This window comes from Crinia signifera, chromosome 19 (assembly GCF_055691185.1).
Source record: "Crinia signifera chromosome 19, ASM5569118v1, whole genome shotgun sequence".
NCBI classification, from domain to species: Eukaryota; Metazoa; Chordata; class Amphibia; order Anura; family Myobatrachidae; genus Crinia; species Crinia signifera.
In genome coordinates, this window is record NC_139226.1 from 39,272,051 (window position 1) to 39,416,229 (window position 144,179).

Here is a 144,179-nt window from a genome sequence, read left to right on the forward strand (position 1 = left end):
GGGGTGGCCATTTTGTGGTGGTCCTCAGCAGAAGAACGGAGCTGCCGGGACCAGCGCGATAGGTAAGGCTGTGGGGGATTGGGGGGGGGGGGTGTTTGCATAGGCGGCGAGGCGGCGGGGCGGCAGGGCAGGGGGGTAGGGGTGCTTGGCGGGGCGGCGGCGCGGGGGGGCACCCAAAACGTAGCTACGCCACTGGCATGTGTATAAGCTGGGTGCGTGCAAACTTGGCAATACATCTGATTACCATTAGCATATGTGAACACCCAGCGTTTCATGGGTGTGTTGGGTGTACACATGCTAATGTGTTTGTGATGTACGTGCGGGGGGCAGACCGTTGACATAACCAGATGGGGAAGGTTCCCACTAGCATGCGAATGGATATTCATGTGAAACATCTGTTTGCAAGCCTTGCGAACTCATCTGTGTGCGAATGGGTGGCGCCAGCTAACCATTCAAAAGGCGGAGTTAGATTGACTCGCAAGGATGCAAATTCACATCCGAGTGAGTCAACCAGAATAAGGGCCCTGGTTCAGATTCTCTCCACACTTCAGAGAGGTAAGGAAGATCAGGCAAGACGAGGGATCTGTTCAACAGTTTCCTCCACAGATTTATTATAGACAATTGCAACTTGGTAAATACTGATTATCGGATGACACACACACAAGCTGCTCACTACTCAATGCTCAGCAATATCGGCTACAAATAAAATAATAATCAATTTAAATATGTTGGTGCAATTCACCTCAGGAACCAATTCACTTTTCTGCTAGAACCGTAAATATTCAATAATTATTTTATGTGAAATATTACCATAGGAACAATACTCTACAACATAATATATGACCAAATAAAGAATAACATTTAACTGTGAATAATATGAAATTGGCAATGACCCCCCGTATTCCAGCATCCAGGAACAATGTCACTAAGTCTGCATCGTACGATCGCGTTGGGGCTCAATTGGTAACGTAGGTGCACTTTAAACATAAATGATCCTTTGCGGAGAACTGCTGCATACAGTATAACAATTAAATGGCTCCTGCAATACTGGATCCAACCACAGGGTTGTATTGTAACCGGGGCAGTATCATAGTTTCTTTCAGGTGCTAATAAACTGGACCTCTGGGGTTCTGTATGCAGCTCAGGGTTGCCTACCTTTAGGCTGTCCAAAGGAGACAGCCGCTAGTGGTCCTCCTGCACCTCTAGCATCTGTCAGTGTTACAGATGCTAGAGATACAGGAGTACCTTTGTGGTGTCGTCCGGGGCGCAGGGTGTCTGTAATGCTGTCAGAGACTCTGCGCCTCCGCAGCGGATGGGCGGTCTGCATCTGGAGGGCGGACCAGCGAGCAGCAACTGTGGTGCCAGGCGCCCTGCTAAGGGGTGGACCCCTGATGAAAACTGGCATGTGGCCAGTTGAAACGGCTGTGGGGTCAGCTGCTGTAAGCCTGTATTTTTTCATGATGTCCTGCTTCTAATACAATCAACCTTTCCTCAAACCTGTGAGTGCTAGTACAATTCTTTCCCCACCAAGGGGGCAATAATCTAAAGCAGACATGCGGTAAAAACCCTGTTATCTGGGTTTTTACCGCATTTCTGTACGCTCTGTCCCCCCTCCGCAGTGACAGCGCTGCAGAGGGAATCGCCAGCAAAAGCCTATGGGCTTCTTACGGCAGCGCTATGTGAGGGATCCGTCAAGGATCCCTCCCTGCATGCCCTGCGGCCGGCGCCGTGCTCTGCACATGCGCAGATGGACTCGCGGGTCTCAGACCCGGAAGTCCAGCACCAGCTCCGCATCGCAAGGGACAAGAGCTGTCCCTTGCATTAATGATCGCATGCGATCATGAAGAATGCGGTGGCCGGCGAAACGGCTGCGGATGTTAGTACATCCCGCCGCAAGGGAGGTAAGCTCACCTGCTTCTCTCTGCTGGCCGGACGTTGGGGGAATGGGAGCTGGGAGCCAGCTTGAAGGCCCTGGGAGGTGCTATGCACGCATGTGCAGCAGCCCTCCCGCTGCCATTTTAAGCCGTGGCCCAGCCAGCCCAGGGGGGGGAGCTGCCGGCGCACTTTTCATTAAAAGTTTTGGGCCGGCCCATCGGCCGGCGGGCCAATCCACCCCTGTATACATATAGAAAGAGAGAAGTGTGCCGCCACTAGTGGAGGTCTTCCCAATATCCCAGGTATCTTCCTGCAGACCAGATACTCCCAGTATTTTTGAGCGTCAGCTAATTGCTAACTTTTAAATATTAGGTGATGGTAAATGATCAAGTAGAGTAATAATAATGTATATAAAAAAATAGGTTAGATGAGAAAGGGTTTGTTTAAATAATATTTACAATATTTAGAAATGTATTACAGATACATGAATTCATGTTCATTAAACAGAATGTACAAAGATACATTTTTTTTCAACCTTGTCCTTGTCCATTTTGTGTAATCGTTTTAGTTAAAAAAAAATTTTTTTTATCTATCTTTGTACATTATATTTTTTTATGAACTTGAATTCATGTATCTTTAATACATTTTTAAATCTTTTTTAAACAAACCCTTTCTCATCGAACCTATTTTTTTATACAAATTATTATTATTATTTTACTTGATCGCACTACGTCAGACAATTTATACACACCAAAGGTCGCTGGTATTTCTATCACCCCCCCCCCCCCCCCCCCCCCGTCTATATAAACTCATATTACTAACACAACAGAATTTCACTGATCCTTCATAACTATAATCTAGCGCCTGTTCTTGTTCTTTAAGTAAATGCAAACCCCTTACCACCAAGAAAAAAAATAATGAAATCCATTCTCATTTTACATCTGGTTATTTAACAGCTACACATCCTCCCGCAGAGTAACCTGTCTCTGAGTGTCATGGAGATGTTGTAATGCAAATTTAATGATGCATTCATTTCCTTCCCTGCCACTAGACTGCAGGTAGCGGTTCTCCTGGCCCAAGTAGGAAGATATATCATGGAAAATGCCTCCTGTTCCCGTCCGCAGGAGCAGCTGAGCTCATGGTTTTCTAGCCGGGGTGTATTACTAAGTTGTTTGTGATCAGAAAGAGAGGTTGCAAAAGCAAAGGGAGCTAATGGTCGTAAACTGAAACCGTTTAACCATATGTACACCGCTAATTAAGATCTCACTGAGGAGATATAAAGTCATCTCTCTCTCCATGCCAAGAAATCTCTAATCGGAAACTGTGTATGCTTAATTAGGACTAGAATATCTTCCATGTCTTTTTTTTTCATATGTGACCGGTCACCTATGTCGACATAGACACCAAACATCCATCGAAATATCTATCCACCACAGCACTCCCCCCCCTCCTGTCGTGCCCCGCCTCCTTATTGCTCACCGTGAGCCAGTCCTGAGTCCCCACCCTGGAGGATCGCCGGGTACCTCCGCTGCCCCCAAGGCCATTCACAGTAGTGACCAGGTGACAGTCTCGAGGATGTTCGGGGGTGATTTGGCTGTTTGAACTCCCAAGGACTCCCGAATCCCCCCGGAGCCGACGGAACATCCCAGAGTGGGGCCTGCCGTCTGGTCACTGCTGTGAATGTACGATCGCCAGAGCAGAGCTGAGTAACAAGGGGTGGGGGAGAGGAGCGACATGAGGAGGGTGCCCCTAGAGGTGGTGCACCAGTGGTGCACAGCTGGATGCACACCTCCTTGTCGGTGCTATGCCCGGAAATTTTCCAGGAGAGCCCGCTCCTGCAGCCGGTTAAGGAGTATTTACTATTGTTCATCTTGTTGTGTAACGAGTCCGGCAATGGTACATGCACTGCAGCAACACCTCTTCTGTTATCACCATCCCAGGAGTCACAGGGAGGCAATGGGACATAAAATGTGGGTCTGATTCAGGCGAGTTCACTAGGCTACATGTAATCACAGCATAGTGAACAGCAGGATGCCATCCGCCTGAACACCTCCCCCCTTCACCCAGGTGGCCGAATCCCCTCACTAGCAAACACATCCTCTCACATGCAGCCAAACGGGAGAGAACGCAATTGATGGTCAGTGACCATTGAATGATTTTCTCCCCTTCGGTAATAAACGTCAGTGTAGACTGACTTTTATTCCGGTTGCCATGAGACCAATTATGCAGCTGAGAAGAGACATGAAACATACCGTATGTGATGTATCAAGCAGTGGGCCATACCAACCAATCACTGGGCCATACCAACTATATCAGCTTCTTATCAGTTTATTGAATGTACTTGATAGAGGTTTCCTCCAAGCTGGTCACCATGGGCAACTTCTCCGCTGGTTAACTTCTCAACTCCCTTTGTCTGCTTGACAGCAGATCCCCATGTGGGGTGTTTAAGGAAGCTCCCCCCTCCTCCAGGTGTCTTTTCCCTGGGTGTCTCAGCTGTGAGGCTAATGTTGTTTGTGATTCAGGATTACTTGGATTCAGGATTACCAGATGATCTAAGGGCCTGATTTTGGTTGACGTCCCAGAGTGCCCACCCCACCGTAAATATGCCCCCCGCATCCCCTCGCAACCATGCTGGGGTCCCGCTACTCCCTGCCCCTTGCAGGGAGCCGGATAGTGGGGAGAGAGAAGACAGCCTCTCTCTCCAGCTCAGCACATGCTGCTCAGTGCAGCTGCAGTGCACCTGGGGGCCCCACCCCCTCCATTTTACCTGGGCCCGGCCGACCTGTCGCCCCCCCTGATGCGGTCTACCTCATATAGACACATCCTGCTGCATTTTCATTTTGGTGGATGGAATTGCAAAGCCGCTTGCATGAAGGCCGGATGATGGATCACATATGTGCTTATTTGCAGAGACTAGCTTGCTGGTAAACAAATCATTATTTTTCTCAGACAAGTATCCCGGCAGCAGCTGCCCGACGCTGGCAGCCTCCACAATATTCTTTTTATATAAGCATTGTTTAAGAAACAAAAAAAAACCTATAGGTGCAGTGCTACTGGCGAACTCAAGGGCATTGGTCTGTGTAGTATTTCTGCTGCACAACACAGCGCTGGATGCGATCGCTCTGCAAATGCTTTCTATAGCCCCGTACACACGGGGGAGATATATTGCTCAGCAATATATTGGTAGCAATACATTGCTGAGCAATATATTGCCCAGTGTCTCCTTTTCATCAACGACCAGAGATGGTCGCTGATGAATGGGAACCTCTGCCGGCGGTGCAGCAGAGGTAATCAGCTGGTCGGAGGAGCAAGCTCCTCCGACCAGTGATTAGAATGGGGCTGAAAACAGGAGCGCGCACCCAGTGATTTATCGCCGGGGCACACTCCAATCACTGGCAATATGGTCGCCTACGACCATATTTCCAGCGATTTCAGCCCCTATCGCCCCCGTGTGTACACAGCTTAAGGATTCTAGTGTCAGCCTGGACCTGCGGTAATGACATTCTCCTGCGCTACATCACCTACTGGGTTTTCTCTTTTATTGCAACATGTTTAAACTCCTTTGGGAGAAATAGATGTGTCCTTATTACATTGGTCCTTTCTCACAGCCTAGTTACCCTTCCCGCCGACAGCCGAGTTAGCACTGCAGAGTCCTCTCATTGATCCTGCTGCGATGCATAGACAACAGGGAGCCTTGGCGAGTTGCTAAGTGAACATTCAAACCTGACAGCTTCTATTGACGGAACTGGTAATTTAATGAAGTTTATAGGATTTGGTGTGGCTAGCAAGAACACAGCGTCTCCTAAGACAGCAGTCATGTATCGCCGTTCACTTAATACGGAGGCAGAGTATTTTATTCTCCATTACTGTCCTAATTGATTCATGAAACACAATAATAACTATGAGAACTACTTGTTATGTTTTCCTTCTGTACACAACTATAATGCAAATCAAACTAAACAACTCATAAAAATAACACTGTGCTGCCAGCTTAACGACTGGCTGGGAAAGAAGTACGTGAAGATGATTAGATAACGCTATTTTCCCTGCAGCTGTGTTTGTTGGCAGCTGTTGCTCACTGGAAAGGCTATACAGGCCTGGAACTGTACATGTTCAAATGGGAGGAGCTGTGACCAGTGATGTGGGGGTATGGCCAGTGCTGTGTTGGGCAGTAATGAGGGGGTGTGGCCAGGGGTGTAGAGAGGGCAGAGCACGAGCTCCGGGCGCCAAAGATCACAGGACGCTGGAGCCACTCTGCCGCCCGTTCGTCTGCAAGCCCAGCTCATCTGCTCCCCCATCCACCCAGCTTGCCCGCTGCCCCGCCCACCGACTCCTGTGCCACCCAGCCGTGGCTCACAAAATCAGCTGTGTAAACCATGGCCGGGCGGCGGCAAAGTTAGGACACAAATAAGTCTCTGCTGGACTGCGAGCCCCTACTGGCTAGCGGTCCAGCAGGAGAATAGAAAATAGAGGCGGGCAGCCAGGCAACTGGCTCTCTCTGCCCAACTGTCAGAGCAGGCTGCAGTAGGATTTCAGTCTCCCCTTGACAACGAGCAATTTCAGCCCCCCTTGGCAACGAACAATTTTAGTCCCCCTTGGCAACGAGCAATATCAGTCCCCCTTGACAATGAGCGATTTCAGTCCCCCTTGGCAAGGAGCAGTTTCAGTCCCCCTTGGCAATGAGCAATTTCAGTCCCCCTGGCAACAAGCAAATTCAGTCCCATCTAGCATGAAGCCCCTTGGCATTGAGCATATAGGTAAGTGGCACTTATGTGTCAAATGTGTAATGGGCATTACGGTTTGTTATATAGTATGTAATGGGCATCGTGTGTGGCCCCCTTTTCCCCGAGCAAGAGCCCCGCCTACTACAAATGGGGGGGGGGATGCAAAACATACCCTTGCTCCGGGCCCCGTGGCACCTAGCTACACTACCACTCAACCTTTTGACTGTCGACCTCCCATTGTGGACCTAATACTGTCAACTTTCCAACCCTGTCGACCTTAGTCATCATGTCCACCTATTTCATGTGGGGTCGGTGAGCAATTAAAAGAAAATGGTGAAGAGAGAGCAAATTTATTTTAGTTATTATCATTTTATTTATTTATATATTTTATTCAGTAGCTGCCTCGTGGAGTTTACAATCCACATTTCCTATTACATAAACACATATAGGGGGTGATTCGGGTTGAATCGGTCCTCTGCAAATTCGCAACAGGGACCGATGTTAAAGGACTGCGCATGCGCATAGCCACTTATGTGCATGTGCAGGTCTTCACAGCGGGCGCCCTTGGACACTGGCATGGTCTCCGAGGCACTCGCACGGGGGGAGGGGGGGGCTACCAGGTTGGCCAGCTGCCTTCCACACCAGAGAGGGACTTAGTGATTAGCAAGTGCTACAGAAATCATTTGATGGTCTATGCAACCTGCGAATGGATGTTCATTCGGTCCCCCGGCGTGTTCACACCGGGGACCGATCTTTTAGAACTGCGCATGCGCATATTGCGGTCCTTCTGTGCGGGTGCCGTCGGCAGGGGGCGTGCGCATGAGGACACCCACCTTTTCTGGACGTACCCATGAAAACGCTGGGTGCACCCAGGAAAATGTCCCCATGCGAACGAAGGTGGGCTGCTGCATGTCGGGGGCGGACGGCTGACATCGGAGGACATCGGCAACCTGCCCAGTTCTCCGACCAGCACGCCGCAAGTCTAAGTCAGCCCAGATGGACTTAGATTTGCGAGCAGGGGAAAAATCATTGAATGGCCGGTGACAATCAAATGATTTTGCCCCCATACACTACACTGAGAATGGGTATTTATCCAAAACACCCATTCACAAAGCGGCGGGGATGTGCGGACCGAACTGACCAAATAAAATTCAGCTTCCACTGCGCTCTTGATGTGGGGCATCATTATAAACCTCATCATCTTGATCGATTACACTTGCAAGCTTACATCGACAGTAATAGGCATTTAGGGCGGGATGTACTAAGCAATTACGGTGCATCCCGCCACACATCGCATTCATACTAATCGCATATGTACTAACATTAGTATCGCAAAGAGCTGCCCTTTGGAAAACTGCTGGCACCGGGTGAGAGGGTGCCTGCTGGTCCCTCTCACCTCCTATGCCCGGGAGCCTCCTGCTGCAGGGACTCCCAGGCTCCTCCTCTTCCTCCCTGCACCCGGAAGGGGAATTGCCGTGCCAGGGAGGAGGAGGTCACTGGGTCCAGGCAGCACAGCAGAAGGCTGCCCGGACTGCAGGTGAGGGGAGATGCAAAAAAAGAAGCCCATAGGGTAACGTCAGAAAAAGCTGCCGTTACCCTCTGTGGCGAGAACGTGGCGTTCCCACATTGATACATATGAAAATGCAGTAAAAACCCTGAAAACAGGGTTTTTTTTTTTTTTTTTTTTAAACACTTTTTATTGTATTTTTCGTATTTTCCATACATTTAATTTTACATGAAGACACTTTATCTTTTACAAATTAATCATGTCATACAAAAACCGATAACATCAAATATAACATCAGTTCTTATTTTGTGGTTCTAGGCTTCACAGCAAGATCACATCCTGGGAAACAGTGGAACGAGATCGCTTCAGGCCTATACAAAGACCAATTCCTCCTTTCTATTTTTAAACAAAAATAAAGAACTTTATTATTCTGTAAGAAATCTTTTCTGACTTTTTCTTTTCTATTATTACCTCTATACCCCGTTGGCACAGGGATGAAGAAGTTTTATACTTCAGTTAAGGTTATCCTTGAGGAGCCAGAAATTATTATCTCGTATATAATTGTGTTGGGTGTCATGTCCTCATGTTTCTATATATTATATAATACACATATTAATCAATAGAATACACTAAATATAATTAGAATAGGGGGGGATGGGGGGAAGGAAGGTATAGGGAATGGTTTTAGGGGTCACAAGGTAGACAAACAGTGGGGGGGGGGGATATATCTGGTTATTCCATTTAGGTCCATTGAACACTCCAATTATTGCATAAAGCTCACCATCTCAGCTGTGCTCATATCAATCTTAGTCATAATCAACCTGCTAATTGACGGTGGAGGAACCAAGTGGTATTTTCAAACAATTTTTGGATATATGCTTGGGTTTCTTCTTCAAAGCTCAATATCACAGTTTCCCATTTCTTGTAGAACTGGATCACACCTTTCTCTATATTTTGAATGGCTGCCTGCCTCTCGTATAGTATAACATCTAATAGCATACGTTTAAATTCTGCGATGGATGGAGCCTGTTTCTTTATCCAATATTTAAGTATTAACTTTTTCGCTAAGGTGAGTAACACTGTTAGTGCAGGGGTTATACTTCTCTTGTTCCTGCCCAAGTCCCAGTCCTTAAAATACAGAAATAGGCATGGGGTTAATTGGGGCTTGAGCTTCACATTGAATATTTTGTTTATTTCGGCAATCAGCTTGTGCCAAAAGGTTTTAACCTTTCTGCACTCCCAGAAATTATGTATAAAAGAAGCACCCAACATGTTACATTTTGGACATAGTCCAAGATCATCCATCACAAAATGGCTCCTTTGTTTTTGAGAGATGTAGGCACGATTCATAAACTTCAGATGAGTTTCCTGCAGAGAAGAGGCCCTTAGATATTTTAGTGTGTTAGTATTTTTCTTGTATACCTCTTTAAGCTCAGGGGTCGACGGGACCTCTCTTTTCCAAGAGGCCTCCAGCGGGGCTCTTAGCTTCTCGACATCACTCAAAATTAAGTTATTATATAAATATCGAATTCTGTAGCCCAAAACATTATGTATAGATAATAAAGCCAGAACTGGATCTGGGTGGTCTTCATTATCCCAGGCTTTGGTAATTGACTGAACAAAATGCCTCGTTTGTAAATACATATAGAAATTTTTATCTGTAATGTTATACTTTTCTTTCATTGCCGAAAATGACATTACCGTTCCACCCGGGTCAAAGACATCCTTCACTGCTGATATGCCTTTTGTTTTCCATCCTACAAAATTAGCATTTTCCAACCCCGGTTTAAAACATGGATTCCCCCAGAGAGTTATAAAAGGTGTGCTGTCATATCTGCGCCCCAGTCTTTTATTTAAAGCTAGCCATGATACATAAGTATTTTTAAAAAGTATAGACTCAAATATATGCGGTGGGATGAATGATTTTGGGGCATGCAGCAGGGCTGCTGGTGAGAAAGGGGAGAATATGTTTTCTTCTAAAGTCAGGTTTGTATACGTTGATCTATTAGTAAGCCAATCTGTTATATATCTGAAATGTGCCGCTTGGGTGAAATATTGTATGTTGGGGAGTCCAAAACCTCCCTCTGTTTTGGGTAAACATAGTCTTGGTAAAGATATTCTAGGCCTTTTTCCTGCCCAGATAAACTGTCTGAATATTGAATGGCATTTTATGATGTCTTTTCTAGTCAGCTTTATGGGTAGCATCTGTAGTATATATGATAACTTAGGGAATATAATACTTTTAATTACTGTTATTCTGCCTAGCAGAGACAACGGTAGTGACTGCCAATTATTCAATAAGTTTGAGATTTTGTTAAGGATGGGGCGTATGTTGGTATTATATAACGTGTCAAAACTGAATGGGATCTGAACTCCTAGGTATTTCAGGGAAGTTTGGCATATTTTGAACTTTTCAAATATGGGATCAGTTAGGAATGTTGATATTTGGCCATTTAGTGGGAGTAATTGTGATTTATCATAATTCACTTTAAATCCTGTGAATCTACTATAAACGTCAATTATTTGTGTTATTGCTGGGATAGATTTGCTTGGATCCGACAGAAATAATAATAGGTCGTCTGCAAATAGGCTTAATTTTAATTCTGTATGTCTTATTTGTAACCCTTTATATTCTATAGCCGCTCTAAGTTTGATGGCTAATGGTTCTATTGACATTGCAAAAAGCAATGGCGAGAGGGGGCATCCTTGGCGGGTTCCCCTCTGAATCGGGAATGTTGGGGAAAGATAACTATTAGCCAGTATTTGGGAGGAGGCATTGCAATACAACGCCTTGATTGCTGTAATATATTCTGTCGGGATTCCAAAGCGATTTAATGTTTTATACAGATGATCCCAGGTTACTAGATCAAACGCTTTTTCAGCGTCTAGGGATAGCAAAGCCTGTGGGTTAGTTGTCTTATTTGTTTGCAGCCACTGCATCGCTGTCAATACTTTTCTTACATTGACTGTTGAGTGCCTGCCCCAAATAAACCCTGTTTGATCTGCGTGAATTATGGATGGTAATAGTAACTTTAGGCGGTCTGCAAGGATTTTTGTATATATTTTGTAGTCTGTGTTTAACAGGGAGATTGGCCTGTAAGAGGCTGGTTGGGTTGGGTCTCTCCCTGGTTTTAATAGAATTTTTATGATGGCTGAGTTAAAATATTGGGGCAGGGGGGCGCCTTTTAAAAAGGTGTTAAACATTAATGCTAATGAGCTTACTATTTTTGGGGCCAATAATTTGTAAAATTCATTTGTTAATCCGTCAGGGCCGGGCGTTTTGTTAGGTTTTAGATTTTTAATTACATTTAATATTTCCTCCTCAGTGATTGGTCTCGTGAGTGGGTATGTGTCTTCTGTTGCTAGTGTTGGGATAGATATTGAATCCCAGAAGGCCTTGCTGGCATCTTCGTCTATTATGGGATTGGCATATAGTGCAGAATAGAAGTTGTGCAGGGTGTTTGCTATGGCTTGGCCTGAGTTTTGCAGATTCCCTTGGGGGTCTGTCAGTGCAGTAATTATCGTTGGGGGGAATTGGCCTTTAAGTAAGCTTGTTAATAATTTGTTAGATTTGTTGCCTAGGTTATGGTAACGACTATGTGTTAGGAAAGAGCGTCTTGCTTCCTGTTGAGACAACAGATTGTCGAACAATTGTTTATGGTGGAGGTATTTGTCTTTATTCGTCTTAGTAGGGTTGCGTTTAAACTGTTGATAAGCGTTAGTTAATTCTGTTTGCGTTTCTAGATATAGTTTAGATGATTCTTTATTATTTTTCGCACAGTAGGAAATTATTTCTCCCCGTAAGACAGCTTTGGAAGCCTGCCAAAATGTTTGGCATGCATTTGTTGCCATTTCTTTGTTTTCATAAGAATACACTGTCCAGGTGTGTTCTACCATCTCTTTAAACTTTTTTGAGTTGGCCAGTCTAGTTGGATATCTCCACTGTATATATGGGCCCCTATCTACCTGTGAGTCTAGGTCAGCCCAGCATGCTGCATGATCTGACAGGCATATAGATTCTATTCCTGAATCTCTAGTTCTCGGGAATAATGTGGTCGAGATAAGTATGTTATCAATTCGAGACAGGGTATCATGGACTAGAGAGTGACATGAGTATTCTTTTTCTAGAGGATGCTGGGCTCGCCAGATATCCGTTAAGTGTAGCTGAGTCAATAGTAGGGGAATGCCTAGCTTCGGAGCAGTTCTACGACTCGATGTGGGGGGGGTTCTATCTAAGTATGTAGAAGAAACAGTATTGAAGTCTCCTGCTAAAATTATATATTTGTCTAAATAGGGGGTCAGGAGCTTTACAATTTTCCTAAAAAAATCGGCGGAAAACACATTAGGTGCATACACATTGCATAGAACATAACGAACTGCATGTATTGTCACGTCTATTATTGTATATCTTCCTTCAGGGTCGCTCTTAGTGGAGTGTATGATCACCGGTATACTTTTCTTTACCATAATAGCCACTCCTCGAGACTTTGTATTATATGGGGCTGAGGCTAATAAGGACCAACCTAGCGTATTTAGTTTCAACATTTCTGTGGGGGATAAATGAGTTTCCTGGAGGAATGCTATGTCGATCTTCAATTTATTTAGATATTGTAATATTTTTTTCCTCTTTGAGGGTAGGTGGAAGCCGCGCACATTAAATGTGCCGATCCTTATCTGAGCCATCTTTTATGAAAGAAGGGTAGGATCTCAGCCAGATCAATGAGTCTATGCATTTTAGGGGGGGTATTGAAGGTCGACCTAGAGCATTCATGTTTCATATGTAACCAGGGGGGGGTGGACATGACACAAGGGGGGAGACACAAAAGGGCACAATCAATAACATTAAGAAAATATAATAGTAAAATGTAACTTGTAGGCAATGCCAGTTTTTTGATGAAGGTATAAAACCACCATGTGAACATTGTAAACATTTCTACCTCAATGCCTACCGTAATTAGACTTAACTGACTTCCCGATAGCCAGATCGCCAAGTGGCTGACTGGTTCTCCGGGGCTAGACATAGTGTCTAGCTTCTATTGTACTTTTAACCTAACTTTGAGCTATTGTGGCTCGCCTCAGCCTTACTTAACTAGAATGTAGTTGTCGTTTCAATTTTAGCTATAATCTGAGTAAACTTATCTCTCGAAAACAAAAACATAACAGTAACAGTGTCAGTTCGTATATCCTGTGAAGAGAATATTAAATATACATTCCCAGCTGACACATAATAATATTCAAAACCTGAGAGTCGGCATATGATTATGCCGTCTTGTGTCCTGGAGTAACTCGGATTCGAGTTGTCTCTTTTCGCCTTTGGGTTCCATAAGAAAAGGCTGTTGGTATATATGTCAGTAAGGTCAACTGCCAATTTTGATTGTAGTGCAAAGGCATCAAAACAGTTTCCAGGTTTTTGCTGCTTTTAGTGGCACGTATCCTCTCCTGATGCTACTCCTCTTCCTCAGGGGGGGAGGGATTGAAAGCTTCTTGTGCCTCCTCCATGAGAAATCTGTCTGCGTCTTGAACAGTAGAGAAGTCTTTATAGGAGTTTCCACAGAACAATCGCAGGCGTGCTGGGAACATTAGGGCAAATTTTTTGCCGTCTTGTACTAGTTTAGTGCACAGTGGGGAGAATTCCTTACGTGCACGCAGGACTTCAGCCGAGTAATCCTGGAAGATCAGTATGGTCTTGGAGTTCCATTGTAGGCGTTTCTGTTTGCGGTATGCAACCCAAATTGCTTCCTTGTGGAGAAAGTTTAGACTTTTAAATATAACTGGGCGTGGTCTAGGGTCAGGATCAGCCCGCGGTGGTCCCAGTCTATGTGCCCTTTCCACTATCATTCTGGTGCATTGATCCTGTATGTTTAATAGTTCAGGGAGGGTTTGGGTGATGAAGGAGTATAGAGCCGGGCCTTTTACCGTTTCAGGGAGACCTAGAATTCTGAGGTTGTTACGTCTCGACTGATTCTCAAGGCTGTCTACTTTGTTTAGCAGTTGGTATTGCGTTTTCTGCATGGAGTCTGTATGTGCTTTCATTTTGGCTACATCTTCAAACACCTCTCCCAACCTTTGTTCATTAGTATTCACTTTTTTAGCGATTTGCTTGATTTGGGATTTTATATCTTGCACAGCCTGGGTCATCTTGGCTGTGTGTGTGTCCATTATTGGGTTTACAGTTTCTTGTACTGCGCGGACAATATCTGCATATGTGAGAGGGGCTGTCTGTGAGTGGGGTGGCTGCCCTTGTGTTTGGTCAAATAAATCAGTTTGCGAATCCATTATGTGACCTGGTCCCTCATTACTTACTGAGGCTTCTCTGTCTTGAAAGGAGAATTGCTGCAGGTCTGGTACCTGTGTGGCAGCCATTTTGTGGGCGCTCTTACTTCTTTGTGGGCGTGGATGCTGCACTTCTTTGGTGTTGTTTGAGTTCAAGTGCCGGTTCATCAGGGCTATTATGGGTAGTAGCGGTAGGTTCTGGGGACGGGGAACCAAATGTAGGGTCCACTGCACTCCACTATCGTGGTTGTGTGCCTCGCAGCTCTGCTGATGGTGTCGCACGTCTCTGCTGCTGGCACACTCTCTGCCCTTTTAAACTTTCTCCTGCTGGTGGGGGGGAGTGAACAGCTTATTCTTGCTGTTGAAGGGTATTATTATTGGTGGCAATGGCAGGTTCTGGGTGCCAGGGTCTGGTTAGGGAGTCTTCTATTGGACTTTGCTTTAAGCTGTGCTGCTTGGGGCTCTGCTGGTGACGTCACCCGCCACCGCCGCCGGAGCGCTCTCCGCACTGAGAGCCCTTCTCCTACTAGCGGGGTGACGAGCGTTTCGTTCTTGGGGCTCGTGGGGGCTGCCGTGTGCTGAGGTAACGTGATATAGTTACCAGGGTCTGGTCTCCGGGTCCGCGGCTCGTCGCTGTCGGGTGTGTGCGCCTCGCGGCTCTGTCGGTGACGTCACACGCCGCCGCTGCTGCCGGAGCGTTCTCTTCTCTGTGTGCCCTTCTCCTGCTGACGGGGAGGCGGGCGGCTCGCTTCCGATGCCTGCGGGTGCTTCGGCTGAATTACCGGTGTGTTGAATCTGGCTTGTGAGGGTTCTGGTGTGGTGTTTTAGCTCTAATATGCTGGGGCGGCCACGGAGCTCCTGACCACACGTCCTCTCACATCCCCGCCGGAACCGGAAGTCGAAAACAGGGTTTTTAACACATTTTCCATTTGATACATCCCTGCCTTAGTGTGTACACACATGTTTTGGGTTCAGTGTAGCATAATGATGTGCAGCACAGTCAGGTACGGGCAACCAATCAAATTCTACTTATTTATTTAGAACCTTCTACAAGATAATAGATAGGATCTGAGTGGTTGCCCATAGCAACATCCCATTTCATATAGCATTCCCATCTTAGTAAATAAACCTCTTATAGTGTAAAATGCAGTGAATGGGCTGAGATACTGAATGTAGGAAATGAGAACGTGAGAGTTGTTCACTGTAAAGCGCACACATGCATGACAACACCATACACACAAGATACGCGCTGGTGAGGAGTTGTCAAAGGTGATAGTGTCACAGAATATGGGTGTAAGGCACCGTCCACAGCACGTAGTGTTCATTGTGTGTGTGTGTGTGTGTGTGTGTTCTAGGCCTATGCCAGCTCTCCACCTCCCAGTCATGACAACAACAGCACCAGTATAATACATCTTTTATTGGTCTGTAACACAGATCTGGGTAGTTTATGTACTTTGTGCTCAGCGACGGCTAATATTTACACTCCTAGCTAACTTCTGATGAGAGGACACATAGCTGCGTTGTATGGGGTATATACATTGGTTACAGCTTGTAGCACCAAGGCACTAGCTATAATCAAACAGTGAGAAGCAATGAAAGTGTAACCCTACTGGGCTTTACGTGTATTACACCACCGGGGAACACTGGAGTCTATTACTGAAGCGTTTCTGGAGCAAACAGAAGTCTCTTAAAATGGCATCCGGTCCCTAGGTCCCACTGCAGTCAGAAAGCCTCCATTATAACAGGATTCTAAGCATATAGTACATTGTATATGGGACATTGTCAGTTTTTTACTCTGAATGGTAAAACTGCTCCAGAACCAATCAAATATTTGTCTAGCAGTAGACAGACAAAAGCTAATTGCTGATTGGTTGCTAGGGCGTTTGCACAGCGAAGGACCTAGCGCTCAGTGACTACAGGCACTAAGATTTATGATGCTAATATTAACATAAAGGATTTGTTCCAAACCTTAGCTTCAGTATAACCATGTTACTATTTAGATAAGTACAAAGCACTCAAATAATGGAAGCGATCAATGACTATGATCAATATCAGAGGTGTTAGTTTAAACTTATATCAACATTGCTGAAATCTTACAGTCCCTGTAATGCATGGCAGTGATTGTATATAACATAAAGGAAAGCAAACATAGCTGACATTTCATCGTCCTAATGCCCCTTTATTAGGCTCTGTATTCCGCTAGGGGTATCGTTATTCCACCAGAAGTGATCAGTCCGCTAGAAGAGGTGGTTACTGTTTTACACACACACAACCTTTACATATTAGTATAAAAGAGAGATTTCAAAGGCTTCCTACATTCCAAGGTTTGTTACGCAGAGTAGGTACATGCCTGGATTTATACGAGGTGCTGGCACTTTATAAATAAGAATAATAAAAAGAATGTTAGCGGTTTTTCTAAGCAGTAGACCAAGTTACCCTATACCCCCCCCCCCCAGTAAGAAGTGTGTGTCCATTCGTAGAACTGGTAGAGCCCTTATTCTGCAAAGCCGCCTCCCAGCAGACCCGGCGCACTGTTGACGTTTGTAGATTCAAAAAAGCAAAACAAAAACATTCTTTTTAGCATTTTCGTTGACCTCTATATGTAAAATACACAGGAGAAATTCCCACCGCGGGCTTAAGAAAAAAACTTGCACCCGCCTTTTTCAGCCATGCGGGTGTTTGTTATCATTGGCGTCTATAACAAGATATCTGTATCCGAGACTGATCAAGTTGTGCCACTTTTAAAATGATCTTGGTTGGCGATGCCGTGCACATCATTCCGGGTGTGCTTTCGTAGGCAACGGATCCACATAACAGGAAATTGTTCATTTAACGGCTTTGGTGTTTTAAAAAGAGAAGAAAAGCCCTTGTCCTCTTCTATGACCAGGCTGTTCAACGGCTGACTGGAGTAGCCGCATTGTACAGGGGGCAAGGTGTTGTTGGTAGGGCGTTAAGACTGGGGCGGAGTAAGGTTTATCTCTCTTTAAAAGGATCAGAGGTAAAGAGAATCGCAATGGGCATTGGCCCTTGTGCAGAGCGTAGTAGTTGAGCGCAACCTTGCAGCTTCGGGTGAGCAAAGAAGACAGTCTCTCATCCAGGTGGATATAAATGGGTATTCTCACCGGAGCATGGAAGAACAGCAAAGGCATCATCATGCAGACTCCTTGCCAGCATCTCCGACTATTCGTAATACTTCTCCGCCTTGAGAACTTGACAGTACATCAGCATGGAGAAGATCAGACCGAATACCTACACAGGCCGGAGTGAGAGACCAGAGGAGGTGAGTTGTAGCATCAGTCCCATTATCTCAGACAGAAGGATTATTTATGTGTCATCACTCACCTGTACAACAAGGATGCAGATGCCAAAGATGCCCACAGAGGAAATGTTACTTCCGACCCAACTCTTCACTTTCTCATAGCAGGACTGCAAGAGAAAAGTCGTACATTATACAAGACAGCAGCAGCAATCTAAAGGACCGTGAGACTGATTCGGCATGCACGCGGCATCTTAGTTATATGCAATCTGTAGCAATGCAAATGCAGGAGTAGGTGCATACAATCCCTGCTTGCACACCACCTCCTGCCTGCGCACCACCTCCTGCCTGGGCACCACCCCCTGCCTGCATACCATCTCCTGCTTGCACACCACCCCCTGACTGGGCACCACTCCCTGCCTGGGAAAAACCTCCTCCTGCCTGCACACCACCTCCTGCTTGTACACCTTCCCCCCTGCCTGCACACCTCCTCCTGTCTTCATACCACCCCCTGCCTTCACACCACCTCCTGCCTGCACACCACCTCCTGTCTGCACACCCCCCTGCCTGCATACCTCCTCCTGCCTACACACCACCTCCTGCCTTCACACCACCTCCTGCCTTCACACCACCTCCTGCCTGCACACCACCTCCTGCTTGTACACCCCCCCTGCCTGCACACCTCCTCCTGCCTGCACACCACCTCCTGTCTTCATACCACCCCCTGCCTGCACACCACCTCCTACCTGCACACCACATCCTGCCTGCACACCACCTCCTACCTGCACACCACCTCTGACTGGGCACCACCCTCTGCCTGCACACCTCATCCTGTCTTTATACCACCCCCTGCCTTCACACCACCTCCTGCCTGCACACCACCTCCTGCTTGTACACCCCCCTGCCTGCACACCTCCTCCTGCCTGCACACCACCTCTTGCTTGTACACCCCCCTGCCTGCACACCTCCTCCTGCCTGCACACCACCTCCTGTCTTCATACCACCCCCTGCCTGCACACCACCTCCTGCCTGCACACCACATCCTGCCTGCACACCACCTCCTACCTGCACACCACCTCTGACTGGGCACCACCCTCTGCCTGCACACCTCATCCTGTCTTCATATCACCCCCTGCCTTCACACCACCTCCTGCTTGCACACCACCCCTGCCTGGGCGCCACCCCCTGCCTGCATACCATCCCTGCCTGAACAACCTTCTCCTGCCTGCACACCACCTCTTTCCTTGATTCCATCCCCTGCCTGCATACCACCTCCTGCCTGCATACCACCTCCTGCCTGCACGCCACCTCATGTATGCATGCCACCCCCTGCTTGCACCACCCCCTGCCTGCACACCACCTACTGCTTGCACACCACCCCCTGCCTGCATACCACCTCCTGTCTGCATACCACCCCCTGCTTGCACCACCCCCTGCCTGAGTGCATTCCATCTCCTGACTGCACACCACCCCCTGCCTGAAATTATGATTATTAAAATTGCCTCTCGCATGGGTTCGTGATGTTCCACTGCAACTGCAGCCTGGAGTCAGACCTAACTCAGACTTGCAGTGGGAGGGTGGCTAGCGGGGCAAACAAAACTGCATTTTCGACACAATCCTTGGTCTTAGCAGGCCCCAGAAACAGCGGTAACACGTACCCGTTTTCCCAAGTGCTGGTTGCACCGGCCCATTCCAGCAAACAAATCTGCTTGTCAGAATGGATCCTGCACATGCGCAGTCTCCCGATGTTTGATGCTTATGAATTAACAGAATGCTTCTTCTGCAGAAAAATACCAACCGGACTGTAGTACCATATTTAGCCACCAGATGTCACAGTAGCAATTGCTATGTAGACTAGAGAAACCTTTTTGGTCCACAGCTAGAACTCTCCATATACTAAAGTGAAACGCAGGAATATACAGTATTTATCTTTGCTATCTATAACCATTTATGGCAGCGATAAAAAAAACTTTCGTCATCATTTACCAATAATGCCAAATTATATCCAGCTGCCCAGGAATACTTTCTAACAGAACAGTGAAGGAACAGATAATGCTGGGTTTTAAAATATAATTTGGTATATTATTTAGGTACTAGTAAAAAGTCAGTCAAAATAACAGCTTCTGCAATGTACTTTCACTTTGAGCTGTGACAGGTTTTACTTTAATTTTGAGCTGTGACAGTTTTTAACCCACAAACTCTCCACCTCACCCCCAGTTCCTATCTGCTCCTACCTCCACAATCTCTGTATTCACAGCTCCCTCTCTCCATATCCGGCAAGTTTGAAACAGATCAATGTCCCTGCAAAAATAGCTTTCACTTTCTGTTGTGGCATCTTTTAGCACACAAAGGAGTAATTTGCTCATCAAGTGGCCTCTAGTGGTCACTGGCGGTACTTCAACTCATAATCCACTACCTATACGCTTATGGTAACTGAACATTACATAGGTAACAAAATCAAATACATTGGGTTCTAGACTAGTTCAACAATCAATAATAAAATACGGACAAAAACGCCAAAACTTACTATCTAAGATAGTGGTTCCCACACTGGGTGCACATGCTGGGGTGCTATGGGTTGGCATACCTGCCAACACTGTGATCCACCCAAAAAAGGGTGTGGCATTGACAAAAGGGGGCATGGTCCATCACCAAATATAATTGTTTATTATAATATTAAATTTCCTTGGGATAAGCAAAACCAGTTCTGGTAGCTGCCAATCAATTAATATGTGGTTAAACCAAAGCACATCTAGGTCACACCACATAGCAAGCACACCCAGGCCACACCACATAGCAAGCTCAACCAGGCCACACCACATAGCAAGCACACCCAGGCCACACCACATAGCAAGCACACCCAGGCCACACCACATAGCAAGCTCAACCAGGCCACACCAAATAAGCACACCCAGGACACAGCACATAACAAGCACACCCAGGACACACCACATAGCAAGCTCAACCAGGCCACACCAAATAAGCACACCCAGGACACAGCACATAACAAGCACACCCAGGCCACACCACATAACAAGCACACCCAGGCAACACCACATAGCAAGCACATCCAGGCCACACCACATAGCAAGCACACCCAGGCCACACCACATAGCAAGCACATCCAGGCCACACCACATAGTAAGCACACCCAGGCCACACCACATAGCAAGCACACCCAGGCCACACCACATAGCAAGCACACCCAGGCCACACCACATAGCAAGCACACCCAGGCCACACCACATAACAAGCACACCCAGGCCACACCACATAACAAACACACCCAGGCCAGATCCCATAACAAGCACAACCAGGCCGCACCACATAAGCACAACCAGGCCGCACCACATAGTAAGCACAACCAGGACTAACCAGATAACAAGCACACCCAGGCCGCACCACATAACAAGCACACCCAGGCGCACCACTTAGCAAGCACAACCAGACCACACCAAATAAGCACACCAAGGCCGCACCACATAGCAAGCACAACCAGACCACACCAAATAAGCATACCCAGGCCGCACCACATAAGCACACCCAGGCCACACCACATAACAAGCACAACCAGACCACATCACATAACAAGCACACCCAGGCCACACCACATAACAAGCACACCCAGGCCACACCACATAACAAGCACCTTCAGGCCACACCACATAATACCGTGTTCTCACTGCCAGTGAGAAATACACAGCTTTCCCCCCCTGCAGGGACTGACCCCCATTCTCACTGCAAGGCAAATTCCCGGGTGAAGAAGTTCTACCCGGTAATTTGCCTTTTAACACAGGGTTTTTCTGCAGTGTGAAAGGGTCAATCCGTGTCTGCATACCCGGATCTCAAACACAGGAAAAAGGAGGGTTTTACCCGAGTATGAGATCCGGGTATGCGACCCGTTCACACTGCAGAAAAACCTGTGTTAAAAGGCAAATTCCCGGGTCGACATGATAGACCCGGGAATTTTCCTGCAGTGAGAACGGGGTATTACTGACCCTAAGGATAACACGTAGGCACATGCTTTTGAAGGGGGAGATTCTCTAAGAATCTCCGCCCCCCTTCGCCGCCCATCGCATTTATAATTATCGCATATGTTCTAACATATGAGATAATTATAGCAAAGGACAGCTCTTGCGTTAAGAGCTGTCCTTTGCGGTGAGAGTCGCCGGGTCACAGCAGGTCCCGGCAGCTCCCCCCTCCCTCCCACATAGCAAGCTCAACCAGGCCACACCACATAGCAAGCACACCCAGGCCACACCACATAGCAAGCACACCCAGGCCACACCACATAGCAAGCTCAACCAGGCCACACCACATAGCAAGCACATCCAGGCCACACCACATAGCAAGCACACCCAGGCCACACCACATAGCAAGCACACCCAGACCACACCACATAGCAAGCTCAACCAGGCCACACCACATAGCAAGCACACCCAGGCCACACCACATAGCAAGCACACCCAGGCCACACCACATAGCAAGCACACCCAGGCCACACCACATAGCAAGCTCAACCAGGCCACACCAAATAAGCACACCCAGGACACAGCACATAACAAGCACACCCAGGCCACACCACATAGCAAGCACACCCAGGCCACACCACATAGCAAGCTCAACCAGGCCACACCAAATAAGCACACCCAGGACACAGCACATAACAAGCACACCCAGGCCACACCACATAACAAGCACACCCAGGCAACACCACATAGCAAGCACATCCAGGCCACACCACATAGCAAGCACACCCAGGCCACACCACATAGCAAGCACATCCAGGCCACACCACATAACAAACACACCCAGGCCACATCCCATAACAAGCACAACCAGGCCGCACCACATAAGCACAACCAGGCCACACCACATAGCAAGCACAACCAGGACTTACCAGATAACAAGCACACCCAGGCCGCACCACATAACAAGCACACCCAGGCCGCACCACATAGCAAGCACAACCAGACCACACCAAATAAGCACACCCAGGCCGCACCACATAAGCACACCCAGGCCACACCACATAACAAGCACAACCAGACCACATCACATAACAAGCACACCCAGGCCACACCACATAACAAGCCCACCCAGGCCACACCACATAACAAGCCTCCAGGCCACACCACATAATACTGTGTTCTCACTGCCAGGGACTGACCCCCATTCTCACTGCAAGGCAAATTCCCGGGTGAAGAAGTTCTACCTGGTAATTTGCCTTTTAACACTGGGTTTTTCTGCAGTGTGAAAGGGTCAATCCGTGTCTGCATACCCGGATCTCAAACACAGGAAAAAGGAGGGTTTTACCCGAGTATGAGATCCGGGTACGCGACCCGTTCACACTGCAGAAAAACCTGTGTTAAAAGGCAAATTCCCGGGTCGACATGATAGACCCGGGAATTTTCCTGCAGTGAGAACGGGGTATTACTGACCCTAAAGATAACACGTAGGCACATGCTTTTAAAGGGGGAGATTCTCTAAGAATCTCCGCCCCCCTTCGCCGCCCATCGCATTTATAATTATCGCATATGTTGTAACATATGCGATAATTATAGCAAAGGACAGCTCTTGCGTTAAGAGCTGTCCTTTGCGGTGAGAGTCGCCGGGTCCCAGCAGCTCCCCCCTCCCTTACACACCCGGCGCTGCTGCTGCTGCGCCGGGCTCTCCTCCTCCCTGCACCCGGAAGAGGATCAGTGCAGGGAGGAGGTCACAGGTCCGGGCAGCACTGCGCTGTGCTGCCCGGACACAGGTGAGGGAGGAGGGGGCGATGCGGGGCGGCGGGGGTCCGTGCGGGGCGGCGGCGGGTCGTTGCGGGGCGGCGGTGGGATGCGGTAGAAGCCCATTGGCTTCTATGGGGCATCGCCAGATTTTTCTGGCGATGCCCCCCGCTGCGTTAACCCAGCGGGGGGGATGCTTACAGCATCCCAAAATGCGGTAAAACCCCCGATAACGGGGTTTTTACCGCATTTCTTGCATAGAGAATCTCCCCCTAAATCCTTTTTTAAGAATGAAACTTTTGGCCTATGGGTGCCATGAACAAAGCGCTGATACTCTAGAACATCCGCCCCTGCTCCCGAGTGCAACCTCTCATTTGCATGCGAGTGAATGTGTACGTTTACACACCCACTCGCATGCTGCCGGTCACTCACCATCAAATGATTTTTATGACCCTCAGGGACGGGGCCGAATTTGCCCCGCTACGATCTGAATCAGCCCCAAAGTTCATTGGTTTTATATCGGATGGTATTCAGAATAATTTTTGTTTATATTATAGCTTCTATACCAAATACATATTTTAATATTAGGATTTGTTTTGACCTCCCATCATAGACAGCGCAGACTTATATCTCTATTAAACTAAAAATATGGGCAACGTGGATATTGTAAGTGGGTGATAAAACAAAAATGATGTGTGGGTCAGCGGGGAACTGGGTCATGTCCCTCCCACAGGTCATGGCACCTAGAATCAGGCTCCCGGACGGCCTTGTGCTAACCGAGACTTAAAAAGCATCACCAAAGGGCCTACAACAAAAGACACATTCTCTGCAGTCTGAGCACGCAGCAGCAGGATATTCATTACAAACCACATTAGGAAATTCTTTCAGGTATAAAAAAAAAAAATCCGAATCAATCTATAGACATATACACAGTCAGACAGAATGGTTTCAGGCTTAATTGCTCCTATACGTGTCAGAGTTCAGTCTATTGATGTGTCTGACACACTAATTAGGCCGGAGAAGACGCTGGCCTCTACTTTCTACAACACAACATTGCTTTTCGCTGACAAATAACTGTTATTGTTCCCTGCTGCGCGCAGGCATAATTTCAGCTGTACGCGATAACGTAGTGCCATTTCTGTAACACAGCGCAGTATGTTCTATTGCTTATTGTAGTTTGGTTATTCGCCCCGCTAATATAGATGACAGCAGTGGAAATGATCACTCTAATGCTCTCGTACAATTCAGAGCAGCTGAAGTCGTTCTCCGCAGTGCCAGATAGGCTGTTTGTATGAGATAAACTTCATATAGCGGACCGGGAGACTTCATGATCTACCAACGTCAGTGTGGCAGGTGAGTCACAGTGTGTGCTGATGGGAGACCCTGATCCTTCCACTATACAAAGCGTAGTCTGTGATGTCCTACTATCCTTCATTCCTCTTTGTTATATATGGACCCATGCATTACTGCACTGACAGGATCATCCAAGGAAATATGTCACTGCCTTCCACAAGACCAACTCACGTGTCTCCTAAAATACTGAGTGCTGCTGTGAACTTTCGATTCACACACTGACTACAGGGCTGTCCTATATCTGCCAATATGAAAGCAGAGTACACAAAAAAGATGGAAATGAAAAACGAAATAACACTTGTTGCATTAATAATAAAAATGATATACCAAATTATCTGTAGATGCGCTCCAGCGAGACCAATGCGTTGCAGAAGAGGCATGGAGAAAAGAAATGCGCTACGGGCTAGGGGTATAGAAAAGAAATGCGCTGCAGGTCAGGGACAGAGATAAGAAATGCAATGCAGGTGAGGGACAGTGAGAAGAAATGCGCTGCAGGTGGGGGACAGAGAAGAAATTTGCTGCAGGTAAGGGACATAGAGAAGAAACGCGCTGCAGGCGAGGGACAGAGAGAAGAAATGCGCTGCAGGTAAGGGACAGAGAAGAAATGCGCTACAGGTGGGGACAGAGAGGGAGAGAAATGCGATGCAGGCAAGAGGCATAGAGAAGAAAAGCGCTGAAGGTGGGGGACAGAGAGTGAAATGTGCTGCAGGCAAGGGGCATAGAGAAGAAATAAGCTGCAGGCAAGGGGCATAGAGAAGAAATGTGCTGCAGACAAGGGGCATAGAGAAGAAATGCACCACAGGGGAGGGATGGAGAGAAGAAATTCGCTGCAGGAAAGGTACAGAGAGAGAAAAAGTGCTGCAGGCAAGGGGCAGAGAGAAGAAATGTGCTGCAGGTGAGGGACACAGAGAAGAAATGCACTGCAGGTGAGGGACACAGAGAAGAAATGTGCTGAAGATGAAGGACACAGAAGAAATGTGCTGCAGATGAAGGACACAGAAGAAATGTGCTGCAGATGAAGGACACAGAAGAAATGTGCTGCAGATGAAGGACACGGTGAAGAAATGCGCTGCAGGCGAGGGGCAGGGAAGAATTGCGCTGCAGGCAAGGGATGGAGGCAAGAAATGTGATGCAGGTGAGGGATGGACAGAATAAACATGCTCCATGTCCATATCCACATGGAGCATTGCACAGTGGTGGGGGGGGGGGGGGGGGGATGTGCTGCATGGAGACTCTGCTCTTCCTGTACCAAATATACAGATATCACGGTCATGGCCAGCAGACTACAAGAGGCTGTGCTCCCCCTCGCTGCGCTCTGCCTTGTCCTATGCAAATTATTTCATCACTTTTTTAACGTCTCTCTTTCACAAGCTGCACATACAGAGACCAGCAGCCTCTGGTATTTACTTATTTATTGGGTATTTGCTACTAGCCTGATTGTTATTATTATAACTCTCAGCTCCCGCACAGTGACAGCCATGCTGCTAATGTATAATTATCCTCTGTCTGCTGTGTGTATCCTCACTGATGAGTTATACAGCAGGACGATGGGCTGTGTACACACTTTATCATCATGTAAATATAGACTTCGACGTTTCATCATGGATTTATGTGCTCGCTGGCATTTGCCGCATAATATAAAATATAAATGATGACATGTAAATTTAAATACCCTCTTTTTTGCTCCTGATAGGTCACACCGAGAGATTCATGGCCATTTGCTCCGGTCACCCAATGTAATGTATGGCACAGATCTGCCTTTACTCACACACGCTGACTACCGCGATGGTAGAAGTGATTTATGGGTGGAACGAAGGCGATTCCGAAGCAACACTAGACTGCGAGATAATCCATGAATCTCGGCCCATGTCAGTTCTCCGGAGTCATCAATAACTTCACTAACTAAATACGGCCACTGCTAGATGTCTAGGAAGGAGTCCAGGAATAATGTAATGGGGCCTACACATGGGGCGACGCTGCAGAGCGATCTGAGCAATGTAGAGCGCTCAGATCGCACAACATCGCTTACACAATGTGTAAGCGATGTGCTAAGCGATCTGTCAGGGCCGGTGTTCTCTGGTGAGAACGATGGCCCTGACCAGCAATTAACTAGACTTATCCAGCATGCTGGATATTAATCACCGTGCGATAGCGACGCGCGGGGACGCACATTGCTATCGATATGGTCCCTACACACTGAGCGATGTAGGGGCATTTTCTAAACGACCTAGTGATATCGCTGCCCTGAAATAGCCCCGTGTGTAGGCCCCAGTATACACACAATACAGGTTGAGTATCCCTTATCCAAATAGCCATTATCCAAATAATTCCGAAAACCATATATATCAGAATGTACTTTTTTTTTGCAAAAAAAACCTACTGGGGACATGATATGTAACCGGCACTACTGGGGACATATGTAACTGGCACTACCGGGGACATGATATGTAACTGGCACTACTGGGGACACGATATATAAATGGCACTACCGAGGACATGATATGTAACTGGCACTACCGGGGACATGATATGTAACTGGCACTACCGGGGACATGATATGTAACTGGCACTACCGGGGACACGATATGTAACTGGCACTACCGGGGACATGATATGTAACTGGCACTACCGGGGACATGATATGTAACTGGCACTACCAGGGACATGATATGTAACTGGCACTACCGGGGACATGATATGTAACTGGCACTACCGGGGACACGATATGTAACTGGCACTACCGGGGACATGATATGTAACTGGCACTACCGGGGACATGATATGTAACTGGCACTACCGGGGACATGATATGTAGGGTTACCACCTCATCCCTTTAATTCACAATATTAATTACACAGGGTCTTTGGCAGTGTAAAACCAGGTAAAATGGAGTCTTGAAGCCAGCCAGCCACAGAACCTGTGTAATTAATATGTGTCCGGAATTAAAGGGATGAGGTGGTCACCCTAATTATATGTAACTGGCACTACTGGGGACATCTGTAACTGGTACTATGTGTAAGAAAATGATTCAGTGTCTGAGATTGTACACAAACTTTGTTTCATATTTAAAAACCTTGTTTCATGCACAAATAAAATCTACATGACTGAAGAGTTGACATGCAGGAAGGTCAACATGACTGAAGGTTGACATGGGTTTGGTCAACAGGGTCATTAGGTTGGCATGGGGACGGTCGACAGTTAAACAGTCGACAAAGGGTTTTTTTACGCTTTTTTTGGAACCGACATGTGAGGGGACGTGGTGCTACGTTTCAGTGTCCATGTCGACTGTGTCTAAATTCGGGACAAAAAAGCATATTAGATAAGAGATACTCTCAACCTGTAGTATGTTCAAATGATTCTGAAGCTGGTGTTTTATATTCAACAGACTTCTTGCTTTTCAACACTTACCAGTTGATAAATGACTAATCTCAGTGACTGCTAACACGTCCTCTTCGCTGACCTACATTTCGTGCATGTGATAAAATATTCTGGGGTTTTTTTTAGATTTCTTTTTTTTTAAGAATGGAATACTTTATAAACAATGTTTAACGGTTTATACAATCTGGAAAAACTGAGTCCACTTAATCAAGACCTCACATATATAATAAATACAACTGGTATTATGACAAGCCAATCAGCTCCTGAAGTAAGTACCTGTGAAGTAATCCGCGTCCCCTCGTGGGGCTCGCTGCGCTCGCCATGCTTCGGGCTCGGTGGTTCGTTACACTCGCCACACTTTATAAAATCAACTCCACGCCGACGTGGATAGTGGGGGTATGAAAAGGTCGGTCGGACGCGTACCGAGTCCGCTCGCCACACTTTGGGGTGGCGTGGATAGTGGAATTAACAAGGTCTAAATTTTAGCGTGTGCCGGCGTGCAGGGAGTCTGGATTTAGACGCTTTAGCGTCTAAATTTTAGCGTGTGCCGGGGTGTCTAGTTTAGAAGCCCCGTACGTTAGCGGTGTGCCGGGGTGTCCAGTTTACATGCCCCCGTTGTCAGCGGTGTGCAGGACTGTCTATTTTACTGTGGAACTACAAGTATTAGTGACCTGTCAGCGCTGGGCAGCGCACGTTGCTGCTGCCAGCGCTACGCTGATAACGTAGATTACATATGTAAAGCAGGCACGCGCTGCGCTGAGAACAGCTAGAGCGGCACGCGCACAGTTAAACACAGAGTCTGGCAAGCTGCCAAGTTTCAAACACAGACTGTGCGCGCGGTGGTGCCGTGAAACTACACAAGTACCAATTATTCATAAATTTATATATAAAAAATAAAAAAAAACATAATAAATGTGGATGGTTTTGTATTCGTTGCGCTCCGTAATGGCTCCCACTTCCGGTGACGGAAATATGACGGCCATCTTGTAGAAGAGGAGGGCCATTATGTATAGCGGGGAGAGAAGGGGGCGGATGTGCTGCAGTGGCCCAGCATATGCCAGATGTTACTGGAATAATATCCAGCTGACAGAAGAGAAGTGGCTCTGGGAGTTATATGTATTAGAATAAAAACATACGTTCACAAAAATGTAAATGGAATCGTGCAATGTCCTAGATATGGCAAACTAGGATTAGATCTAAAAGGGTATGAGTCATTGTCAGGCTGGTCCATTAGCATATGGGATTAATGGGCGTTCCCATGAGAATGCTGGGCGTGCACCAGCTGCCCCGCCCACTTCCCCTGAGCGTCCACGCATATAATAAGTGCCTTTAGAGCTACTTTTATATTGCGTGCACCTTCGCCATCATTTGATGGTCGCCGACCATCGAATGATGGGGGCAGATACCACAAGGATGCAAATGGATGTTACTGTGTTCGCAAGCCCTGCGTGCGAATCCACCTTGCGAATGGGTGGCGGGAGTCAACCAGAATAACCCCCATAGTACCACCTGTCGGCACATGTCGGCTCAACAAAAACGTGAAAAACTCATGTCGAACTTTTTTACTGTGGACCTTCGCATTGTCGTCCTAATTCTTGTGTTGACCTTCCAACCCTGTCTACCTTAGCCATGTCGACCTATTCCCCGTCGACCTTCAACGGTTGATCCAATGCATGTCGGGAAGTGCCTCGGCCACTCATTCCACCCACCGCACCCACCCACAAGCCTAACTGCCTCCGCTGAGCTGCCCATGCTGAAGCCCACTGCTCTCGAAGGGATTCTAGAGAGCAGGCTTCTCCCTTCACCTCCGCATTTAATGCGGCACCGTCTGGTGAGCCAATCAGAGCTTGCCTACCAGCAGCCACTCTGATTAGCTGCCGGGCCCCAAGTTCCAATTGGCTCATAAGTCTTCGCAGTATTTTAAATAGCCGCCAGGGTCCAGAGGTGGAGGAGAAGCCTGCGCCCCTATACAAGCACTTCGGGAGCAGTGAGTTTCAGCGGGGGCAGCACAGCAGAAGGTGGGGGCTGTCCTTTGCCCTGCTCCCTCCCAGTGACCAGCATGGCAGAGCCGGGTGGTGAGTGAGTACCAAAGGGCCTTATGTGTCATGGAGGGGGGAGGAGGCCCGGGTCTAGACATCAGTCACGGGCCCCACAATTTCTAGTGGCAGCCTTGCCTAAGGGTTAGCTGCCGTTGCAGGTAGTAGATGATAGTAGTATGAGAGCTTACAATCTACATGAAAAGGGTGACACGGATGGGGAGACCGTGAGCAGAATAGCTCAATATATCAGGGCAGACCTGGGAAGATGGAACTGCACAAACTTGGTCAAATGCAGTTTGTAAAACATCTCCCAGCCAGGGCCCAGATGTAGTGGTCAGCGCTGGAACAGGGTAACTAAGTAATAATAGTACACACTTTATGGAGAGAGTCTGGAATGGTGGGATTTGCAGTGGGGAACCGTTTAGGGCAAGTCATTTTTGCAACACATAAATAGCAAGACTTCATGGCTATGTAATGGGTATGACAAATCAAACAAGGCTCCACTTGTTCACACAGAGAGCTGTACTGTTATATGAAGCACATGAAGGAATAACCACGAAGCAGCAATCACTACACTGTAGCATATGGATGGTCACCCTACAGCGCACATCCACTTGTCCCTGGAGATGTCCCCACAGCATAGATAAAATTCTAGGTGAGCAGAAGCTTCTGTGGAGTGGCAATGGGCAGCAGAGCGGAACCGGGAACCCCCCGAACTGGTCCCCATAGAGAACCTGACTTCCGATTTTTTATACATTTTTCAATTTTTAGAGAATAAAAATAGGCTCACGTCTTTCCACCAGGTGCTGGGAGTGCTCTGACAGGAAGCGCTGTGCTCCGTGCAGCAAGAGTGCGGCACAAGCGTGCTGTTCCGCACATCCAACCAATCAGTATAATTCTTCACTCCGCAACATCGAAACTGGAAGAAAAATGGAAAGAAATATATCAAATTCACTTTGTGCAAATAGTGGGCCTGCCTGATTCTGGTTCAGCTGGATGTAGCACAGCTGTGGCTTCCTTGTAAGCAGCAGATACTGTGTGTGATTGTGAACACATGGTAATGCATTTTATCATTATAGACTGAACTGTGGTATATGTAGCATCCGACTAAGACTTCTACTGAGCTCTGGTTCTATTTTCTGCTTATTTTTATGGAATATTGGATGCTAACAGCTTTATATTTACATTAGAATAATTGTTTTTTTATTGCATATTTACAATCAATATATACAGTAGCACAAAACCACAAATATACAAAAACACAAAGTATTTACATGTTGTGACGAAGTTGTAGCTATTCTCATTATTGATGTTAAATGAGGCATAAGGGACAACACAGCCTGATCAGGTATATGCCTTTTGCACCGCCGCAAAAACCCGGGTCAGCGGCGGTGTAAATGGGTCCACCCATGTCCCTTTACATGTGACTTCTACCTAGGTCCTGACTCCCCTGAGTATGCTGAGACATCAATGGGGGAAGCCCAACCTGTGGACCGCAGCGTCCGCAGGTTGGATGGGGGGCACACACAGCCTCTGCTGCTGTCTGCTGTACTCTGCAGACAGCAGTGGCGGCAGGGAGGAGGTGAATGGATGCCAGTGTGCGGCATCCATTCACCTTGCGGATGGGGGCAGCGGCTTACCTTTGTGCTGGGCTTGCCCCCAGCACGGCGATCGGCAGTCCCGGCGGGGGTGATCGCAGTCCCGGCTCTTGGAGATGATGTCATCTCCAAGCGCCGCTTCAGTATACACAGCGGGTAGGCACCGCAGTGTAAACGGTGCAAATCCTGGATCCGACCTGGCTTGGATCCGTGTTCCAAATGCCGGGTCGGATCCGGGATTTTTGGTGTAAAAGACGTATTAGTCACCAAGAATGCTCCTGCTGCCTACCTGAGTCTGCACTATGTCCCATGCATTGGTCAGTCCAAGGTTACCCTCCGTCTGATAGAGTGCAAGCCCTTTCTTCAGGTCATCCTGCGCATAACTGTGAAACTGCAGGAGAAAGGAACACTGGGTGAGTGCAGGTGGAACATATAAATAAGTACAGTATACGAAGCACAAAAGTCAGAACGTTAAAGCTTACGTATATGGGGAATGTTTCAGCATCTCGAGTACATGTCTATATATGAAAATGATTTAAGGGGGAAATCTCATACATTATTATATCATTCCAACATACAGGGCTGCTGAGAATTCCACCGGTCCCCACTACTAGGAGGTGTGTCCCTCCTCCAATGCAGCACCGCCTACTGAAGGGGGTGTGGCTATGCGGTTTAAGGGGCGTGTCAGCACTGCCTTGGCAACCCGGACAGGGTTACTGCAGTATTATTCTGTAGAACCAAAACACTTCACCTCACAATACAATCAGACACTATACTGCTCTCCCTATATAACATTACACAGAGAACAGATAGCCTGATAGATTAAATCATCCTATTTCTGTTCGTAGTTCTGGAACTGATTGTCTGTCTCTACAGTAGGTTCTAATCAATAGAAAGATACAGAGAAGAAGATCGCATTATCACACATACGGGCAAAGCTCCGGTAATGGTTCACGACTGAAGATATTGGACACTAATAAGCTGTACTGCCCTGGGCATTGCGAGTGATTGAGCTATATATTATAATGATCTACAGTGCGCTATGTGTTCTTGCCTCAGCACCCCCTCCGCTCCTTCTTAGGAGATGTGTGGTTGGCAAAAAAAAAAGACAAATGGGCAAAAGTGTCAATGCTTGGCCAATCAGTTCCTGTCATTATTTAAGCACAGGGCAGAAGGCAGCAAGCATACCGGCATCTAGTAACGCCATATGCATGAAGAGTCTGGCAAAGGACGACTCTTGCGGTAACGGCCGTCCTTTGTGATGATAGCACATCCGAGTTTTGGACCCAGAGTCCTATCTGTGCATTCGTTGAATGAAGAGCGCTCCGTCGGGGATGCTGGAAAGGATCCGGTTGAATCCCTCACAGCAAAAATCCACGATAGACGCATATAGGCTTCCATGGGCAACACCGATTTGAAAATGGCGCTGCCCATCGCATCCAAGCCCCGGAATTTTGGGCATTCCAGACTTGGGGCATATGCTGACCGCGGCCAACCCTCAGAAAATTTTAAACTTTTTTGCGTCCCACCCATTGGGCCAGATGCACCAAGCTTCAAAAAGTGATAATGTGGAGAGTGATAAGCAACCAGCCAATCAGCTCCTAACTGTCATTTTTTAAATACAGCCTGAAACATGACAGTAAGGAGCTGATTGGCTGGTCGATTATCACTCTCCATATTATCACTTTTTGAAGCTTGGTGCATCTGTCCCACTGCCTGTAACATGGCAGTTAGCAGCTGACTGGTTGGTGCATTGGGCCTGATTCAGACCGTCAGCAGCATGCCCTGAGAAGGCATTGACCTGCCTGAGTTCCCAGGGGAATGCCCATTGTTTTTGTGGGGAGGCCCATAAAATGCTGCGAGTTGACCTGCTACCGCCGCCTGCCCTCCCTGTCCGAAAGGAACGGCTCTGTTTGCGCATGCACATAGTCGCACATGCGCCGACCTCCCAACAGTGGATACGGAGACGAATTCAGACCCGAACTAACGGGTCTGAATCGTCCCATTTTCAATCTCCACTTTGTCTCTCTTAAAGTGGGATACGGTCACTAGGTCTACAAGCAGATGGGCGACAAGCATTAGGTCGACACCATTAGGTCGACATGCATTAAGGTCGACATGGGTTATTATGTTGACACAAGCATCAGGTCGACATGGGGAAGGTCAACATGGGGATTTTCCCATTTTTTTTGAGCCGACATGTGCCGACAGGCGGTATTTCATGCCCTACCATCCACTAGGGCACGGAGGGAGAATAAAATAGTATGCCGAGTGCAGCAAGACATGCGAGGGGAAGCGGTGCTATGTTTCAGTTTCCATGTCGACTGTGTCAAAATTTCGGGACTAAAAAAAATTTAAAAAAATGCTCTGTTCCTTGACTTCCCTGGTAATGTAGGATTGCCATCACCTGTGGTGAAACACCTTTCTTATCAAGTAACTAGCTCCCCACAGGTAATTAGCTCCCCACAGGTGATGGCAATCATACATTACCAGGTAAGTCCAGGAACAGAGCATTTTCTCCCGCATGGAGAGGGTCAGGTAGGCAAGTATGATATAAAATCTACAAAAAGCCTTTTGTGTGCTCTCTGCTGAACCGTGCCGTCCTGATCTTCTGCCCTGGTTTCCTACACAGTAAATGCAGCCCTGACCTCATGGCAACAATGGCTAAATTTAGTATGTTGGGGATTCCAGAGTCGCTGCATTCCTCAGATGCTGCCTCTAAAGGGGTCATTCTGTGCAATACAAACACATTTGGAATAAATATACTGTAGCTGCCTCTTTAATACATGCTTAGTAAAAGACGCCATCACTGTAACACGTTTGTAGCTTGCACAGAACTTACCCCCTAGTAATAGTGCATTTTTTTGCACATTTATTGAATAAGATCTTTTATATGAGGATGTGTAATTGTTAAAATAAGTAGTTTAGTTTTTAGTTAAGACCACAAATTCTCAAACTCGGTCCTCAGGACCCACACAGTGCATGTTTTGCAGGTCTCCTTACTGAATCGCAAGTCAAATAATTAGCTCCACCTGTGGATCTTTTAAAATGTGTCAGTGAATAATGAGTGCACCTGTGCACCTGCTGGGTGACCTGGAAAACGTGGACTGTGTGGGGTCCCGAGGACCGAGTTTGAAAAACCCTGGTTTAGACCATTTACATGAAATATGGAGCACTTACGTCATCGTTGTAGGTGAAGAAAAGGACCATACTGATAATTTCCAGGAGGAAGATGATCAGCAGCACCACAAAGAACTGATGGAAGAAACAAAAACACCATTCACATTAAAAAAAAGAAAAAAAATAACAACATGGGGCCTGATTCAGGGTTGATTGTAGGTGAAAAAAACTCAAATGGATAAAACCATGATGCCCTGCAGTGAGGGCAGATGTAATATATGCAGAGAGAGTAAGATTTATTTGGGGGAGTTTTTTTCTGTGCAGGGTAAATACTGCCTGGTTTATTTTTACACTGCAGTGTATATTTCAGTTTACCCAAATCTAATTCTGCACATGTTGCATCTGCTTCTGCCAATTTGAGAAAGAGTAAAGGTCCATACACACTGGGTGATTATGCATGTATGGACAGCGATGATCGTGGGGGGGGTAAGCCGCTCAGTGCATACACACTGACCAGCTTTCCCCCTGCCCGGCGCTGTCAGTGGGGGGATGGAGGGCTTTGCATAGTTCAGCGCTATGCTCATCTGCTTTTCCACAAAGCCGCTCACCAGCAGATGAGCAGCTGCAGCTCCACAAAGCAGCTCACCAGCAGATGAGCAGCTGCCCCTTCACAAAGCCGCTCACCCGCAGATGAGCAGCTGCTGCTCCACAAAGACACTCACCAGCAGATGAGCAGGTGCCGCTCCACAAAGCCGCTCACCAGCAGATGAGCAGCTGCCCCTCCACAAAGCCGCTCACCAGCAGATGAGCAGCTGCCCCTCCACAAAGCCGCTCACCAGCAGCTCCCCTTCACAAAGCCGCTCACCAGCAGATGAGCAGCTGCCGCTCCACAAAGCTGCTCACCAGCAGATGAGCAGCTGCCCCTCCACAAAGCCGCTCACCAGCAGATGAGCAGCTGCCCCTCCACAAAGCCGCTCACCAGCAGATGAGCAGCTGCCCCTCCACAAAGCCGCTCACCAGCAGATGAAGCTGCCCCTCCACAAAGCCGCTCACCAGCAGATGAGCAGCTCCCCTCCACAAAGCCGCTCACCAGCAGATGAGCAGCTCCCCTCCACAAAGCCGCTCACCAGCAGATGAGCAGCTGCCGCTCCACAAAGCCGCTCACCAGCAGATGCGGGAGCACGCATCACCGCTCATTGCTAGGCCGTACACACTGGGTGGCTTTGAGCTGAAAGCCGCTCAAACTTGGTGTTTTGAGCTGCTTTCAGCTCAAAATCGCCCAGTGTGTATGGGCCTTTAGCATCTGCAATCAACTCTGAATCAGGCCCATAAAACACGATTATCGCAGACCTGTTCATCGTAACTGCGGGAAGTTGTGTGTAGTTAGTTATCTAGTACTATTATACCAACAACTTGTCCCATCCCGGTGATACAAATCACCCCATGTCTGGGACTGTGGCTGCCTATGGGTGGGTACCTCCTGAACATTGTATTAACACTCCTATTGAAATAATGCCTAATCTTATTTATCACTATTTTTTGTTCTGAATGTTCCCCCATACAAAGGAAGCCTTTTCCTATAGCTGTCCCATACAATATTATTACTTGTGAACAGCACAAACATGGCCGCCTCCACCTGAGCAGTGACCAAAGTGTGTGTGGAGGAAATGCAGTCTATCAGGGCTGCCATCAGGAATTTTGGGGCCCGGGACTCATTTCCAGTCTGGGCCCCGGGCCCTCCTCTCCTCACCTGACAACCTGGCTCCTGCTCCCCCATTTCCTCGTCTGCTGAGCTGCAGCCCGAAGGTCCCAGGGCGCAAGCTTCTTCAACTCAGGATGCCGGCGGCCAATTAAAATGCAGCTCCGGCTGGTGAGCTAATCAGAGCTTGCAGCTGATTGGCAGCTTGTACGAGAGCTCTGATTGGCTCAAAAGCAGCTGCAGCATTTTAAGTGGCCCCCGACATTCTGGGTTGAATAAGCCTGTGCTCCGGGACCTGCTTTGTTCAGCGCAGTGCAGCAAAGGCAGTCAGGGGGGTTGTGGTGGGCAAGATGAGCTGCCTGGGCCCTTCCAGAGGACGGGGCCCAGTAAAGCTGTACCCACAGCACCCCCCTATTGGCGGCCCTGCAGTCTATATAGCAGGTGTATTCAACTTACAGCCCCATCCAGTTCCTGTGGAATACACATCCCAGTATTCCCTTTAACAGTTTAGTCCCACTGCAGCCGGAAGACCGCATGTTGAATACCCCACTTATGAGAATGGGTATGGCAGTTTGAGACACAGAACAGCTTTCTTATAGGAGTTACTTAAGAAAGCTCTTCCTGCTTCCAGTTCCTTTTCTTTTTGGGGGAATCCAACTTTTTAAAAATCTTAAGTGGGCAACAGATATCTCGCCCTTTTCAATGCTGTATTGGCAAGTGTTAATGACTTACGGTCAGTAGGAGGCAGCGGTGTTCTGTCACGGCACCCAAGCAGCCGATGAACCCCACAACCATTATCACAGAGCCCGTCACCATGAAGAGGCTGGCGGCTGAAAGCGAAGGAAAAGAGATGGAGAGGGTGGCAAACTTTCCCTGGGTAACAGCCAGCCAAACCCCAACTCCCAGGATACCGCATCCTCCAAGCTGGAAAAGAAAGCAGAGAATGAGAATCCCCCTTCCCAGAATCCTCCTCTTCTTTATGCCTCCTGCAAGATCCCTGCCCTCTGACCCCAAGTCATTTATCCCCATACATCGACTCTGTATATGCGGCCTTGTGCAAATGTACACCCTAAGGACCAACAGCAATCATAAAAAAACATATTTAGCAAAACGTATGCAGTGAGCGTGCTGTGGATTTCTCGCTTCAGTGAATGCACAGTAAACTTAATAAACACCTCTCCGGCTGCTGGCGGTACGAGCAGTAACTCTAATCAGACTTGCAGCACCATTTCCAATATTTTAGAATGACTACAAGGTGATTATTTCAGTGGAAAAGTCATTGCCGACAGAATATCAGGCAATCTGTCTTTTACCGCAGCACGTTTTTATTTTTGACTCACGGGCTTAAGATATAATTATGTTGCAAAAAAAAAGTAATTACAAATAAAACAGAAAATTGTGGAGCGGGTGCTTTTCTGTGTACGCAAGTAGCACCGAGTGTGTTCCAGGATCTTTTATTGCAAGTTTAAGGATTTAAGCTTTGCATTACACTAGGTCAGGGATGGGGAACCTTCGGCCCTCCAGCTGTTGTTGAACTACACATCCCAGCATGCTCTGCAACAGTTGTAACATCGCCACATGGCAAAGCTGTAACAAGTCATGCTGGGATGTGTAGTTCCACCACAGATGGAGGGCCGAAGGTTCCCCATCCCTGCACTAGGTAAACAGGGCAGCCAGGAGTACTGGGCCCATTTATGAATGGGCCTAATTCAACATTGATCGGAAGGGGACAAATTTGGCTTTGTTCCGATGGTGGGGGGTGGACATCGGGCTTTATGGGAACGAAGGCCCATTCGTAAGGCGGGGTTTGGTTGACTCACAAGGGTGCGAATTTGCATCCAAAGGAGTCAATCAGAATAATCCCCTATGAACTAAAACATAGCATTTACCATGCCTTTTTTTTATTTATTAACTTTTGCTAAACCTTTTCAAATGTCTTCTGAACATAACTCCTCCCACTCATTTGCATGGAATGCCACCAGCACTAGGCCTGACTTTTGTCAAAAGGTGACATAGGAGGCAAAAGCAAAATAACTTCATGACTGGAGCCACTGTACTCACCCAGAAGATGAGGTTGAAGATGAACATAGTGATTTTGATGCACAGCAGACACCCTCGCGTCATACTCATCTTCTTAAGTTCTAGAAGTAAAAGAAAAGAGAGGTCCAAATACAGGACAATAACCCTGTTCTCCTTTTTGGTCTGCTCGGGTGTTTGCTCTTCTGGAGTAGGCTGCACCCCGCTGAAAGAACAACTGTCCGCAACCCCCCAGCGCCCTCTGTATACGCCTTTCCATCTGGCTTTGCGACCCCGGGGTGGCGAACTCTGAGAGTAGCTGGGGTCATCACTGCTTGAAGTCTGCATTCTCTATGAGTTGGACTAGTCTATAGTACAGAAGTCTCCTCAGTCTGCGGTTCTCCGACCAAGTGCCTTGGCCTGGATCTCAGCAGGGCCTAGAATTGGTCTTCTAGGATCCTTGTAAAAAGTCCAACCCGCCTTCGTTACTCTTCTACACACAAAGACTATTGGTCGGTCACATTGATCTAATCCTGTTCCTAAGTATATATTTGTAAATAGTGTTCTACATCAAAAATCGGCAAACAACGTACAAAGAATCCAAGCCACAGGTGATCCACCATGCTCCGACGACTGTGTCAATGGGCTTAGGCGTTAAAGGGAGAAGAGCGATGAATTATTGATGATTGCAAATGGAATATATTTAGGTTACAGTATGAAGCTGAAATTTAACATCATTGTATTTAGAATGATCAAATTCAAATTGTTACTGCCTTTGATCTCTCCTTCAGTACTTTGCATTGCTCCCCCGCTCACAGTACACATCCCACACTAATTAAAGGTTTAGTTTCACCTACCCCTGGGCTCCCTTTCATGTCAATTCTCCCAAGTATCACATAAAAAGGCTACACAGGAGTATATCATATCTCTGGAAAGGCAAAGTGAATGTATCTATGCAAATAACCTAGAATGGGGTATTATGGGGATAAAAATTCCATAGATTTATTATTTTCTGGACATGTTTTGCCTCTCCATACAAGACTAGACCAGGGCTGAATACTATGCGTCATCAACCAAGCAGATATGGTTTTACTGCTGATAGCTTATTTTACACAGGTCAGGGAGGAATCAGAGAGACACTTTCAGCATGACCCCCGTACATCAAATACACAGTGCTGTGGACAGCCAGGAAGAGAAAACCAGATGGTCAGATCATCTATTATTGCATCTAAAATGTCAGCAAAAACAATTTAAAAGGTGCCCAATTCCTAGCAGCCACAGATTATCATAAAAAAACATAGTCATAATTATTAAGCCCTTACAAGGGCAAGCGAGAACCACTGAATATTACAGCCTATTAACAAAACTGTAACAATTAATAGGATTGTTCTTCCCAGTTGGGGATCCCCAGTTTGGTGCCAAGAGTCCTGCTGTCGGGAAGTACTGGAATATATTCTTGCCCCTTGCAGAGTTTCCTGTGCGGCAGATTCAAGACTGTACAAAATTAACTATGACACTCCCTGATAATAATCAATGGTGCTAGATGGTGCAGTGTGTACGAATGAGAATTAATGCACTTTCTTCATTGTTCTTATAGACACTGTATCATCTATAGGAAAAATGACATTATTCTGCTGCAGTGACACCAATTCAATGACACCAAAAAAAAAAGTTTGGACCACACAATTCAGCAAGTAGAACAAGGTCATGCGAAAATCTCTGTGGTTCTTTAACGTAGAGGCCCAGGACCACCAGGGAGATAAGATAGCCTTACGTAGCCATAGAGATCAATCAACAAGACTTCTGCTACACAATGTAATACAGAATTGATTGAAGAAGCGCGCTATTCACACTTCTTAAAGCATAGTCTATTACTACAATACAATGACTATACTGCAACGGTTTATATTTCTGTATCACAGACACACTGCATTCAGTTTTTAAATGTAATATCTTAGATCACAAGATTATCGTGCAGCCAAACTCAGTGATGTGGGAACACTGCGGGTCAACCGTAACAGACAGAAGGGGTTAATGAAGACATGAAGCGAGAAGGTGCGGGGATGAATCTGGAGATCCAAAGTAGTGCTAAGTTCTGCAGAAAGTGATATCTAACATGTCAGAGAGAGGAGACGAGGAGGTCGGTATACATATATATTCAATATCGTTCCGCGGTGTATAAAATCCCAATTAGCATCCTAGGTCCTCAGTATGGACGGTCTCTTGGCTGTGTGGCTATTTATAAAGTCCAATCCTCCTGCAGCAGGCACAGCTGCCCGGATGGTCCTCCGTCAGCTCCTGGGGGACAGGTTGGTACAGCAGACCTCTCAGAGGGCATCTGCGCTCTCCGGGGGTGAAGATGCCACTGGTACCCCAGACACAGGATACTTGGGTGTATGACAAAATGCACAAATCGCCACCCACATTGCTAGATGCTCCAGATCTCCGGGTACCTCTAAATAAAGCAATTACGTTCTCTTGCTGCATTCACTCTGCAAACTTATTATGCACTAACAATCTATGCTGTCCTCTACGAAGCGGGGATGCGCTGTAGACCAGGCAGCGCACAAATGAGTATTTGCTTAGCTCAGATTACCAATTAGCCGTTTCAGGAAACACCAATAAATAAAAATCATACAGTGGACTAATAGACAGGGAATAACGGGTTGCAGAGGAGAATAATGGAACCGTAGCCATAGACACAATGTGCATCTTAGGATCTCTTGTATTGTCTGTTTTGCATTCTCAGCAAATAAGCACTTTCTCCTGCTCACAGGAGTTTGCTCTCAGACCCTCCAGCTCTGAGCAGCTAATCTTCAGGGAGCGCTGCCTATTCCAACAGCACTTTCCAGATGCGTCTCATTATTGAGGCTCCTGAATTCCATTATTAACAATTAGAAAACAATTCTGGTTAGGGTCTCTCGCAACTGCAGGAATCTGCCTTACGCCGGCCAATCTCTCTCTCTCTTGCTTGTTTTAATGAAAAGCGTTCCAGCACTGACAGCTTGTGATGTGGGTGAGAGGTTTCTTACAAGGCACAGCGGTAAAGGACATGGAAGATGGGGGAAAGACAAGGGGGGGGGGGATGCGAAATCCTGATAGTCACAGCACAGCCAGAGTCAGAGACGTGTAAGAAAGGAATAGGGGACGAGGGAATTGGAGAGGCATCAAAGTAGATCTAGGGAAGAGCAGGAGGACAGAGGGGGGAATATATATTCAGCGAGGGAGTGATGGGAGAGTGGTTTCGCTAACCGATAACAGGGGCAGATGGGAAGTGATGCAGGCAATAAGACACACATAAACATATGTAAGGATCACTTAAAGGAAAGTGGAGCAGCAGTGCTAGCGGAGAGGTGGGATGTTGCTCCGCACTGCAATGCAGCAACCGTACTTTTCATTGGAAAAAAATCTTGCAGAGACACGGGGGTCAAGGGTCTGGTCCTTTCACTTTCCGGGGCTGGGATTTTAAAGGGAGATAATAGATCAACGACAGATGGAGGTTGTCAGAGTCAATCCGGGCAGCCATGCTCTGTTCCTGCTCACATCCAAAGCAGGACAATAAACCGCTTTAAGTTTTGTCATATGCAAATCTTATAGTTGTCATGTAATGTATGTTAGGACAGACCGTGAGTCATTGTCAATAGCCCCCTACAAAAAAAAAAAGCACCTTACTTTTGCCTCCAAGGGGTTTATGTACTAAGATGGGAGTTCTATCGAAGATGGGATGTTGCGCATAGCAACGAATCAGAATTTACTTTTTATTTAATAACACCTTCTAGAAGATAATAGATTGGGGGCGGGATGTTCTAACATCCGCCACCCGTCTCCACCACACATCGCTCGTTATCCCATCCATACTAATCGTACGTATTTTTTATTTATTTATTAGCAGTTTCTTATATAGCGCACACATATTCCGCAGAGAATATTTGAACATTCACATCAGTCCCTGCACCAGTGGATCTTACAATCTATAATCCCTACCACATATACACGCACACACAGACATTCTAGGGAAGCCAATTAGCCTACCAGTATATTTTTGGATTGTGGGAGGAAACCGGAGTACCCAGAGGAAACCCACGCAAGCACAGGGAGAATATACAAAGTATGCACAGTTATGGCCATGGTGGGAATCGAACCCATGACCTCAGTGCTGTGAGGCAGAAATGCTAACCATTACATCATCCGTACTGCCCCACATATGCACTAACATAAGTGATTAGTATCGCGAAGGACAGCTCTTGCGATAAAAGCTGTCCTTTGTGATGCGGCACAGTCCCAGGACTTCTGGGTCCGAGACCCGGGAGTCGCTCTGCGCATGCGCAGAGAGACGGCGCTGGCCGAGAAGCATGCTGGGAGGGATCCGTTAAGGATCCCTCACACAGCGCTGCGGAGAGAAGCCTGTCGGCAAAAAAAAATGCAAAAACTCATGTCAACCTTTTGACTGTCTACCTTGCCATTGTCGACCTAATGCTTAGGTCGACCTTCCAACCCAATCGACCTATCTCGGGTGTCGACTTAAGACCTGCCGAACTTCAGTGGTGGACCCAATATGCATGTTGACCTAAATTGGGATCGAACCAATGACCCATACCCATTCCAATCGATGGTCATTCATTTCAGTTGGAGTTAGGTTGTTTAAAATAGGGCCACAGATTATACAATGGTTGGCCAATTTGGTTGAATTGACCAAAGTGATGCACCATACACACTGTAAAAAAAATTTGACCAATTTTGTTGAAAAACATTTCCATTGAACCCAGTGTCCTGGACGAAAGATGTTGACGAAAGATATTGAGGACAGACGAAAGATCTAGCTACAGTTTTTAGACTATTTTTTAAAGATATCCAAATTGAGCTGCATGCACAGCTGACGAACCATCTTGATGAACAACTGGCGGGTATGCGCATCGTCAACATCTTTCGTACAGGACACTGGGTTCAATGGAAATGTCTTTCAACAAAATTGGGCGGCAAGATCGCATGCGATATATCGTACGGTATAACTTTTGCATATGATATTGCATGCGAACCCAGAAGAGCATGTCTGCCTTGGCTGCAATCGGACACCTCTCCAGCAGCCAATGCAACCCACAGGGTCCGATGTGATGCACACAGGAACACACATCGCATCTGACCTGATGTTAATTATTTGGGGTCAATGTTTTTAGATGCGATTTATCGCCACAATTGCACCTAAAGTTTGTTTTTAGTCTTAAAGTTAGCTTAAAGTTAGTTTTATCACTGAAAATGTCAGTACAAGGTGTGAACATCAGAAGAAACCTTGGTAAAATAGCGATACATTACTTGATCAGTTTATTAAAGGTCAATTCACCTTTAAAATTGACAGTGACATTTTAGTATAGGCAGGCAGTGGCAAACGCAGGATTTTTAGAGGGGGGTTTCCAAATGTAATCCAAAATCTCCCACTCTGCAGCGCATTGGAGTAAGGGGGTTATTCTAATTCACTAATTCTAATTCCAACATTTAAATAACATAAGTGGTCAGGAAAAGGTTAAACTTATAATAAATAAATACAGAAACATAATAGAACCAGTACTGCACTTTCTAAGCTCACAATCTCCCACTTCATTGTAAGGCTCCTGTCTCTTCCTCCTGGCAGCTACTCTCTGGTCCATTGCGATGTTTGAGGGCTCAGATCCACACATACAGTAAATGTGGTAGAAGAAGCTGGTACACTGGGCATGTGCAGCAGCTCCGCTCTGTCCCTTACACTGCATGATGTGGTGGCAGCTCTATTGATCATACTATATACCAGTGCTATTGTCATAATCTAAGGCACGTTCCAAGTGGAGGGGGGTTTCCATGCAACCAGAACACCGCCCCTGCATTTATTTGCCTATGGCAGGAAATAGCTAATTATGGTGCATACCTCCATTTTTATAATCAGGAATTAGTTTTATAAACTTTTTGACAGACTTGACTTGCCATCACTACGGGGTGATTCAGGTTGGCTCGGTTAGCAGCGAATTTCGCTACTTAATGAGCGCTGAAACGTCGTTGGCGAGCGAACGTCCGCCCCCCCCCCCCCCCTGTGCAAATGTCTGACCTGGCATGCGAATGGATGTGGCCAAATGGGGCGAGCGCTGATGTCCTGTGACGTTAGCCGTCCGCCCTAAGCAGGAATAGACCCTCCTTCGTTCCCAGGGCAACACCCGGCGGTTTCATGGGGAATCCCATAAAACACTGATCATTCCCCTGCCCCGGCCCGTTCCCCAACCCCTGCTCATGCGACCGCCCTGCGAGTGTGATACTCTCCAAAGGCGTTAGCACATCGGGTTTGCGCATGTGTATTTTTTACCCATACGCATCCACAGTCCCGCAATAGGTCCCCAGATCTAATTTGCCTCAGAGCGAGCCAACCTGAATCACCCGCTATAAGTGTGGGAATCTCCTATTATTGAGATATTATAGATGGGATAAAAGAAAGAATTTGTATTTAAGTATCACAACGTCAAGCTGAAAAATGGCTTCTCTACAATAGTAGGTCAGACGTATCCCACCTGCTGGCGACGCGCTCGGCTTTGTATAAATATTTATTCTGCGGAATTCTCACACACATTCTGTGAATTGTCGGCGAGGTTCTGTTCCCATTGGATGGATTAGTAAGACGCTCTGGAAAGAGTTGTGCAGTACAGACGCGCACTGCGGAGAGACAAGCCGGTGATTAAATAAGAGTGCACATGACTACGTATGTGTCTGCAGCACATCTGTATGACATGTGAGATTCCAGAGATGTAATCCCATGTGCCAGGGTTAAATCACAGAGCTGACCTCAAGGGGCCTCCTGACCTCCTTGGAACTGGACCCAAAGATTCCCAGTTAACTAAACAGATGTAGTTATGTTTGCAGCCAATGGATCAGAAAGTTTATTCCGAGCTCCTAAATTGATCCATTAATAAAGGTTTGGCTGACCCAGTTCATTGGAGACAATGGGTGAAAGTTAATAGGATTAGAGATTCAGACAATGAGAGATTTGATAAGAAATCGTCAGATTTTTTTAAAGCGGCAATCATTTACACTGCAAAATCAAACTGGTTTTGCAGTTTAAATAATTGCCGCTTTAAAAAAAACCTGGAGATTTCTTACCAAATCTCTCTCATCCTATTACATTTCACCCAATATATCACATAGAATACATTATCTATCTATTCTGGAAATGTTTGTGAACAATGGTCAAACTTATGGTGTAATGGTTAGCATTACTGCCTCACAGCACTGAGGTCATGGGTTTGATTCCCACCATGGCCCTAACTGTGCGGAGTTTGTATATTCTCCCCGTACTTGCATGGGTTTCCTCTGGGTACTCCGGTTTCCTCCCACAATCTAAAAATATACTGGTAGGCTGATTGGCTCCCAACAAAATTATCCCTAGAATGTCTGTGTGCATGTAGATGTGGTAGGGAATATAGATTGTGAGCGTATCTAGGCACTGTGCCCAAAGCATGGCGAGCGCAGTGAGCCATGCGAGGGGACGCAGTGCACCGATAATACGGTGTCCATGTCAACATTCGGGACAAAATGTCGACCTTCATAATGTCTACCTAATGCATGTGTCGACCTAATACATGTGTCTGTCGACCTTCAGTGATCGATGTAATGTATGTTGACCTTCATTTGGGTGACCTAATGACCCCCATACCCCTAACAGCTTCATTACAGCAATCATGAATAGAAACTTTTCAATCCCTTTTAAGTCGAAGTGATAAAGCAAAAACTAGTGAGCCCCACCCCCATCCGAACAATAGAAATCTCCTAAAAGTGGCTCAGCGGCCAAAAGGAATATGAATTAATCTAATCCCATGGTGATATATAGTTTCACAATCGTTACACAAAGTAATCACTGGCTCCAGCTCTATGGATGATTTCCCAGTAGTGTGTGTGCTGCAATCTCATGCAAAGACTCACTTTATATATTTTTGCCTCCAGTATAATGATAGAAATGACTTCAGTTCTTCAGAGTTGATGAGAAGCGTTTATAAGAGCCGGTATGCGCACAGACTCATCATTACTAGGTGGGAAATAACATTCTTCTCTAACCCATAGTGGTACATAAATATAGCCGACTCACACTATAAAAACAGCTTGCCATGTTGAATAGACCATGGCCCTTATTCTGGTTCACTCTCAAATGGAAATTCCTTCTCAAATGGACAAAACCCTGTGCGCTGCAGGTGGGGCAGATGTACCTTGTGCAGAGAGAATTAGGGTCCCCAATGTTCAGGGTTTGCGCAGGTGTAAGCTTGGCAAAGTGCATGTGCGAACCCCGGGAGCGAACAGCTTCAGCAGGTTTCACACCCACCTAGTGGTCAGCTCCGGAGGCGGTAGGAGGGGAACTCCCGGTGTTTAACTGGCCACAGTACCATTTTTCCAGAGTTCTGCACATGCAAAGTCTAAGCCCTCTAATGCTCAGACTCTACTGCACTGTGCACTAAAGCGGCACAACGGCGGCCAGAAGTGAGGAGGGGCCCTGAGCAGAGGAGGCTGCATACGGGCGGAGGAGGCTGCATTGGCGGTCTCCAACGGTAACAAAAGTCAGTTCTAGCTGACTTTTATTACCGAAAGGAAGAGAAATCATTTGATGGTCAGAGACCCCTTCAGCTGCATGTGAGGGGATGTGGGCGATGCGGGCCGGTGTTTGTGGGGTGGCGAGCAGCGCTGACCTGTTCACTAGGCTGTGTATACTCTGAATCAGGATCTTTAAAGCCCCTCGGCACCTCCCGTATTTTTCCTATTTGTGATTTTTAGCAAGGGCCCTGACTAGTTACTGCTTTAGATAAGTAGACTCCAAGAATAGCACTATGGTGACATTGAAGCAATTTATCATTAACTACGGACGTGACTCTTGGAGAGATTTCTCCTTTTTCTCCAAAGTTAAGATACCAGCACTGGAAGAAGCCCGGAGAGGAGACTGGCAGCAGCACTTCTGGGGGCGGGGCTTGATATAGATATCATCAAGCCCCACCCCCAGTATGGCAAATCCTGCAATGTGCGGGTCTTCGAGGAGGGGTGGAGCTAAAATGAAGTAATTTGCATACTTAGCCCCCCTCCTGCTAATCTCCTTAACTTAATGCTGCTGCAGAGATGCAGGGGGTCCAGCAGTATCCGAGAGGGTTGCCCACCTTTCCGGGGGGCTGGGAGGGGGGCCCGGTTTTTGGGAACCTCCCAGCCATTCCGGGAAAGGTAGGCAACCCTGGAACTAACATCAGGAATGGTTGAAACTCTGCTGATCTGTATCTAGTCTAAAGATAAGTTCCTGAGTTTGGCAACAATGCACAGGAATTTATAAGACCGTAAAAAAAAAACAGACGTGTCCGGTTCCCATAAATTGTAAATACTGATTATATACATTGCAAGGCATGGTATAAATTCTGCTTGTGATGAAATCAGTGCACAAGTCATGGTTGCAGTCCGTCAGTAAATTTACCTGCAGTCTGTAATTGTTGTTATTTATATAGCACAGAGCATATAGCGCTTGGGAACACAATAAGACTGGGTATTACACAGACAGACAGAAAGCCCTTCCCGTCAATCCTGGCCTGTCAGTAAGAAATAAAAATACATAACAGTAGAAAATTAAAATATAAAAACTGTTTTCCGGTCTGATTAGATTAACGAGCCCCTGAGTCCAGTCCCTGGTTACTACTCTAGGTGCTAACCATTTTCCATATTTGATATATGTATTATTCTGAGAAAGCAAGAGAACGGAAACACTTCTAGTACAGAGTATGTGGAATTTATGTGGAATTTATACCACACCACATCCACTGGTTGCTAGGAGACAGGGTGAGCACTGACATAGGCCCAGCTGTACTGTGAGGGTCCTGTCCTATGCTTTCCATGGCTGGAGTCTCATTTACTACAATACTGCCATAGATGATGGTAGTTTGGGGTAGTTCCGGTTGACAGATCTACAGCATACTTACCTATCCTCCCGGAATGGCCGGGAGGGTCCCGAAAATTTTACCCCAAAATATATTTAGATATGTTGACGTTACCCCCTTGATTTGAAAGGAAGGAAATCATAGAATTGTAATACCCCCAGAAATTGATGATATACAGATAGGGCAGGCCTTATGCTTGCTGGCGAATCGCCAGCAGCATGCTGCTGGCGATCCGCCAGCAACACGGCGCGCCATCTGACTGAGACGCGCGTGCGTCCCCCACGCACGTGCGTCTCAGTATCCGGGCGGCCGGCGGGCGAGGCGGACGCAATACTGTCCGCCTCCCGCTCGAGGGGGGCTGGGGGGACCCGAGGAGGCTGTGGGGGGGTGCGGGCGCCCGGTGTGGGCACCGGGCGACCGTCGGAAGGGGACGGCAGCACCGTCGGAAGGGGACGCGCGCGCACCTCGTGCGCGCGCGTCCCCTTCCGACACACAGATGGCGCGGGAGCAGGGAATGGCGAATGGCGTCGCCATCGCCATCCCCTGCAAAGATGAGCCCGGCCCCATCTGTATCCTGCTAGTACGGTACACAGCCTGGCAGCCATTGATGATGATTACCATGTATGACTGTGTGTGGTACAAAACTTGTACCACACACAGCCATACATGGTAGTCATCATCATCAATGGCTGCCAGGCTGTGTGTGGTATAGCCACTGATAATGTGACATCCAGGCGACTATTAGCATCAGTATTTCAGTGACAGTCTGACTGTGCAATGTTATTCCCTAGACTAGAGATGGGTATACCAGTACCTGGACAGGAACCTATAACCAGGCAAAGAAACTTGTTGCCATAGCGACAGTACAGACTGCGCACTGCCGATACGGCGTAGCAACTATTTGACTCTACTGAAGAAGTGGGCGGAACTAGAGGCGGGGCCCCGGGCATCACGCAAGGAAGCATACACAAGGAAGTTATACACAAGGGCCTGACACACTGCACTGCCTCAGGTCCTTGTACGCTACAGTACTGTAACACACACAATATATAGTGATTCTATGTGTAACAAAATGAAATTCCTGGGGGTAATGGACGGTCGCGCTGCCGAGACACAGCCGGGCATGCACATAGATATATAGGCATGCCCAACTGTGTCTCGGCGGCGCTACCATCCATCACCTCCAGGGATTTCATTTTTACCCCATTTGGGGTCATTTGCCCCTGTTCCCTGACCACTGGTCCAGGCCCTCCCTGCCCGCAACAAACGACCCAGCGAGTGTGGAACTTTGTGGCCTTACGGCGCCATTTGTGTTGCCTGTATGTACACAGTTTGCTGTGTGAGGTGAGCTACAGTTAACGTTCTCTAGTCGGTCATCGCTCCAAGTTAGGGGCAGCCAGTGAGAGGAACGGTGACCATTTCCAGTGGGGCAGTCTCAGGCTGGAGCTAGGAACCAGCTAGAACAGCAATAGCATGAAACACCTCCTGTGCTGAATGAAGTTCATGTAGGGGGAACACTAGTCCCAGCAGGGGGGGTGAAGATGCTGCAGCTTTCCCAGAGTATAATTACTCCCAAGAAGCAGCTGGGAATAAACTCAGCCTACAAAGTGCCAGTCTGGCTCCACTGATATGTATCATTCAGTAATAATGACAAAGTTCCCAAACACATGAGGTCTCTCTCCAGAAGAGGAACTCATAAACGCTTTCCCTTTATCAGCTGTAAAACAGCTGGATTATGTAGTTAAAGCTGAGCAACACATTAGCATCAGCATTATTTGTACTACAGTCTATTTATAAGGCACCATACATTATTTCCGCAGCGCCGTCCAAAGCAACTATGCAAAACCTTCCGTGCTAGAAAATGTATAGTAAGATAAAATGCTATGCAAGTGCGACATATAAGCTATGTTGAACTAATCATCCCAGCATGCCCTGTAACAGTTCTCATAACCAGGGTCGACCGACCCCGGTTATAAGAAGGGTTATCCTGGGATTCCCTCTGTGTAATGGACAACCCGGTTTAGGGGGTTATTCTGGTTCACTCGTAAAGGCAAATTCCTTCTCGAATGGACAAAACAATGTGCACTGCAGGTGGGGCAGATGTAACATGTGCAGAGAGATTTAGATTTGGGTGAGTTATTTAGTTATTAGGGAAAATACTGACTGCTTTATTTTTATACTATATAGATCTCACTTTGAAGTAAAAACTCCGCCCAAATCTAACTCTCTCTTACATCTGCCCCACCTGCAGTGCACATGTTTTTTTTTTCCATTTTAGAAGGAATTTGCCTTTGCGAGTGAACCAGAATAAGGGCCTTAATGTGAAAGCGTCGGACCCCAGTCAGAGCCGGATCGGACCTGGAATCGCGATGTGGAAGGGGTATTAGTAGGATTTCTCATTGTTTCCATCCCAATTCTGCCTCCGTTTGTGCTGGTAAATAAGCTGAAGATCAGTTCTGAAATATTGTGACCACAAAGGTCGAGAGCAGCGCTGAAGGCGGAAGGCCTGGGAAAGCTGGGCCAACTTTAGATCCAGTATCAATAATAGTTATCTGCAATGCTGAGCCAGCTCCCTATTCCGACTTTACGAGGGGACGCGACAGGGTCACTAGAGGAAGTGAAGCATTCTATAGTTTGTGCACTGTACTGTACAATGTGGTGCTGACTCATCAGCTGTCCTGCCATCCTTCCCATCATTCAAAGCCCATGCAATGTAACATTTGTCATTCTCCGTGAGAACCTGCCTAGTAAGAGGCATTGCTGAATCCAGTACATGTGGCCTGCGTATACAAGGGGGCAACACACCAGCAACTGCTTACAAACTGCTGACTGGCATTTCTACTGTAGATAGACCTTCAAATTTAAGAAAACATTTTTAGGGGGAAATGTAGCCTGTGGCTTGCACGCATCGGTGCAAGTCTGGCCAATGTTTTAAAGGGGTAATCATTTGATTTAACAGGTAAACACAACCTGGTTTTGCCTTTTAATAATTGCCCTTTTAAGACATCAGCCAGACTCTCTGGTGCTGATCCCTGCAATTTGGATGCTATTACTTTTACCCCTTCCTTTTAATGAGAGCAGGGGCAGATAGGGCATGAGCTTTGCTTGCAGTGTTGGAGGTCTTCTGGTGGTCTATGACTTATCGCAAGAGCCTAGATTTGGTGACCTGGGCTTATCAGGGCCAAGTCTGGCTTACTAATGGCCAGATTCAAGATCAGAATGCATCCTGGTGGCCTGCCCTAACTCAGGGACCAGACACAGAACTGCTTCACCCTGGGAGTCCTCCCAACGGCCCACATCTTATAGTAGTTACTGTATATGGAAAAGTGCTTTGATTGCTTTGATATCAAAGCAAAAGACAGAACCATACACTACCATACCTCCCAACTGTCCCGTTTTTTCGCGGGACTGTCCTGTTTTTTTTTGGGACGGTCCTGCCTGGCAGTGTCCCGCGTTAGGGGGGGGGCAGTTGGGTGTCCCCCCAGCCTGAAGTGAATAGATGTTGTGCACATGCGCACAGTGTCTATTCAGCGACGCAGAGGGCAAAAAATGGGGTGTGGCCCAATGACACCTCATTTGCATAGACCCATCCCTCATTTGCATAGACCACTCCCCCTTTTTGGGCACATGCGTGGCTCCTGTCAAATATGGCTATCCAAAGCAAATCACATGTGATATATCGCAGGTGCTAAAACCTGTCACGATGTGCACTTATCGCCTTTGATGTAGAAGGCCCGATCTCTGACTCCGACCTGATGCGCACAAGATGGGATGTCAAACACATGCAATTTTTCAATTTTCATTGGATTTCTTGGCCCATTCCATTGGAATTGGGTGCTAAGTGGACAAAAAAAACTTGAAAGACTCCTGTCAACCTTGCTACTGTTGAACACGTTCCCGTCTACCATCACAGGAGTTGATCTCCCGTCACAGTCTAACAAGATGCGCTCGAGCAAGTTTAGGCATCTAACTAGACACCATCGACCACTAGTGGTCGATCATGGTATTACTGACCTAAATATGGTTGATCCTATATCCCAGGCCAGAACCCTTTCAAAGCCTTAAGCTGGGTACACACTAGATAAACTAAAAGGTTGATTTAATTTTAATTTTATGTAAAGTCAATGTAAATTTAACAAAATGTATGTATAGTACTTCCAGATTGTTGGTCATACTGCTTGTGATTAAACATAGAAACATAGAATTTGACGGCAGATAAGAACCATTTGGCCCATCTAGTCTGCCCCTTTTTTACCCTTCAGGTAATCTCAATTCATATGTCTATCCCAAGCATATTTAAATTGTTCTACTGTCTTAGCCTCTACCACCTCTGTTGGGAGGCTATCCCACTTATCCACTACCCGTTCTGTGAAGTAATTTTTTCTAACATTTCCCCTGAACCTACCTCCCTCCAGTGTCAGTGCATGTCCTCGTGTTCTATTACTTCTTTTCCTTTGAAGAAAATTTCCCTCCTGTACCTTGTTAAAACCATTGATATATTTGAAGATTTCTATCATGTCCCCCCCTTTCCCTTCTCTGCTCCAAACTATACATTATATACATTATAAGTCGCGGTGGACCCCATAAATGACAGATAATAATACCATTCTACTAGTAGCAGTGTACAATTTCCACAGCATCTATATTGGGTTTGTCGGCAAGATGAAAGCTGTGTAAATACTCTGGGGTCAGACCTTGTACTAAATAGAACACTGGGACATGCAGCTGGAGCGGGCTCCGGTCATTACAGCCTGGACGGCTGCATCCTACTTCTGCACAATCTATAAATACAGCTCATTACGGCGCTCCCTGTCCGCCCAGCAATGTGAGCACAAGGTGACACTTCAGTGGGAAAACTTTATGTGAGCGAGTGGACTTTGGAAGAGATAAACATACATACTGTATGCAAAATGGGATTACCAGTGTGCCGACACTAGCATCCCGAAAGAAGGAATCCCAACAGTGGCAGGAAAGTACACTCACCATCCCCAGCCCCCTCCTAAACTTCCCATCTAGCAGCCTAACCCCCCCCCACACACACACACACACACACACAGCCTGAGACTTCCCGCTAGTGCCTAACCCCTATATCCCATCTGTTAACTCTGCCAACTATCCTGGATTTAGGTGGTATATTCATTTTTTAAAGAATTTCTCTCCTTCATGATTAGGCCAGAAGTTTGGGAGGTATGTTCCTGGCAGTAAGGGACATTTTAAGGCACAGATTCACAAACTCCACCTTTACCATCCAGATTTAAGGATAGCCCAGCGTGAGTCCAAATTCTAAAATCAAATTGACTATTTACTTCACCTGTGCTGAAGCATGGGTATCTTTAAAACCATGACAGTAATGGAGGAGTTGGGAAATGGTTTTAAGGGAAAGGAAAGTGACAGGAGGGACGGTCCATGAGCTGGAAGCACTGGCCACGCCCACATCAGCACACTTTTCTGTGTGCATTAAACCCGCTCTGGCTGTCATAAATGCAAGGACGTATGGCTTAATGACTGCTGGTGTCACCTCCAGCACCGATGGAATGTGTGATACAGGTAAAGGGGGCCTTATCACATCCCCTTTCCTGTACTTACAAGGGGCAGTTGAAGACCCCAAAATAGGTACAGGCCATTAAAAAGTGCTACTGTACCTGTCAAAAAGGTACAGTTGGATAGCATGTGTGATATTAAGCTATACGTGTCCAGTGCATGCTGTCAATAATTCCAATGTGGTCAGACGCACCTATATGCTACATAGTCCATATACCCAGTCCATATGGGCAAAGGCCTCATACTATGTGACCGTTCTCATAGATTTTTCCAATAGGTTTACTGGCAAAGCTAAAACACAGAATCCATCCGCAATGCAAGGCATCTGTTAGTCATCATAAATATGAAAAAGTGCGGAAAAAGAAATTTGCAATATAATTACAGAAGCCCAGATATTTCCAGGACGTTGCCCATTTTGGTGGGCGGTGGTAGGATGGTGCCATAAAGTAACTGAAGGATATGTAATGTATTTATGTTTATGTGGTGTAAACATGACTGTGCTGCAGTGGTTGCCTGTAATATCTTTCCTTCAGGCATCTGAGAATAAATGTAAAACAGCTATTCGCAATCTGTACACCTATAAAACACGCTCACAGACGTGCCAGTGTATTTCTTGCGTCTACTTTAATGATTGTGCTCACTGTGAAGGCTGCACACGAAGTACTATCGGTAAAACAAAGACGCAGGGAACTACTAGCAAAGAAGTTGGACGCTATGACGACCAGGAAGGGAAGGAATAACTATGGAAGTATGAGTCATGCACTGCAACCTCACATTGTGCAGGCTGAAACCCCCTTTCAGGACAATGGGCGCACTTTGTTATGCTGAAGAATAGAAAAGAGAGAGACGGAAGTTTTCCTCTGGTACAAATGGCTGTTGGCTCAATTTAAAAAAAATAAACCTGTCCTTATGGCTAATGTCAGCAGGTCACATGATCAGTATGGTTATACGGCTAATGGCAGCAGGTCACATGATCAGTGTGGTTACACGGCTAATGGCAGCAGGTCACATGATCAGTATGGTTACATGGCTAATGTCAGCAGGTCACATGATCAGTATGGTTATACGGCTAATGTCAGCAGGTCACATGATCGGTATGGTTACATGGCTAATGTCAGCAGGTCACATGATCAGTATGGTTACACGGCTAATGTCAGCAGGTCACATGATCGGTATGGTTACACGGCTGAAGTCAGCAGGTCACATGATCAGTATGGTTACACGGCTAATGTCAGCAGGTCACATGATCAGTATGGTTACACGGCTAATGTCAGAAGGTCACATGATCAGGATGGTTCATGGCTAATGTCAGCAGGTCACATGATCAGTATGGTTACACGGCTAATGTCAGAAGGTCACATGATCAGTATGGTTACACGGCTAATGTCAGCAGGTCACATGATCAGTATGGTTACACGGCTAATGTCAGAAGGTCACATGATCAGGATGGTTCATGGCTAATGTCAGCAGGTCACATGATCAGTATGGTTACACGGCTAATGTCAGAAGGTCACATGATCAGGATGGTTAAATGGCTAATGTCAGCAGGTCACATGATCAGTATGGTTACACGGCTAATGTCAGCAGGTCACATGATCAGTATGGTTACACGGCTTTTGCCCATATGGACTAGGTATATGGATTACCATATGGTTACTGGTCCTGGCAGCACAGCAGGAGGCTGCCCGGACACAGCTGAGGGGGGAGCAGCGTGTGTCCGTGCGGTGGTCGCAATAAGAAGCCCATAGGCTTCTTATGGGCGAAACCCCCGTTGCGGTAACCCAGTGTGCAGGTTTTAGTTAATATCAAAATGTGGTAAAAACCCAGATAACAGGGTTTTTTACTGCATTTTTGCTTTAGTGCATCCCGCCATTGAACACTACATGATAATAGAAGAATCACAGATCTTATTTGCATATATTTGCATAGATATGGTAATGTCACCAGATCTCGGCAAGCATTCTCTGCTACTGGTGTACTGCATTGCACAGACGTACCAACACATCAGCTCTCCGAGAGGAGACTCTAAAAGTAGGTAAGCCTGAAGTATGTCCCTTCCAAGGCATGGAGTGGGTGGCATGCTTAGTGATTCCAGCAGCAACAAAGAGACATTTAAGGGGGTTGTTAGAAGCTGAGGGCCCCCTGGGAGTATTGCAGGACTCTAGAACTACGTGGGCAGAAACACAGAGGGATATGACCAGGGCAGGTTCCAGAGGGGGAATTGCAGCACAGTTAAAATTCAAATAGAGGAGCCACTCCAACTGCCATTCCAAACTGTCTCACTGGCAGTTGGTGTTACTACCCTATTTGAATTGGACTGTGCTGTTGCCCCACCCTGGAGCCGCCACTGGACATGACCAAGACGCAGTACATGACTGTGCCCCCAATAGAGTGGCATCACTGGTTTATAGCCACGACTTCATACATGTCACATGATATAAGACTGTGGTCCGTTATCATTAAGTCAATTTAAAGTACCCAACTTTTATCATCTTCATAGAAAATCTGCTTCGTAAAATCCGGCACTATCCACATGAATGCAAACCGCTGTCATTTTCTGCAACTCATAATTGAATCCCATGGATGTAATTCTCCATAACCAGTATGTGGAGTTAAAAGATAGGATGTAACGTACAATTGATTTAAGTGGAGCTTCACATGAACGTGCTCAGAATACCTAACCCAGGATCGCTCAGAGACAAGAAACACAGCGACCAGCCAACTAGAGCCAGGGAAATAATCCTTTTCCTCTCCACAACTGCTGACACCTACAGTCCAGGCTGAGAGGATTGTGGAACAATGGCTTTGTGACATGACGGACTGCAGTCACTTCCCAAGCTCAAACAGCATTTCCTGTGTTCTGTACAACTCCTGGCCTTATCCTCTGGTCAGCTGCCTGCGGCTAACCTTATGAATAGGGAGGGGTATCTGGGAAAGATGCTATCTGCATTGTGCCAATGCAGGCCTGGCTTTCTGTCAGCGACTGCTCGGCAAGAAGAGAAGCATTTCCATCCCGGCGTGGATTATAGGATTACTGCCGGTGCCTGCTAGGGCTGTAATATATGTTATAGTAATGCCAATAAATCCCAATTTCCTATATCTAGGCCTTTGCGTGTGAATAACATCTCCACTAACAAGATAGATTGGCAGAGCAGAACACGGGACAGCCCCAGCCACAGCAGTGTACACATCATACTTGACATATCTGATATTTACATCAGGGGTTCTCAACATTTTTCCAGAGCAGGACCTATGTATATTACATCGGTGATAAAGGCACATGGAGGACTAAGGGTTAACGTACCGGGCCTGCAGCATACAGATGTCACCGCACAGTACAAACTGTTTAGTATGTTCCAGCGTTCCCTACCATAGCCCACACCCCTGGTCTATCACCTGGGCAGCTATTCCCCCCATCAGGAGCAATGACCCTCTGCCCTGGAAACACTTATATCAGGAAAGCACAGGTGCAGCTATTCAGCCCAACCCTGATCACATCAGTTTTCCTGCTGCTTCTCTAAAACCTGGACCGGATCCTCCGTATTACCTTCATGTGGAAGTATGCTGTCCCTGCCACAGACTATTCCATACCCTCCAACTGTACCGATTTTGCCGGTACAGTACCGTTTTTTAACAGTACTGTACCGGCAAAATCATTTTGTACCGAATTACCGATTTTGTAATTGTTTTCTCCGGTGCCCAGCTTTCCCCTCCCTGGTCCCGTTCCCTAGGGTCCCTTGCGGCGCTGGCGGGCATTACATGATGTCATGACTTCACAGCCGTACCAGCGCCACACCCTGCACACAGTCTGGCACTCAGGGGACGGATGGGAGACGTCACTCTGTACTGACCTGCCTCACTGTCTGCGCATGCGCAGACTCAGGGCGCGAAAGGACAGTGAGGCAGATGCAGGCAGGCCGGCGTCAGTAGCGCGGTGCGACCGCCAGACTCGAGCCGGCGGCGCATGAGCGTGAGCGGGGGAATCCTGGACTTGAGTGGGAGACCCTGGAGACCCGGAGCTCAGCGCAGCCTAGTAAGTCACAAGTGTATGGATGGTAGGTGGAGACAATAACATAGCTACCCCATCCACATGAATGTTATTGTGTCATCCCTACCGTGAGGGGGGATAGTGAGTGACACTGGCTGCTATGCGGGTGAGGCAGACAATAAACTCTGATGTGGTGCGGAGCAATGACTCAGCCTATGGATAACATAGGGGGAGGCAGTGACATTGCTAATTGGAAGGGGGGGGGGGGACATTGCTATGAATGGTTACTTGAGGGATGCTATGACACTGCTAACGGTGGTGGGGGGGGCGGGGACTGATGCAGAGCTGAACTGCTGGGGAAGGTAGGCAGCAGCAGTAGCACAGCATCAGCATGTGTGGGGTGTATGACTCCACTTTCTAGAGTGGTGGGACTCGAGTCCTCCTCTTAAAAAAAAAAAAAAGCACAGTACACATTGCACAGTAAACGTTCGGAAAGGGGTGTGGCCACACCCACTTTAACTGTGACCATGCCTACTTCACAAATGGCCACACCCCCTTCCAGAATGTGTACCGATTTCTTTCCTTCAAATGTTGGAGGGTATGCTATTTGATATGAATAGAGGAAACCCGACATCCCAAAAAACCTGAAAACCAGAGATCCCTGTAACCTAATTAACTGCTGGTCTGTAATAGGAATGTGCACAGGCTCCCATATTAATGGTGTAATAACAGGTAATATAATACTGATCAGGGAATTCCCAGGGGAAGTATGGAAATGACGACTTCTGCAGTGTACTTTCAAATTGAGCTGTGACAGTTTTTACCTTCACTTTGAGCTGTGACTGTTTTTATCCCACAATCTCTCCACCCCACCACACCCCCAGTCCCTATCTGCTCCTACTCCCAATCTCTGTTTTCACAACTCCCTCTATATCCAGCAAATTTGAAATAGATCAGTGTCCCTGCAAAAATTACTTTCACTTTCTGTTATGACAACTTTTAGCACACAAAGGAGTTATTTGGTCCATCGAGTTGCCTCTAGTGGCCAGTGGCGGCACGTCACCTCATAGAAGTGAGGAGTATAGAGCAGCATGGAACCGCCTTCGATCTTCCGATCCCGGTGCCGAGGGGCCGCGTGTTGGGATTGAATCTGGATCGGAAGCAGTTACCGTGTCCAAATTGAACTGTGTGTACGCCCCATAAAGCTGGGTACACACACAGGGCAGGATGTACTAAAGGGAAAATGCGGTAAACCCCCCGTTTTACCGCATTTTCCTATGTATCATCACCGGTTCGCCCCGTTTTCGCTGGCCAGGGTATCGCCACCCAGAGGGTGGCGATACCCTATAGAAGCCTATGGGCTTCTTTCGCCGTACGCCGTCCGCGCGCCGCCCCCCCCCCCCCTCCCGTCCTCCTTTAACCTCCTCCTCCCCCTGGTGTCACAGCTGGGAGGACATCCGGCTTAAGGGGGGAGAAGGAGACGCAGGGGGACGCTGGCAGCCGCCGGGAGGTGACGGAGACCCCCGCAGCCCACATCACAGGTATCGCGGGGGTCTCCGTTACCGCAGCCCGATGCTGGCCGCATATGTTAGTATCATATCAGTTTGAGGACTGTCCAAGTAGTAAAATACAAGAAACATACAGCTTTTCAAGGCTAGTATTAAGTTATCCACTACATACGGGATGCAGTCAAAATCCTGTACATGCAGCTAAAGTGAATGATAATACAGTGCTGTAAAGGACCAGATAACGTAGGGCATCAAATTAGACCTTATCGCAAAGCGCCTTTATTCTCAAGTGGACAAAACCATGCTGCACTGCAGGTGGGGCAGATGTAACATGTGCAGAGAGACATACATATGGGTGGGGTGTGTTCAAACTGAAATATAAATTGCAGTGTAAAAATAAAGCAGCCAATATTTTCCCTGCACAGAAGCAAAATAACTAATCCAAATGTAACTCTCTGTGCACAAGTTACATCTGCCACACCTGCAGTGCAGCACGGTTTTGTCCATTTGCAAAAAAGGTGCTTTTGCAATCCGGACAATTAGACCCAAATTCCAGACAGTGCCGCTAATTGCAGACCGTCCCGCTGTCTTCTGTCCCGTGGGGCGCAGGGTCCTGCGGACAGGTGTGTATTTGTGGGGGGGGGGGGGACAGGTTGGGGGAGCCATCAAGAACCACTGTTGATCGCTGAATTCTGTGCAGAAAGGCAGTGAGGGGGGGGGGGGATTCCTGCCCAGCTTCTTAGGCCCCCGAAATTATGTAAACGGTGGTAGCGTCCTCAGCCCCGCCCCTCCACACGTGACTCTGCCCCCTTTTTTTACAAGCTCATGGGACTCAGAGAGTTGGGAGGTATGCTGCAACAGTGAAACTGTCTGCAGCCAGACGCAGAGAGAGCGAGGGTGCCATCAGCCCAAGGCCCTCCACCCTGTTTGATGGCATCAGCATCACCACCCTCCCCACAGCGCTGGCCGCTGTATAACAAGACTGCCAAGAGCGTTCATTAATTTTGCATGTCCTACAAAACCAAATGTAATACTTAAAAGAAAACTAGCGGTATGTGCTGAAAAATAAACTAGCGATACCAGTAATTTATCATTATAATAGAGGATAAGGCCATCGGCAGTGCAGGAAAACTCCCAGAGGGCAGAAAGTTCCCTTATGGAGAAGGTAAGAAGAACCCAGAATAATCGTTAATGAGTTTCCAGGAACGCTCACAGATAAAATAGGTGGGAGTCACAGCGATCGTTTCTCAGAAACACGCCAACAGTTATTCCTTCACTTCTGACATCTGTAAGGAAATGAAGAGCTTCCCCAGCGACAGAGGATTGTGAGCAGAGAACGTGCTTTAAGAATGCATCAGATCAGTCTCTAAAGCTGTAATAAAATGGTAGATTGTAAGAGAAAAAAAAAAAAAAAAATTGCGATTCCTTGATATGAAATGTAATAAAAAGCAGAGAAACAAATGAAAGTAAAGAAAACAAATAGCTACCGCCTCCGCTGGCTTGTCGTCTTCACTTTCTGGCAATAGATGAGATTACCGAGCAGGTATCATCTTCCCAACAACGAGGACATAATAGAACTAGGAGGAAACTTTTTTTATTTTGTTTTTCATCAGCGGCCTATAAATCTGACTCGGGCGGGATTTATGGCGGTGTCTAGTCCTTTATTCTATTTATTTCTTTGTAAATAAGTATCACCTAGCAGTGAGAATACTGTTTATATGGAAAATCAATTACAGTTTATTTTTATAAAGGAAATGAAGTCACCCTGACTATAGGCGGAAGGGATGTGACCGGGGAACTTGTTGAGCTTTACGAATGGAATGCTATCGGAAAACTTTTTTTTTTATTGTGCCGTGGCCGTAGTAGAGACTAGGGGGCGGATGAACGAAGACTTGGAGAGAGAGAGAGAGAGAGAGAGAGAGAGAGAGAGAGAGAGAGAGAGAGAGAGAGAGAGAGAGACTACCATCCAATTAGCTGTTGTCATTTCTCAAGCACATCCAATAACATGACAGTATACCAACACCGGCATCCCAACTGCCTTCAGATGACCGGTGCCGGAACCTTAAACAGAATATATATAAGATTTAAAGATAATATAAAGCATCACTTGCATCCTAACCATAATACTTTCTACCACATTTTTGGGGAGAGTAGGTCCATGGCTGGGATTTCCACACCCTAGGCAAAACTTCAGCTTACTGCTCCTACCACCACACACACAAGTGGGGGGTTCCTGGTTGGCGCGCAGCGCTGCGAAGTTCGCAGTGCTCCGTGTCTTTTAAATCCCACCCGCCGCCCTCAGAAATGTCCGCCCCCCTCACACGCAGGTATCCCCGCACAGTTGGGAATGAATGTTTTGTATAAACATCTATTTTCAGCCTACGAGGCCAAACTCACATCATTTGATGGTTGCTGAACATCGAATGATGTGGAAGGTACACGCAAAACTAATCTCAGGTGTCCTAGCCTTGCGTGTGATCAGGAGGGGAACATGGCAGGCAGCTGACATCTGGTGATGGCAGAGAGCAGGGCCATGTTCACGGGAATCGTTTACTCTCGCATTCATGCATTTGCCCTATGGAAATCCTCTCAAGGAGCCCCCAATATGGCTGCCTCCACTGTAGAGACAATATACGTCTGACCTGCAAAGCTTCTCAATGATTGTTAGCAGGGGCGGATTGGGAACTATTAGTGGCCCTGGAAAAGTTTCTCGAAGTGGCCCCAAGTTGGCAGCACCAAATGAAATGTAGGTGGCACCAACACCAAAATAGGTGGGATTACTGCATTACTATACCTGTGTGGAAGCCGTTGGTTTCAATACACTTGGTAGGCTAGTGGTCTCCAGACCTTTAAGCCACTGTAACAAACCACAAACCCCCCCACATTTCAAGTAATACCCCACCTCCCCCCACTGAGACTGACCACAGACCCCAAACCTCAATTATGGAGACAAACAACTCATATCACAATACTTGTGGCCCTCTTGCACTGACAGCCGCAGCAACGTAATAGGGCAGTGGTTCCCAAACTGTGCGCCTAGGCTCCCTGGGGTGCCTTGGAGCACTTGCAGGGGTGCCTCAGGTTGGTAGTCCAGAATCAATTCAAGTTATTTATGGCCAATGAAATAGGCAAAATCAGTGCTTGTGGTTTCCAATTAAGAATATGTGGGTAAATAGAAGTGAATCATGTTTCTCACCACATAAGTGGACCTAAGGAAAACATTTAAATCACAACTTTTTAAATATTTTTCCTGAAATTAGTAACCAACTTTTGGCCTAGGGGTGCCGTGAAAAATATTCTGATACTTTAGGGTGCCGTGATTCAAAAAGTTTGGGAACCACTGTAATAGGGGACAGACTTTCACAAAAATATGACATCGTGTACTTAGCAACCTGAAATTACTTATCTGCTGTAAAACTATGCTGACATCACTGGTTAATGGAAAAGAAGCCACATCTGCAATACCATATTGTATTAAATTCATTTATTTTAGGGGTAGCCCTTTTAGAACATTAAGGTTTCCATACTTCTCATCTGTATTTGGAGCAACAGCCGCCAAGAGCACTTCAGTTTCTTGGAATTCTAAGCGATACAATATGATGCGACTAAACAGTCTTTTGCTATTTTAAGCATGCTACAGTGTTTTGCATCAATTGTTTGTACACCGTGGGGCTTTGTTAGTGATATTATTAGAACAGGCTGACTTGTTCTCTGCGTGGAGCAGCCTAAACAGCCCGACTTAATAGAACCCAGATGTGAGTTCTGCTGGATTAGATGCCAGGGAATTATACAGAATCCCCGCTGCAAGGCGTACGTGGGGAGGGGGGTGCGAAATCCTTCTGTTCTGGCTTTCAAGGCTACATGACTTTTACTCAGTACAAATAGGGCCTGATTCAAGACTGCACACCAAGCAGCATTCTTTCGCTGCTTAGTGAGCAGTTAAATCCCCCACCCCCCGCCGAATTATAAATATGCTCACTTGCAGGAACATACTTTCGGAATGGGGACAAATTCGGCCCCGTTCAATCCAAGCAGAATCACCCCCATAGTACCTTCCAGTTTAAGAGCAAAATCTTAGCTTTTTAGCTTTTTAAAACCTTTTTATTATTGACCTTGCATTTTGCACTTCCCTTCCCTGTTCTCATTAGATAGGATTGGCGTGGTAATGTGTACGGGGAAAAGACTACAACTTTCACGCAGACCCAGAAGTCAGTAAACAGTTAACAGTATGGTGCCAAAAACAGCTGCTTCCCCAATTGTCAACAACTTAAGCCTGTCTCCAAGTCAGCACTCTATTCATAATCACACTCTCGCACATTTTTTGGGGATGGTTATTCCTCTAATTAAGGCTGATCTAATATTTTCCAGCAATTTGCAGCAATCAGCAGGTGGGACAGAACAGCAGAGAGGAGCCTGGCCCTGGGATCGGCAGCTGATCTCTGCTAGGGATGGGACGTCTCACTAGTCTTGGAGAAAGAACCAAGACTTCAGGTTACCTGGTTCCGGAATAGCTCAGAGATAGTGTCTGGCAGGGAAGAAGATGGTGATTGTACCACCTTCAGTGCTAGAAATATATAAGAGGAGGAGCCCAGAGTGTGATATGAGTGGGTGGGGGAGGGTCAAGTGGCAAAGTGGTCATGTGGACCATAGTTGCCTACCCTCCTGCATTCTGCAGGAGACTCCCTGAAATAGCAGCAATCTCCCTCTCTCCCTCATTAGTCTAGCAATCTCCCTCATGTCACCTAGCCCACATTACACTGTTACATTTTTGGGGGTGAAAGGAATGAGAGACAGATACATTTACATTGAATCATCTGCACCATTTCCCAGCACTTTACCAAGTATAGTATATCTTACTAACTGCTTTGGGGCTTATCTACATTTGGATATTGTAAAAGGTTCCTCTCAGATGTAGCAGTACACACCCACGCTTCTAGGTGCCACGTTCACAATCTCTCCATATATGGAACTAGACACACCCCTTTTGGTGGAGCATGACACGCCCCCTCAATGGGGAGCTGTGCAACATTTTACTACCATCTATATTCTCCCTGAAACTAGTTTTGAAATGTAGGCAAGTATGATGTGGACTCATGTCTGGATAACAAAGGCACAGGTGGCAGGGATGGTTCAGCGGCTTGCCCAGTGGCCCAGTAATCATCACTACTCACCAGGACCTAAATAAGACCAGCCTGGCCGGGTTCGGTTTTTATCATTTTGGAATGAACCTAAAGCTCATGTTGTCCCTGAGACTGCCCGTATGTGGGGGCGCACCAATGCCTCTGATGTGTTGCTGCGAATTATAACGACTCATAGTACAAGACAATAAAGGACAAGTAACAGAGTATGGATCCCAGGGTTTACAATCAATAGGTCGACACCAAAATGTCATCATGCAGTAGGTTGACACCAAAAACTTCACACGCACATGGCTGACCTTGATAAAAGATCGACACATGAAAAGGTCAACATGAGTTTTTGAGGGTTTTGGGTGGCAACATCGACACCTGAGTAAGTGGACCACCAATTAGAGTAGAACGCAGAGGGGCCGATGCCTGCCGGGGGCCGGGCAGCTGACATCACATGACGTCAGAGCCTGCTACCTCTTCGGCGGACTCCGACGGAAATAAAACTCAGTTTAGACTGACTTATTTCCGATGGGGTGAGAAATCATTCGATGATCGGCGACCATCATCGACCGGTGGGGGGCGGACAACTGACATCACCGAATGTCTAGATCAAATCAAACATTAATGGTTGACCACGACTAGTTAAATGCCTAAAAAAGGCAGCATACTATATTGACAAGTCGACATGAACAAGTCGACTCAAGTTTTTCATGATTTTTTTTTGAACGACTTGTTCATACTTTACCATCCCAGTGGGCATAGATGGAGAATAAAATAGTGTGTTGAGCACATTGAGGCACCATGCCCGTAGCATGGCGGGCACCTTGAGGCACCATGCCCAAAGCATGGCGAGCATAGTGAAGCACCGTGCCATGTGATGGGACGTGGTGTCCATGTCGACACTAAAAACATGAAAAACTTGTGTCGGCCTTTCACCATCGACCACATTCCTGTCGTCTCTTTTGTTGTGTCAATTTCCTGTTACTGTCGATCTAGACGCTGCCGTCTATTTTAAAGCGTCTAACTAGTCGCAGACCACCATTAGTGGTCGACCAAGTCATTGTGGATCTAGACATGGCCGATCTTCCATACCATAACCCCCACAGGCACCACTTCTGCACAGAACAAGATAATGTCACAGGTTCATAGTTGCCGACTTCTCAGCTCTCTTTTGCGGGAGAGGGCAGCTTGGATAGCTCCACCCATGACCCCGCCTCCTTTATGATGCGCAAATGGGGCGGGCCATGGATGGAGCTATCCAAATTACATTTGAGAGAATACCGTAGCACTACAAGGAACCCTACTTAGGGTTGCCGATAGAGATGGGCAAAACGGCTCATTAAGCGGAGCCGGGATCCGGCGGATCTCTGAGTGAAAAGATACATATCTTTTAGACGGAACCTCGGCTCACTTCTAAAAAAAAAGGGGGAATATACATGACCGAGTAAAAACACTGATCGATGGCTGGGTGCAGAATCGCCATCGATGGCAACCATCGATGGCGTCTGCACAGATGGCCATCCCTGGCAGCAGCAGCTAATCTTTCTATCACTTGTAGTCACAGCACTGTACTCAGTCTACAGAGGTAGTACATCTCAGCTGCCACAGGTGGCAGCACTGAGATCAGGAAAATGCATTGTAAACTGAAACGGATAACCTTTTTGGGATCGGCGGCTCATTCGTTCTTGAATGGGATCCGTTCAAAAGATCCGGTTCGTTCGCGAATGCCCCATCTCTAGTTGCCGACTTTTTCAGCCAACTCCATCAAGTAGGGGGCGGCCCGGCAGGCATTACACAAAAGGAGCGGATCCGATGACTGACATATATGGCAAGTGGTACTCACTGCTGCCGCTCCAGACGTACCTACTGCTCTCCTCACCCAGCTGCCAAGCCAGCTCTGACTCCTGCAGTAGCCGTCACACACCGCTACCGCTGCTGACGCTCACGCTCCCCAGTCTCCGCGACGGCTGTCATTTAAGAGGACAGTGACGCCGGGTATGTCAAGATGACATCACGCTGGTCGCTGCTGGCACCTGCCCCCCGCACATTGAGCATGCGCGGTCCAATTTTTCAGCAAGAAGGCTGAAAAACCGGGAGGATCCCGGGACTTTCCGGGGGACCGGGAGAAAGATTTAAAAAGCGGGACACTTCCGCTAAAAGCGGGAGGGTAGACAACTATGCACATATTAAACCGATAGAACACAGAAGATTGTCCCCGAGACATTTGGTTCTTATCCTCCAATTCTCCGTGAATTGTCTTTGAGAAGAGTTTTCTGTACTGGGATGCGCCCATGTGCTGAAAGCAGACTCAAGCGCGGTCATATAACATAAATTCGGAGGTGGGAGGAATCTGAACAGGCATCACCAAGCACCTCTATTAGAGAGATCCCTGGGGCTGTGCAGCCAGCAGGAGACATGTGAGGCTGCAAGGTGAGCCAGACACAATGCACGCGGCCCAGCGCGTCCGCGGCTCCATGCTGACTGGCCAAGGGAGTTGCTGTTGGCAAAGTGCGTGTGCAATAAAAAAAGTAAAAAAAAAGTTGATTCATACGAAATCCAGATGTGAGTTTAATGCTCCCACCTCGGGGGGCCCGTGGCGTGCTGCAGAATGCTAGACTTTGGGGTCAAGCTCCCATGATATGGATAACTTCATGCACACATCCAGTAAATGGTTCAGGGCCTCCGGTAATCGCGCTGTCGAAATTCTACATTTCATTTTCATGCAATTTTAGAAATCCATCATTTGTTGTTTTAGGAATTCAAGCGATCTCACAGTATTTCAATGACAGCGCACTATTTCTGTATATACGTGACCATGGACTTGGTTACCGAAATCTGACTGTCATTACCGGCATCACTGACGGCTAGACGGGTCATGTGCAGTGCTGTATAGGCAGCTCTCACCTGGAGCAACTATATTATTGCAGGCGCTTGATTGAAAAGGTAATAGGTAAATTGTGGAGGGGGGGCGGGATTATGGGGGATTAGGGGTATAGGTGGAATAAACATAGTCTGACCTGCACCACATCCCGTTAGAATCTCAGCCTCAATTAGTTTACTATGTTACTTTAAAGGCCAGACGTATCAAGCTTCAAAAAGTGATAAAATGGAGAGTGATAAACAGCCAGCCAATCAGCTCCTACCTGTCAAGTTACAGGCTGGGTTTAAAAAATCACAGGTAGGAGCTGATTGGCTGGTACTCTCCACTTTTTGAAGCTTGATACATCTGTTGACATGGACACCATCAAAGTGTACCAACGCTCGCCATGCTTCGGTCATTGGGCCTCCCTGTGCTTGACACACTTTAAGCTTTTGCTTCGAGAGGGCTTACTAGTATTTTTATATAGATATAGTCATTTTGGACTTGAGTCTGTTTTTTCCTTTTTTGTCACATCAAGATAATACATACAGTACCTCAGTTTCTTTCTACATTACTAGCTATACAATAATAAAAACGCCATCTAAATTCATCCAGTAGTTTTTGTGTGATGCTGGAATGAACAGACAGACAAAGATTCCCAAAAATTTGTTTTTGTCTCAATATTTCGTAAACATTCTCTAGCAGTATATTTCTCAAAAATAATTCTATTTACAGACACAACCCTTACAATTTTATTCTATGTATTTCAAAAAACAATACTTAGAAACGAGAGTCAAAAGAGGAACTTGTAACATTGCAGTTATAAGCTAAAACTCCTTTTCCACTAGCCAAAATTTCCCAAGATATTTCATGGGGGCGCGCCTCGACATGGATTTTCTGCTAGTGGAAACGAGTCCTTGCTAAATATCCCAGGTCGAGTGCACCAGGACTCCTACGTGGGTAGTTACCTGGGTCGGACCCAGGACACTCCCGGGTCGAGGGGTAGTGGAAACGCTCTCAACCCGGGATATTTGAAAAACAGAGCTGATTGGAGCTTCTGGGGCATATGTTAGGTGCATTTTGTACATGTCTAGGTACACCAATGGCTCAGGTATACTGCAGATCCTGTGTAAAGACACGATTGAAAGGTTTCATATTGAATATTTGGGACAAACTTTTTCAAATAAATATTTGTGGTCTCTTCTTTAATCTGGAAATGTTTTCTTTAATGGTGACCCTTTTGGGTAATGGTGGCCCTCTTTTGTGACCTCCCCCTTGTCATAGCCCTTTTTGTGACCTCCCCCTTGTCATAGCCCTTTAAAAAGGCCATTTTTTATTTAGTCCATAGGAAATAACAGGGCTTATTCTGGTCCACACGCAACGCTGCAAAATTCGCAGCATTGCGTGTGGACTTAGCGCCACCTGCCGGGCGCAGGGATGGCCGCCTCCCTCACATGCCACAATTCCACGCACGGCAGTGAATGGATGATTTGCATAATCATTCGTTCACAGCCGCAGGTGTGGGGGAGAAATCATTCAATGTTTGCGAACATCGAATGATTTCTCCAGTGCTCGCAGATCCGAGAAACCTCCGTGGTGTCTCAGATCTGCAAGTGCCCTGTGCGGGAAGCAGGCGGGCAGCTGACATCCCCTGATGATGGGCATTCCCATGGGCTGTGCCCCACTCCACTGCCCCACGACCCACGGAGCGGGGTGGCAAACATGTAGTTTGCTGTGCCCGCTCGCACCCAGTGTCTGCACATGCGCAGAAATGCACCTGTGCGTGTGCAGATGGAAAATATGTGTCCCCCATGCGAACCGATTAAATCGGGGGACCGATTCAATTAGAATAACCCCCGGAGTGGGAACGGGGCTGAACCAGCAATATCCTGGGAAACAGTGCACTGTAAATGCGTCTCAACCCTGGTCAACCTCAGGAACAAATTCCCGGGTCCGACCCGGTATAAGTTGGCTGGTATGATATCTTTCTCCAAAGTCTGATACATCACATACTCACTCACTGGCATTATCATAGGCATGCTGCTGGCATCAGTCGTACTTAGTGTTCCCGCTAGGCTGTTTTAGCGGGGCGCTGCGCCCTGCCCGATTTTTATAGGGCAAAATGCGCCCTGTCCCTCTCGCAGCGCCCCGCTAAAACAGCCTCACGGGGAAGCCCAGCGTCGCCGTAGACGGTGATGCCCGGCGCTTCACAGGCAGCATAGTGGCTTTGGAGGGGCCGGTCCCACCCCCTTTGACGACGCCGGCGGCCCGGGCACGCCCCTTTGATGACGCCGGCGGCCCGGGCACGCCCCTTTGATGACGCCGGCGACCAGGGCACGCCCCTTTGATGACGCCAGCGGCCCGGGCACGCCCCTTTGATGATGCCGGCGGCCCGGGCACGCCCCTTTGATGACGCCGGCAGCCCGGGACCGCCCCCAGTTGTGGCCTGGTCCGCCCCCCGGCACCCTGCCCGGTCTCCATCCTAGAGTGAACACTAATACTGCTGACAAGCATGGAGACAGCAGAGAAGAAAAGGAAAGACCTTCCCAGTGTCATTCAGCCCCATAAGATAACCAACATATGGTAAATAGCGTCCTTATATGCAGGGAAGATGACAGATTTGGTAGTGCTCCCAAGACAATATGGGGCTCATTTACCAATGAGTTTTAGATATTTAAAACTTGTTGCGTATGATAAATGGTGCTCCAACAAATCAGATCCTGTCTTGTGTTTGACAAATGACAGTTAGGAGCACCATTTATTATATGCAATTAGTTTTAAATAGCTAAAACTAATTGATAAATGGGCCCCTATATTCCAGATCATTAAAGAAATAAGACTAATTTGCCAAGCACTCTTATTTTATAAATACGTATGTTAAAAATAACTTTTATTTTGGTTAAAATAGAATGTCATAAACCCTGATGAAGGGTAATACTGCTTTCAGATCGCAAATGCAGGGTCGCACCGGGACTGTTAACCGGTTCAGTCCCGGTGCGACCCTGCATGTGCAGTTTGTTCACACTGCAACAGCGAGCAGACAATATTGCCGGTTCGCTGACGTCATCAGGGGGCGTGGCGGAGCCTCGGTGCGTCATCGGGAGAGGAGGCAGCACTTAGAGCTGCCACTGCTCCAAGCGCTGCCTCCTCCATAGAGTGAACGGGAAACAGGTCACTCGACCCAATTAACCCTTTCACACTGCACAGCAACACGGCAATGAACTGGTAAGAACTCTGCTTTTTACCCGGTTCAGGTTGCCGTGTTGCTACCGGTTAGCTGTAACCGATAACCCCGTTCAAATTAACTTATTTGCACAAATTACCGAGTCGAACCAGCAAGAAACCGGCTCTTACCCGGTAATTAGCTGCGATGTGAAAGGGGTATTAGGGTCATTGGGTCAACCCAATTCAGGTCTGCATGGATTGGATCGACCACTGACGGTCGATAGGGCTTAGGTTGACAGGGTTGGAAGGTCGACAATGGGAAGGTTGACAGTTTTTCACGTTTCGTCATTGACTCATGTCGACATTGACACGGGGCACGGTGCCTAACTGCGCTCAGCACACTATATTATTCTACCACCACGCCATAGTAGATGGTAGGGCATGAAATGCCGCCTATCGACACATCTCGGCTCAAAAAAACCCGTGAAAAACTCATTTTGACCTTTTGACTGTTGACTTTCCCATTGTTGACCTAATGCTTTTGTCAACCTTACAACCCTGTCCCTGTGCTGGGGCTCTATGGGCAGCTGGCAGCTATATACTGGAGATTACAGGACAGAGTGTGCAGTAAATAATATTATTGTTTTCACTGTTAAGTGGTTTATGCAGGAAAACACTTGGCTTACAAATAGCAAACACCTAACAACATAAACATACCGTCCTATCTGCACAGCAGCTTCAAAGGTTCACTGTGGGGTGGTAATGGGATGTGGGTCTACCCCCTGCAGTGCAGGAGCTAAGGTTATCCTAGGGGTCAGCGATAGACAGTCCTCAAAACCCCCTGAAGGAACCATGGACCTTATTCTAATTGATTCACAAGGCTGCGAGTTTGCAGCCTTGCGAGCCCACCAGACGCCGCCCTACGAATGCCCATACGCATGCCCCCCCCCCCTCGCATGCCATGTTCGTACGCACGGGCTGCTAACGGATGTTAAAAATAAACATAAACATCCATTCACAGGCTGTGGGGGAACACCCACATCATTCGATGGTCAGCGACCATCGAATGATGTGAAGAGCACATGTACATCTAAGGTTAATCTGAGGTAACCATAGATGTGCGTGAGCATTCAGAAGGAAGTGGGCGGGCAGCTGACATCCGGCCCCGGCGCCCACATGAGCGATTTCCATGGGAACGCCCAGTGTTTTCTTGGGAACGTTAATGAAACACTGGGCGTTCCCATGGGGGCGACTATCCACCGCCACCCCATGCCCCCCAGCTGCAGCCTTGGGTGCACACATGCACAGAAATGCGGCTGGCATAGGCAAAACATCGGTCCCCGTGTGAACATACAGTCCTCGCGAACAGACCCGAATAACCCCCAATGTACGAATCACAAACGCATCAGGCCTCCAAACGGTGCATCTACTTCTAGGTCACAGTTAACAGACCGCAGAGGGATTCCGTGTCTGCTACTAGATGAGAGGGACTATATGTTCCCTCTGTATCACAGGACTGGGGTAGTTACCAAGCAGACATGGAGAGATTGTGGTGAATACACTAATGGCATGTACACAACACAATCCTGAGACACACAGACAGACAGATGTGTATTGAAGCTGTCTGACTTATGGAGAACATGTGCCGCACATATGATTCTGCTGAGATATGGAGTATATGGGCCATGTAAGAAGGGTCGCAGGGCCCTGTAGTGCCAAAGGGACCATTGATGAATTACTGACCTTCTACAGTTATAGGTTTCTAATATAGGATATGTTTTACAACCTTCCAGAAACTCAGTTGGAGGGGGTGGGGGGGGGTGTAGCCTCTGGCCCTTGGCTAGCAGCATGGGGGGTCACACATACCCCTTTTCCAAAAACAAAGGCCTCCACGTTGCTCATTCTCTAAGCCAAAGATAATGTTACTATTAGAATCAATTTGACAATATGTGAAAACTTTGGAGACATAACAAATGTCGTTAAATATAACATTCAACTTCATGAGTCAGAGTAGATCTAATGATGAAACAAGCAAATAAACAAAAACAAAACAGTGTATGACAATGACTTTCCCTGACCATAGAGCCCTCGGATAGAGTAGTTAGGACTGTAGAGTGTGTACAGAGCAGACAGGATTACAAAGATGACGTCGTTATCTCCGAGCCAGTGCACCAACACAGCCGCTCCAGAGAGGACATACACAGAACATCTAGTACTAACCATCCTCACCCCCTCCCCTCCTCGTGTCTCTATTTCCATCCAAGCAACAGTTTTATTAGATAATAAGCTTAGTCACTGGTTCTGTGGTTAGCGTGTAAATTTAGCTGCACCACCACCCCATCAAAAAGCGATCTTCCACCTAGTTGAAAACATAAGTTTTTTGCTCAACCAAAACACTGCGCAGTGAAGTGGTGAGGGTTGTCTACCATCACCTACAGGATGGACAGTGGTAACGCACAATCCACCTCTTCAGCTGGATTGATGGAAACAAACATACACTTAATTAATTATACCTAGATAAAATCTACCACAAGAAAACTCTCCATGATCCACCTTGAAGCCACCTTGACCTCTCTTGCCCAAGAATTACCCCTTAAAATGTCACAGATCACCTTGAAGACTTCTATGGTCCATATAACTTATTTCATAAATCGTAATCTTCACAACACTCTCCATTCACGTGTCCGCAATTTGGGAATATCCACCACAGTCTGTTAGCTTACAGCAATTTTGCTAAAGCAAAAAAAAGGCCGGGTAGTGGTTCAGAATGAGAGATTGCGATCAGTATCTCTCATTCTGTACACACAGAGATTTGCAGTCACTTGCTAAGCAATTTGCCTAGATTTTGACTGCATGCACTGACTTTAAAGCTGTGTACACACGGTGCAATATGGTCCCTGAGTGATTTTGGCATAAAATCGCTCAGTGTACTGGCAATATTTATTTATTAGCAGTTTCTTATATAGTACACACATATTCCGCAGCGCTTTACAGAGAATAGTTGAACATTCACATCAGTCCCTGCCCCAGTGGAGCTTACAATCTATATTCCCTACCACATGTGAGTGACATTTTTTGTTGAAATCCAATTGACCTACCAGTATATTTTTGGATTGTGGGAAGAAACCGGAGTACCTGGAGGAAACCCACGCAAGCACGGGGAGAATATACAAACTCCACACAGTTAGGGCCATGGTGGGAATTGAACCCATGACCTCAGCGCTGTAAGGCAGCAATGCTAACAATTACACCATCCGTGATGCCCAGCAATATATTGCTCAGTGTACCGTTTTCATCAGTGACCAGCGATTTTGGCTGAACATTGCCAGCTATTCTGTCTCATTCTGTCTTTACCTCATTTTGACTAGAAATCGCTGGTCGCTGGTGCACAGATGTAGTCAGCTGCTGCACACTGCACTGTGCACCAGCGACCAGCAACTTTTAGCCATAATCAGAGGAGCATGCTCCTGCGACCATGCAGGGCTGGCAGCGGGAGCGTGCTCCCAGTGATTTATCTCCCACAGCACATGAAATCACTGGCAATATGGTCGCTCAGCGGACATATTGCCAGCGATATGTGCTGAAATAGCCCCCGTGTGTACACAGCTTAAGTTAGCAGGAGATAATTAATCTCTCGGGGCATACACACGGAGAGATCTGTGCTTCCTTTCTAAGCAATCTAGTCAGATTGCTTAGAAAATAGCCCAAAATCACTCCGTGTGTAGGCACCTTTAAGCTTCAGTTCTCCATCGTGCATTACTGATCGGAGCTGCATCCAACCCCATCAGACTGCTAGTGTTCATTGTAGCACCCTTCACCTCTCAAAACCAGTGCAGTAACACTTTTTTATCTAGGCTGTCTCTCTCTGCTGTGGTGCTTCTAGCACACTCTGGTCTGTATTTCAGCGCTGAAATACAGACCAGAATGTGCTTAAAAGACAGCAACAAGGAACTGCATGGGTTTTGAAAGGTGCATAGTGCTAGAATGGACACTAGACTGCTGCTAGGCCCATGGGACTGTACAAGCCAGCCACTGGATCCAAAAAGAGGACAAGAAATCTCCATCTTCCAATAGAGATACTGGCAGTGTCACTCCTCCACAGTGATGGCAACATGGCCTCTGTTTTTGGGATACTATAGCTGTTGCAGCCCCCTCCCCATCTGCACAAGGCAATAGATTGTCAGTCACTGCCAGATTCTCTAAGCTTCAAAAGTGATAACATGGAGAGTGATAATCAGCCAGCCAATCAGCTCCTACCTGCCATGTCACAAACTGTGTTTGAAAAATGTCAGTCTGCTGACGATCTGTTTCTGAAGTCGAAGACCCATGCAGCATATGTGTAGTACAAGTGTATGAAGCAGTTATACGGGAGAAGAAGTGAGCCAGAGGAGATGTCACCCATGGCAACCATCAGCTGCTCTGTATAATTTTATATTATGCAAATTATAGATGTTACTTCAGTGCTGATTGGTTGCCATGGGCCACTTCTCCTCTGGCTCACTTCTCCTCCCTTATTACTGCCTCATTCATCTACCCCTGAGCATCGGAACTTTGCGCATGAGCCGCCGCTATGTTGGGACCTGAATCAGGCCCTTGGTTGTCTCCGACACGTTTGGAATAACAGCACTGGCTAGAGAGCAGACCTGATTTTAGAGCGCTGGCTGCGTGGGAGTAAGCGTGCTCTTCACTGCACAGCATGTCACACTCATAATATTTTATGATCAGTTCCCTTTATTAAATACCATGTGGTGAGCATCAGATGACTCCCAGTAACATCGAGCAGTGTTGCCAAGTTGAGGAATTTCTGCATTACGTGGCCAAAAATCTCAATACATTTTTTTTTTCTGCATTCTTGACAAATATACCAACATCCACTCACAAACAGCACAGGCTCCAGTGTTCTGTGTAAACATTGCACATTGTTTATCAAGGTCCAGGAAACTGAGAGATAGTCAGCCAGAGAGCTCATCACTAAGGGCCTTATTCAGAGGCCGCCACATAGTCCGCACAATGGCGATGTCCGCGCAGCTGAGCAATTATTATTTCACGGATCATGCAGCACAATGGTATTTACGCAGATTAGCAGTCATTGAGAGTTTGCGGGAGGTAACGGGGGCACGGTGAGCCAAACGCAGGTGCGCAGCGTCTGCATCATCATACGCCATTATAAAGGCTATGGTGGTTTGCATGTGATGGACATCCGATGTTGCGTCTTTGTACAAATCCCAGAGGCTGTGTCAATAGCAAATATCAGGGGAGAGGGTGTACGATAATGCCTGAGAGGCACAACTTCCCTGATTCACATTTCTGCATGGAAAGTCTGGACAATCCCCTTAGCAACCTGAAATGGTTCGTCTCTGCGCCTAAACAGGCAGTAAGGTACTTTACATGTATTCCGCGTCCCTCACCATTCGTGCTTGCCACACTATATAAAATCAACTCCACCCGACGTGGATAGTGGGGGTATGAAAAGGTCGGAGGACGCGTACCGCCGCCCCTCGCTGGGCTCGCCACACTTCGGGTTCACGTTCATAGCGGGGGTGGCGTGGGGGTCCATTTAACATTGTAAGCCCCCATTAGGGTGCTTATACAATTTATAATCGCATCGCATGGCATTGTATGCCATATACAATGCCATACAATTCTAAGATTGTAATGTATGACATCGGGGGACATCGCGGAACATCGCATCGCATACCATTGCATGCCTTATGGTCTGCGATGCGATGGGCGCCGTGATAATACACAAGGACCGGCAGTAATTGTAAAGCGCAACGGAATATGTTGCCCTATATAAGAAACTGTTAATAAATAAATAATTGCTTGGATACAATAGTCAACAAAAACAAAGCAACGAAGCCCAAATCAGCATCATCCAAAGGCAAACTTGTGCAAAGCAAATACGTCACCTAACTCACTTCCAGCTTCACTAATACCTGTTTTGGAACCATCTACCGAGCTGAAGACTTGTGTCTCTGTGTGTGTGTGTGTGTGTGTGTGTGTGTATATATGGGATACAGTCATTTGGTCTACAGTATGTTGGTTGACAAGCATTGGGTCGACACCATTAGGTCGACATGGTTCTAGGTCGACGTGGTTCTAGGTCGACAGGTCATTAGGTCTACACAAGCATTAGGTCGACAGTGTCTAGGTCGACAGTCAAAAGGTGGACATGGGGTTTTTCACTGTTTTTTGAGCCGACATGTGCCAACAGGCGGCATTTCATGTCCTAACATCCACTAGGGCGCGGTGTGAGAATAAAATAGTGTGCCGGGGGCGAGGCACCGGGCCCGAAGCATTGCGAGCGGATGCGGTGCACTTTAAACTGTGTCCATGTCGACTGTGACGACATTCGGATAAAAAAACAGTGAAAACCCCATGTCGACCTAGACACTGTCAACCTAATGTCCTGTCCTTGACCCATGTCAACGTAGAACCATGTCGACCTAATGGTGTCGACCAACATACTGTAGACCAAACGATCACAACGCATATATATATATATATATATATATATATATATATATATATATATATATATATAGGACATCAGGCAACACAAAAAACATTAACGTCCCCCTTACACTTGTCCAACAAGTTGGAGCTGATTGACTCAAGATTTATCCTATGTGCAGGAGGATCAATGTCTTGGTTATACCCAATGGCACGGGATTGTGCATTGTGTCCTGCACATCAGGCACATCAGATTTTGTCAGACAAGCACATCAGATTTTGTCAGATAAATTGACCCCATCCACCTGAATTGGGTCAAATCTGACAAAAAGTGTAAGGACCCTTAAGGCCCCCATACATTAGCCCGACTTGAAGAAGGAAACGAATCGGTGGCTCTCGTCTCGTGGAACCACATATCCTAACAAAGAGGAGGTATGCTGGGGCTTGTAGTTCTACAGCCACTGCAGATCTACTTGTTGCGTTAGCTCGGTGCAGCTACACAACCCTTACACGCTTCCACATAATAATGCATCAGTAAAACTTCTAACTGTCAGTAGATCACATTTATGGCCATCACTGGCAATCATTGACAAGCTGCTAGAACCAGCATGTGGGTCACCCAAATAGCTGGATCCATTGTACATAGTTTTCAAGTCACTTGTAAAATCTATGAATGTGCTGCTACTAGTATCACACTTCAGTGATTGATAAAGCTAGGCAGACTTTTTAACCTAGGAAAGCTACACAATGCACAATGCACCCTTACCCTGCTGTACTCTGCCACTCCCTGGGGGTTATAGCATCAATAACTACCACAGCATAGACCTATGTCCCCACACTTACCTCTGTATGATTGTAGCGGGTGAGGAAGACAGCTGGCACACACTCACACAGCAAAACTATGAGGCTGGTAGAGTACTGTGAGGCTGAGATAGGGTGTTATTTCTGTTCCTCTTGTATTTCTCCACAGCACCATACACTACAGTAATCCCCCTGTGTAGTCTCTCCAGTCTCAGTCCCTGATCTGTGTGTGTCAGCCCAGCACAGTGTCAGTAAAATAGGGGGCTGCTCAGGGAAGTGCTCATATGACTGGGAATTAGTAGGTGAGGGTCCTGTAGGAGGAAATGGGAGGGGAGTGGGACAGTGAGGGGGAGTGCTGCTGCTAATGCAGACAATATGCGTGCAAAAGGCTATTTTTAAAGCCGGTGAAAAAAAAAATTCCCCAAACTTTTCCACTTCACTGTGAAAGAATCCTGTATAGCTGTTTGCAATAACAATGGTTCTCTTCCCCTACTTGGATCAGGTTCAGTTCTCCTGAAAGTATTTCAATTCAGGCTCAAATGAAATGTCCCCAGAGTTTTGCCTTTAAAAAGTTTGGAGTAAGCGTGAAATAACATTTTGGATGCCGAACAGTGTGGCTGTGACCGTGTAGTCTATGAGGGGATTCTGGGAAATGCATGCTCAATTCCTGTAATGCCAACTGTTTTACCTTTATTAGATGCTCAATTAAGCAGTTAAAAATGTGTGTGATATATATATATATATATATATATATATATACTAGGTGATTCATCGCGCCCTACGGGCGCTCTTCACACCGTCATAAGGGGCTGCGCCCCCTTAATTTGTGAACATTTATATATGAGAAAGATGGTTAAAATTGTATGAAAGATGCCCTGTATTGCAACTTCAGTTCAGGGTTGCCGACCTTCCCGGAATTTGCGGGAGTCTCCCGAAAATCGGGTCCTTCCTCCCGGCCCCCGGAAGGGTGGGCAACCCTCCCGGAATCAGGGGGACCCCCACTGAGCCCCCCGATCGCGGCATTTATATGCCGCAATCCGCGGGTCTCAGGGGAGGGGGCGGAGCTAAAACGGCACAATCGTGACGTTTTAACCCCGCCCCCTCCATGGATAACTGTTATTTTGGCTATTTCTTGTAATGGGGGCGGGGCTTAATGACGTCACAGTTAAGCCCCGCCCCCAAAACGAGTAATGCAAGATTCCTCTCCGGGCTTCTCCCGGAGAGGATTTCTTCAAAGTCGGCAACCCTGCTTCAGTTATAGGTGAAATGTGTTAAATAGAGAGCATATGATGTGGAAGGGGGTGTGTATTGTTTTGTTTAATTAAAAAGCGGTTACAGAGTAATGTAGGGTACACACCAGGGCGACCCGCTCACGGTGCACATCGTGAGCGGGTCGTCAGTGTCTCGTCCGATGGCGACCCGCACCCGGCTGTATGGTCGTCATTGAGATCCTACCTGCAGCAGGTAGGATCTCAATAACGACCGACCGACCCGCGGGACCGCGCATCGGATCGGTCCACACCAGGACAGAAAAGGGCCCAATCAGCACACAATCTACATCCAATTGGTCGGAATTGGATCTAGATTGAGGGGATCGGGCCCTAGTCATCCTGGTGTGTACCCAGCATAAGATGTACATTGATAGTGTGGATGGTACAGTGACATTTGTGGGTGTGGGGGGGGGGCTGTGTGTGCATGTTGTTTAGGTGTGTGTGTGTGTGTGTGTGCAATAGTATAGTAGGGTGTTTCTGAGTCAGCGGCTCCCCACTGGCGGAGGTCACGACACAGGAAAACAGGAGGCTGGGTAGTGATAGGGGTGTGTGGGCATAAGGTGGACTAAAGAGGAGGGTGGGAGATACTGTGCTGCTTCTGCCAGTGGGTGAGGGTCCAGCGTGGCAGCACAGGAGTACAGGATGGTGGCCCTTAGTCAGTGTCTCCTCCTACTGGGTGGGAGTTCGGGTGCATGAGAGCAGGAGGCTGGGCTATGAGGCATGATAGGGGCATGTGGGCAAAACAGCGTCAGCGACTCCCCAGTGGTGGAAGCTACGGTTCAGGAGAGCAGGAAGCTGGCTAGTGATAGGGGTGTGTGAGTATACGGGGGACTAAAGAGGGGCTTAGGGGTGCCGTGAATTGCGGGAGGGGCACGGGGGGTGCCGTGAATCAAGGGAGGGAGGGGGCGCAGGTGTCGGCGAATCGCGGGAGAGGGCGGGGGTCCGCAAAGCATGGGAGGGGGCGTGAATTGCGCGAGGGGGGGTTGCGAATCGCGGGAGGGGGGGTGCGCGGGGGGTCCGTGAATTGCGGGAGGGGGGGGCATGGGGCGCGATGAATCACCTAGTTGGTTATATATTCTTGTAGAAGGATGGTAGGATGTTGCTGTCATTCAGAATGCATTTACATAAACAGTAAAAGTAGCAGTAAAAGGTCTGACTTAAAACACCTACAGTAAAACAGAACAGGTGTTATATATTATACAAAGAATTGGTTGATGATGTGTAGGTTGACGTGCACATAGTTCATAGTTGTCACTGGAAAAAAATTGCTACAAGAAAAAATCAACACAGAAAGTTCAACACATGTAAATGTTGACATAAGTGTGGCACTTCATCGGTGTCCATGTCGACACATGAGAATGAATATGAAAACATTCAAAAAAAAGAAAAATAAATCTTCAAAAACTCATGTCAACCTTTTTCATTGTCGACCATAGCCGTGCCAGTGTTTTGCATGTGCCATTTAATCCTGGGGTTGCCGTGAATCACGCGCGGGGGTGGGGGAGGGAGGAGGTGAGGGGTGTCCGCGAATCACGGGAGGAGGGGTCGTGGGTGGATGTCGTGAATTGCGGGAGGATGGGTCGCGGGGGGGGGTTGCCGCGAATCGTGGGATGGGGGGGCGCGGTGGGTTGCAGTGAATCGCGGGAGGGTGGGTCGCGGGGGCGGGGGGTTGCCGCAATGACAGGAGGGGGGGTCAGGGCTGGGGAATCGCGGTAGGGGGGGTCGTGGGGGGCACCGTGAACCGCAGTAGGGGGGGTCGTGGGGGGCACCGTGAACCGCGCGGGGGGGCCGGGGGTTGGCGCGAATTGCAGGAGGGGGGGTGTCACGGGGTGGGGCCGCGAATCGCGGGAGTCACCGGGGGTGCCACGAATTGCGGGGGGTGTGCTGCAAATCGCGGGAGCGGGGTCGCGGGGGGTGCCGCGAATCGCCACAAGAAAAAAATCAACACAAAAAGGTCAACACATGTAAATGTTGACATAAGTGTGGCACTTCATTGGTGTCCATGTCGACACATGAGAATGAATATGAAAACATTGAAAAAGTGAAAAATAAATCTTGTCAACCTTTTTCATTGTCGACCATAGCCATGTCAGTGTTTTGCATGTGCCATTTAATCGTGGGGATGCCGTGAATGAGGGGGGGGAGGGAGGGAGGTGCATACCCAATATAACCCTCTCCAGGAGGGACACATTGCTCTGTTTCTGGACTTTCTTCTTAATTTATGGATTACCATCACCTGTGCTTAAACACCTTTCTTATCAATTACCCTGTTTAAAATGACAGGTGATGACAATCATAAATTAAGATGGAAGTCCACAAACAGAGCATTCTGTCCCTCCTGGAGGGGGTCATGTTGGGAGGTATGGAGGTGTGGGGCGCTCACCTGGTGTGTCTGGTGTGTAGCTGTGTCTTTGCTGTGTAACATGGAGAGGCAGAGGGTGTCTGGCACTGTCTGTGGGCTCACTGGGCTGGTTCTCTGTCATGTGAGTCAGTCATGTGAGTCAGAGGCTCCACCCAGGGTTATATCTCCAGACACACTTTGAGTGACAGATGTAGCCAAATATATGAGATATTTACTGTATATATCAGGCGTGCCTACCCTTATATATTTACTGTATATATCAGGGTTGCCTACCCTTATATATTTACTGTATATATCAGGCTTGCCTACCCTCACCAAATGGCCGAGAGGCTCCTGAAAATCATGTGGGGAAGGTGGGCAAGTCTCCCACTTGCTGGCCAGAGCCCCGCACTCCCCTTCTCCGCTGACTCAATTACTGCAAATTACGGGTCCACAAAGAGGGGGCGGGCAGCAAGCGGGATTTCACATCATTTAAACCTAGTGATGTCAGCCTTGTCCCCTCCCTGTCTGAAGTGTTGCATCTCCGGGCTTCTCCTGGAGAGGTGACAATAAAAGTAGGCAAGTAGGATATATAGGTATATAGGTGATTCATCACGCCCTACAGGCGCTCTTCACACTGTCGTAAGGGGCTCTGCCAGGGACGTGCGGTGAGGTAAATGGATGAGGTGTCCCTGGTAAGTACCAGAGCCAGATTTGAACACAATATATGAGCCATGGGGTACATGCCGGCATTATACACAAGTGCAGCAGTATATACTGCTGGAGATTCCCTAATTTTTAATAAGAGATGTGCAGAAAAGGTAGCCAGGTGAGGCACTGCCTCACCTGCCATAGACTTTTTACTCCAGAGTTTTGACTATTAAAATTATTAAAATAATAAAAATAAGATTTTTATATATATATATTCTTTATATTTTTGACATACTTTATAAACTCAAAACTCCGGCGTATCCGTTAGTATAACAGGAAAGGCTGTGCCTCACCTGCCTCACCTCACCCCACCGCACGCCACTAGGCTCCGCCCACTTAACATGTGAACGCCTTTAGTGTGTGAAATCTGGTTTGTATTATATGGAGGATAACCTGTATTGGTACTACAGTTAAAGGTTTCATTTTTAAGATCAATAGGGCATTTGATTGTGAAGAGGGTGTAGGTCATTTTGCTTTTGGTATGAACAGTTCTTACAGACGATGGGCGTCTGTGGTGTTGGTGTGGCTGGTTGTAGGGGTAATGCGGAATGTAGAGGGGCAGGTGCAGTGTTTTGGCAGGTGGATGTGGGGGTGCTGCGTGTGGTGAAAGGGGGGGCTTGGTGTCGTTGGAGGGGCGTTTTTTTTTTTGCAAGTGGTGGAGTTGGAGGTGCATGTGGGTGAGGGTGCTGTAGTTGGGTGGGGGGTGGTTGACGCCAGTGTTGGAGGGGCGGTTGTGGGGTTTTGGGGTGGGTTAGGGAAGGGGTTTGGGCATGTTGTGGATGTGTGAAAGTCCGGTGTAGCATTGGTGGAGGAGGGGTGGTGTGGGAGGGGCGGTTGTCGTGTTTGCGCAAATGGATGGTGGGGTGCTGTGGGTCATGGTGGAGGAGCGGGTGCGGTGGTGTGGTGTGTGTTGTAGTATGGTGTGTGGCAGAGGTGTGCAAGTGTGCCGGAGGGTGCTTGTGGGTGGTGTGGGTGGGCTAGTGTGAGGTGCGAGATAGTGTGGGTGGTGGAGTTACACGTGTGATGGTGGTCCATGTGGGTGGTGTGCGTAGGTGTGGTGCATGGGTGCACGGGTTGTAAAACATGCATTTGCCGGTGTGCTGTGGGAAGTGTGTGGTGTGGTTGGGAGACAGATGGGTGCGTGGGTAATGCAGAGGGGGATGGGCGGGTGCAGTGTTTGTGCTGCTTGTTGTGGGGGTACTGCGGGATGGAGAGGGGCAGGTGCAGTGTTTTTGCAGGTGGATGTGGGGGTGCTGCGGGTGTTGGGGAGTGATGTTGTTATAGGTAGGGGTGTGGTGGGTGTGTGAAGGTTGGGTGCAAGGGTGCTATGGGTGTGAAAAGGCATTAGGGGTGGTGTGTGTTGTGAAGTGTCGGATGGGGGGATATTGTATGTGGTGGAATGTATGTGGGGTGGTTGGCCATGTGGGTGGTGTGAGTTGGTTAGGTGTGGTGGAGCACCGTTTTAGTGCGGTGCATTTGCGGTGGTGCTGTGGGTGTAGTAGCAAGGGTAGTGCGTTTGGGTGAGGCATGGGTGCAGTGGCAGTATAGGTGGGGGGTGGGTGGGTATGGTGTTGCCATGGGTGGGTGCATGGATACTTTGAGTTAAGCAATTTGGGGTGGAGGTGTGGCATGTGTTGGTGTATTCGTGCCACCAGGGGCAGGTGCAGTAGATGGGGGGAGTGTACTGTATGCGGGGTTGCTGTGGGTGTTGGAGGGGCGGGTGCGGTGGTGTTGCGTGCGTGTTGTAGTGGTGTGGGTGGGGGCGGGTGCTTATTGGTGTGGGGGCGGTGGTGGTGTGGGATGGATGTGGTGTTGGTAATGCGGTAGGGTTATGGGCAGGTAGAGTGTTGTGGGGGGGTCTAGGGGGGTTAGGAGGTTTGGGTGTTGGGGTGGTGAGGGTGAGTGCATTATTAGTGTGGTTGGGGAAGTGGGGTACGTGGAGTGGCTGCAGGTGGGTAACAGTGTCCATTGGTAGGGGTGGGTGTTCTGCAAGATAGTTTGGCTTGCGGGGAGAGGGATGTGTATGCACTGTAGTGAGGCTTGCGGGGGAGGGGGATGTGTATACAATGTAGTGAGGCTTGCGGGGGAGGGGATGTGTATACAATGTAGTGAGGCTTGCGGGGTTTACTGTATAAATAGAGTTAGGCTTGTGGGGGAGGGGGTGTATAGGTAAAGTTAGGGTGTGTGTGTGTGTGTGTGGCTACTAACCTGGGCTTAAAAGGAGGTGGCTTTTGGGGGACACGCCAGACCAATGAAGTATTGCATCCTATGGGGACCTCCGCTTCCAGGTTCACTGCAGGCTGCTTCTTCCTTCTGTTCACCCTTCTGCCACTGGGAGCCGCATTTCTTCTGGTCCAGTGGCAGGCACTAGAGGCGTACCTAGATAATCATGGGCCCCATAGCAAAAGTTTGTAAGGGCCCCCTATTTAGCAACTGATGGTGATAAATGTGTGTAAAACATATACATAGACAGCAAAGATGGGCCCCCTTCAGCTCTGGGCCCCATAGCAGCTGCACCCCTTGCACCTATGGTAGTTACGCCCTTGGCAGGCACCCTGCTTGTGTCCTCTTCTGCTCCCTTTCATCAGGGAGGGAGAGACACTCTCTGAATCCCTCTGCCAGCCTGCACACACATACTGGCACTGTGCCAGTTAAATGAAAGTTTAAAGGGGGGGGGGGGTGAGCAACGTGCGCGGGGGGGAGGGGATGGCAGTTGGGAGTTCCCCCAGCATGAAGGAATGCACGCTGTGCGCAGTGTCTATTCAGCCACGCAGAGGATGAAAAGGGGGCGTGACCTGACGGGGGACATAATTTTCCGCCGCGAGGGTCCCGCTTCATACACTGAAGAAGTTGGGAGGTATGTGGCTGTGCAGGTGCCTCCCCATCACTGCATAATGTGTGTGGGCTGTGTGGATGTGTGCACATGATGGGGAACTTTTTCGGCTCCCTGCAGCAGCTGAGCTATAGTGTTTGTGAGGACTGGAGTCTGTGACTGTGTGTATAACTCTGCCCATGACTCCGCCCAGTGTTATACACACAGTCACAGACTGACAGTTCTGGCTAAATATATAAGAAATATAGGTACTTGTGAGTTATCCGGGCGTCCGATTTTTAAATCGGGTCGGATCGGGACATCGCATCGCATCGCATGCGACCATCGGATGCGATGCGATGCGATGACCCGATTTTTCCATAGGAATCAATGTTAAAATGGACTGAGTCCATTTTAACATGGAATTCAATGGGAAAAAGGGGTCCTTTTCATAACCCTACTATCCAAGTGGGCATGAAGTTGGATATAAACCTGTGGCGAGCGTAGCGAGCCACCGAGCCCGAAGCGTGGCGAGCGTAGCGAGCCCCGCGAGGGGACACGGAATACCGTCCCCTCGCGGGGCTCGCTTCGCTCGCCACGCTTCGGGCTCGGTGGCTCGCTACGCTCGCCACAAGTTTATATCCAACTCCATGCCCACTTGGATAGTAGGGGTATGAAAAGGACCCCTTTTTCCCATTGAATTCCATGTTAAAATGGACTCAGTCCATTTTAACATTGATTCCTATGGAAAAATCGGGTCATCGCATCCGATGGTCGCATGCGATGCGATACGATGCGATATCGCATTGCATCTGATTGTATGCCTTAACTTAAGGCATACAATAAAAAAATCGGACGCCCAGATAACTCACAAGTACCGAAATATATATATATATATATATATATATATATATAATCTTATTCTGGTCCATTTCTGCATATGTGCCAGGTGCGAGTGGCCACAGCGAACAGAGTGTTCGCCAGGCGCTCGCATCCACCAGTGCGGCCAGAGGACGTGGGGAGGCGGCGGGAAGTGGCGCCCATGGGAATGCCCAGGGTTCTCGCTGGGCATTCTCATACTAATGGCCCGATGACGCAGGGGCTGGGGGTGGGTAGCTGATATCACCGGATGTCTGCTGCCCGCCATGTTCCCCTCCAGGACACACGCAAGCATTGAAGCCTCTTGTCAGAACGTACCCGACTCTAAAAGCAGTCAGGCCCGTTTAGCCGAAAACGATCCACTGCAATTTTCGCAGACACGCCCCCTTTTCGCAGATTGGCAGGCGGGACATTGAAACCCGTCTGCTGATAATAAGACGAGCAGACCGGAAACGGTCCAGAGTCCTAATTATCGGGACGTACCGTCAGTTAAGACCCAGGATTGAATTCCCCCATATGAATCGTCTCTAGACGTTCTGTATAATCAGACCTTGGAGGCCGTCCTGGCCATTCCGTTATTGCTACACACATCTTTGGTTTCTTTCCTCAATAATATGTCACATCCCGTCACGATTATCTATAATGATGTACAATAGTGATACTATGGTGAGTCTTAGGTACACAAAGATGTCTATACTTCACGACCAGTTCTGAGCCTACTGAGGCACACACGGGAAGTGGCGCTAGGCCATCGCAGCACATACTTAGATGCACCATCAGGTCGCAACATTGCAATGACAGGAGCAATTTGATGATCTGGCCCGTTGAAAATATAAAGCAGGGGCGTGGGACACCCGCTCTGGGAGTGAGAAGACAGGTTGGTGCTGCAGCTGCATCTCTCCCTTGCTCAGCACATGACACTGAGCAGCGCGCGCTGAGCTAGGGAGAGTTGCTGCGCTGCAGAAGCAACCTGCCCTCTACTCCCACTGCTCGGCTCCCTGCAGCGGGGATGGGTGCCGCGGGACCCATCAGACCCATGCCTGGGGAAAAAGTACCCGCCAGCCCTCTCGACGGCCCTGATTATGGGCAGAATGCACTAAAGGGGAAATGGGGCCAAAAATATTCAAGCCTACCAGTATGCCATGGCATGGCATCCCAGTCACAACATTACAGTGGCATACCTCCCAACTGTCCCGCTATTCGCAGGAACATCCCAGTTTTTTGGGACGTTCCCCCGGCCGGCAGTGTCCCGCGGGGGGGGGGGCAGTTGGGAACCCCCCTGTCACCCCCCTGTCACTAACTCCCCAGCCACACAGGCTGCAGAATAGATGCTGTGCGCATGCTTTGGGGGGTTACTGTGGCCTCATGGAAATAGGACCCCCCCCCCCCCAAAAATAAAAATAATAATAATAATTCGGCCGTGCGAAGGTCCCGCTTCGGGCACCGCAAAAGTTGGAAGGTATGCAGTACGGTATGCCATGAGAGATTCACACCATGCAATATGCAGTTTAACCACTGGGTGGTGAATGCTCCACAAAAACTACCGTAATGAAAGAACCAGGCGGTGATATGTAATAGGGTGCGGTTTTTAGTCATATTTTAAAATCGCATGCGAAAAAATCACAGTGTTTTTATAACTCGCAAATGTAACGGTGCGACTTTTTGGTCAAAGTCGGAATTTGCATGGGATTTAGTACGGTTTTAGTAAGGAAAAAGTGTGATTTGTAGACAGGTGCGGTTTTTGGTAATGATAATGTGCAATTTTTTTCGACTTGAAAGTGTGCGGTTTTTATTTTTATTTTAAAAATGGCGTGGGGACACCCCCCTGAGCAGGGTATGGATCATTAGGTCACCACAATGTTGGGCGACAGTCTACACTAAAACATAGAACCGCCGCGCTCGCCGTGCTTCGGGCAAAGTGCCTTGATACGCTCGGCACACTATTTTATTCTCCCACCACGCCCTAGTGGTTCGTAGGGCATGAAATACCGCCTGTCGGCTAAAAAAAAAAAGTGAAAACCCCCATGTTGACTGAGACTCATGTCGACCTTCCTGCATGTGTCAACCTGGACTTATGTTGACCTCATGACTGTCGACCAACATGCTGGTGACCAGGGCCTCTGAAAGGGGGGTGCTATGGGGACATCTGTCTCAGGCCCGGCCTCTCTGACAGAGGGTAGGGCCCAGGCAGCTCTATCCCCGCAGCACGCACTGCCACCAGCACCCCCCCTTCAGAAACTGCTGCACCCAGCCACCAGCCCCGTTAACTGCAGCGGGCCGAGGGTCGTCCGCAGCCCACCTGCTATCTTTAATGGTTAGTGACAGCTGCCTGGAAAAAGTACCCCCCCCACCGTGCGACAGGCGCCGCAATGTGACGTACTGACGTCATCTCACTATGGCGCCAGTCGGAGGAGAACGAGGAGCCGGTGCCACCATCCCGAACAGAAGACCAGTGATGGTAGAACAGCGTGTGGCCGGCTGTCTGCCCGCTCACCCACCCAGAGCCGGCCCTAGGCATAGGCAAACTAGGCAAATGCCTAGAGCGTTTGGAATGCCTAGGGGCACCAGCAGCTTCTGCTGATTAAAATGATATGCAGCATGCATATATTATGTGTGTGAGTGAGGCTGCATCTGCATATGAATTAGTGTATTCATGGAAATCACTGTAACATAGCATTCCGTATTCAGGTACAGCCACAGTCGCACACAGAATATAGGCATGCTGCATATAATTTTAATCATTGGAAGCTCCTTGTGTGTCCTGGTCACATAACAATGCAAATAAGACGAATTTTCAGCAAAAAAGGCACCCAACGTTAGCAGAACTGGCCAGGAGCTGCATGGCCTATTGAGGCAAGATGTATGAGGAAACATCTGTATCCAAGCAGAGGCAGAGGTCACAGTGTTAGCGGCTGTGCAAGTGCTGTCTGCGGGTGGGTTGGTTGTGCCATAGTGTTCGGCATATGTGTAAGGGGCATTATGTGTGTCATGTATAAATGCATTAATAATGTGCGATATGTGTAACAGGCATTATGTGTGTCATGTGTATAAGGGCATTAATAATGTGCGACATATGTGTAATGGGCATTATATGTGTCATGTGTATAAGGGCATTAATAATGTGCAACATATGTGCAAAGGGCATTGTGTGTCATTATGTGTATGAAGGGCATTAATAAAGGTTGGCATAATGTGTAAGGGGCATTATGTTTATAAGGACATTAATAATGTGTGTCATGTGTAAGGGGCATTACTGTGTGGTATTATCAGGGGTGCCGAGAGAAAGGGGTAGGGGGTACAAACTACCCAGGACAAAGTCTGACGGAAGGGCCCAGTGGGGACCCGGTCTCCAGGGGCAGATTGGCCCACCGGGAAACCGGGCCATTTCGCCGTCCCAAAACGCCGTAAAAACGGGCCGGCCGCGCTCCCCCTGGACTTTCTTGGCACTTTTCTCATATCCAAAATGGCCACGGGAGGGCTGCTGCGCATGCGCGATAGCACACAGCACCTCCCATGGTACTTCGTGTGCGGCGTCAGCGCGGGCTCCCACTGCTCCTGTTCCCCACCTGGAGGCAGCAGAGCAGGTGAGCCCCCCCGCCCCGCATAACAAACACCGCCCGCCACCTCGCTCCCCCCAGCATTACAGCAGCGCTAACCCCCCGGGCTGCCTCCACCAGCACCACCCAACATCCCCCCCCCCGGGCAGCCTGCGCCAGCACCCCAACGCCCCCCCCCCCCCCCCCCAAGGGCTGCTGCTGCTGCACTAGTTCTCCCGGGCTGGACTGCAGTCCCAATCCGCCCCTATCGGGCCCCCTCCCCTTAAGTGACAGCAGCAGCTGCAGCTCTTCTCCTCTGCCCAGCACACACTTCTTTGTGCTGGGTTGCAGTGTGGCCATGGAGGTGCTTAAAATACAATATTTTCTCAGGATTTTTTTCTAAGGGTATAACCTGAATAATGTGCGGAGTAATGTATATAAGGTAAAGTGATACTACTGTGTGATGTAACGTGAATAAGGGACACCATCGCATGATATAATGTGAATAAAGTTGCACTACCGTGTGGCATAATTTGAATTGGGGGTACTATTGTATGGCCATGCCCCTTCCCAGCAAGAACATAGGCCCTTATTCAGATCTGATCCCAGTACAAATTTGTTCTCAAAATAGGCAAAACCATGTGCACTGCAGGTGGGGCAGATGTAACATGTGCAGAGAGAGTTACATTTGAGGGAGTTATTTTGTTTCTGTGCAGGTTAAATACTGGCTGCATTATTTTTACACTGCAATTTAGATTTCGGTACTTATATATTATCTGGGCTCCCATGTTAAATGCATCCCATTTTTTCATACCCCTACTATCCAACTACGCATGGAGTTGATTTTATATAGTGTGGCGAGCGCAGCGAGCCCCGCGAGGGGACGCGGTCTCATAAGAAAAATGGGAGCCCAGATATTACATAAGTACCATGGTTTTGCCCATTTTGAGAACAAATTTGTAATGCAATCAGATCTGAATAACGGCCATACCCCTGTTTGGGCTGCGCATCGAATGTGTGCACTGTTTCTATTTAAAATATTGCGGTAGGAGCACCAAAATGATGGCTGCTATGATGAGGGTTGATGGTACTGGGAAAGGGGAGCGGGGTCAAAGGCGGAACTAGTGGCAGTGCTAGGGGGCACCAGCCAAAATCTTGCCTAGGGTGTAATTTAGGCTAGGGCCGGCTCTGCACCCACCCACTCATCCGTGTGGGAAGATAATGAATCCTTTTAATACTAACAGCAGGGAGAGGGGGGCGGGGCTGGTGCTCTGAGCCTGTAAAATATTGCGTGGTGGTGGTGGTGGTGGTGGTGGTGGTGGTGGTGTGTGTGTGTGTGTAACAACAACAACATTGTTTACAGTGTTTCACCTTCACAAAATATAAACCTAGCATCAGAGCCAGATTTTTATTTTGTGAGTGTGAAACACTGTAAACAATGTTTGTTTGTTGTTTTTAAAAAGGTAGTCAATATTTGTTGCGCCTGCACACACAAAGCTCCATACACACTGGATGATATTGTTCACAATATCGTTCAGAAAGGGCATTCGAGGGAGGACACCGTGAACAACGGCCATGCTGTAGCTGCAGTATGTCCGTCATTCCCCCACTGTGGTCTCCCTCCTCGTGTGCGGCATCGGCAAGTGTGAATGCACTTGCCGATGCCAGTCAACCCCCCCCAGCTGGGTCCCCGCCACCAGGGGGATCGCTGTAGTGTGTACGGCCCTTAACACTCTGGGGGAGGGGGCTGCCTATTTTGTCAGACCTGGGCCCCACAGTTTCTGATGGCTGCTGGTGACCCAATGACTGTATACGCCTGACTGCGGGGTGAGGCGGATGGCGTCCCCGCTGTCATATTGCTGTAGAACACTCAGCCAATCAGGGCTGAGGCTGTCTACAGCAATAAGACAGCGGGAATCCCTACTGTCATTAGCGCGAGAGAAGCCACTGGAGATTCGCTAAAGCCGGCCAATCAGGTTAAGTAAGTGTAAACAGTCCACAAACCCTCTGGTGTGGAGTGCAGGGTTGCATTAAACAGCTGGGTACATTTTTTCTTTTGAACCACCTAAATTATTGTAGGTAACAGTCATAAACAATGCTGACCCCCGAGACACCATACTGATCATACAAATCTGCCATGCCTTCTTTATTGCATCAGAATGGGATCATTGGAAAGACATCAACTAGCTCTACAAGCATTAGGTCAACACCACTAGGTCGACATGACTGAAGGTCGACATGCAGGAAGGTCAACATGCAGGAATGTTGACATGGGTTAGGTCGAAGGGTAATTAGGTCGACACAAGCATTAGGTCTACATGGGGAAGGTCGACAGTCAAAAGGTCCACATGGGTTTTTCACATTTTTTTTGCCCGAATGTCGACACAGTAGACATGCACACTGAAACGTAGCACCGTGTCCCCTCGCATAGCTCGCTGCGCTCGCCATGCTTTGGGCTCCGTGCCTCGCTACGCTCGCAGCACTTTTTTTTTCTCCCACCATGCCCTAGGGGATGTTTGGGCATGTCGGCACATGTCGGTTCAAAAAAATCTGGAAAATCCCCATGTCGGCTTTTTGACTGCCACCTTCTGGGTGACTTAGGTCGACAGTCATTAGGTCGACACCGTTGGGCGACATGCAACTAGGTCAACAGGGTTCTAGGTCGACATGGGTGAAGGTCGACAGGTGTCTAGGTCGACATGGGACAAGGTCGACATGGGTTTAGGTCGACAAATGAGTTAGGGCGACAAGTCACAAGGTCGACATGGTTTTTTTCACTGTTTTTTTTACCCGAACGTCGACACAGTCGACATGGACACAGTTGGAAGTCAACCGCAGCCCCTCGCTTCGCTCGCAATGCGTCGGGCACGGTGCCTCGCTGTGCTCGGCACACTATTTTATTCTCCCACCACACCCTAGTGGATGGTAGGGCATGAAATACCGCCTGTCGGCACATGTCGGCTCAAAAAACAGTGAAAAAACCCATGTCGACCTCGCACCCTGTCGACCTAAGCCATGTCGACCTAGAACCCTGTCGACCTTGTTGCCTGTCGACCCAATGGTGTCGACCTGATGACTGTTGACCTAAGCCATGTCGACAATACGACCGTATCCCCACCTCAACCTAATGCATGTGTCGACCTAATGTCCATGTCGACATATCACATGTTAACCTTCAGTCATGTCGACCTTCCTGCATGTCGACCTTCAGTCAGGGCGACCTAATGCTTGTAGACCTAGTGACCGTATCCCATTGCATCTGACCTACAGAATCCCTCATTACATGCATGATCCTGTTTATAGGGTTTTACAGTGTATTATTCTATAAAGGCTACAGCTATTAACTGAGCAGAGCTGAATGTGTAGGGAATAATGACTTCCACATGATCTACTACAACACTGTGACCTTGAAGCCAGTATTTATAAGAAGCCAATGTATTTATTATTTATTTATTAAGTTTCTTATATAGTGCAGCAGATTCCATTACAGTTTCTTATACAGCGCAGCAGATTCCGTTGCGCTTTACAATTGTAGACAGTGATAAAACAAACTGGGTAACAACAGACAGTCTTGGAGGTAGGAGAGCCCTGCTGCAAGTTTACAATCTATAGGGAATAAATGCATTATATAAATGCTGCAACATGTAATTTAGCATTTTGCTTTATAAGGTTGAAGCATCTGTAAGCCTAGTATTTCCAACTAAGGCACATTTATAACCGGGTTTTTTAGGGGGGTTTTCTGTCTGAAAGTAATATGACTCAGCAGGGCACTTCCCGTGTCGACCACTTTCACACAGAAGCCAGATTCTTCCTGCAATGAATGCACTGTGTGTCATAAGAGAAGGACAGCTTTAAAGGCACACAGAGATGAGGTCATGAAAAGTGGGAGGTGACTGACTGCTCACTCACTGCATGCTTTGCAATAACCATGGCTGAAGAGTTACAACTCAGTATCCCAGAGCTCCTGAGTTCTTGCTGTGTTTTGCTGGCTTATACAGCAAATGAGGCCATGAAGCAGCTGCTGACACTCTGCTACCTGGCAGAGTCTTGGAAGAGAAGGGCACAATTTCTGGAGGAGAGGGCTATTGCTCGGCGCCGGTATTTGCGCAGGAGGAGAGCCTTCGTTTTGGGCAGTATTACATCCATACTGCGGTTAACCAGCAGGGCAAATAGATCGGTGTGGACCAGAGACCGCAGGAATGGGGAAGCTTTCTGGGAGACTGTGCAAGCTTTTCAGCCGGAGCAGTGGATGGCACACTTTCGGATGTCCCGTACCACATTCAATTACCTGCTGGAACTTCTCACCCCGGCACTCACCAGGGGGAGCACCAACTGCCGCAAGACCATCGAGCCATGCAGGAGACTGGCAATAGCGCTGTGGTGGTACGCAACCCCGGGGGAATACCGCACCATCTCTTGCTTGTTCGGCGTCGGCATATCGACGGTGTGTGTGCTGGTGCGTGAGGTGACCAAGGCATTGGTGCAAAGCCTTTACCACCGTTTCATCTCCTTGCCGCAAGGTGAACGGCTGGATGATACCATCAAAGGTTTCCTGCAACTTGGCTATCCCCAGTGTGCCGGAGCCATAGATGGCACCCACATACCTGTTATAGCCCCCAAAGACAACCCGGCGGATTACCATAACCGCAAAGGCTGGCACTCCATCATCCTGCAGGCTGTAGTGGACCATAAGTATTGGTAAGTAGTATGTTATAAATAATGTGAGGGATATGCTGTGCCCATGTTGTATATTGTTCAGCATAGCTATGATTTGTTTTGCAGTTTCACCGATGTCTTTATTGGTTGGCCTGGACGTGCTCCTGACGCACAGGTTCTGGCCAAATCGGACTTGTTCCAGATGGCAGAGGAAAAGCAAGGTGGCTGGTTGTTCCCCAGAGAGGTAAATATTAGTGGTGGGCAGAGATTACAATTTTTAATCATGATTTATCTCATGAAATTTTAGCAATTACTGTCGCTGCGATTAATCGCACTGATGGGCACATAAGTGCCGCTTACCTAAAATCTAATTTCCAGGGGTTCCATGCTCGTTGCCAGGTGGGATAGCCTACGCAATTAGCGTAGTCAGTCAGCGTTACGCAGTTAGCGTAGTCAGTCAGTGTTGTGTCAGCGCTTATTACATTGTGTGGGAACCATTGATCATTTTTAACCTGCCTGACATGACAGGTGTGAATGTGTTCTTGAAACACCCCCACTATCCACGTCAGCCCGAAGCATGGCGACCTGTTCATACCCCCACTATCCACGTCTGCGCAGAGTTGATTTTATAAACTGTGGCGTTCCTGAAGCGTGGCAAGCGCAGCACGCCCCGCGCGGGGAAGAGTAAAACGAGCACGAAGTGTGGGGAGCGGACACGGATTACTTGATGTGTATTCCGCGTCCGCTCGCCACGTGTCGGGCTTGTTTTTTTGCATGCGCTCCCCAACGCTTCAGGCTCACTGCGCTCGCCACACTTTATAAAATCAACTCCACGCCAACGTGGATAGTGGGGATATGAACAGGTTGGGGGGACATGTATGGTGTGACCGTGCAGGGCTCACTGCGCTTGCCACGCTTCGGACTGGCGTGGATAGTGGGGGTTTGAAATGGAAGCATTTGCCAGTATGTAACATGGAGCACTGGTAAATGCGTCCTTTATTGTGCATGAGACGCACTTGCACCCGCACCCCCCTTTGTGCACGAGACACACATGCTACCGATCCCCCTAACCCTGACTGTCTCCCTGAAGCAGACACGGGCAGGGTTGCCGTACCCTGCCGCAAGAATTACTCAGGCAGATGGAGCGCCTCTACACCGGCGTCCGCCAGCACAGGAGATCTGGCGGTTAACGGCGCTGTGTGAGAGGCGCTCACTAGGCTTGCCGGGGATGCCAGGGACAGAGCTGCAGCTCGTGGGGACAGTACAGTGACTACACTGCCTGACGGAGACACTAGACTGACTATGCAGGGCTTTCGCGGGGACACTACGCTGACTATGCTAGGTTGCCATTGGCCTACACTGACAGCGTAGCATAAGGTGGCACCATGAAACTACACAAGTACCCTTGCTTGTTGTCAGGGAAGGTTTACTTTGCTTGTTGTCAGGGGAGGTTTACTTGCTCATTGCCAGGAGTTGCAGGTCCACAGCGCTCCCGGAATCAGCACTTCCGGGTAGCGCTGGGCACTCTGTACTTCTCTGACAGACGCTAGAGGTAAAGGAGCACCTCTAGCATCTGTTTCCTTCACAGCGGCGGCCATGTTTGGAGGGGCGCAGGGTCTCCGTCGTCATGTGGACGGAGTCTCTGCACCCCTGCGGTGCAGCCCCGTCCGTTTCCCGGTGCCCGCCAGCCCTGTCTCCTATTCCCTGCCACCGTAGCAAACCCCCCCCCCCCTGCGTGTTAACTCCGTTAAAAATATAATCGCTGTTAATGTGCTGGCGTGTTATGTGATATTAGCATGTTAACGTGCCCAGCACTAATAAATATATACTAAATACTTGTCAGGCGCTGCTGGGATGGGATTCAGTATGAAATCCCGACCGTTAAAAACCCGACAGGGTCAAAATCCCGAATGGGTCATAATACCGACAAGGAAAAAACCCCTACACTTAAAATACCGACAATGTCAAAATACCGACATATAGAATGTGCCGGTGAAACTGTCAACATGACTTTGGGTCGACAGGTCGCGAGGTCGACGGGTTTTTTGACCGAATGTCGACAGTCGACATGGACACAGTTGGAGGGGAACCGCAGCCCCTCGCATCGCTCGCGATGCTTTGGGCACGGTGCATCACTGCGCTCGGCACACTATTTTATTCTCCCACCAAGCCCTAGTGGATGGTAGGGCATGAAATACCGCCTGTCGGCACGTCGGGTCAAAAAACAGTGACAAAAACCATGTCGACCTGTCGACCCAAAGTCATGTTGACAGTTTCACCTGTACATTCTAATTGTCGGTATTTTAAATGTCGGGATTTTGTCCTTGTCGGTATTATGACCCATTCGGGATTTTGACCCTGTTGGGATTTTGACTGCATCCCGCTGGGATGTGTAGTTGCACAGAGTGTATAGTGTGACCCATTCAGACCTGTTCCTTGAGCGTGCGTTTCGTGGGACTGTATTTCCCTGCTCACTAATCCTTCTTTTTTTTTTTTTTTTTATAGAATTCAAAGTTTATTGATGGGGTTGAGATCCCAGTACATCTAATTGGTGATGCAGCGTACCCTTTGAGGCAATGGTTAATGAAGGGCTTCACACAGCATCTTCCACTCTCTGCGGACAAAGCTTCCTTTACCCAAACCATAAGCTCTGCAAGGATGGTGGCGGAGAAGGCTTTTGGTAGGTTAAAGGGACGTTGGCGTTGCTTACTAAAGCGTAATGACAATGACCTAACCTGTGTGCCCGATGTGGTTGCTGCTTGCTGCATTCTGCACAACATCTGTGAGCTGCAAGAAGAAAAGTTTCTCCCCGAGTGGAATGTTCTGGACTTCGGCCTGTTTGACACTCCGCTAGATACAGTAGCCAATGAGGGGGAATCTACAAGTACCAGTGCTGAGATTATCCGCAACACCCTCGCTGCCTACTTACCCACCATGACACAGTAGAGGACACAAGGATATGCTGTAAATAAGTTTTGTTTTATTGTTATATATATATATATATAGAAAAAAGTTTACCCACACTTTCAAACGACTTTATATTTTTGGTCAACAATAGGCGTATGCCTAAAACAGCGTAACATCAGAAGTGCAAAGAGCAATACAAAACTATATTGTTTTTTTTGTAACAATACACCGTCTACAGGTGTTTCCCTGGTACACCCCCATGTACATAAATGCTATGCCACTTATTGCAGGTTATATATGGCCACTGGCATGCCAACTGTTTGGGTGCATGTGTGCCCTTGACAAGAAGCACACTTATTGGATTAAAGAGTCCACACTTTTTCACTTGTTTCATGTCTCCGAGTGCCACTTCTTCTGTTGCTTTATTTGTGAGGACTGCTGCATTATTTTTACACTGCAATTCAGATTTCAGTTTCAACCCACCCCACCCAGAGGGCAGCATGAAGTGAGGTCATCCTCACCAGCACGCCCTGACTCACCAACATAGTGGAACTGGTGCAGGTGAGTGGTGGGTCTGCCACATCCCCGTGGAGCAATTGAGCTGCCGGGCGGCTGCCCGCACCCCACCCCCCTTGCTGGAGCAGCGGGTCTGCCCGCCCGCCCCCCCCATGGAGTGAATGAGCGTGGAGCAATTGGGTGGCAGGTCGGCCCTCCTCCCCAGGTGAGCGGTGCCTGCAATCCCTCCCCCCCATTTTGCCTGGGGCAGTGAAAGGGCTTGCACCGGCACCGACCCCACCCAAATTGAATTCTCTCTGCACGTATTACATCTGCCCCACCTGCAGTGCACATGGTTTTGCCCATTTTGAGAACAAATTTGTACTGCAATCAGATCTAAATAAGGGCCTATGTGTAATGGTTTACATAGAATCATGGCCATCAAAACGTGTCCAATGTACTCTGCACAGGTGATCCCCTGGGGATCGGTCCAGTCCCTAAAAGACCACCTAAACCCTGTGGGAAGTCTCCCTGCGGTGATACTGTGGTGAAAATTTCCCAACTATTAGGAACACCAAGTACAGTAATGCTGCTGTCACATTGCAAACCTGCTTTCAACCCGTTTTTTGTAAATGTTTCTTATGCTGCTTTCAGACCGCATAACTGGCTTTGACCCTGTATTTGGAAACGTTTCCAAAAACGGGTCTGCCAGATAAAACCCCTTTCACACCGCAGCACTTAAACGGTATATTACCGTTTAAGTGCCGATTTTTTGACACTGGCAGACCCGTTTTTGGAAACTTTCCAAATACAGGGTCAAAGCCAGTGCAGCCTTCAGCCCTCCCCTCCGTGCAGCTCCCCCCCCCCCCTCGCGTGTCGACCGAGAGCATGTCGACGCCCCCCGCGCATGTCGACGCCCCCTGCGCGTGTCGACGCCCCCCCACCCCACCCCGCGTGTCGGCGCCCCCCCCCCCCCCCCCCCCCCCCGTGTCGACTTACCCCGTGCCGGTACCTCCGTTGTGGACTGCAGCTCAGTATGCTCGGAAAGCACTTATGAAAAAAGTGTCTTCCAGAAAATGGCTGCCCCATAGGAAACCCTGTTTAAAAAAACTGTCTTCCGTATGGGGGGCAGCCATTTTCTGAAAGACACTTTTTTCATAAGTGCTTTCCGAGCATACTGAGCTGCAGTGCCGGGAACCACAACGGAGATACCGGCACGGGGTAAGTCGACACGGGGGGGGGGGGGTGCCGACACGCGCGGGGGGGTCGACACGCGGGGGGCCCGTCGACACGCGCGGGGGGCGTCGACACGCGCGCGGGGGGTGTCGGCACGCGCGGGGGGGGGCTCCAGTGCTGTGAATACTTAATGAGCGCTCATTAAGTATTCACTGTGCTGAATTTAGGACCCAGCTCATTGGCTGGGTCCTAAATACCGTTTCTGAGCCGATTTTTGCGCTAAAATACCGGTTCAGAAACGGGTAGGACCCTGCATTTTAACCGGTTAGAAAAAACGGCATTTTCTAACCGGTTAAGTGGGACTGGACCTTTCAGACCGCACACATTACCGTTTTAAAACGGTAAAAAAACGGCAATTTACCGTTTTAAAAGTGCGGTCTGAAAGGGGCATTAGAATGGGTCTAAAGCCATTTAAACCCCTTTCACATTGCATGTTGTAACTGGTATATTACCATTTCAATACCGTTTTTGTACCATTCACATTCAACCCATAGGAAACCGTGGATGTCATTTTAAATGGACGTTTGTGGGACACAGGCTCACCTATGAGGTTTTTACAGCATAAAATGGAGGGGGTGGGTAAGTAAATTAAAGTAAGGTGAAATAAGTAAGGTAAAAATAAAGTCTCCTCTCTGCACAGAGGATACGGTCAATGGGTCGACCATAAGATGGTCGACACTTTTGGGTCGACATGCTGGAAGATCAACAGGTGTCTAGATCAACATGGCAGAAGGTCGTCATGAGTCTAGGTCAACAGGGGACAGTGTCGACAGCTGTCTAGGTTGACACATGCGTTAGGTCTACATGGGTTAGGTCTACATGGAGGTTTTCACTGTTTTTTAAGCTGACATGTGCCGACAGGCAGTATTTCATGCCCTACCATCCGCCAGGGCATGGTGGGAGAATAAAAAACACTGTGCCCAAAGCATTGCGAGCGCAGCAAGCCATTTGAGGGGACACGGTGCACTTAAAACAGTGTCCATGTCGACTGTGTCGACATTCGGGTAAAAAAAAAATGTCGACCTTACCTACGTCGACCTAGACACCTGTCAACCTTGTCCCCTGTCGACCTAGACTCATGTCAACCTTCTGCCATGTTGACCTAGACAACTGTCGACCTTCCAGCATGTCGACCCAACAATGTCGACCTAAGGACTGTTGACCAAATGATCCCAACACCTGCACAGTATGCACTGGGTTAAAAAAGTCTCCTCTCTGCTCTTTACTTCCTGCCTGTACCTGGTGAGATCACAAGGGAGATAGCCTATCACCCTCTGTGACCTGCTCATGACTTGTAAATACCGTTTCAGAGCCATTCACACTACAAATGGATTGGTTCTGAAACGGGTAGGACACTGCTTTAAACCCGTTTTGAATTACTAGTATTTTAAAACCAGTAAATTCTCTCTGGACCTTTCACATTACAGCTGAAACGTTTTAAACCCATTTAAAATCGGCAATATACCGTGTTTTAGCTGTAATGTGAAAGGGGTATAGAGGACGTATAAGAAACTCCCACTTTAGGCCAATCCCCCAATTCCCCCCTCTATATTTCTTTTATATATTCTACCAGTAAAGTGATTGATTTCAGCGTAATACATATCCTCAGTCTCATTATTTGATCACCACATACAAACAAAATGTATTTGCACACAGGCAGCGCTATTGTCCATCTTCTAGATAACACATATGTACTCAAAAAAAGAGCTGGTAAACCTTTGTTTTTATAAAAATCACATTTTATTATTACAGGTACCAATCTTCAGCAGTTTATTTTACTTTATGTATATTACATTTCATTCCAAGCACTCCCTTGTTCTATTTTGATTCCTCAGAGTGGCTGGGAGCTGCTCCATCTCTAGATGGGGCAGTAGGTAAGGCATACCATACATTATTTACAGAATTGGCAGTGGGACTCTTGTTCGTGGCGACAACCACGTGCTCCCAAATAGGGCATTACTTTGTGAGGGTGACGTGATAGCAAGCCACTCCCTTGTTTTTATCATTGTGGGGGCATGGTCAGCACTTTTATCATTGTGGGGGCATGGTCAGTCCCAAAAAATTTACACTGTCCCGTGAAAATCTGGACACGGGAGTTCTGCTGAAGACATTTACCTGTCCATCTTACAGCTGCATTAAATATCCCATTCCAAAAGAGAAAATACAAGATTCAGTCAAATCCATTAAATACTTTTGACCCCAGGCTTAAACAGTGACTAAAGGCCCCCATACACTAGCCGATTTTGTTCAGATTTAGGCCAGATCAGTCGGATCTGGCCTAAATCGGACAAAAATCGGCTAGTTTTGATGTCCCCTCAGATCCGATGCGCGGTCCTGTGCGCATCGGATCTGCGTCGGGTGGTCGGACCTGCTGCACGTCCGACCACCCGACTTGGGACCTAGTGGGGCGGTGCGGCGGTGGAGGAAGCAGGGGGGGCTGGGGACGCTGCGAGGGACACAGGCGGCATAGAGCCGGGCGGGGGGAGCCGGGAGCTGTCAGCACTGAATTAAAAAAAAAAAAGCCCATACAATGAGTGGGCGGCCTGTGATTGGCTGAGCGCTCTCTCAGCCAGTCAGCAATTGGCTGAGAGAGCGCGCAGCCAATCACAGGCTGCCCATTCATTGTATACAGTAGGCTTTTTTTTCTAGCACTGACAGCTCCCGGCTCTATGCCGCCTGTGTCCCCCGCAGCGTCTGTGTCCCCGCAGCGTCCCCAGCCCCCCTGCTCCCACCAGCAGCCCCCCCCTGCTCCCCGGGTTTTTTACATGTGATAAATCGAGACGATTTTATCACATGTAAAAAATGGCACATCAAGTGCCAATCTAATCAAGCTCCCCCGGGAAGCTCAGGGGGAAGTCGGGGGCGACTTGTCCTAAGGACAAGTCGCCCTAGTGTATGGGGGCCTTTAGAGGTTTGTTACAGGCGTTCAAGCTGATTCTAATTCCACAGTACATATACCGAAATGCTTCAAGGTAAAACAGGCTCCTGAGAGATGGTGGAATCTAAATGATAATCTGGGTACTTGTGAGTTATCCGGGCGTCCGATTTTTAAATCGGGTCGGATCGGGACATCGCATCGCATGCGACCATCGGATGCGATGCGATGCGATGCGATGACCCGATTTTTCCATAGGAATCAATGTTAAAATGGACTGAGTCCATTTTAACATGGAATTCAATGGGAAAAAGGGGTCCTTTTCATACCCCTACTATCCAAGTGGGCATGGAGTTGGATATAAACCTGTGGCGAGCGTAGCGAGCCACCGAGCCCGAAGCGTGGCGAGCGTAGCGAGCCCCGCGAGGGGACACGGAATACCGTCCCCTCGCGGGGCTCGCTTCGCTCGCCACGCTTCGGGCTCGGTGGCTCGCTACGCTCGCCACAGGTTTATATCCAACTCCATGCCCACTTGGATAGTAGGGGTATGAAAAGGACCCCTTTTTCCCATTGAATTCCATGATAAAATGGACTCAGTCCATTTTAACATTGATTCCTATGGAAAAATCGGGTCATCGCATCCGATGGTCGCATGCGATGCGATGCGATATCGTATCGCATCGCATCTGATTGTATGCCTTAACTTAAGGCATACAATCAAAAAATCGGACGCCCAGATAACTCACAAGTACCATAATCTGTTCCTGATCCTTCCAAGAAATCACAGTGTTGCTGGATACCCGGCCTACATGGGGGAGATAGCTTCCACGTCACTGAATGGGTTAAACCTTGTGCAGGGCCCTAATTAGGGTGGTTCGGGTGTGCACTGCAAGGAGCCAGCACTTATAATTTATCTGTGGCTTAAATATATGATCAGCATTGCAGCTGAGCAGATCTGTGTAGTGTGTGGCTGCACAGGATTGGATGTGAGGCCACACACTACATAGATCCACTCATTTGCAACGCTGATTACTTTTGTTTTCTACAAAGTGTAAGTACTGTAGATTCCTATGTACAAAATCTTTTTTTTTAATGCAGGATCAAATAGCTCAATGAGTAGGGTGTTTGACACGACTGCAGTAGGTTATGGATTTGAATCCTGGATTTGACAGTACAGATGGAGCGCCCGTAGTCTTTGCAGGGGCTGTCGGTGGATTCGCCACATGCCAGCCCCCGCCAGAGTTTGCGCGGTCGTCCCCTTACAACGGAGCTCCCCTCGCCGCCGGTCCCCGCCACATACACCCCGCCCCCCCCCCCCCCCCCTGACCCTGCCCGTCTTCCTGAAGCGGAGACTGGCAGGGTTCCCGTCCCCCGCCGACTGGAAACTGAGACGCACGTGCGTGTGGGACGCTTGCATGTCCCAGTCAGATGTAGTGTCCGCTCGCCAGTGGTGGCGTTCTGGCGGGCCCCGGCGCTGGATGAGCGGCGCTACATCTGTATATTGAAATGTGTTATTTACCAAAGGGTTCTGTAACTGAAAAAAAACAAGTGCATTCACTTACAGTGGCGTAAGTTCGTCCCAGTTGCCTGGATGCAAGATAAATATTGGCGCCCCACAAATAGCTCAATCAGCAAGGTGTATGTCTCCAGTAAGACAGGTCTTGGGTTCTAATAGTGTGACACTTGCAAAAAGAATGTTAGTAGTGGGAGTCAGCCACAGAAGCGATATCCATGGTTTTCAATTAACTGATTCAAACTCACAGGGTAGGAGAGGTGCCCCCTTGGGAGCAGGAGCCCGGTCTCCGATGACTCCATTGCCTCCCAGAGTTACATCTCTGTGCACATAGTATAACGAGGATTTGTGTGCAAATCCATTTTCTTGCAGTGTTCTATAAATGTCTGAGTATAATATATGTGCGCCTATTGGAGAAATGGGGGGGGGGGGTCTCTTTGTAGCACAGGGCACAAAAAAGTCTAGTAATGGCTCTGCCCTCGTGCCTCAACAGCATCTCTGAAAGGACCTAACGGCGGTAGGTTCCATGCACTGTAAATGCATATGTGATAATGGGCAAGTTAAACTATGATTTAAGAAGTGATAAAGTGGAGAGTGATAAACTACCAGATAATCAGCTCCTACCTGCCATGTTACAGGCCCATATTACAGGCTGGGTTTGAAAGATAACAGGTAGAAGCTGATTGGCTGGCTGTTTATCACCTTATTTTCCATGATTTCCTGTACCTTTCAGGAATTCAGATGCTAATACTGGCTTAACTACATAGATTTTGTGTGATAAATCGTCACAATCTCTTGACATTTAGAGAATGGGATGAGGGAAAAGGGAGTGTGGCCTCAATGAAATGGGACATTCCTTAACTAGAATGCCTTGAAAGTCCCCCAAAAAACAGGACTGTTCTGTGAAAATTGGGACAGTTGGGAGGAATGCCCAGTTCACAGGAGTCTGTGGAGTTCCCTGGAGACAACCACAAGGAGGTTTGGACTTCACTGTGCCTGACAATTAGATGGTGGCACTCTGACTGGGTCCCCCAATAGAATTTTACATGAATCCAATGTAAATTTAATACCACTTATTACATATTGGGCCCTTTATGCAGATTCAAATCAGCCAGAGGCATCTTTTGACCTCATGGAGCCCTAGGCAAGATATATGGGTTTGGGGCCCTCATCCCTCGGACAATCCGTAGGACTCTATGTTTGCTGCTGATTGCAGGTGGAATCGATGGAGTACCTTGGCACGGGCACAGTTTACCAATAAATGTTCAGCTACGTAAACATCGGCATTGTGTACAAATCTGAATCCGGCTCACGGTCTTTTAAAGTAAATTGACTGCCCACATACCATCAAAGAACATCAAAGGGACATTCAGAGTCATTATGGGACCAAAAATGAACAAGCTACTTATAGGGCAGTATTCAATGAGCATTTTGGCGATGTGCAGCGAATCCTGTTTAGGATTCGCTGCACATTCGCCACTGCTCGCTGCGTTCCGGAGCCTCGCCGGCTCCAGTATTCAACGAGTCAGGGGCTCGCTGCCCCTGACTGGCGAATTTTAACTCCTGCGGCGATGCCGCAGGGAGCCCGAGGACGGCGGCAGGCAGGGAGATGGAAGTCTCCCTGCCTGCCCCAGAACGTTTGTGGGGGGGAGGTGGGCTCCCCGGGTGCCAGGCAGCACAGGCTGCCCCCCGGGGGAGCCAGCAGGGGACCAGGTATATTCACTACACCCGATCATGCATATGTAATGATCGGGTGCAGTGAATATATGAATATCTAATGAGCGGCTCGGCTCCGGCCCCCTGCTGGCTGGTCTGTGTAAAAAATATATATATATATATATATTTTTTTTTTTTTTATTAAATATATATTCATGTGCTTACAGCATAAAATTCCTGGGTTTTTTTACACCAAATGTAAAAAACAAAACACTTTATTTTAAAAGTTCACATTCCACTTCACCATAAAAAGATAGCGATTGCTACTTGGTGAATCATGGCGAAAAAAACCTTGAAATGTATTCGCCATCTGGTCATTGAATAGGGTGATTCACCGTTTTAGTCAAAAATTCGCCTTACAGCACAAAATCGCCATAAAAACATGGCGAATCAGCCTCATTGAATGCCGCCCATAGGCTAAATTGAGTTATTATAGGGAATTCTGCTGTAGAGAAGGACTTGGGGGTCATCATAGATGAAAAATTGGGTAATCGTGCACACTGCTCAAGTGCAGTAGCAAAAGCAACCCAGGCACTGGCATGCATCAAAAGGGGTATGGATTCAAGGGATGCCAATGTGATAGTGCCTCTTTACAAGGCATTGGTGAGACCACACTTGGAATATTGTGTTCAGTTCTGGGCACCGCACCTTAAAAAAGACATCAATGAATTGGTCTAAAATCACTAGAATACAAAGATAGGTTAACCCGGCTGAATATGTTTTCACTGGAGGAGGTGATATGATTAGTATGTTCAAATAGAGGATTGGGAATCATATGGAACTGGGAGATTATTTGTACAGTAATACCCCGTTCTCACTGCAGCCAAATTCCCGGGTCTAGCATGTAGATCCGGGAATTTTCCTTTTAACACAGGATTTTTGGCAGTGTAAACGGGTCGCATACCCGGATCTTAGACACGGGTAAAACCCTTCTTTTTACCCGTGTCTGAGATCCGGGTATGCAGACACAGGTTGACCCGTTCACACTGCCGAAAAACCCGTGTTAATAGGCAAATTCCCAGGTAGAACTTCTTCACCCGGGAATTTGCCTTGCAGTGAGAACGGGGGTCCAGCGCGGCAGTGAGAACACGGTATTAGAGGCCTATACTTAGGACACGTGGGCATGTACTGAGGTTCGAAGAAATTAAATTCCGTACTGAATTAAGAAGAGGATTCTTCACCATTAGAGCAGTAACATTCTGGAACCCATTGCCGGTGGGGTGGTTACAGCAATTACTGTTAATGAATTTAAATCAAAACTGGATGCATTTCTGGCCACTAAGGGAATCCCATAGATATGACTTACTCAAGTCAGTAGTTACAAGTCAGATAGGTTGCACTCGATGGACTAACGTCTTTTTTCAGCCTTAATTACTATGTTACAGTGTGGGCAGGTCCAATTGATGTCTCACTTATGGGGCCCTTTGTGGCCTGCTGGGCCCTATGCAGGTGCCTAGGCTGCCTTGTGGAAAATCCACTTCTGAAATCAGCACCTATATCTTTTAGCCTCCTGAACAATAAAATTAGACTTGGTTTAAACCCTAAATTCCTTATCTGGATTTCATAGGAAATGTATAACACTTTGGGGGAGATTAATCAAACCATCCAAAGAGTACATGAGGAGACATTACTTTTATCAAGTATCCACCAAACCTATTATAACTATCATTTATCAAGTACTTCTAATAATCATAGTTGCCATGAGCAACACCTTTACTTATCATCTTTAAAAGGTTTGAGAAATATCCCCTTATATGAGCACTTCCAATTTCAGAAGTTAGTGGACATTACTGAATCCCGTCTCTGTGGTTAGGAGGCCTCTCAGGAGACATCTTTAATGGTACAGGGAAAACTTAGTTTTTATGCAGGATTGAAAGAAGTTCTGTATCTAGGTCATGTACATTTAGGCAAATCTTGCTGCATGATTTCTCTAGAACATAAAAGAGTTTTCTGTGCTCCAGAATAAAGGAAACCATCTTATAATATAATAGTCAGGAGGTACTATGACCCAGGCAGGGGCAGTGTAAGGCTTTGCGGCACCCTAAGCAAAACCTCAACCAACTGCCCCCCCCCCCCAAACTGCCACCAATACCCACTCTCCAGCAGATGCCAGCTGCATTAGGTACAACAAGAGGGGATACGGGCGAATAGTCCACCACAAGATGGTCGACAGTCATTAGATGGACACCGTTAGGTCGACATACAGCAAGGTCGACAAGGGTCTAGGTCGACATGGGTCAAGGTCAACAAGGCACTAGGTAGACCGGGGTCTAGGTTGACACATGCGTTAGGTCAACAGTCAAAAGGTCGACATGGGTTTTTTGACTGTTTTTTTTTGAGCCGACATGTGCCGACAGGCGGTATTTCATGCCCTACCATCCACTAGGGCGTGGAGGGAGAATAAAATAGTGTGCCGAGCTTAGCATGGCACCATGCACGAAGCATCGCGAGCGTCGACATTCGGTTCAAGAAATGGATAGTAGGGCATGAAATACCGCTTGTCGGCTCAAAAAACAGTAAAAAAAAACCATGTCAACCTTTTGACTGTCAACCTAACCCATGTTGACCGAACGCATGTGTCGACCTAGACCCCTGTCGACCTTGTCCCTTGTCGACCTAGACCCCTGTCGACCTTGATGTTTGTCGACCCAACGGTGTCAAACCAATGACTGTCGAACATCTTATATTCGACAAACAATCCCAACCCAACAAGAGTGACTTCTCAATAAGCATCATTTATTGCAGTGATGGCTAACCTTGACACTCCAGCTGTTGTTGAACTACACATCCCAGCATGCCCTGCATCAGTTTAAGCATGGCCAAATAGTAAAACTGTAGCAGGGCACGCTGGGATGTGTAGTTCAACAACAGCTGGAGTGTCAAAGATAGCCATCTCTGATTTTATTGTGTGATGATAAGACTCAGTAGCACCCCCTCAGATCCTAACATCCAGCCCTGGACCCAGGATAATGGGCCTTATTTTGGTTCACTCTTTCTGACAAAATCCTTCTTAGATGGACAAAACCATGTGCACTGCAGGGGGGCAGATGTAAAATGTGCGGAGAGAATTAGATTTGGGTGAGTTAATTTGTTTCTGTGAAGGGAAAATACTGGCTGCTTTATTTTTACACTGCAATATAGATCTCACTTTGAAGTAAAACCCCACCCAAATCTAATGATATCTGCACAAGTTACATCTACCCCACCTGCAGTGCACATGGTTTTGCCCATCTAAGAAGGATTTTGTCAGAAAGAGTGAACTAAAATAAGGCCCAATGTGTCTATCACCAGCCGCAGTCCATAGACTTATTCCTCTGTCACAACTTTTGGTTCAGAAATTTGCAGTGTTATAGGGGACATGGAAAATATCTGGTGGGAGCAACTATACAATATATAACGAGATCTGGCCAGGATCGCATTGAGACAATATGCCATCCTTATGTATGTAAGGCAGTGTGTATGTCCCTGCAGACGCAGAGACAGGTTCTCCGAAAGGTCTCTGAATCCTACTACCATGTGGTTTTTAAAAATGGCTACTGATATTTTTCAATGTGATGGGGGAACAAATAGTTTTTTTTCTTGCATACGATGTATCGTATGCAATACCCAGCAAGGTCTGCCAGATTGTAACGGTTGACACGTTAAAAGGTCGACATGAGTGTTCACAATGTTTTTCATCAATTTATATAAATAAATAACCCAAGACCGACCCGGGTTGTTGCCGGGTTGACTCACGTTGATGTGCAGTGTGAAAGGGTCCTCTGAAAAAACCTGGGTCCAGCAACCTGGCATTCCGACCCGGTTTAAAAAGAATGGTTAATCATGGGTCAGACCAGGGTTGCTGTGCAGTGTGAATGGATAACCCAGGTCTAGCAACCAGGGTCCCTTTCACACTATAGGGAGCAGGCAGTGTAAGCTGCACGTCCTGTAACCCCCCCCCCCCCATGATGTGCAGCTATGACATAGGATGAACTAAGCTTCAAAAGTGATCAAATGGTGAGTGATAAACAACCAGCCAATCAGCTCCTACCTGACATTTTTCAAACTCAGCCTGTGGCATAGCAGGCAGGAGCTGATTGGCCGGCTGTTTATCACTCTCCATTTTATCACTTTTGAAGCTTAGTGCATCTGGCCCATAGTATGATAGCCTTCTATAAAGCTTCACTCTCATCTAAAAATACAGACTCTGCGTCCTGTGCTGCCCTCTAGTGTAAATCTTTAAAAACTTCGAAAACATGCTGTGACTTTTCTTTAAATAGCTGTGTAATGTGCGTGGTCATCACAGCAACAGAGCCTGAAAGTTCTTCTCTCCCTGTTGCTGGTAAGTGAGTTCTGTGCATTTCGGGGAACTATACTAACTGCCATAGTGTATTATAGTCAGGAGATGTAGACTACTCTATGTCTAGGGTTACCACCGAGTCCGGGAACACCACCCCTCCAGACGGGTAACCCTATCTAGGTCCCTGCTTGCTATATTAAATATCATTTATAAACTGCTATGATAGGAGCGTAGAACCGGTCCTGTGTCTCTGCTGGTGTTGCAGAGCTACAAATTGCTGCAGGCGTTGCGGAGCTACAGGTCATTGGTGTTGTGGGTTTTGTAGTCCTACAACAAGTGGTGAGTGCCAGGTAGCTAAAGCCTTGTCTAGAACTACAGTACCTTGGGTACACATTAGACGAGACCGCTAATGAGGTGATATCGGCAACGATTTCTCCCTGACAAAGGATATACTGCATACATATTTAATGATGTACATTTATTTATTTATTATTCGTTTCTTATATAGCGCACACAGATTCCGCAGCGCTGTACAGAGAATATTTGACCATTCACATCAGTCCCTGCCCCAGTGGAGCTTACAATCTATATTCCCTACCACATGTACACGCACACACAGACATTCTAGGGTTAATTTTGTTGGGAGCCAATTAGCCTACCAGTATATTTTTGGATTGTGGGAGGAAACCGGAGTATCTGGAGGAAACCCACGCAAGTACGGGGAGAATATACAAACTCCGCACAGTTAGAGCCATGGTGGGAATGGAACCCATGACCTCAGCGCTGTGAGGCAGTAATGCTAACCATTACGCCATTGGTGCTGCCCATCCAAGAGTATACATAGTTTTCGTTGACAAGGGAGTTAGGACCTCAGGGCGATGTTTTTTGAATGCGCATCTGCATGCACTGGGTGTGTGCGCTCACAGAATGTTCACCAGGTGCACACACCCAACCTTGCGGCCGCTGGGTGGGGGGGGTAGGGTTACCACCTCATCCCTTTAATTCCGGACACATATTAATTACACAGGTTCAATCAGCTGGCTAACTTCAAGACTACATTTCAACTGTTCTTTTTTTAATCAGCCACAGAACCTGTGTAATTAATATGTGTCCGGAATTAAAGGGATGAGGTGGTAACCCTAGTGGGGGGCCATTAGCATATGGGAATGCTCAGCGTTTCATGGGCGTTCCCATGAAAATGCTGTTCATTCATATGCTAATGCGGCCGTGATGGACATGCAGTGGGCCCTATGTCAGCTGCCCGCCCACTTCCCCCGAACATACACGCATATGTAAGGTTTTGATGGTCGGCAACCATCAAAAGATGTGGGAGGGTCCCAGTGGCCTGCGGATGTATGTTTATGTAGAACATCCATTTGCAGCCATTGTGAACGTACGCGCCTTGCAAATGGTGGGCCGGCGTATCGCCATTCTCCAGGCGGGATCTGGTTTACTTGCAAGGATGCAAATTCGCATCCTAGCAACCAGAATAACCCCCACAGTCAGACCTAACCGGACATTTTCTGGGAGCGACCAGGAAAACTCAGGCGTTTGAAGGGAAGTCATGTGACTTCAGCTCCAGCCCCGATCAGCCTGTATCTATGGCAGCTGCCAAGTATGTCCTTGGCTAGCACCAGCCTGGCTGCACACGCTGGGAAAATCATTTGACGGTGAGCGGCATGCGTATGGATTTGTTCATAATGACAAGGCTGCGATATATTCCCAAGCTGTGCACAGCAATTCGCAGGCTTGTACAGGGCCGGATTACACTGGGCGGCAATTACCTGATCCCAGTGCTCTGCAAATTAGCAGCCCAGCAATCGGCTGGGAATAACCCCCTTAGTCAGGATTTTGATACATGTACAGACGACAAAGGGGGTCACTAACGAGGAGTCATCTTTTCCAAACGGAGTCCATGTAATTGTGAAATTCACTGGGGTTCTGCTTTTCCAGCCTGCTTCATAATTGCAAAACATTGGATTATCAATCATGTCTACCCTGGATAAAACCGTACTACATAAACAATAAAATGCCCTGCAATGATATATATTATCTCCATGGGCCTCAGTTTATCGAGAATTTAAACAGGCGCTGTTCATATATTGTGGAATAATTGTTCCTTAGTTCCTTGGTGCCCAACACACCATACTCATGGAAAAAATGCTTATTAAAAAAGAAAGTCTACACTGTATCCTTGGTTTGTTTCTTCTACCTGCTAATTGGTAATTCGATGGGGTTTTCCACAACTTACTACGGTTACCATGGTAATAACAGTCACATGACACATGAATACGCATCAGAGCTATGTTTACTGTAACATCCCCCCCCTCTTTCATGAGAAGCAGTGTGAACCTCTAGCAGCCATTATTGTTTTGCTAATTAAACAATAACTATAGTTAAAATATCCTTAACTATTTAAAGGATTAAAAAGGAAAACCTAAGTATGATTGTTGTTTTTATCCAGTGATTGGAGAATTACTGCAGACTCTACTGCAATGTTTCCAGTGAGTCCACTTCAAAAAATGCACAAACTATGGCCCTCCAGCTGTTGTGAAACTACACATCCCAGCATGCCTAGCATTTCCTAATAGCAAAACTGTGGCAAGGCATGATAGGACAGCTGGAGAGCCATAGTTTGGCAATTCCTGTGCTAACTCTTTTACTTCTCCCAGTCCCATCTAAATTGTAGTTGTATGAGACTTCTCCAGAATGCAACAGTTGACAACCACTGCATACCTCCCAACTTTGGCATTGGCGCGCCGAAATTTTCGGGGGGGGGGGGGGCGTGGCCTATACTCGAGGCTCTTCCGCGAGGCCACGCCCCCATTTTGCCGCTATGGGGGCATGACCCAGAGGCTCTGTGAGCCTCTAGCCATGCCCCCAGCCCCCTGGCTGCGAGAATAGACGCTGTGCGCATGCGCACAGCATTTATTCCCCGCTGCTGAGCAGCTGACAGGGGGGACTCCCAACAGCCCCCCCACACCGCGGGACACTGCCGCCCACGGGTGGGACATCGGGACAGGCCCTGACAATCGGGACTGTCCCGATAAAATCGGGACTGTTGGGAGGTATGCCACTGCTTCAGTTCCATTGTGATCCCCCAGGAAATATCAGCTGATATATTGTTTTATACAGGATTTTCTGCTTTTCATTACACAGCCATTTGAAGGAAATCTAACATAGGTGTCTTCTTTGTATTTCAGCCTGCCGTGACTAGTCCAGAATGATTATACCTGTGAGATGTTTCACTTGTGGGAAGGTAGTTGGAAACAAATGGGAAGCCTACCTGGGTCTTCTACAAGCGGAATATACAGAAGGGTAAGGATTCACGCTGCTTGCCCCGTGTAGGTCAATGACTGGCAATCTGTGGCTGGTCCTGCACTTTGGCTACAGCTGGAGGTACTCGGGTTGGTTTAGCCTGGTTTATTTTCAAATTTCTTCATTGCGCCTAATCAGAGAGCACATATGGTTCCAGAAGATTCTGGCTGTTGTCTTAAATGTAATATAAGTAAGGCAGATTTGTTTCATAATTTCTGGACATGTAACAAGGTCTCAAGATTTTGGCATAAAGTGGTAGAACATATAAATCAAACATTTAAGATTAAAGTCAGAAAGGAACCTTACGCATGTTTATTTCTTGACTTTGAAGATTGGCTCCTTGGCCCAGAGAAAAAAAAGAATCACTTTTGATTTCCGTCATTTTAGTAATAGCCAAAAGCAAATCCTCATACAATGGATTACAAAAAGCGCACCTTTATTATCTGCAGTTAAATATATGCTACTTAAGATCTTGTATTTTGAACGTAGAGCAAATACGTGGAGCAGATGTGGAGCAGGGGGTGCAAAAATTTGCTAAGAAATGGGAGAGATTCATTGATAGTTTGGATAGAGATACACAGACATTCATCTATAAACTTTTTGAATCGACTTCATGATTTTCATTTAGACAATTATCAAGCGCCCCTTAGGGTGACTAGACTCCTCTTTCTTTTCTTTTCTTAAAATTATATTGGCTTATATAAATAGAAGTATAATAAGTACAGACCCCGAAGACCTAAAATCTTTCAAAAATGTTGTATTTTCATTCCCCTACCCTCATACTTCCTTCACCATTTTTCCCTTTGTGTTTGTTGTTATCTAGAAATGATACTTAATATATCTGTCTGTATCTGAAATTATACTTAAATATATTTGTAATTTCAATGTCAACTGAATGTACTCGTTCCTAATCTTTTTTTTTTTTTTTAAACCATAAATATTTTTCTTTTAAAAAATGGCAGTTAAGAGCTAGATGGCTCATGCATTATCACCTTCCACTTTGGGCCAGATGCACTAAGCTTCAAAAGTGATAAAACGGAGAGTGATAACCAGCCAGCCAATCAGCTCCTACCTGGCATGTCACAGACTGTGTTTGAAAAATGTCAGGCAGGAGCTGATTGGCTGGCTGTTTATCACTCTCCAGTTTATCACTTTTGAAGCTTAGTGCATCTGGCCCATTATCACTTAACCAGGCGCAATACATCTGCCTCATATGTCCCTTTGTGTTCCACTAACTTTTTTAAATGCTATTCAAAATGTTCTACTGCTAACCGGCATATCATCTCTCCAAGATAACTCCAGATGCCTGCCCTCTGGCTGACATTGCATTGACACATCATTCAGTGCTTCTAGATTTTTGTGTCCCACACTAATGACATTTTCATGTGTTAAACTTAATATTCCACACTTTTGTGCCAATTTGTGAAATGTTTATTTGCAATGTCTTGTGTTCAATGCCACAGGCTCTCCAGCTTACCCAATGTCACTTGGTTTGTAGGGACGCCCTGGACGCTCTAGGACTGAAGCGTTACTGTTGTCGCCGGATGCTACTATCTCACGTGGATCTTATAGAGAAGTTGCTGAACTACGCGCCATTAGAGAAGTAAAAAACTTAGCCAAGGCGAAGACTCCATCATTGGTCGTTCTCACTGCGTCACCTGTGCTGACAGAGGGATCTCAGGGCTGGCGTACTACTGACCTGCAGCTCAGCCATGCTGGGACATTGTGTGCAATAACTGGAAAATAGATTTATCGCTGCAGTCTTGTCCTCCTGTAATGAGGTTGGGTGGGTGGATGAGTTGGGTGAGTGAATGGATGGATGAGTTGGTTGAGTGAGTGAATAGATGGATGGATGAGTTGGGTGAGTGGTTAGATGGAGTGAGTAGGTGGATGGATAGGTTGAATAAGTGGGTGGGTGGATGGATGGGTGAGTGGGTGGGTGGATGAGTTGCGTTAGTGTGTGGATGGAGTGGGTAGATGGATGAGGTGGGTGAGAAACCTATAGGGGATGTGGCTGCTGGCTGCAATGGATCTCTGATACCTGCTGCGGTCCCTCCTTTATACATTCATGGACGCCTTAATATTTGCTGCTAACCCACAAAAACAGGTGTTTTTGTGGAAATAGCTGCAAATACTGTTGGATTAATGGGCCCCAATTGCCTTGAGCAAGTCCCCTCCAGCTGTTGTGAAACTACACATCCCAGCATGCCTTGCCATAGTTTTAGCATTCCCTAATAGCATAACTGTGGCAAGGCATGATGGAACTTGTAGTTTCACAACAGCTGGAGTTTGGACATGCCTGGCCTAGAGGTAATGGCTATATAGGTATAGCAGAATAGAAATAGAAAGGAATAATAAATTATTAATGAGATACTTATCAGAGTAGCCATGTAGTGTGTCCTGGTCCTGTGCCTGGGACTATGGGCCCAATTCAGACCTGCTCGCTGGGCTGCGAGTTTTCAGAGCCCAGCAAGCAGCTAAACGCTGCCCTACAATGCCCCACACAAAATAAATCCTGCCCATGTGCAAATGCGTTCGTAGCCGTTCACACGAGAGAAAAATAATACAGAATCACTCCCAATCATATGGTTCTCCTGTTTGTAGCGCCAAGTAAGTCTGGACTTACTCAGTGCTGCAAGGGCCCTGGGGAGAGGGAGACGCTGATGACGTCAGCGGCCCTCCCAATGGTTGGGGAATGCCTGTCTTCTGGGACACTCACAGAAAATGCATGATTACCGCCCTCAAATGGCCCAAGGGTGTCAATCACCCTGCGAGCAGCCATTGAAGGCTAGCCTTCGCTGGCTTTCTTCATACGGAGGGCTCGTGCATGCACACCATGCACATGGGCGGCCGTTCGGTAATTCCTCAGGATGTGAATTCAAATAGGTCTGAATCGAGTCCTTTATCTCCAGATTTAGACACGCGTTTCGCCAGGTGTTGGCTTGTTCACCCTTTTGGCTTTTCCTCCATTTTTTGGGAGCACTGATATTTTTTCAAAAATGTTGGTTTGATACACTGCTACCTACACACAGATTCCTCGGGATCAGGTATGTGAAGAATCTCAGTCTTTTGGTCAGATACACCATAACATCCCTTACAGCCCGTCTGCTCCTGACTCTGGCTGTGCGGCTCTGTGCACATCTCTGTCTGCACATGGCTGACCACCTGCGCCCACCAGCCGCACCTTGTTGCCCTTCTCAGCACGCTGACCACACCTGTCCTGGCCCCTGCGCTGCTCCAGAACAGGTTGCTGAAAGTAAAACTACGGACAGCTAGTCTGGCTAGGGATTGGCATTCCTACAGTATATACCATAAAGGAACCTTTTTGCTCTTTTAATCAGGTTCTACTTAAACATTGAGTATTGTGGGAGGATGCTTTACTTAACTCATGGGGGAATTCAATCTTGCACTCCCTTATGCCCCGTTTTGGATAAGTGGGTACTTGTGTATTTGCAGGGTGCCCACTAAGCTATTTGCTTAGTGGGCTATTCTGCGTAGTGAAATCGCATTGCATGGAATTTTTTAGTGCCGTGCGATGCGATCTTACTAGTTAGTTTATTCACTGCACCCTGGCCGCGGATCGCATCGCATGCAAAATCGCATTCGATTTTGCGTGCGATGCGATTTAGCACAACACCCCCAGGGTACATGTCTATGATATGCAATGGGATTTAGCACACCCCCACAATCCACATCACCCTGCAGCGAGCCCCACGAGGGGATGCGGTTACGCGTCCTCCCGACCTTTTCATACCCCCACTATTCACGTTGGTGTGGAGTTGATTTTATAAAGTGTGGCAGGCACAGCGAGCCACCGAGCCCGAAGTGTGGCGATGCGATCTGCAGGCAGGGGTGCACTAAAAATTAACGAAGGAAAACCGCATCGCATTCGATATTGCATGCAATGCGATTTTACTACGGTGCCATACGTATGTAAATTGGGCGCCCTGCAAATACACAAGTACCTAAAAAAAAAAAAAAATTGTAGCCTCCCACTGATGAGGGGGTTGCTGGGAGGCGAGGAGTCTGCTGGGAGGTACTGTATAGTTTGCCCAGCTGCGGCTTTGGAGATACCTGAAAAAAAAAACCTAAGATCACATTTTAGTCTACATAGTAGCTTTGCTTATCCATCAACCATTCAAGAAATGAACTTTGATGTTGTTGCATTCGCATACACTTCCACTCGCATGCGACCAAAAGGGAGAACAATCGCTCAGTGGTCGCTCACCATCAAATAATTTCCCCCCCATCGCTTATAAAAGTCAGTGTAGAATTGACTTTTATTCTGGCTGCAGATGGCAAAATTTGGGCCAGGTGCTGACGCCCAGTGTGTTCGATATTGTTAATAATATCATCTTGCATTTTGTCAAATTTTCTCCACTGTATCATATAACTATACTATAACCCCGATCATCTGAACATGCAGTCCAATCTGACGATATCGCCTGGGTCCCGGCAACATCACTAAACCAGATCGTCCAGTGTTTACCTGCGGGTTGTTCAAACTCACAGCATCACTGATATCGTTAATGAGTGCTGATAGTTAGCGATATAGTGGGTACACACTGAACGCTAAGCACGATAATATTAACAATGTTATGCATATCGTTAATGAAAATTGTATAGTGCAGAGGTTCCTAAACTGTGTTCTGTGGCACCCTGGGGCGCTTAGGAATACTTGCAGGGGTGCTCTGGGTTAGTGGTCCAGAACTAATTCAAATTATTTATGGTCAAAATATTAGGCAAAACCCGGGCGTGCGGTTTCCAATCATAAAATGAATCCTGTCCCACACCACATAACTGATCCTGAGAATGACATATAAGCACAGCATACTTACATTTTATATGTTGTTTTACATTTCTCCATAAGAGATTTTTGGCCTATGGATGCTGCAAAAAAAATAATCTGATACTCTAGGGTGCCATGGCTCCAAAAAGTTTGGGAGCCACTGGTATAATGTATACCCAGCTTAAAGGCCCATACACACTGTGAAATGAGAAAGACGCTCAGTTTTCCTGTCTGATTGGCTTTCAGCATGAAAGCCGCCCAGTGTGTACAGTGCAGCGGTGAGCACTGATGCACGATCCCGCATCATCGCTGCCAGCCGCCGCTCATCTGCTGGTATTACCAGCAGACGAGCGGCTTTGTGGACGGCTTTCCATGGTGCTGCGCTATGGAAAGCCGTCCGCCCCCCCTGCTGACAGAGCTGGGCATACACACTGAGTGGATTTCCCCCCAGTGATCACGACGATCAGTCCATACACGCTGGGCAAAATCACCTAGTGTGTATGGACCTTAAGATACATTTAAGGGCTATGGAAGCTTGTACATTGTGGCAGTGAACACGTATGTTCAATGTATATTCACCTGCAAGCTCTCGGCTATTAAACGGTTAAACCCTCGGTTATATATTCTCATTACTTTCCAGCAACTTCCCATTTAGTGCCAGCTAACCACATCTGCCGCAGCATTCTACAATGGTAAATATATAAAACCTCTCGTAGAAAGTAGGTTATAAGGGTAAATCTATTACTCCCAATGACTTCCTCACATAGGATCCCACCAAGACAAGTACAGTATCTAATCTCTTATCTTCCAACTACACTATATACCCTTTGATCCTATACCATCACGAATCAGTTGCACCCCATCTCCTGCGTTTCTCCCAACCTTAAATAAAATCTGTACGTTCCCTCTCTGCTGGAATCTTGCCTTTATCATTTAAGCACGCAGCAATAGCTTCCATTCCGGGAGAACAAACATACACGTCGGAACTCTTAATAAGACCATACAATCTCTCAGCTCCCATTCCCCCTCCAAGCTGGTTTAGGGACACGCTGACACCGACTGCTCCATCTTGCCACACACAACCGTATTAAGTCCCTATGAATATTCATGTTATTTTTAAACTGAATGGGTTCATACTTTACCATCCAAGTGGGCACAGAATTAGATGATAGTGTGCCAAGCGCAGAGGTACACTTAGAGTCCATGTTGACATAGACACACATAAATGTAAAAAAACTAGTGGTGTCAACCATTCTTAGGTGTCGACCTAGACATTGTTTATACCAGTGGTCTCCAACCTTAATCGAGCGTGAGTTACTCAAGACAAAAAAAACCTCCTGAAGAGCTACTAAAATTTGTCCCCGATACTATGCCGTACCCCGTAATGCCCCTGCACAATATGCCGCACACTGTAATGCCCAATACACATTATGCCCTACACTGTAATGCCCCTGCACAATATGCCACACACTGTAATGCCCAATACACATTATGCCCTACACTGTAATGCCCCTGCACAATATGCCACACACTGTAATGCCCAATACACATTATGCCCTACACTGTAATGCCCCTGCACAATATGCCACACACTGTAATGCCCAATACACATTATGCCCTACACTGTAATGCCCCTGCACAATATGCCGCACACTTTAATGCCCCATACACATTATGCCGTACACCGTAATGCCCCTGCACAATATGCCGCACACCGTAATGCCCCATACACATTATGCCCTACACCGTAATGCCCCGGCACAATATGCCGCACACCGTAATGCCCGATACACACTATGCCGCACACCGTAATGCCCCATACACACTATGCCGCACACCATAATGCCCCATACACACTATGCCACACTGTAATGCCCCTGCACACTATGCCGCACACTAATGCCCCTGCACACTATGCCGCACACTGTAATGCCCCTGCACACACTATTCCGCACACTGTAATGCCCCTGCACACTATGCTGCACACCGTAATACCCCTGCACAATATGCCGCACACTGTAATGCCCCATACACACTATGCCGCACACCGTAAATTTTCTGTTCTTTATTTACTACATTTTAATAATATTTCACCAATTTCATTAAAAGTTATATTTTATGGATCATCTTCTGACTTTCAGTGCACCCAAATAAATACTTTGTCTTGTTGTGTAGTCCTTTTACACCAAAAACCCTGGTCGGTGTTTCCAGGCCGGACCCTGCTTCATACCCCATTAATACTGCCGCAAAATCCCGGGTCAGCGGCAGTGTAAATGGATCACGCTGTGTCCCTTTACACAGGACTTTTAACCAGGTCCTGACCTGGGTAGAACACGGTGTGCCGGGTCATCCGACCCAGCTCCCGTTTAAATGAATGGGGGGACGTCCAACCTGCGGACCGCAGCATCCACATGTTGGGCAGGGGGGCAAACAGCCTCCACTGCTGTCTGCTACACTGTGCAGACAGCAGCCGCGGAGGTGAATGGATGCCTTTGTACCGCATCCATTCACCTCCCGGACGAGGGCTGGAGGGTGCAGATTACCTTAGTACTGGGCTTGCCCCCCACAGTGCAGTGGTCCGGGTCCTAGCGATCTGCGCGGCGGTGTAAAAGGGAGCAAACGCTGGGTTTCATCCGTCTTGAAGCGAGGATCAAAAACCCGGGTGCAACCCATCATTTTTGGTGTAAAAGTGGTATTACACAGCAATTCGACCTGGGTTGGATCATTTACACTGGACCTGCGTCAGCCCTGCCTTTCCTTGTGGATGTCATTACAAATGGCCTGCAGCAGCACCACACATCTCCACCCCCCCCCCCCACATCACTCCACCACATCATCATTCCTCCTTTAGCATCACATCACTCGGATCACTCAGGCGAGCTACCAGTAGCTCGCATGCGACAGGTTGGCAATCACCGATCTATACCATAACCAGCTAAACCCTCTTTCATACCCAACACACCACAGACTGCACTGGCCGATATATATCTGCCATTCGATTTAACAGCTAACACCTGATTTAAAGATATAACCACACATCTTACAGCTGAGCCACGAGCCGCCTGCTATTGACAGCACCTATTTGGCATGTCAGTACCACCAGCATGTGTAGAACGCCTTGTCCGATCCATCTGTACATACCGGCAGATGCTCAGATTTACATACATCCTACTTTCACAGGGTGCCAGATGACCTCTCGACGGTCATTACACCAGTGAGTGTCTGTGAGGAGTCCATAGAAGGAGAATAGGCGACAAGCCCAAAGGGTTTCACTGCACTCGCTCCACTGTCAAGAGTCCTGGCAGTCGGGATTCAGACATCTGACAGCATGCTATACCCCACCCACTTGCACAATATCTCCACAATTTAAATAAAGAACACTCAGGTAACGCATCTCTAGTACCCGCTGCCATCTGCCCAGGACCTGCTCTCCCAGCTCTATTTTCTCCCTCCCCTTACCGCTCAGCATGACGCATCAGTCCCAGCTCCTGCTAATTAAGTGACATTTAGCAAATAGCTGCCCCCATACTGCAGACAGTTTTTCCTTAAAAACTGTCTGCTGTATGGGGGCAGCCATTTTCTTAGTGTCACTTTTCATAAGCAGGAGCTGGGAGAGCAGTCACGGCAGACTGGTGTGGCAGCATTATGCCAAGCAGTAAAAAAAAAAAAAAAAAAAGGGGGGTGGTCAGCATATTAGTTAAGCCATGGCTCAAGGCAGCCCCAAATGCTTTGGTTAAACTAAAGTATAGCCATGCTTGCCCACAGATGGCTTAATTGGTACCTCAGTCAATGTGATAGACCCATCCGTGCTGAGCCTTGGCTATACATGAAACCTCATTGGTGGAGTGAGTACTGCTCTGTACTAAGCATTGACAGCCAATTAGAGATAATATACCAACCAAAGCTTAGTACATAGCCTTCTCCATATACTGTAACCATACTATGCATTACTGGACACATGGTATAACGGCAATAGGAGTTCCATTAGTGGACAGATATGTTGAACCATGGTCCACAATAGACAGTGTGTAAAAGGACCAGACTGAAACCACACAACCAGTAATGGGGGGGGGGGGGGGGGGGGGGGTGTTAAAGACCTACAATTGCCTTGTGTTTGTACAGCTTCAGTGATGTAGCACCTAGTTTCCATTGTACCATCAGTGTTAGCACAAAATGGGCTGGACTACCATGTCAGCTTCCCCACTGGTGAGTGCTGGAAATAAATCTACCTCCAGCAGCTAGGCTCCACCTCCCTCATTGCCTGGGTACAGGAGATACTCTTCTGCAGCTGCAGAAAGTTACTGAAGCCATGCCACTGGTTGATTCAATGCCATGTACACAGTAATTTATTGCTCAGTATCACGTTATCAGCAACCAGAGATGGTCACTGATGAACATGACACTGCTGGGGGAAGAGGCAGGGAAACACCAGGGGGAAGCCTCTTATCGCAGGAGCATTCTCCTCTGATAAGTGATCACCCCAGGGTTGGTTACAGCAAAGTGATCCCATACACCTGGGGATTATTTCTGAAGTTGCAGTGTGTACGGTGCACAATGCAGCAGTGACTGGTTATCACCAGAAACACCCAACATTTGCTTCCGTCTACTTTTAATGCAGTACTAAATTTCCTCAAGTAGCCTGTTCTAGCTGGATACATTGATTTTACTATAGAAAACAACTAAATTTTTATGGTATAAAGTTCCAAAAGTATCTGCAAAAATGTATTTAGATCTTTTAGATGGATCCAGTATAATGTACAGGGGTTCTCAAACAGTTCCATGTTTTCCAGGTCACCCAGCAGGTGCAGTCATTACTCATTGACACATTTAAAAAGTTCCAGAGGTGGAGCCAATTCTCTCACTTGCGATTCTATGAGACCACCTGCAAAACATGCACTGTGTGGGGTCCTGAGGACAGTTTGAGAACCTGTGTACTAAAGCCTGCAGATTTAAGGATCCTATTTAAATAGTGAAGTAACTGTTTCCGTAAATAACCAGTTGAGTGGTCCACTTGCACTTAGTAAAGTTGAGGCCACTTTCTTTGTAAGACACAAAATGCAGTTAGACGATACTAATCCACAGTTCACTTTTTAATTATGAATGTAACCATATAAAAACTATAACTTATGAAACAAGTCACAATGGGCAGCCTTCGAGCAATCTGTAAATCAAAGAAACAGAAAAAAAGAATCTTTTCCATGTTGAGTTTGGAAAAGGGACTTACAAAACAGTACAAAAATGGCAGAGCTGTAACCCTGTTCCTCCACCTGAACTGACTGTAGTGTACCCACTGAGTAAATTTAATTTCACTTGCAACTAGGAGTGACCAATTTTTAAAAAAGTCCATGAGAACAACCAGGGTGAGATTTTTTTGTTAAAGCCAGGCCATGCACTCTACTACCCCTGCAGCACTTATGTGGAAACTCCCACTCCAGAGACCAGGGAAAATACTGAAATCCAATACAGTTCATGCCAGGGTATCTCTGTAGCTGTGACGGACTGTGCAATAGGAAGTAATTGGGATACTAATTTGAGGTGGGGGGAGGGGAGATGACCCGTTACAAAATGATCCTGAAGCATAACAGGAGCAGTTTGAGTATCGGTGGTGTGACCCACCACTGCTAGCATGGCATAACCGAGGAGCTCTTGTTAAAGTCCACACAGGATCATTTACAGATTAATCCAGCGGAATGACTGCCTCCAGCCATGTGGCCACTATGGAGGTGAAGACCAAGTCATTAGTGCAGCCATGATGCTGAACTGAAGACGGGCCAGGGAGGGGGCTCTAAAAAATATCCACCCCCCCACTCCAAGGATAGCAGCAGGGGTTAAAATGTATGCTATATGTAAATAAAAACACACAGCTAAATGTATAAATGATGCATTGTTTTCTTCAGGCTGGTCAAGTGCTCTTCATCTCAGCGCATTCTGTAGTCTGTGGAACAGGACAACTCGCAGAGCTGACCTTTGAAGTCGATGTCAACGGTAAAATCCAAGTCACGCTATAGAATGTAAGGAGAATAAGTTAGGCTCGCGGTCATAGACTTGCGCGCTGCATGCGCGGGCTTCTCAAATGGCAACTTACATTATTCTTGGCGTTTGGTTTCATGCCTATCGTTCCGAAGATCTCCTCGCCAGTTTTAACAGTCAGATAATCTTCCATGTAGAAGACGGTTTGCTTCCAGTGAGTGTAGGGAGACTCTGGACCTAGCAGGGGAATAAGAAACCACATTAAGAGACAGGTAGGTTCTGGTTATACACAGACTAGACCGCCACATTGTAGAATGGTGACTGCCCACAGGAGGCAGATTACAGCGTGATGCTGAACCATTTGCCAAGTGGTCCCAGGCAGAGACAGCCGCTTACTTGTTGAGAAGCCGGTCCGCTTGTGGCAGCGTGTAAACTCTATGTTGAAATAAGCAACTAGGGCATGTATATAGTCGTTTCTCTTCACTTGGAGGCAGAATGGAGAGGTAAAGCTTAGGTCATCAACCTTAACCGTATAGATGTCCACTTCCTATGGAGGGAAACACATTTGTCAATTCAAGGTTCTGATTTTGCATTAAGCAACAAGTGGCAAAGTAGTTACACACTTCTGCATCTAAACACATACAAACAGGGTTGTATGGAAGCAGGAAGAGATGATTCCCAAACACATCTGAACCTCATGATTAGGTAGGCCAATCCTGGGATTGGCCTAAAAAGTCCGGTATTTCAATCACGGGATTGGAGAATCCAATGCGCAGTCTAATGAGTGGGTGCTCAGACGCTGCCCGGCTGTTCGGGAATCCTGACCCCGGCGTGCAGCCTGCATAGCGTGACCGTAGAGGTCACGCTGCGCAGGCCACACCGTCACCACTCACCACCGCCCACTCTTCTCTTCCACCCACCTCTTCTCCGTCTGTCTGCGCCTGCTGAGGTGCACTTGCCGGGAGGCACCGTGAACCACCAAACCCACTATTCCAAAGCCATTTTACACTTTTACCAGTGCCAATGCAGACTGACAGAAAGCGGCATGTCCAAACTCTGGCCCTCCAGCTGTTGTGGAACTACATATCCCAGCATGCCTTGCCATAGTTACAGAATTCCCTAATAGCAAAGCAGAATGGGACTTTGTTTCACAACAGCTGGAGGGCAATTGTTGAGTCATACCTTTGCAAATGAACATTCTATAGGAATAAAGAATCCGCAGGCTAGTACTTTAACATAAACCATGTTATGAGTGACAAGACAGTGACATGCCAGATTACAGCCATGAGACTAGTTGTATGATGCAATGCGGTACAGACGAGTACATGCAAGTTATGTACCTTGATGAGACAGGAGTTGGAGACCAGTTGCTTTGGATCAACGACATCTACAAGGGGTTCTTTGATGGCTACATCCTTGATGCATGACATATCGAATCCATAGACATTCTCCCACCCTGAAAATATAGCAATGTTAGTACACAAAGGGCCTAAATCAGTTGTGTGCAATGCCCTGTGCCTTCAGAGGGGACCATGTTATGTATAAAATAAAGATTGAATGGTGGGCAGCCACTGATGTTCTAGATTTGATGGAAGTTTATTGCCACCGGTTTTCCAATAACCACTTAATGCTGCAGACACCCAGAAGCCCTTTCTGCAGTGTTCTGCACAATAGCCATTAGTGGTACCTTTGTTTTGTTAGCTTAGGATGGCTACATTCCACTGCAATTTATAATGCATAATTGGCTCCCATTAAGGGATCCAACATGGATACTGAACTGCAGGCCAATCATAGGCTGGTGTACTAATAAATGGTAGGTTATCTTGCAGTTAAAGGGCTAGTGATAATAAGTGCCAATTACTATAGTCACAGTAGACAAAAAGCCAGATTCATCAAGCTTCAAAAAAAGTGATAACCCTACCAATCAGCACCTACCTGTCATTTTTCCAACCCAGCCTGTAACAGCAAGGAGGAGCTGATTGGCTGACTATCGCTTTTGAATCGCTTTTGAATCTTTATACATTTGGCCTAAACGCTTAGTTAATCAGCATAAATTTAGATATTATGGAGGCATCAGATTAGCTGTACCTGCCCCTGACATGCAAAGCCTAACTTTTTCATAAATAATCCATCCATGATACTAACATTCGTACTTACAGTGAATCTTATAGTCTTTGTACTGTCTATCTTCAATAGCAGTCACATAGAGAGTTGCACGGTCTGGAAATATAAGGCCATCAGGTGTCTGCAAAACAAAAAAGCAGGAGTGTTTTAGAAGAAAGCAATAATTTATGTCATCCATATGGGCACCATTCTCTCCAGGTCTGGCATAGGCTGTATGTTACTGGTCAGCAGGTTGTCTCCACAGATCCCAGTGACTGCAAACACATCCTACTGTACATTTATACATGATATAGGCAATGGAGGGATCCAGTGCTTAGTCCTACAGGAGGCTTCATTTCACTGACCAGGTGCACCTCAGCCAACAGTAACCCTCAGGGGTAAACTTAAGGCCCCCATACACTATGCGATTTTCGGCCGATTTCATCCCTTTGGGCCAATAAATTGGGTGAAATCGGCCCAAAATTGCATGTGTTTGACATCCGATGCACGGTCCCGCGCGCATCGGATCACGGCGTCGGACCTACAGAACATAAGATATATCGGAATCTGAGCCATCATGGGTGCTTTTTAGCACCCACAATGTTCAGATGAGATATATCTTTATATACAGCCCCCCTGTCTTTACTAGCAGCGCCCCCCCCCGCATTGACGGCTCCCGGCGGAGGTAGTGCAGGCGGGGACCGCAGGCGTCGCGGCAGGAGAATAGGAAGAAATCCTATTCAAAAGACCAGGCGGCCACTGATTGGCTGAGAGCTCAGCCAATCAGCGGCCACCCAGTATATTGAATAAGATTTCTTCCTACTCTCGCGCCGACGGTCTCTGCTCTGCGACGCCTGCACTACCTCCGCAGGGAGCCGTCAATGCGGGGGGGATGGCAGTAACAGAGCCGGGAAGGAAAAGCTGTCAGCGTTGGAAAAAAAAAGCCCATACAATGAATGGGCAGCCTGTGATTGGGTGAGCGCTCACCCAGTCAGCAATTGGCTGAGAGAGCACTCAGCCAATCACAGGCTGCCCATTCATTGTATGGGCTTTTTTTCCAGCACTGACAGCTCCCGCCTCCCCCTGCCCGGCTCTGTCACTGTCCCCCGCAGCATCCCCTGCACGCTGCCTTAGCAGCCCCCCTGCTCCCCGGGTTTACATGTGATAAATCAAGACTATTTATTACATGTAAAAAATGGCACATCAAGTGCCAATCTTATCATCAAGCTCCCCCGGGGAGCTGCCGGGGAAGCTCAGGGGCGACTTGTCCTCAGGACAAGTCACCCTAGTGTATGGGGGCCTTAACTAAGATGGGCATTCAATTCTACACAGGATGTTCCCATCTTCATAGATGTACCAGTGTCTGACACAGGCAGCCTCCAGCTTAGGCCTGTTCTCATAGAGGACCCGTCTTGGAGACTGTTGGGTGGATCTCCATTTAAAACTAGAGTTTTTTTCGTCAGTTGCTGACACTGCCTGGTGTGTTCCTCCTGCTACTTGCCTGACCGCGGCAACTGCCTACTCACTTGAAGCTGCTTTTGCTACCTTGGTGCCACATGCTGACTCTGAGGTGCAGAATACATGTCATTTATTCAGTCTTTTCCTAGCTGCCCAGTATATACATGTTGTAGTTCCCACCTCCACCCAAGTCCTGCCCTGGCCTTTGATCTGCATTTCTGCTACAGTTAGTGTTCCTGTTCTACACTCCACCTTGATGGCTCCAGCATGTCCAAACTGACATCCCCTCTTCAGCTAAAGCTGGTCCAACTCCTGTCAGTACTACTTGTCCTCAATCTGGGTACAAACTATACAATGTATAACCAGCCAGTGCATACACTTGCCAGACAGTGATGGCCAAGCAGCACGGTCCTCACTAACATCTGGCCCTGCATGTAGATCTGACATATGTGATGGTAGCCAGAAACTGGAGCAGAATACCATTTGTTCTGCAGTGAGGCTTTCTGGGAACCCACAAACACTGAATCTGGGCAACTAACAGCCTTTGACATATCTGTAGCAGCCATTTGTCACATACTAAACCTTACCAGCCATTTGTCTCGTGCATAGATAACGGTGTTCAGCATGGATTCATAGAACAGACAATATCCCATCCATTCACTGATGATTATGTCCACTTTCTCTACTGGCAGTTCCACTTCCTCTACCTTTCCCTTGATGATAGTTACAACTGTAGAGAAAAGCACATAAATGGTTAGTATCATGTTGCATCGTGCTCATCTATGGATGTCTAGGGTCCATTAGTGCGTCTCAAACAATGCCATCTGTTCATGAACAAACAGAGGCAATTACAGGGTAGCAGACTAGCTTTCAAAGCATTTGCTTCAAGCAGGTCATATCACCAGGTCAATCCTCATACATACACTTGATCCCTTTCCCATCACCCAGAGAAGAGCTCTGGCATGGTTTTAGCGCCATGTATTAAAAAAAGTTTAGTCTCAGACCGTTGACCTGTTACTTGAGATTAGTATTTAACCCAAGTAGCAACATTTGTAGCATGGGACTATTTGGCACAATGAGGATGGATGTGCCTGTAAGTTTGACACTTTGTATGCCAGCAGTCATACATAAACATACCATGATCCAGTTTGTTAGCCTTCACGATCTTGATGGCGTAATCAGAGATACTTGAGCACTCAATCTAAAAGAGTAATAAAAGTGCAATTTTATTATACACCCAAATAAAAAGAAACGAGAACTTGCCAGCAATATATAAACGGTGTCAACTAAAACCCCCTTTAATCAGGGGCCGCTCGAGTGCTCAAGAGTTAGTGTTCGAAAACACAAGCACCCAGAAGGCCCCTAACTTTCCCAGCAGGCTGCAAACAGCTGCAGCCCCTGGGGAGCCGCAGGAAAACCCACCAGTCAAGGTGTTAGAACTAAGATAACAGTAGAGACCAGATCCCCTTCAGTTTTGATTACAGGATGTGATGTTCAGTGAGGGCGGAAATTGTTAGATGCCCTCAAAACATTTTTTATTTTATCTGTAATTCACGTAGGTGTAGGTTATTTTGTTTTATTTTAGCGGCATTGTATGCTCGCTTTGGGCACAGTGGCTTGCCACAGATTTATATGCCCCCTCCAGGTATACATGGACCCAGGGCATGATGGGAAAATTGTCAAAACTGAAAGGGATCTAGACACTACCCTAAGATAACAGAACTAATTAGAGTTTTAAATAAAGTTACTTCAACATTTAAGAGCTAAAATGTAGGCTCCCCTAATCCAATGAAGGCCTACCACTAAACAGCCAGCTACCATACAAGAACCTGTTCTTACCCCAATGACCTTCTTTGCCCCCGCCTTGGCTGCAAACATGCAGAGGATTCCAGTTCCACTGCCAACATCCAAGACCACCTTGTCCTTAAACAAATGTCTATTGTGAAACATGGAGTTACGGTAAGTCAACGTCCGAACTTCATCCTTCAACATCTCCTGCAAGAAAAGTTGAGGGTTAGTTTGGCAAACAAAGCTCAAGTCGAGAACACAAAATAAAAATATAAGACTATACGTACCTCATGGATACCAAAGTGGGCGTACGAGTCAAAGTAGTAATCTTTAGATGTCATTTCTTCTGCTGTAGGTTTTATAGTGCTTTCTGGTTGAGTACAGGAAACCTAGACAAGAGATAGTGTATATAACTCAACTGTGACACAAGGCCAGCAAGATGCCACCAGTTATTCTATCAACCCATTTGTGCACGATAGGCACAGGCTGTGCACGATACTCCGTACTAATAGGACAGACTTGATACCTTGCATCCAGGCCAAGTACCGAAGGAAGACCATAACTTTGTGACTAGAGTACAGTTTCACAGTAATTGTGCCTTAAAGCTACATGCCAACTAGTAAGTCAACACAATTATATTCCATCTTACGTGGCATGTGCCAATACAGGCACTAGAAGTGCTCTGCACAAATCTTCCCTACAACACGGAAAGGGGTATGGTCAAAGTAATACAAAACAGACTCAATAGTGAGCCCCGACACCATCCCTACATCACAGGTATCTAACACAGCTACCACCTCATGACAGGTAGACAATAGGAGAGCTGGAAATCTTGCCAATGGTTGCAACAAATGCCCTTCATCCTGGACCACACAAAATTGATAGTTTACACAAACGTTTTATAAACCACCTTCTGACCTTAATAAAAATGCACAGCACCACATCTGATTTTCTGGTTGCTGTACAACACACAATTTGGGTATACAGACCAAGCAATTAAACAATTTGTTTGGAAACAGCAAATCGCACCTGAGGTTTTGTCCTCCAGAGCAGATTCAATTAACTACACCAGCCATGAATACCTACAAGCAACCTATGGAGGTGAGAGCGTGCCATAATGAGCTGATGCACAATGCTAATGGCTGACACTTAATTGAAGCTGTCTGGGTTACACTGGCCAAAGTAAGCTCCCATCAGAGGGAGGGAAAGTCATCACCATGACTGATTCAGATTTCCATTACATTCACTACCACAGGTCACAATTGTATGACCACCCCCACCTCCTACAATGGAAACACTGACTAGATAACACTTTCATAGCCAAGTTGGCCAAAGTATAAGCTGCCATGCACAAAGGATATTTACATCTTCGACTGCAGTCCGCAGGCGCATTCCATTGGCCAACTTGGCTACAAAGTTCTAGGAGAAAGTAACAAGGAGAGACACTAGGTTAGCCTCATGTCCTGCAGCAGGTAGCTGATGGAGAAGGAACGATGAACAATGAGAACACTTACACATGGGTAAATACTAGGGTATAGGAGCTGCCAACACATTGATGTGTGGGATACATCAACCAGGTTATGAGGGCAACCGACCTGACTCAACCGGGCAACAAATCAGTAGACAATTAGCCATTAGATCCCATTTTAGAATTAAGAGCCCCATGCTGGGGTACGGATTCAGTTCAGCAAAGCTATAGCATTAGGTCAGTATAGCCCATGTACAAGCCCCAAGTTATGGGGGTATCAACGCTGGCATTTAGCAGGATTTATACACAGTACGCCCCATGTGAGGGGTAGAATTACAAGTCTGGGTCATTGGTGTAGCAACAATGTCATCTTTAGGAACTACACTGTGCTAATATACCCCATGGGAGCTATAATATACCAAGACTATAGGGTGAGCAAGAGAACCTTGGAATTAACAGGATCTATATACCACTGCACCAGTATACCCCATGTGAGATGTACTGTAGGAGCACCAGGCTAGGGGGTAAAGCAATACTGCTGGATCTATACACACTGCACCGGTATACCCCATGTTAGAGGAAGACGCGCCAGGCAAGTGGGGCATAAATACTGTAGGAATCTATAGCCCGTGTGAGGTTAAGAGCGCCAGGCCGGTGTAATGGGGCAGTAGGCTCTATACACAACATAGTTATACCCCATGTGGGTGTGGAGGGATGAGAGCCCCGGCTCTGGTGGTAGGGGCAGGGCACACAAAGGGGCCAGCGCAGAAGCCGGCCGGGCACACGTGGGGCCGCACAAGGCCGCCTTTGTGTTTCCGGCATGGGGGCGGGGCTTGCCGCGCGGAGAGCCGGGGGTTACCGGTACGGGGGGCGAGGGCCCACCACCATCATTAGTATTATCATTATGATTATTAGGGACCGGCGCGGGCTACACGCGGTCGGCCTAGTAGCAGTGAGCACGCCGCCCTGAATGCGGCACCGTGGGAAGGCCCTGCTTCCTGCCACCCGCCCACACCGGCCCCCCGAATGAATGAAAGCGCCCGCCATTCCCCGCCTCGCGTTACCTCCATATTGCAGTTGCTGCCGGCCTCCGCCATGCTGTCCGCACCGAGCCTCCCTTACACGCCACACAAGGAGCCGAAAGATGAAGGACGGCTTCCCGAGAGAGAGAACTGCGACATGCGGTGAGGCCCAGCTATATATATAGCGTCTGCCAGGCCCAGCCCATCGCCGGCGTCCGCCCCGCCCAACTCGCGGGCTGCTATGGAGGGGGCGGGGTTTTAGATCACGCCCTTTCTGTGTTGGATTGGACGTATCTGACCAGGCCTCGCCCAGGGGGGCGGGTTTAGGTGTCAGTGCGCGGCGTTTTGGATCCGCTAAAATGGCGGCGACCTGTATGACGAGGCTGGCGCGGGAGCATCGCGCCCAAAATGTGTCCGCCACTGTGGCGGCTCCACGCGGTGCGTGACTCACGCCTGTACGCTCACTCACTGCGGGGATAGCACGCCTATGGCCGGTGCATAATGTAACAGGGAATGCGGTGCGTGATTATGCTGCATCCTGCGGTGATTTATGAGCCGCAGCGCCGCACATACCGGCAGTATGGCGGGAGAGGGATCAAATGTGACTGCTGGTAGCCGGGGACACCCCTGAGACTGCTCTCTGCGCCCATTGTACTGCACAGCGCATCGGGGACTGTTCTCTGCACTATGCGGTACAGAGGAGAGCAGCCCCCTCTTCCCTGGATCACTGCACAGAGAGCATATACGGTGTCCAGTATACAATGCAGGGACCAGTCTAGTGACCAATATACATTACAAGGACCATTCTAATGACCACTATTCATTATAGTGACCAGTCTAGTCACCAGTATACATTACAGAGACCAGTATACATAGGGATGGCCATCAGTGCAGTCGCCATCAATGGTGATTAGGAATGGCCATCTTTGCCATTGCCATCGACAGCAATTCGCCAACTGGCCATCGATTTGATAGTGCTAAACTATGCAATGGATGTCCATCGATAGTCATCCATTGTGTTTGATTGATTGGCCTGTGGGCCGGGCCAATCAAAACATGGGGGTGGGGCTTTGCTCCGTGTCCCGACACTTTGAAAAAAAAAATCAAAACATAATTTTGCTGTTCCATCGATAAAGGGAAACCATCTGGTTCTCCCCCATCGATGGCTAAAGTATTCGACATCGGCCATGAACCATCAATGAGGTACTTCTGTATTAGCAGGGTGCCTGGCTACACTACGTTGACAACGTACTTTAGGGTACGTTGTCAGCGTAGCCATTGCCGGGCGCCCTGCTAATAAGTCGGCGGGCTGAAGGGCGGGCGGCGGAGCTTCATCGGCAGGAGAGGGGAGAGCCCGGTGGCCGGAGCTTCATCAGAGGGGGAGATCTCGGCAGCCTGAACTAAGGGCGGGCGGCGGGGCTTCAGCGTCGGGCAGAGGAGAAGCGTCCTGGTGCGGCAGCAATGTATGTAATTCAGTGTACTGCCGCTGGGGGAGCATCACATGGTTTCCCTGCTCCCCCAGCAGCACTATGCTAATTGCGTACATTGCTTTCACCGGGGGACTGTCATGGCGAACGCGATTGCATGGAGCCGAGTGCTGGAGGAGGGGAACGCTGGCGCCGGGGACATCATTGAAGTAAGTATAATGCACTACACACACAACACCCACTAACACAATCATATCCCCACTATCCACGTCATACCCCCATTATCCACGTGGGCATGGAGTTAATTTTATAAAGTGTGGTGAGCCACCGAATCCGAAGCGTGGCGAGCGGACTTTATAAAATTTGTGGCACTTTATAAAATTAACGGTACTTGTTTCCTAGCACGGCACCCACGATTTTCATCTTATGCCATTGTATCGATTGCATGCGATGCGATCAGACCCGATTTTGAATTGTACAGGCACCCTGATGGGTGATTACTATGTTAAATGCACCACCATTGTTAACGCCACCCCCACTATCAATGCCAACCCGAATCGTGGCGAGCCCGTGAGGGGCGGTGTTACGCGTCCTTCCACCTTTTCATACCCCCACTATCCACGTCGGCGTGGAGTTGATTTTATATAGTGTGGCGAGCCACCGAGCCCGAAGCATGGAGAGCGGACGCGGATTACTTCACATGTATTCCGCGTCCGCTCGCCACGCTTCGGGCTTGGACTATATAAAATCAACTCCACGCCGACGTGGATAGTGGGGGTATGAAAAGGTCGCAGGATGCGTAACGCCGCCCCTCTCGGGCTCGCCAGCTTCGGGATGGCGTTGATAGTGGGGGTGGCGTTAACAATAGGGGTGCATTTAACATAGTAATCACCCATCAGGGTGCCTGTACAATAAAAAATCGGGTCTGATCGCATCACATGGCATTGTAATGGCATGCGATGCGACTCGATATTAAAATTGTACAGTGCGAGTCTTACGACCTGAAAATCGGGCCCCATCGCATCCCATCGCATACCTTAACCCCTTCATGACAGAGCCAGTTTGTGCCTTCATGACAGAGCCCTTTTTTTCAAATCTGACATGTCTCACTTAAGTGGGGATAACTTTTTTTTGCTTTTACTTATCCCAGTGATTTTGAGATTGTTTTCTCGTGACACATTGTACTTCAAGTTAGTGGTAAATTTTCGTCGATACAGTCTGTGTTTTTTTGTGAAAAATACCAAAATATCGTGAAAAAATGGAAAATTTAGCAATTTGCAAAATGTTAAATTTTCTGCTTGTGAGACAAATAATCATACCACTCAAAATAGTTAATAACTAACATAGACCATATGTCTACTTTATGTTTCCATCATTATTTCAACTTCCTTTTAATTTTTTTGGACACTAGGAGGCTTACAATATGAATAGCAAATTCTCAAATTTTCATGAAAATTTCAAACACTGATTTTTTTAGGGACCAGTTCAGTTCTGATGTGACTTTGAGGGACTTGTATGTGAGACACCCCCATAAATGATGCCATTTCAAAAACTGCACCCCTCACAGTATTCAAAACAGCATTTTGGAAGTTTGTTAACCCTTTAGGTGTTTCACAGGAATTAAAACAAAGTGTAGGTGAAATTTCAAAATTTCTTTTTTTTTGCAGAGTTTCAATTTTAATACATTTTTCTAACGAATACAGTAGATTTTACTAGAGAAATGTGACTAAAAATTGATTCCCCCAATTCTTTTGTTTTCAAAAATATCCTATATGTGGCCCTAGTGTGCACGTTGACCAAACCACAGGCTTCATAATAGAAGGAGCACCTACTTGATTTTGGAGCCTCCTTTTTATGAGATTTTTTTTTAGGCACCATGTAGGTTTCTAGGCACCATAAGTGCTAAAAGTTAGGAACCTCCCCCACAAGTCACCCCATTTTGCAATCTACACCCCTCAGGGAATTCATCTAGGGGTATAGTGTACATTTCAAACCCCCAGGGGTTTCACCAATTTTGGTACAACTGGGATGTGAAAATGGAAAATTACATTTTTTTACACAAACATGCAGTTCTGGCTCAAAATTTTTCATTTTCACAAGGAATGAAGGAGACAAAGCACCCCAAAATCTGTGCCCCAATTTCTCCCGAGTACGGCAATGCCTCACATGTGACCAAAAAATACCAGTTGGGTGCATGGCAGGACTTAGAAGGGAAGGAGTGATTTTTGGATTTTGCAGCTCAGATTCTGGTGGAATTTTGGTGGGTGCTATGTCGCATTAGCAAGACCCCCCAAGCACCAATACAGTGGAACCCCCCCACAAGTGACCCCATTTTGCAAACTACACCCCTCAGGGAATTCATCTAGGGGTATAGTGTACATTTCAAACCCCCAGGGGTTTCACCAATTTTGGTATAACTGGGATGTGAAAATGGAAAATTACATTTTTTTACACAAACATGCAGTTCTGGCTCAAAATTTTTCATTTTCACAAGGAATGAAGGAGACAAAGCACCCCAAAATCTGTGCCCCAATTTCTCCCGAGTACGGCAATGCCTCACATGTGACCAAAAAATACCAGTTGGGTGCATGGCAGGACTCAGAAGGGAAGGAGTGATTTTTGGATTTTGCAGCAAAGATTTTGGTGGAATGAATGGTGGGTGCTATGTTGCATTAGCAAGACTCCCAAAGCACCAATACAGTGGAACCCCCCCACAAGTCACCCCATTTTGCAAAGTACACCCCTCAGGGAATTCATCTAGGGGTATAGTGTACACTTCAAACCCCCAGGGGTTTCACCAATTTTGGTACAACTGGGATGTGAAAATGGAAAATTACATTTTTTTACACAAACATGCAGTTCTGGCTCAAAATTTTTCATTTTCACAAGGAATGAAGGAGACAAAGCACCCCAAAATCTGTGCCCCAATTTCTCCCGAGTACGGCAATGCCTCACATGTGACCAAAAAATACCAGTTGGGTGCATGGCAGGACTCAGAAGGGAAGGAGTGATTTTTGGATTTTGCAGCAAAGATTTTGGTGGAATGAATGGTGGGTGCTATGTTGCATTAGCAAGACTCCCAAAGCACCAATACAGTGGAACCCCCCCACAAGTCACCCCATTTTGCAAAGTACACCCCTCAGGGAATTCATCTAGGGGTATAGTGTACATTTCAAACCCCCAGGGGTTTCACCAATTTTGGTACAACTGGGATGTGAAAATGGAAAATTACATTTTTTTACACAAACATGCAGTTCTGGCTCAAAATTTTTCATTTTCACAAGGAATGAAGGAGACAAAGCACCCCAAAATCTGTGCCCCAATTTCTCCCGAGTACGGCAATGCCTCACATGTGACCAAAAAATACCAGTTGGGTGCATGGCAGGACTTAGAAGGGAAGGAGTGATTTTTGGATTTTGCAGCTCAGATTCTGGTGGAATTTTGGTGGGTGCTATGTCGCATTAGCAAGACCCCCCAAGCACCAATACAGTGGAACCCCCCCACAAGTGACCCCATTTTGCAAACTACACCCCTCAGGGAATTCATCTAGGGGTATAGTGTACATTTCAAACCCCCAGGGGTTTCACCAATTTTGGTATAACTGGGATGTGAAAATGAAAAAAATACATTTTTTTACACAAAAATGTACTTCTGGCTCAAAATTTTTCATTTTCACAAGGAATGAAGGAGACAAAGCACCCCAAAATCTGTGCCCCCATTTCTCCAGAGTACGGCAATGCCTCACATGTGACCAAAAAATACCAGTTGGGTGCATGGCAGGACTCAGAAGGGAAGGAGTGATTTTTGGATTTTGCAGCAAAGATTTTGGTGGAATGAATGGTGGGTGCTATGTTGCATTAGCAAGACTCCCAAAGCACCAATACAGTGGAACCCCCCCACAAGTCACCCCATTTTGCAAAGTACACCCCTCAGGGAATTCATCTAGGGGTATAGTGTACATTTCAAACCCCCAGGGGTTTCACCAATTTTGGTACAACTGGGATGTGAAAATGGAAAATTACATTTTTTTTACACAAACATGCAGTTCTGGCTCAAAATTTTTCATTTTCACAAGGAATGAAGGAGACAAAGCACCCCAAAATCTGTGCCCCAATTTCTCCCGAGTACGGCAATGCCTCACATGTGACCAAAAAATACCATTTGGGTGCATGGCAGGACTTAGAAGGGAAGGAGTGATTTTTGGATTTTGCAGCTCAGATTCTGGTGGAATTTTGGTGGGTGCTATGTCGCATTAGCAAGACCCCCCAAGCACCAATACAGTGGAACCCCCCCACAAGTGACCCCATTTTGCAAACTACACCCCTCAGGGAATTCATCTAGGGGTATAGTGTACATTTCAAACCCCCAGGGGTTTCACCAATTTTGGTATAACTGGGATGTGAAAATGAAAAAAATACATTTTTTTACACAAAAATGTACTTCTGGCTCAAAATTTTTCATTTTCACAAGGAATGAAAGAGACAAAGCACCCCAAAATCTGTGCCCCCATTTCTCCAGAGTACGGCAATGCCTCACATGTGACCAAAAAATACCAGTTGGGTGCATGGCAGGACTCAGAAGGGAAGGAGTGATTTTTGGATTTTGCAGCACAGATTTTGGTGGAATGAATGGTGGGTGCTATGTTGCATTACCAATACAGTGGAACCCCCCCACAAGTGACCCCATTTTGCAAACTACACCCCTCAGGGAATTCATCTAGGGGTATAGTGTACATTTCAAACCCCCAGGGGTTTCATCAATTTTGGTACAACTGGGCAGTGAAAATGAAAAAAATACATTTTTTTACACAAAAATGTACTTCTGGCTCAAAATTTTTCATTTTCACAAGGAATGAAGGAGACAAAGCACCCCAAAATCTGTGCCCCCATTTCTCCAGAGTACGGCAATGCCTCACATGTGACCAAAAAATACCAGTTGGGTGCATGGCAGGACTCAGAAGGGAAGGAGTGATTTTTGGATTTTGCAGCACAGATTTTGGTGGAATGAATGGTGGGTGCTATGTTGCATTACCAATACAGTGGAACCCCCCCACAAGTGACCCCATTTTGCAAACTACACCCCTCAGGGAATTCATCTAGGGGTATAGTGTACATTTCAAACCCCCAGGGGTTTCATCAATTTTGGTACAACTGGGCAGTGAAAATGAAAAAAATACATTTTTTTACACAAAAATGTACTTCTGGCTCAAAATTTTTCATTTTCACAAGGAATGAAGGAGACAAAGCACCCCAAAATCTGTGCCCCAATTTCTCTAGAGTACGGCAATGCCTCACATGTGACCAAAAAATACCAGTTGGGTGCATGGCAGGACTCAGAAGGGAAGGAGTGATTTTTGGTTTTTGCAGCTCAGATTCTGGTGGAATGAATGGTGGGTGCTATGTGGCATTAGCAAGACCCCCGAAGCACGGTGAAATGATGAACCTAATAATCCATAGATGTGTGGTATATTTTGAAACACTCCTTTATACATAGGCCGGGTTTGTCGGGGCAAGTTTCACAGTGGAAAATAGTTTCCTTTCTTATTCCCTTTTTATAGCAAACTTTGCACCTTTTTTGTGTCCTGCCCTTTCTTGCAGTGGAGGGGATTTCGTTGGGAAAATGCTGCCCTGGTACAATACGGGGGCCAGTACTAGAAGTACTGGGGCCCTCTGCCTGCTGATTCCCAAATGTTAGGCTCTTTATGACTTCCTCTTGAAAGTGCATAAATGTCCCCCTCTGGCCGGTAGAACGGAATAGCACGTAAGCGTTATACAGTGCCATCTGGATGATATACACGGCCAGCTTCTTGTACCAGATATTTGTTTTCCGCAGGGCACTGTACGGCTTCAGTACCTGATCTGAAAGATCCACTCCGCCCATGTACTTATTGTAATCTAGGATACAATTTGGTTTTGAGGTGTGGGTACTGGTACCTCGTACAGGGATGGAGGTGGTACTGTCTCCATGAATTGTTGTCAGTATAAGGACATCCCTCTTGTCCTTATATTTGACCAACAACATATTTTCGGTGCATATTCCCCTGCTTTCACCCCTTCTCATTACTTGGGCAATGTGCGTTTTGGGGAGGCCTCTTTGGTTCTTGCGCACAGTACCGCAAGCTGCTGTACCTCTTGAACCAAGGGCCTTAAACAGGGGGATGCTGGTGTAAAAGTTATCCACATAGAGGTGATAACCCTTATCCAGGAAGGGGTGCATTAAATCCCAGACAATTTTTCCACTAACACCTACGAGGGAGGGGGGGCATTCTGGTGGTTCAATTCTTGAATCCTTCCCTTCATATACCCTAAACTTGTGGGTGTACCCTGTGGTGCTTTCACACAGCTTATACATTTTTAGGCCATACCTTGCCCTCTTACTGGGAAGGTACTGGCGGAATTTAACCCTTCCTTTAAAATGTATAAGGGACTCGTCGATACTAATACATTTATCAGGGATGTATAGCTCTGCAAATTTGGCACTGAAATGATCAATGACCGGCCTGACTTTGAATAGCCTGTCAAAGGTGGGATCATCTCTGGGTGGGCACTGTGCATTATCGGTGTAATGTATAAATTTATGGATTGCCTCAAAACGAGCCCGGGGCATGGCCATACGGTGAAATGGGGTGCTGTACAGAACATCTGTACTCCAATATTGCCTAATTTGTGGCTTTTTTACTATGCCCATATGTAACACCAGACCCCAAAACGTCATCATCTCTACTGCATCTACAGGGGTCCACCTAGCAAATGATGACGTGGGGTTTTGAGCAATAAACTGCTGGGCATATAAATTAGTTTGGTCCACCATTAAATTTATAAAATCATCAGAGAAAAATAATTTGAAAAAGTCAATTTCTCTGAGACCTGTTGAATCAAATTGAATTCCTGGGATGGCCAAAAACTCAGGAACCTGGGGCTCAAAATTGTCTGGTGGTGGGGTCCATACGAGATCAATTATTGGGGGGGGGGTCTCAGCTGCTCTACGGGGGCGTCTTTGAGGGGGTCCCTCATCATCAGAGGAGGAAGAGGAGCTTAAGACAAATCCTTCAAATTCCCCGCTTGCCTCACTGGCTGTGTCAGAGTCAGAGGCAAGCATGGCATATGCCTCCTCCACCGAATACATTCTCCTGGATGACTGGGACGACATTTGGGATGACATTTGGGATGCCATTTATATTTTTGTGTTACTGGTAGTGAAATGTTTCAACACGTGTATAGTGTAGGGGGGGGGTACAAACTTTATTTCAACCCGGGGGGTATGTAGTGTGTAGTGTGTATGTAGTGCAGAAAAAAAAAAATACAAAAAAAAAAAAATTGAAGGGTTCAAAAAAAAAAAAAATGGAAGGGGTTAAAAAAAAAATGGAAGGGGTTAAAAAAAAAAAATGGAAGGGGTTAAAAAAAAAAAAATGGAAGGGGTTAAAAAAAAAAAAGGTCCTGCGCCAAAAATTGAGCACAGATGTTGGTCAGTAACGTCCGTCACTGAACAGCGCTCAAAGGCAACAGGAATTTGATCCAAAAAAAAAAAAAAATAGATCAACCCTGTGCCGAAAAAGCTGATCAGTGATGTACGTCACTGATCAGCGCACAGTGGCCACAGGACACACACAAAATCACAGTGTGTGTAAAAAAAAAAATGTAAAAAAGACCCCACAGCACTCACAAAAAATAAAAAAAGGTGATCAGTGATGCGACACTGATTACCAGTGAGGGGCAGCAGGTGCACAACCTTTGGTGGTACTGACAGGTATATATAAAAAAAAAAACCTCTGTACCCCCAAAAAGTTGCTGATCACCTCAGATATAGTGATCAGCACAAAAGGCGGGGGCAGCAGACACAAAATTTAGCACTCTCTATCACTCTCTGTCACTATCTCTCTCTATCTCTCTATCTCTCACTATCTATCACTCTATGACACTGCAGCAGCAGCACTGACAGGTATATCTATATATAAAAAAAAACCTGCGCCCCCAAAAAGTTGCTGATCAGTTAATTTATACTGATCAGCACAAAAGGGGGGGCAGCAGTCATCTATATAAAAAATATATAGCACAATCTGTCACTATCTCTCTATCTCTCTCTCTCTATCTCTCTCTATCTCTCTCTATCTATCTATAGCTCTATCACACTGCAGCAGCACAAAATATAGCACTAGGCCTCTCTATCTCTCTCTATCTCTTTCAGTTATATAAAAAATATATAGCACAATCTGTCACTATCTCTCTCTCTATCTCTCTCTCTCTATCTCTCTCTATCTCTCTATCTATAGCTCTATCACACTGCAGCAGCACAAAATATAGCACTAGGCCTCTCTATCTCTCTCTATCTCTCTCTATCTCTCTCTCTCTAACTCTCTCTCTATCTAATAAATCGCAGCAGCACAAGATGTCACAGGATGTCACAAGATGTCACAAGCATAAGCAATATCAATGATCAGGTAAGTATTTTGGATGGGTTCTGGTCAGTATAGGCGGCAGCTGGGCACGGTGACCGCACTGCACGCTATTCCAGACCGGAATGGCGTCTGCAGTGCAGTCACCGTTAGTTTAAACCCCCCTCCATGGCTGTGATTGGTCCGTCGGTCCGACGAACCAATCACGGCCTTTGGGGGCGGGAGGGGTGAGGTGGGGTGACACCAGTGTCACCCTTACACCCCGCGGTGATTGGTGCTGTACTTTACAGCACCAATCACCTCCGATCCCGTGTCACCGGCGAACGTTATTCGCCGGTGACACAGAAAACGCTGTGAATGGCTGTTCACAATGAACAGCCAATCACAGCGATCGCCGACGGGGGGGCGGCATCGCCGCCCCCCCTGGGCATGCACGGACATGTCTGCTGTCAGGGACAGCAGACATCGTCCCTCTGTCACTGCGTCTCTAGACGCAGTGACAGTTTTAAGCCATGACGTATATATACGTCAACGGTCGGGAAGTACTTCCCGGCCATGACGTATATATACGTCAAATGTCGTGAAGGGGTTAATTAGTGGTATGCGATGGCATACGATGGGCGCCGTGCTAGGAAACAAGTACCAAATTAACTCCACGCCCACGTGGATAATGGGGATATGAACCATTGGGGGTTATTCTGGTTCACTCACAGAGGCACAATCACTCTCTAATGGACAAAACCATGTGCACTGCAGATGGGGCTGATGTGCAGAGAGAGTTAGATTTGGGTGGGGGGTACTTCAAACTGATATCTATATTGCAGTGTAAAAATAAAGCAGCCAGTATTTACCCTGCACAGAAACAATAACACACCCAAATCTAATTCTCTCTGCACATGTTACATCAGCCCCACCTGCAGTGCATATGGATTTGTCCATTAGAGAGTGATTGTGTTTTTGTAAGTGAACTAGAATAACCCCCATTATGTATTAGCACAGCTCCAGTTACGTAACTTACGTAGTTTACTTAGCCAGCATAGTGGTGTATTGGTATTCTCAATACACCACTACGCAAACTACGTAATGGGAGCCCTGCTAATACATAAGTACCATCGATGATTTCGAATCAGCGATAGTCGATGGCCATCCCTAATGGTGATACTGCAACCAGCCATCGATAGTCATAAACTATATGATGGATAACCATCAATAGTTTTAGCGGTACTTCCTCATCTTTGCGGCCACTGCTTATGATACGGAACTTATGTAGGCACCCTCCTGTGTCCATGCCACCATGTATTACCTTAGTAAAGTTGTGACAAGTGGAGTGAGCCACCGAGCCTGAAGTTGGCGAGCGGACAATGGTGCTGCTAGAGCAGATTTGTAACTGTTCCCTCGCCGAAAATCCTTATGTGGCGGTTAAGTATCGGCTAACGTATCTGGCGTAACGGTGGCCTCAAAGATGAGGGAGTACCAATTTTGCTATTGATGGATATCCATTACCTAGTGACCAGTATACAATGCAGCCAGCAGTCTAGTGACCAGTATACAATGCAGCCAGCAGTCTAGTGACCAGGATACAATGCAGCCAGCAGTCTAGTGACCAGTATACAATGCAGCCAGCAGTCTAGTGATCAGTATACAATGCAGCCAGCAGTCTAGTGACCAGTATACAATGCAGCCAGCAGTCTAGTGACCAGGATACAATGCAGCCAGCAGTCTAGTGACCAGGATACAATGCAGCCAGCAGTCTAGTGACCAGTATACAATGCAGCCGGCAGTCTAGTGACCAGTATACAATGCAGCCGGCAGTCTAGTGACCAGGATACAATGCAGCCAGCAGTCTAGTGACCAGTATACAATGCAGCCAGCAGTCTAGTGACCAGTATACAATGCAGCCGGCAGTCTAGTGACCAGTATACAATGCAGCCGGCAGTCTAGTGACCAGTATACAATGCAGCCAGCAGTCTAGTGATCAGTATACAATGCAGCCAGCAGTCTAGTGACCAGTATACAATGCAGCCAGCAGTCTAGTGACCAGTATACAATGCAGCCAGCAGTTTAGTGACCAGTATACAATGCAGCCAGCAGTTTAGCAGGCCAGGCTAATACACAAAGGGGCCGGTATCCCAACATTGACTTTATGGGATGCAAGGGAAAATTCCCAATGTTAATGGTCACAAAGTACAGCTGTTCTGACAGCAGTTTGCATCCATCCCCCCCTAGACCCCTTTCACTTCACATTGTACCATTTATACTAGACATCATGCGATTTGAACTAAAAGGTTCAAATCACATGAGAATCGCACTGCGTGTGGGCACCTTTTGATGAGAGTTCTAGTGAAGATGAGATGTTGCCCATAGCAACCAATCAGATTCTACTTATTTATTTATCACCTTCTAGAACAGGGATGGGGGAACCAGCTGTTGTGGAACTACACATCCCAGCATGCCCTGCTACAGATTTGCTATTTAGCCATACTAAAAATGTTGCTGGGGATTCTGGGTTGTGTAGTTCAACAGCTGGAGGGCCGAAGGTTCCCCATCCCTGTTCTAGAAGATAATAGATAGAATATGATTGGTTGCTACGGGCAACATCCCCTCTTCAATAGAACTCCCATATTAGTAAATTTACCCCGACTATTCAGTTCTGTATTCGTATCCCTCTGCTGTGCCCAGTAAAGGCAGAGTACAGAAATGTCAACAGTAGGGATGGCCATCATTGCCATCGATGGTTGCCATTGATGGCAATTCTGAAACTGACCATCGATAGTGCTAAACTATGGCTAACCATCGATATTTTTACATATCTATGGTCACCCATTGTGTTTGATTGATTGGCCTCTCGGCCATTTAAAACACGCGGGGCAGGGCTTCGTGGGTGTCGGGGGCGGAGCTATGCTTCGTGTCCGGGCACTTTGAAGAAGAAAAAAAAGCAAAACATTGTTTTGCTGTTCCATCGATGGAGGGAAACCCTCTGGTTCCCCCCCATCGAAGGCAAATGTATTTAACTTCGGCCATGAACCATCGATGATTTAGAATCATCGATGGTCGATGGCCATCCCTAGTCAACAGGTTAATTAAGGCATGTGATTTATCGCTGAAGACAAATGAAAAGTGCCTTAATCATCGTGGAACCGCCCAAGTGTATTGGCACCTTAACTCTACCCCGCAGCTTAACCCAGCCCTTCCTGGAACCCAACTATTCAGAGCTGCCCACTAGACAGTGCACAGAGGAAAAATCAGCCAATGGTTGCTCACTATCAAATGATTTTTCCAGCCTTTACTATGAAAAGTCTA

General features: G+C 47.3%; 3 protein-coding genes across 9 annotated transcripts; 1 reads left to right on the forward strand and 2 right to left on the reverse strand.

Moving 5' to 3' along the window:
- Nucleotides 1-15,776: 15,776 nt before the first annotated feature.
- Nucleotides 15,777-78,302, reverse strand: LOC146042410 (tetraspanin-4-like). Of its 2 annotated transcripts, XM_083162394.1 has the most exons (8): nucleotides 77,960-78,302; nucleotides 38,610-38,689; nucleotides 37,281-37,472; nucleotides 34,910-34,984; nucleotides 32,019-32,120; nucleotides 30,922-31,050; nucleotides 17,722-17,805; nucleotides 15,777-17,628 (listed from the first exon to the last, which is right to left on the reverse strand). In XM_083162394.1, the coding sequence occupies exons 2-8, from the start codon at nucleotides 38,676-38,678 to the stop codon at nucleotides 17,560-17,562; spliced, it is 720 nt and encodes a 239-aa protein (XP_083018520.1). In that variant the 5' UTR covers nucleotides 38,679-38,689; nucleotides 77,960-78,302; the 3' UTR covers nucleotides 15,777-17,559. The 2 variants fall into 2 exon arrangements, with proteins under 2 accessions (XP_083018520.1, XP_083018519.1); XM_083162393.1 differs by lacking the exon at nucleotides 77,960-78,302 and having other exon boundaries at nucleotides 38,610-41,848.
- Nucleotides 78,303-106,940: 28,638 nt separating this feature from the next.
- On the forward strand, nucleotides 106,941-114,196 carry LOC146041807 (DNA-directed RNA polymerases I, II, and III subunit RPABC5-like). Of its 3 annotated transcripts, none has more exons than XM_083161703.1 (3): nucleotides 106,941-106,987; nucleotides 112,348-112,462; nucleotides 113,961-114,196. In XM_083161703.1, exons 2-3 carry the CDS (start codon nucleotides 112,368-112,370, stop codon nucleotides 114,067-114,069), a joined length of 204 nt encoding a protein of 67 aa, XP_083017829.1. In that variant the 5' UTR covers nucleotides 106,941-106,987; nucleotides 112,348-112,367; the 3' UTR covers nucleotides 114,070-114,196. The 3 variants fall into 3 exon arrangements, with proteins under 3 accessions (XP_083017829.1, XP_083017827.1, XP_083017828.1); XM_083161701.1 differs by lacking the exon at nucleotides 106,941-106,987 and adding an exon at nucleotides 109,136-109,186; XM_083161702.1 differs by lacking the exon at nucleotides 106,941-106,987 and adding an exon at nucleotides 110,682-110,814.
- An 8,132-nt stretch (nucleotides 114,197-122,328) lies between these two features.
- On the reverse strand, nucleotides 122,329-131,259 carry PRMT1 (protein arginine methyltransferase 1). Of its 4 annotated transcripts, none has more exons than XM_083162398.1 (11): nucleotides 131,103-131,259; nucleotides 129,936-129,989; nucleotides 128,858-128,959; nucleotides 128,622-128,777; nucleotides 127,920-127,983; nucleotides 127,370-127,512; nucleotides 125,367-125,466; nucleotides 124,562-124,677; nucleotides 123,618-123,768; nucleotides 123,337-123,458; nucleotides 122,329-123,253 (listed from the first exon to the last, which is right to left on the reverse strand). In XM_083162398.1, exons 1-11 carry the CDS (start codon nucleotides 131,133-131,135, stop codon nucleotides 123,170-123,172), a joined length of 1,125 nt encoding a protein of 374 aa, XP_083018524.1. In that variant the 5' UTR covers nucleotides 131,136-131,259; the 3' UTR covers nucleotides 122,329-123,169. The 4 variants fall into 4 exon arrangements, with proteins under 4 accessions (XP_083018524.1, XP_083018525.1, XP_083018527.1 ...); XM_083162399.1 differs by having other exon boundaries at nucleotides 125,379-125,466; nucleotides 131,103-131,256; XM_083162401.1 differs by lacking the exon at nucleotides 129,936-129,989 and having other exon boundaries at nucleotides 125,379-125,466; nucleotides 131,103-131,258.
- Between the last annotated feature and the right edge of the window lie 12,920 nt (nucleotides 131,260-144,179).

What these genes read in the sequence shown, in the direction of transcription:
- LOC146041807 (XM_083161703.1), top strand. Translation starts at nt 112,368, where the DNA reads ATGATTATACCTGTGAGATGTTTCACTTGTGGGAAGGTAGTTGGAAAC. An exon ending in CAAGCGGAATATACAGAAGG is followed by an intron (nt 112,463 to 113,960) that starts GTAAGGATTCAC and finishes CTTGGTTTGTAG; the next exon opens with GGACGCCCTGGACGCTCTAG.
- PRMT1 (XM_083162398.1), bottom strand. Translation starts at nt 131,135, where the DNA reads ATGGCGGAGGCCGGCAGCAACTGCAATATGGAG. An exon ending in CCCACTTTGGTATCCATGAG is followed by an intron (nt 128,778 to 128,857) that starts GTACGTATAGTC and finishes CTTTTCTTGCAG; the next exon opens with GAGATGTTGAAGGATGAAGT. An exon ending in CCAACTCCTGTCTCATCAAG is followed by an intron (nt 123,769 to 124,561) that starts GTACATAACTTG and finishes TTCCCTCCATAG; the next exon opens with GAAGTGGACATCTATACGGT.
- LOC146042410 (XM_083162393.1), bottom strand. Translation starts at nt 38,912, where the DNA reads ATGCAGACTTCAAGCAGTGATGACCCCAGCTACTCTCAGAGTTCGCCA. An exon ending in GGGACATAGTGCAGACTCAG is followed by an intron (nt 31,051 to 32,018) that starts GTAGGCAGCAGG and finishes TTTTTCTTCCAG; the next exon opens with TTTCGATGTTGCGGAGTGAA. An exon ending in CCAGCACCTGGTGGAAAGAC is followed by an intron (nt 17,806 to 30,921) that starts GTGAGCCTATTT and finishes TTTCTCTTGCAG; the next exon opens with TCCTGCTATGAGAAAGTGAA.